General features: G+C 42.6%; 5 protein-coding genes and 1 pseudogene across 6 annotated transcripts in view; 2 read left to right on the forward strand and 4 right to left on the reverse strand.

The window, feature by feature from the left end:
• BRCC3 (BRCA1/BRCA2-containing complex subunit 3) overlaps positions 1–5249 on the forward strand; it is a 21087-nt gene extending 15838 nt beyond the window's left edge. The window contains exons 8-11 of the mRNA XM_004598885.4: positions 2788–2919; positions 3428–3471; positions 4271–4439; positions 5125–5249. Coding sequence (XP_004598942.1) covers positions 2788–2919; positions 3428–3471; positions 4271–4422 — 328 coding nt within the window. The 3' untranslated portion in view covers positions 4423–4439; positions 5125–5249. The remainder of the gene's footprint in view (positions 1–2787; positions 2920–3427; positions 3472–4270; positions 4440–5124) is intronic.
• Positions 5250–20246: 14997 nt separating this feature from the next.
• Positions 20247–40702, forward strand: VBP1 (VHL binding protein 1). The gene is made up of 6 exons (XM_058659026.1): positions 20247–20400; positions 24726–24850; positions 27426–27492; positions 29110–29208; positions 37105–37243; positions 40068–40702. Exons 1-6 carry the CDS (start codon positions 20311–20313, stop codon positions 40136–40138), a joined length of 591 nt encoding a protein of 196 aa, XP_058515009.1. The 5' UTR covers positions 20247–20310; the 3' UTR covers positions 40139–40702.
• Positions 40703–50449: 9747 nt separating this feature from the next.
• LOC101530004 (E3 ubiquitin-protein ligase makorin-1-like) lies at positions 50450–51901 on the reverse strand (annotated as a pseudogene).
• A 26862-nt stretch (positions 51902–78763) lies between these two features.
• RAB39B (RAB39B, member RAS oncogene family) lies at positions 78764–82246 on the reverse strand. Its single transcript, XM_004598886.2, has 2 exons — positions 81743–82246; positions 78764–79267 (listed from the first exon to the last, which is right to left on the reverse strand). The coding sequence occupies exons 1-2, from the start codon at positions 81955–81957 to the stop codon at positions 78841–78843; spliced, it is 642 nt and encodes a 213-aa protein (XP_004598943.1). The 5' UTR covers positions 81958–82246; the 3' UTR covers positions 78764–78840.
• A 7748-nt stretch (positions 82247–89994) lies between these two features.
• On the reverse strand, positions 89995–113857 carry CLIC2 (chloride intracellular channel 2). 2 transcript variants are annotated; one of them, XM_004598916.3, is made up of 6 exons: positions 113581–113835; positions 98235–98344; positions 97981–98106; positions 91538–91644; positions 90794–90975; positions 89995–90267 (listed from the first exon to the last, which is right to left on the reverse strand). In XM_004598916.3, exons 1-6 carry the CDS (start codon positions 113635–113637, stop codon positions 90106–90108), a joined length of 744 nt encoding a protein of 247 aa, XP_004598973.2. In that variant the 5' UTR covers positions 113638–113835; the 3' UTR covers positions 89995–90105. The 2 variants fall into 2 exon arrangements, with proteins under 2 accessions (XP_004598973.2, XP_058514522.1); XM_058658539.1 differs by lacking the exon at positions 97981–98106 and having other exon boundaries at positions 113581–113857.
• A 23347-nt stretch (positions 113858–137204) lies between these two features.
• LOC131478589 (40-kDa huntingtin-associated protein) lies at positions 137205–138492 on the reverse strand. The gene has a single exon (XM_058658945.1). It carries the CDS (start codon positions 138349–138351, stop codon positions 137242–137244), a length of 1110 nt encoding a protein of 369 aa, XP_058514928.1. The 5' UTR covers positions 138352–138492; the 3' UTR covers positions 137205–137241.
• Positions 138493–139029: the final 537 nt, after the last annotated feature.

Raw genomic sequence — 139029 nt, forward strand, 5'->3', positions numbered from 1 at the left:
CACTAATATTGCCTATTGGGTAAATCCTACACCTGTGGTGCCAGCACCCCATATATGTACAGATTCAAATCCTGGCTGCTCTACTGCTGTTCCAGCTACGTATGAATGTGCCTGGGAAAGCAATGGAAAGTGACCCAAGTCCTTGGGTCCCTGCACCCACATGGGAGACTCTAGAAAAGTTCCTGCCTCCTGGCTCCTAGCTCTAATCTGACCCAGCTCCAGCCACTGGGACCATTTGGGGAATGAGTCAGCGGATGGAAGATCTCTTTCTCTAATGTTTCCATCAAAATAAACAAAGTCTATTAAAAATATTTTTTTTATCTGAAAGGCAACTTTACAGAAATGAGAGACACGGATAGAAAGAGCGATCTTCCATCTGCTAGTGCACTTCCCAAATGGCTGAGATAGGCAGAGCTGAATTGATCCAAAGCCAGGAGCTTCTCCAAGGTCTCCCACATGGGTGCAGGGTCCCAAGGCTTTGGGCCGTCCTCGACTGCTTTCCCAGGCCACAAGCAGGGAGCTGGATGGGAAGTGGAGCAGCCGGGACATGAACTGGCACCCATATGAAATGCTGGTGCTCCAGGTAGAGGATTAGTCTACTATTATACTGTGCCAACCCCCAAAATAAAGAAATGTTTAAAAGAAAAAAAAGACACCTTTCCTAGTTCTTACAGGAGTGGATGCATGCCAGGAAAGACATTCACCATTCAGAGCAACCAGAGTTTTATATTCTGAGAATATTTCTTTTATAGAATTCTCAATGTTGTTTTAGTCATCTAAAAATTCCCTAAACAAGTTGCTGCTGCTTCTTTTCCTTGCATCTTTGCCCTCTTGTTCCCACTGCAGCCTGAAGCCACTTTACTGATGTCACTGTATTGGGTTCATTTTTAGAGCTTATATGACTATGTTCTACTTTTCTGGTTTTGTATTTGTTTTTGTTCAACTTCACCTTAAATTCCTTTAACATTTTTCGTAGTCATTGTAAACTTCTTTATCTACTGATTATATTATCTATGAATCTTCTATTGACTTTTTGTCATGGTCATTTATTATTTTCTTGGTTCTTCATGTCTTCCTCTTTTTTGTCTTATGTCAGATTTGTTAAAAGAACCATAGACATTAGACTAAATAATGCTAATCTCCAGAAACCACATGTCCCTTTCTGCGTCAGGCAGCTACCATGGAAGATTTATAACTTCAGTCTAATTGGGATGAATTCTTCAGTGACTTTCTGTTTTGATTTGTTGGGATTTCAGCTGCTGCACCTTGATACTGCAGTCTTATCAGTCAACACCCATAAACATTTTGAAAACTACTCAACCTGTTTTGAAAAAAGATAAAGAGAAAAATCATTATCTTCCATTCACTAATTCACTCCCCCAATGCTAACAATAGCCAACACTGGTCCAGGATAAAGCTGGGAGCCCAGAACTCAGTTAGGGTCTCCCCCATGAGCGGCAGGTACTCAGCCACTTGCGCTATCGGCTGTTGTTTCCCATGGCTTGCTTTAGCAAAGTAGAGCTCCGGACTCAAGCTCAGGGATTCTAGTGTGGGATGTGGGCATCGCAGGAAGCAATGTAACTACTGCTCCAAACACCTCCCTCTATCAACTTATTATAAATTTCTTCCTCTAGAATTACTAGCTACCTTTTCATGAAAACTGTCCCTAAATCTCAGTCTCTAGATTCTTCTATTTCCTTCAGTTACTCTTTGCCTTGGTAGCTCTCACAGTGACTTTGCTTAGAACCCATTTTACTTGGCCCAGATATTCTAGGTGTTTTCAACAGTAGGATTATTCTTATCAGAATCAGAGTCTGGCGTGTGCTTGGACTCTCACCTGTGCGGATTCTGGGGCTGTAATTTAAATTGTCAGAAGCTCTAGAGGTTTCCTCTGAGAACCATTTCTGCTCATGTTGCTGGAAAACTCAGCAACATTGTTAAGTAAACTAATGGCAGCTGCACATTGACTACTTCAACGTTTCTAGAATCATCAGTAATAGTGTTTATTCCAAGTGGCCTTTTGCAAACCACCTAGCCACCATGAAATTTTGTTTCATAAATTCTTCCCTAACTATTTGGGTGTGAAAAAAAAAAGGTCTCTTGGAATTTGTGTTCTATCTAGTTGTGTTAAAGGGCCCAGACACACTACTGGGTTGGAAAAAGAGTGAGAGGAGCTGGAGTTCATGTTGCTTTATCATCAAACCAATGAGGCCTCATAGTGCCATGGGATTGTTCAGTGATTAAGTTTTCGGTATGAGTACCTTCAGTGGAATGTAGATTGGTTGGCTTTGATAAAAAGCACATCTGTTTTTCCCGCTCTGGCATCTGTGAAATGTTTCCCCCAGGGGAGAAAACAGGAGATGAAGGCCACTGATGAACCCTAAGTTAGAACAAATGACCACAGATGTAAATGAGCTTATATAGAATCAATCTGATAAAGTCATTGAAGAATTTACAATTTCTCTTCCTCATGCACTGCGATCACTGGAAAATTCTTGCGAAAACATTATAAGAACTTTGAACTCCTAAGGCTTCCATAAATTTGGCAGAAGTAGTCTTGAATTATCTTTAGGAATAGAGAATATTGGCTCTGCAAGTGGGCTTCCACTTTGCTGTCAGATGAACACATTTTGAACTTTATATGCTCAGGAGTTGAATCACTTAACGAGTTAGAGCCATGTTTAATCTTTGAAGTAAGCTGTGTCACAAAGTCTCAATGAAAAGGACAAACAACTTTGAATTACAAAATTCAGTGTTAAAAAACAACCTGAACTGATCACCTTGCAGGTATGAAAGAATTGAAATACCCATCCATATTGTACCTCATGTCACCATTGGAAAAGTATGCCTTGAGTCAGCAGTAGAGTTGCCCAAAATCCTGTGTCAGGAGGAACAGGACGCATACCGGAGGATCCACAGGTACCCGCCTCACTCATCCCTGCTCCTATGCCGGGACTAGTCCATAGTTTCTTGTCTCCTTTGTCTTTAGCCCTCTTCCCTTTCACCTCTGTAAGAAAGCTTTAGAGCAGGCTTCTCACATTCCATGGTGACAATCTCTTTTTAACATCTGGTTCTCTCCTGCTATAGTTCTTTTTAAAATATGAAAATAAAGTAAACCACAACATCTTAACAGCTCTGTTTCCAAACACTGGGTCTTGCCCATTAAATGTGTACTGTGTTAAGGTTTTAGTGATATAATTATTTCAGAATTGTATCATTGTATCTTTGAATTGTCTCTTGAATCTTCAAATAAAATTATATCTCCCTCATAATTAAAACATAGCAATGGGAGCGTAAATAATTCATATTAATTTAATTTAGCTGGTAAAGCTCTCATGCAGTTCATCATTTTGTTATAGTGCATCACCATTTTGTTTTCCTTTCAGTGTTTCCTTTGCCACTAACCTAAACTATTTTATCCATTTAGCCTTACACATCTGGACTCAGTAACCAAGATCCATAATGGCTCAGGTAAAATGTTTTCCTTGAATATTGTTGCTGATTTCAGAAATATTACTGATGATTTTCTTTCCAATAAAATAAATAAATCTTTTAAAAAAAAAAGGCAAATTTACATAGAAGAGGAGAGACAGAAAGATCTTCCATCTGCTGGTTCACTCTCCAAGCGGCCACAATGGCCAGAGCTGAGCCAATGCGAAGCCAGGAGCCTCTTCCGGGTCTCCCACACGGGTACAGGGTCCCAAGGCTTTGGGCCGTCCTCGACCGCTTTCCCAGGCCACAGGCAGGAAAGTGGAGAAGTTGGGACACAAACTGGCATCCTTATGGGATCCAGGGCATGCAAGGCGAGCATTTCGCCGCTGAGCCATCAAGCCAGGCCCAGTAAGTAAATGTTGAAACAATAAAAATGAAAGGCTTTATTCAGACCCTTACAGAATATGTAGATGTTAATTCTAATCTTTAGAAGAAATATGGATTACTATAAGGCTGTAAGTTTTTCACTTTTTTTCTATGTCACTGAACCTTTTGCCCAAGGAGAAGGAAGAGCTGACTATCTTTGTGCTCTGCATTGCATGACTTCTCTCTGGCTTCTTAATCCAGGGATATTCTGATGGCCTCAAAACAAATAGCCTTGTTCAGCTTATCAGTCTTCCCCTGGCTGGCCATTGAAAATCATTTATGAGTCCTGCTCTCATTTTTTTCCTACTACCTCCTCCTCCCAACTTTTTTTCTGTGCTCATGATTGGAGTGCTGTTGTTGGGGATTAGGCTGTGGATAATGTTTCTCCTCATCTCTGTCTTTTCTGTTTAAGTGTTCACCAAGAATCTGTGCAGTCAGATGTCAGCAGTCAGTGGGCCTCTGCTACAGTGGCTGGAAGACAGACTGGAGCAAAACCAACAGCATTTGCAGGAGCTGCAGCAAGAAAAGGAGGAGCTTCTGCAGGAACTTTCTTCTCTAGAATGAAGAAGAGAAGAAACGAGGTAAAAGAGCCTTTTTCTTTTTCTTTTTTTTTTTTTTCATTTTGTGTGCTAAACATGGTCTGACACAACTGTACTCTTTGCCCTCACTGAGAGGCATACATCTTCTGTCTTCTTTCATTGCTACAATGTACCGAGGTGCCTCTCAGTGGTTCCATCTATGTAGGTGCCTTTCTGACCAAAGAATGAGTTCTAGCAAATTTGAAGCAAGTTCCAAAGTGTGGTTTTCCAGAAATAAAGGATTTAGGATATAGTAAAAATTATGTTGGAAAATTACGTTGTTTTTATTATATATAGCCACAAGCAATAAATATGTCTTCAGACAAGAGGCAGGTCTGTTACATATGTTAGAAATGAAAGTGAGAATTCAGGAGATGAAAGAAACCAAAGAGGACTCAGATTCCAGTAACAATGCTAAAGGTTGCTTGGGTTTTTTGTTCCTGTTTCACCCTATGCAATTGTTTTACAAATTTCAAGAGATAATTTGTAGTTGGCTACATCAGAATCAATTGCTGAGCAAGCTCTGTCTCTGCAGGTAGAAACTGGAAATTTGCATGAATGCCCAGATGTTTCCAAAGCATAGTAACATTTCAAAAATACTAATCTAGTATGGATGGACTATAAATACTGTATTTTCCCTGAATCTCCACATCCACAGTGCCTCTCTTTTCTTTTTTATTTGTTATAGGAACAATGAAGTTAGTGTAAAATGAATTCAACTAACTCTATTTTGAAGAACTAAAAGTTGGATGACTCACTTTGCCTGACTGCAAGACTTACTATAAAGCTACAAAAATCAAGATGGTATAGTATTGGCAGTATACTTTGCCCAACTGATGTTGATGAAGCACAAAAGCAAATCAATGGAGGAAGGATGGTGGAGAAATTATAAATCATAGGAAATAAAAGAATCTTGACCTAAACATCACACTTTTATAGTAGTTTTTGCTTAAAATTGACATGAACCTAAAATGTAAGATGTAAAGGATATAACATTTCAAAAAGAAATCATAGAAGAAGAAATTTCAGGACCTTGAACTAGCTGAAAAGTTCTTAGACACCTCGAAAGCACAGTCTGTAACACGAAGATGTTGTATTAGACTTCATCCAAGTTTCCCAGTTAAACACTTTTGTTCTGGGACCATCATTGTGACACGGTAGGTTAAACTGCTGCTTCCAATGTCAGTATCCCAAATCATTGTGCAGATTTGAGTCCCAGCTGCTGTACATCTGTTCCGTCTCCCTGCTAATGTGCCTGGAAGGCAGTGCTTGGGCCCCTGCTACCCATGTGGGAGACCTGGATGAAGTTTTTGGCTCCTGACTTCAGCCTGCCTCAGCCTTGTCTGTTGTGGCCATTTAAAGAGTGAGCCAGTAGACAAAAGATTCTGTCTCTGCCTTTCAAAGCAAGCAAAATAAATCGTTTAAAATTTTAAAAAGGCCCAGCACAGTAGTGGGTAAAGTCCTTGCCTTGCATGCACCAGGATCCCATGTGGGTACTGATTCGTATTGCAGCTTCTCCATTTCCGTCATTCAGCTCCCTGCCTGGGAAAGCAGTGGAGGACGGCCCAAAGCCTTGGGACCCTGCACCTGTGTAGGAGACCCAGAAGAAGCTCCTGGTTCCTGGTTTCGGATTGGCACAGCTCCAGCTATTGTGGCCACTTGGGGAGTGAACCAGCAGGTGCAAGATCTTTCTCTGTCTCTCCTTCTCTCTACAAATCTGACTTTCCAATAAAATAAGTAAAGATTTTTTAAACATATTAAAACTTTTGTTCTCTCAAAGGGTTAAGAGGAAAAGACTAGCTACAGATTGAGGGAAATTACTATTGGCAACCATGTATCAGTCTGGAATATAGGAAGCATACTTGAAAGTTCAGAAAATGACAAAAGGCAGGAATAGATGTTTCAGCAGAGGACATGCAAACAGCAAGTAAGCACATGAAAAGCTGTTGATCTTTGTTAGTAAAGTTAAACAAATATTTAACATATGACCCAGCAATTGTTCTCCTGGGCATTTATCCACAAAAAGCTATGTTGGCACAAAAACTTGTATGCAAAGATTAATGGTCAAAATTGGAAATACTCCAATGTTCTGCAAACAGGCGAAAGTATAGCGTGGAGCACTGTTCTGCAGTGAAAATTAGACTATTGATAAACAGAACAATTTGGATGGACCTCAGGAGGATTATCCAGCATTGTGATTGAAAGAAACGCCAATCTGAAAAGGCCTTACTGTATGGTTGCATTTCTACTCATATAACATTGTGGAAATGAAGAACAGCTGAAGGCTTGCCAGGCCGAGAGACTGGAGGGATTGTGACAAATTTATGACTGTATAAAGAGATGACACGAGGATTTCCTTTATCCTGATGCAACAGTTCTTTATCTTGGTTGTTGTTTTGAGTACATGAATGCATACCTGTGCTCAAATTGTATAGATCTGTACTCGAATGCATGTAAGATCTTGTGAAAATGAGTAAAATCTGTAGTCTGGTTAGTAATATTGCATAGACTGTCATCAGTGTCTTGATTTTTGAATTGTGAGACTACAGCATGGCGGGAACTGGGTAAAGGGTACATGGAACCCTGTACTGTTTTTCCAACTTCCTTTGTGTCTATAATTATTGCAAAATAAAGTTATAAGCTTCAAATAAGGAGCTAGGAAGTATGGTACCTGTTTGTGAAATAACCAAAAGGTGATAAAAATGAAGACTTGAGGGGAATCATAATTTGAATATTTTACAGCCTAACCTTAAGTATAATATGTTCCTTTCCTTTCGTGTTTCTCATTTTCTTTATATAGCATGAGGTAAGAATAGATAGCCAGCAAGGTTCCTGATAGCTCAGTGGTCATTCTCTGCAAGAAAGAGAGAATTGAACAAGACATATCATTACTTTTTCAGCAATATTAAAATAATGCATTCTAACACAATCCCACCTCCCCTTCTGGACACCATCTTCGTTTTGAATCATTCAGGACTCGGGTGGGAACAATATATACTCTCTCTGGTTCCACATCACTCTCCTGAAACTACTTCCACCCGAGTCATGGATTACCTTCAGTAGTAAATGCTTTTGCTGTCTTCAGAAAACTTATCAGTCTTAACATAGTTGATTGCTTTTCAAAACCGACCTCTCCTGGCTTCTGCTATTCTGTTTCTGATCTTCTCTGGCTCTTCTATCTCAAGTTCATTTATAGGCATCTTTACTTACTTATATGCAGTTGACAGAAATCCATTCAATCCTATATTTGAATTGCGGATCTGTATTTCTACCTTTCACCTGCTAAATATTACCGCTTGGCTGTCTTCATGGCACATGAAACTTAATTCATCTAAATCTGGGCTCGTGGTTTCCAATATACTCTTTCATTTCCTTTGCATATACTCCCAAAAGATGAGTTAAATAGGAATCTTCTATTTGCTGGTTCTCTCCTCAAATGTCCACAACAGCTAGAGCTGGCCAGACTGAAGCCAGGAACCTAGAACTCTATCTTCATGTTGTACTTGGGTGGCAGGAGCCCAAACACTTGAGCCATCTTCTTCCCAAGTTGGCCTTAGCAGAAATTTGGATTGCAAGTGGAAATGATGAGACTGTTATTGACACTTTAATATGGATGTGAATACAGCAAGTGGCAGCTTAACTCACTATACCACAAACTTACCCAGTAAACATATTTTGTAAGTAGTATAGTAATATAGTAGTATATATACTACTAATAAGTACTATAGTAAGTTAACAAACCAGTTATACAATGCTTAATTTCTATGATGAGCACTACCACAAGCATGAGTCACATTGTATGATGCCAGTACGAAGGCTACAATGTCACACTAAATGACGGGAATTTTTAGCTCTATTATAATCTTTGCTCCATCATTAACCAACTGTCACAAGGTGCATGACTTTATGTGTGTAAATATACACATACACATGGGAATTTAAAAGGTTTATGCAAAATGAAATTAAAAGATAATACAAGGGCCCAGCATGGTGGCCTAGTGACTAAAGTCCTCAGCTTGAACGTGCCGGGATCCCATATGGACGCCGGTTCTAATCCTGGCAGCTCCACTTCCCTTCCAGCTCCCTGCTTGTGGCCTGGGAAAGCAGTCGAGGATGACCAAAAGCCTTGGGACCCTGCATCCACATGGGAGACCTGGAAGAAGTTCCTGGCTCCTGACTTTGGATCGACGCAGCACCGGCCGTTGTGGCCACTTGGGCAGTGAATCATTGGAGGGAAGATCTTCCTCTCTGTCTCTCCTCCTCTCTGTATATCTGACTTTCCAGTAAAAATAAATGAATCTTTTTTAAAAAAGATAATACAAAAAAAAAAGATATTACAAAAATTGAAATTTAGAAACAGATGCATCCTAAAAGTTTATGCAGATGTGTTATTAAAAACTATGCATGAATTTCAAACACTTTTGTGCCAAAATAGAATTATCTTTTTTTCTAAAGATTAATTTATTTTTATTACAAAGTCAGATATATACAGAGAGGAGCAGAGACAGAGAGGAAGATCTGTCTGATGATTCACTCCCCAAATGACTGCAACGGCCGGTGCTGTTAGGGTTAGGGTTAGGATCGAAGCCAGGAGCCAGGAGCCTCTCCCGGGTCTCCCACACGGGTGCAGGGTCCCAAGGCTTTGGGCTGTCCTCGACTGCTTTCCCAGGCCACAAGCAGGGAGCTGGATGGGAAGTGGATCTGCCGGGACCAGAACCGGCGCCCGTATGGGATCCCGGGGCTTCCAAGGCGAGGAGGACTTAAGCCGCTAGGCCACGGCACCGGGCCCATGTCACATTGTTATTTAAAGAACCAAGTGTGTATTGTATGAAAACACTGTGATCTTTTTTCTCTTAGTTTAAATAAACTCCAAGGTAATTGGACTTCCAACACATCTTTCTGTTTGCCTGATACTTACACCTTAGCAGTAAGCTTTTATGACCCTCTAGCTTAACAAAGTAAATATGTATTTTATTGCCATTAAAAAGATAAGTTGAGGGCCCGGTGCCATGGCCTAGCGGCTAAAGTTCTCTGCTTGAAAGTGCCGGGATCCCATATGGGTGCCGGTTCTAATCCCGGCAGCTCCACTTCCCATCCAACTCCCTGCTTGTGGCCTGGGAAAGCAGTGGAGGACGGCCCAATGCTTTGGGACCCTGCACCTGTGTGGGAGACCTGGAGGAGGTTCCAGGTTCCTGGCTTCGGATCGGCGCAGCACCGGCCATTGCGGCTCACTTGGGGAGTGAATCATCAGATGGAAGATCTTCCTCTCTGTCTCTCCTCCTCTATATATATCCGCCTTTCCAATAAAAATAATAAAAAATCTAAAAAAAAATTAAAAAAAAAAATAACAATGTGACAAAGAGCAGCAAGAACTGAGTAATGCACACAGACCTTGCTGTCTGAGTGACACATCAAGGTAGCCAAGGCAGAGAGGCATGCCTTCTACAGGCAGAGGAATGCTGGTCAGAAAAAAAAAGTCACACAGGAACTACTCAATTTGTTTAAATTCACTGAGTAACATGAACTTCTAGACTGATTTTATATAACTTTCCACAGTATCTGAAATCCAAGAGCAAGACTTGAGACTCCTGTTTTTGGTAAACACCCGCATGGTAAACGTGGATGACTTAACCCCTGGATTCTTCTTCTTCTTCCCACATATAGCAGAGACGGGAATAAAAGAGAAACCACACCCAGCTTCCCAACCACATTACCCTGGCAATTGGGGAACTGCCAGTCAATCTCATCCCAAGTTCCCCACCGTGGAGCATTTTCTGACGGTTCTGCTCATGTGGTCTCGATAGTTCTGAGATGCTGGTGACATCACTGCTCCATGGATGAAGAAATCCTTCTGAGGTCGATTGGCTGTCATAGTCTGCACCCGAGTCTCCATTGGGTCAGAGATTTGCTGTCAAGTTTAACTGGAGTAGTTGATCAATTTGTTCTGCCCTCCATCCTCAGCAAAGCAATGGGTGTTGCAGCCCAGCCCAGCCCTGCCCTGCCCAACACACGCTCAGCCCTCATGTATCACAGAGGGAGCTGCAAACCAAGCAGAGCGACCTCCAACAATCCCCTCCAGACTGGAATCCCCTGCTTTGGTTCCTTTGCCTGCAGCATGTTCGGTCTGCCCCACATCCCATTGAGATCTCATACACATCACTGGGCAATGAAACCTAACTAAACCCAATCCAACCGACTCCGCCTTCCAGCCCACACTCATGCCAGCAGGTGCCACTACCTGTCTAGCCAAGCCCGCCCCCAGTCCTGTTCTCATGCTCACCAGTGGGAGTTGCAGCCCATAAGAGAGGAGCCCACAGCCTCCCCACTGGACCCACTCTCTGCCCCAGGTCTTGCACTCTCCAGATGGTTTTGCAGTCTAGCTTGACAGGACTTGCCCCAAGTCCTAGCACTTGCCAGCTGATGCTGCAGCAAAGTCCAACCCGCTTGCCCTTATTTTGGCTCATTCCTTACCAGCGGATATAATTGGCTACCCCAGCCTGGCTCTCTCCCAACCCAGTTTACATGTAGGCCAACAGGTGTTGTAGCCCTGCCCAGCCTGGTCTACCTCCAGTTCCAGCTCTCACACTTGCCAGCATGAATGGTGGCCCAGCATTGGAGTCCCCACTACTCCCCTACCAGGCTCAAACCCCATCCCTGTACCGTGTGTGCTGGTGGGTGCTGTGGCCCATTCTGGCATAGCCCGTCTTACCTCAACATTTGTCAGTGGGTACTACTACAGCCTGGCCTGATCTGCTCCCATTCCAGCTCACGCTGATTAGAGCTGCTGCCCAACCTAGTGCAATCAGCCCCCAGTCCCGGTCCTAATGTGAACTGGACAGTTAAACTGTGGCCAGCCCCAGCCTGTCCTGCACCCCATCCTGGTTCTCAGATCTGCCAGTGGATGTTATGAACTGCCCCAGCCTGGCCTGTTCCCATACCTGAGCCACACATATGCTGGCAGGTGCTGTAACCTGGTCTGTTCTGAGCTGCTCCTTGCCTTCATTTTTGTACTAACCTGCAGGAACTGCAAACTTCTCTATCAGATCTCTCAGTGGCAGATCCTGCGCACACTGGTGGGTCCTTAGCCCCGGGATGAATTAGTTCACCTCCTGCCCTGGCAGGAACAATGGCCTTGCCCAACTGGCCCATATCAAACCCAGTTCTTACTGTTGGGTGTTACAGCCCAGTCCATGCCCTGATGCAGCTCTCATGTGGCCCAGTGGGAGCAGAAACCTAGCCCAACCTGTCCTACACCCACTCTGGCTTTCACGAGTACCAGTGGGTGCCGGAGTATAGCCCAGTCTGGCACACCCCAGAGCCTGTCCATGTCCATGCTGAGGGACATTGCAGCCATATTCAGCCCAGACACCACCATTCTGGCTCTCATGCTCACCAGTGGGAACCACAACCAAGCTGGGGCATCGCCTTAGCTCTCTAACCAGGCCTGTTCCCAGCCCTAGCTCTTGCACGTGCCAGTGGTTGCTCTGATGCAGCTCTGCATAGCCCATCCCTGTCTTGACCTTTGCCATCAGATACTGCAGCCTGGTTTGTTCTAGCCCTTACCCAGTCCCAACTCTTGCTGCTGAGTGCTACAGCCTGGTCATGCTCAGTTTGTTTCCATCCATGACTCATGCAAACCAGCAGATGTGATAGCCCAGCCAGGTATGCCCCACTTACCAGCCTGGCTCCTGCACTTGCCAGTGAGCTAAGGTTGGCCTGGCTCTGCCCAGTCCACCCCCTTCCAAAACCACTCCACACGCATGTGGACACTTGGAGCTACCATACCCAGTCTGACTAAAACCAGGCCTGAGTCACATGCTCACAAGCAGGAGCAACCGCCTGTCAGGGGAGTTGCCCTAGTTCCCCCAACAGACCCACTCCCAGACCCATAGCTCACCCATATCAGTGGGTGCTAGGCCCTTACCGGTCATAGGCTAACACCTCTGTGTTGCACATGTATGAGTGGTGGATGTTGTGGCTCGGCCTGCCCCACACCATATTCTTGGGTGCGCCTGCAGGTGCTATAGCCTGCACCAACCCAGACTGTATCCAGCCCCAGCACCCATGAGTTTTGGTGGTTCCATGGTCATGCCTAGCTCAGCCTGTCACCACCCCTGGCTCCAAGTGAACCAGCTGAGATCGCAGATCAAAGGGGTGGGCTCATACATCCCCCACAGAACATGCCCCAAATCCAGTTCTTTTGCGTGCTGGTTAGTGCCATGGCCCAGCCTAGAATTACCCATCCCCCGTTTCGACCTTTATTGGTGATTACTGTAATCTAGCCCTGCTAGGTAGGCCCCAGCCCTAGCTTTAGTGTGCACCAGTGAGTGGTATTTGGCATTGGTCATTACTAACTACCCCAGCTCTGCCATCCCTCTAAAGGCTGCTGTGTTGGTCTGAGTCTTAAAGGTCCATGCATACCCCTGCAAGATCCCACTGCCAGGTGGCCCAGCTGCCAAAGGAGTCCAGTGAAGCCCAGGGGCCACCCAGCCTGAGCCCTGCTGCCTGGCAGCTCAGAGCCTGGGCTAGCCAGCCGCCTCTAGCTCCAAGCAGCTGGCAGGTTGATTGGCACAGGCCTCCCACCAGACCCAAGCCCCACCCCTGTGGTTCAGGCCCCAAACGCTTTCCATGATCTCTCTAGATTACCTTTGTATTAAATAAATTAATTAGGATTAATGTCAACAAAGCTGGATCTCAAGAAAACAATTTTAATAGAGGAAGCAAGCTGCAGAATAACATTTGGAATACAACACCATTTACGTAAATGTTTGAAATATACACGCTTTAACTATGTAACTATAAGGAAAACAGGCCATAACATTACCACATTGAAATTATGCCAGTTACTTCTTGGAATTACATGGAAGTATCAGAATTCTTTGTATTTTTCTGTGATTTGAAGTACTTCATAACCAAAAGGAGTGAATGCCTCAGTAGACCTTGCAAGGATGGTGCAGATATCGAGCACAGCGAGTAGTGTTTTGGTTGAGACACTCATGTCTCGTATCAGAGTGCCTGGGGTTGACCTAGCTCCAGCTCTTGCCAGTGTAAGGTTCTCGGAGGCACCAGGTGATGGCTGAAGTAGTTGGTTTTCCCCTCCTAGGTGGGAGACTTGATTGAGTTTCTAACTCCCAACTTTGGCCCCTGGGCTGTTGCAGGCAAGTGGGGAATGAACCAGTGGACAGGAGCTCTCGCTATCTCTACCTCTATCTCTCTTCCTCTGATTCCTTTTCTTCCTCTCAAATGAATTATTATTATTTTTTTAATTCCTTGGAGGAAAAGGTAAATACTTTCATTTAAATTTTGGCCCCTTGTTTATTTGGGCAATCATAAATGGAGGAGTGTTTTCTGTATTGAAAACCCTTGACCCATAGATTGGCTAGCTCATGATATGATGATGCTGAATTTGATTCAAAGCTCCTGAAAGAGCAGCTCTGTGATAGATACATTAGATATACATTCATAAAGATAAAATCATTAATGAAGTATTTGTGTATAGAAACTAATTTTAGAATTTGGCATATCTTCAACTAAGTAAGATTATTAAAAAATAATTAAGAAAAAAAAGAATTTGGCATATCTTTTAAGGTTTGTGTGTGTGTGTTTTGAAAGACAGATTTACAGAGAGAAGGAGAGCCAGAGAGATATCTTCTGTTCACTGGTTCATTCACCAAGCGGCCACAATAGCCGAAGCTGAGCCAATCCGATGCCAGGAGCCTGGAGTTTCTGAGTCTCCCACATGGGTGCAGGGTCCCAAGGCTTTGTGCCATCCTTTATTGCTCTCCCATACCACAAGCAGGGAGCTGGATGGGAAGTGGTGCACCCGGGACACAAAGCCGTATCCATATGGGATCCCTGTGGATACAAGGCAAGGATTTAGCCACTAAGCTACTACACCGGGCCCCCAGCATATTTCTTTTAACAGCGTTTTATCGAACACCTCACATCTCATAACTCTTTGTTCACTTTACAAAACTTCCTAGATAAAAGTTTTGTGGAAGGTAAGATGAGTATGGACAAGGAGGGGAAAAATACTAGGTAAGAAGATGGTTCTAGATTATGAAAGGACTGGTGTGTTACATATAATAATTCCAACATTGTTGATACAACATATGCCTTGAACACCCTACTAAAAATCACAACACACTCATATGCCACTTCTCTGAGTTTGACCTTTCCACTTCTCACCAACTGTCTGTGTTTTCCTTTTCCTTTTCCTTTGAGTAAATCCTCCTTGGAACAAATTTTTTGTGTTTTGTTCACTGCTGTTTTTCGAGCATGTACTGGAGTGTTTGGCTGAAAACACACATTTTAAAATTGCTAATGAATGAATAAATTGAATTAATGAATTAAGGTACATTTGGAAGTTGAATAGTGAGAAGAAAAGTTTCTACTATGGATTTTTCCATTTTCCTTATGAAGTAGGCTGAGTGAGGGAGGGTAGATGAGGCATAGTGGCAGTAGGATAAGGAAAATAATGAGAACTTACAGCAGTGTCTGCGAAAGAAGCCATAAAATATATTTACTTCCTTTGCTTAGGAATATCACCATCAACGTCACATTACATAAACCTCATTCTATTTTTTGATTCCCAATGTACTGTTGAGCTATTTGAGTGAATGTGCAACAATAAGTTGCATTTATCGATGTAGCATAAATGGTTACTATGAAGTTGGAAAAAATAAAAAATATAATGAACCCTCTCATTTGTAGGCTATTCTATGTCAACTTTCATCAGATGATATAGCATATACTTGATTGAAAGTCTTTTGCGGGCCCGGCAGCGTGGCCTAGCAGCTAAAGTCCTCACCCTGAATGTGCCAGGATCCCATATGGCTGCTGGTTCTAATCCCAGCAGCCCCACTTCCCATCCAGCTCCCTACCTGTGGCCTGGGAAAGCAGTTGAGGACGGCCCAAAGCCTTGGGCCCCTGCACCCACGTGGGAGACCTGGAGGAAGTTCCTGGCTCCTGGCTCCAGGTCGGCACAGCACCGGCTGTTGCGCTCTCTTGGGGAGTGAATCATCGGACGGAAGATCTTCCTCTCTGTCTCTCCTCCTCTCTGTATATCTGGCTGTAATAAAATGAATAAATCTTTAAAAAAAAAAAAGAAAGTCTTTTGCATATAGACTGATTACATTTGACATCACAAAAACCACGGCAGGGTCAGTAAACAGTATTAATTTGTAAACAACAAACACTGAGGGCCCGGCACCGTGGCCTAGCGGCTAAAGTCCTTGCCTTGAACGCGCCGGGATCCCATATGGGCGCCGGTTCTAATCCCGGTAGCCCCGCTTCCCATCCAGCTCCCTGCTTGTGATCTGGGAAAGCAGTCGAGGACTGCTTGGGACCCTGTACCTGCATGGGAGACCCGGAAGAGGCTCCTGGCTCCTGGCTACAGACTGGCTCAGTTCTAGCTGTTGCGGTCACTTGGGGAGTGAGTCATGGACGGAAGATCTTCCTCTCTTTCTCTCCTCCTCTCTGTATATCTCACTTTGCAAGAAAAATAAATAAATCTTTAAAAAAAAGAAAACACTGAAATTTATGTAATTTACTTTGTAGTTTGCCCAGAAATAGCTCCATTTCGAAAGAATTTCATGAACATTCATAAGAGTTTGAGACACACTATGTCATTAACATGTTACAGTCAAAAGAACTGAGATTTATAGTGTTACACACATCAATGTGTCATTGCAGTTGCTACTCACAGATGGAATTAAACTTACACAAATGTGACCCAGTGGTTCAGTGGAGCTGGCTTGTACCGGCTTGTGAGAACTAGTTACACTGTCATAAAGTTGGAATGATGATTGTTAAACATTCATCCTTTGAGATTAAATATTCATCAGTTTTTCTTTTAAGAAACATTTTAGTGTTATCCTGATGTCATATACATGCATTTTATCTCTACGTTCCAACTTCACATGACTTCAAATGGTACAAACTAGGGCTTGACTTCTGGTTTATGACTTAACTAGAGCTAAGAAGTGCTGAAGAAAATGTTACTAATTGGACCTGGCACAATAGCCTAGTGGCTAAAGCCCTCACCTTGTATGCACTGGGATCCTATACGGGTGACAGTTCATGTCCAAGCAGCTCCACTTCCACCCAGCTCCCTGCTTGTGGCCTGGGAGAGCAGTTGAGGACAGACCCTGCACCCACATGGGAGACCCTGAAGAAGCTCCTAGCTCCTGGCTTTGGATCAGTTCAGCTCTGGCTGTTGTGGCTACTTGGGGAGTGAACCAGTGGTTGGAAGATATTTCTTTCTGTAAATCCGACTTTCTAATAAAAATAAATTTAAAAAAGAAAATCTTACTAATTCATAGTGAGCTTAAAAGTGGGTTATGTGGGCCCGGCGGCGTGGCCTAGCGGCTAAGGTCCTCGCCTTGAATGCCCCGGGATCCCATATGGGCGCTGGTTCTAATCCCGGCAGCTCCACTTCCCATCCAGCTCCCTGCCTGTGGCCTGGGAAAGCAGTTGAGGACGGCCCAATGCCTTGGGCCCCTGCACCCGCGTGGGAGACCTGGAAGAGGTTCCTGGTTCCCGGCATCGGATTGGCGCGCATCGGCCCGTTGCGGCTCACTTGGGGAGTGAATCATCGGATGGAAGATCTTCCTCCCTGTCTGTTCTCTTCTCTGTATATCTGACTTTGTAATAAAATAAATAAATCTTAAAAAAAAAACATTTAAAAAAAGTGGGTTATGTGCCAGCCATCATATTGTGAATAGCACAAAAGTGAGGCCACATTTTTTTTCCCGATATTTGAAAACCATTATGTAGTTTGGCAAGAAGTCACTGAGGTCATTAATGAATGAGTAAAGGATCAAAATATAAGTAAATGTTAAAATATTTTTTCTTAGTTCTTTCAAAAAAATTCATTTGCTTTTATTAGAAAGCCAGGTATACAAAGAGAACAGATACAGAGAGGAAGCTCTTCTGTCCACTGGTTCACTCCCCAAGTGGCCACAACGGATGGAGCTGAGCCGATATGAAACCAGGAACCAGGAGCTTCTTCTGGGTCTCCCACGCGGGTGCAGGTACTCAAGGCTTTGGACCATCTCTACTGCTCTCTCAGGTCACAAGCAGGGAGCTGGATGGGAAGTGGAGCAGCTGGGACATGAACCACTGCCTACATGGGTTCTGGCACTTGCAGCGGGGAGAATCAGCGGGGAGGATTGAGCCATCACAGTAGAGCATGCTCCCACCCCTGCTGTTTCTTTTTTTAAATAATTAAAAAAATTTTTTTTACCTGAAAGGCAGAGTTACAGAGACAGGGACACAGACACACACAGAAGGAGAGAGAGAGGGGGGAGGTGAGGAGAGAGAGAGAGAGAGAGAGAGAGAGAGAGAGAGAGAATCTTCCATCCACTAATTCACTCCCCAAATGTTCACAATGGCCAGATGTAGTGGTCTGAAGCCAGCAGCTTCTTTTGGGTTTCCCACATGGCTGCAGTAGTCCAAGGACTTGGGGCATCTTCCATTGGTTTCCCAGGTGCATTAGCAGGGAGCTTGATTGGAAGTGGAACAGCTAGGACACAAACTGGTGCCAATATGGGTTGCTGGTGCCGCAGATGGAGGCCTCCTTGCTATGCTACAGTGCTGTCCCCAATGTTTATTTTTAAACACAATTTTATTGAGCAATAAATGGTAAAAGTTGGGGATTACTAAAGGTTTACTGAAGAATAATCATATTTACGTTCAGGTAACAGCTAGATCTGAAACTTACAGGGTGACAGTCTCTCTCTCTCTCTCTCTCTCTCTCTTGCCCTCTTTTTTTTTTCCATCCCCTAAGTTGGGAGATGAGAAAACGACCATATTTAGAATTAGTAAGGTTAATGCACTGTTGAAAAAGCTATTAACATGGGGCTTCTTCATTTTGCTGCAGCCACGTGAGGCAGGAAATTGAGGAGTAAGAAGAACTGATGTGTTATTTTTTAATTAAGAGGAACCTAGAAAGGAACATATTCAGTAGTGCAAATGTGGGAATTATTTGTTTTTATTTGTAAGGGAGTAAGGCCAAAAACTGATGAAGTTTTTTATTTTAAGTTATACAGAAAAAAACTGGTTCAAAAGTGAAATAATATATCTCTTACAGAAATTTATCCTAAGTTAGAACTAACGATGATTTGCAAATGACCCCCCAATGTTTGCAGACATTGATCAGGTAAAACAATGATTGCTGTGGATATACCAGTAAAATTGAACTGTTAGGTCCAAAAGATCCCCGAACCACGGACAGACAAGTTCCACATGCAACAATGCAAAAGCAAAGCAACTTTATTGCTAGCTCGAGCTGGGGTCCATGTCTCATCCATTGCAGTGGAGTCTTGACAAGGACCCCGTTTGTCTCTTGCAGACTGTTTTTATTCCCTCCTAGTCACGTACAAGCAGTCCTCATCTTGGTCACATTTAACTTGTACCAATGTAGGCCACACTCCCATGCAATCTGTACAAGTACAGACCACATTTCATTTGCAGACGTGTGGATGCCCATGATTGGCCCATCTCCAAGGTCGTTCCCCCTGCCCACTGCATCACTCTGAGGAAAATGGAACTTTGAAGTGAAGTGAGACTTGGGCCTACTTCACGACCTTAGGCCCGTCATGGTGTCGGTCCTGTTCTTTATGCAGCAAAGCCAGGCAATGATTACAGAAGCCAAATAGAGCGGTCATGGTAACAGCTAAGAAACTCACTTATCACTACTCAGCACTCTTGTATTCCTACTACTATTGTATGTTTACTAATTTACTATTTATCCCTAATAACCTTTCAACACTAGTGAAGAGTATTTCCCTACCACCTAGCCTTGCACCCCCAACTCCACAGAACCAGATATGTTTTTCTCTAGACATCTTACCTTTTTTTTTTTTTTTTCTGGAAAAAATCCTTTTGGAAGGCATTTGGGTTGGGGAAGAGCCGTGAAGAGTAATTTCCATCTATTTCTTTCTGGAGTAACAGAACTGTTGACCAAGTTCCTAAGCTGCTGGAGAGACAGTTTGGACTTAACATTAACTCTATTAATATATGGCTGTAAGACTCTGGAGAAGTGAGATTAATTCCCTCGTTTACAATATTGAGGCACCAATTTCCTCCTAATATCTACATAAACAGTTATCTATGTCTAAATGCTTGATTGTTCATTGCTTATCTATGGGGAAAAAGTGGTAACATGGTGGCCTTTGAGAAGGGAAACTGATTTCATACTCTATAACGAAGCAAAGGAAGGAGAAACACGGTGTTAGAAGTCAGAAAACAGAGCAAGGAGTAACTGCTGCAATGCGTCCGCGACACAAGGCAGTTCCCGTTCAAGAGACGCGGAGCTTCTTTGGGTGGTGGTACGAAGGAATAGAGACATAAGCTTTGTGGTCGCGTTCCGCACCCCCCTCCCCGTGTGCAAAGCAAGAGGGTGAAAGAGGGGTCTCCTGCCATAGTGACAGAAGAGTACTCCAAGGGAGGGAAGACGGAGGAAATTGGAGAGAGATCCTGCCACAGCGGTTGCCTTTAAGCCTTAATTTCGCTAGTGAACCAGTCATTCTGGAGACCAGCCTGAAGGGTGCGGGCTACTCTGGGGAAGAATCTGGCCTGGTCCTGATCCCAGGGGGTCAGCACCACCCACTCCCCAAATTCCCAAAAGTGCTTTTCCCAGGATTCAGCGAGTTCGTAGATCCTGCAGTTCCAGCGTCCCGTGCGCGGCTGCTTTTCGTCTGTCACTCACTTCCACGCAGCCTATCAGCACCGAGATACTCGACCGCGTCGTCAAAGCCAGTGAACGTGCAGAGTCACAGAAAGGGCGGGCCTGCAGCTGAGAACGAGCCAGTCACAGACCGCCGAGGCCAGGCGCTCGCTGAGCAGACGGTTCCGCGTTGTTTTCCGCAAGATGGCGGCTGCGAAGGACGGTTGTGGGATAGAATTGCCCGCGGGAAACGGACGGCGGCTTCACTTGGGAATTCCCGAGGCAGTATTTGTGGTAAGAAACACGCCGTTACTCAGTACTTTGGCGAAAGGCTGCTGTCTTCTCTCTAGTTTCCTGCAAGTATTTGCGTGTGGATGGTTGGGGGAAAGAACTGAGCTAAAAAGGCAGCAATGGAGCCCCTCAGCTCCCGGCTCCCTGTACTGGAAAAATGCCTGGGAGACAGCGGGACTTGGGAGGGTTGCGGAGGGGTAGCGGGAGCCTGGCGAGCAGAAGCCGGGTCGGTAGTTCAGAGCTTTGGTCCTCGGCTGCCCTGAAAAGTCCAAGAGGCGAGATGGCGTGGCGCTACTCTCTGCTTTGATGCTGGAGAGTCAGATAAATGGATACTGTCAGTTCGATCGAGTCCGCTGAAGGAATACAATCCCTGCTGCCTCAAAGAAATGGAGGAAGAGACCGATGAGAAACTACGAGGTTCTCACACTCAGTGTTAAGTGCTCGTGTGACTGCCTAAGGAATTGAAGCTTCATCTTATAGCTAGTTAGAGGATGTTTGATAAAAACCACGATCTAATCATATTTGCTAATTTTTAAGTGAACACTTTGTAAAAGGGAATGCAATTTGGAGCTTTTACACACCAGGAAGACCAAACCAAACCAAGCCTAAATAAATAAAAGCCATCAACAGGACCCTTCCAGGTATTTCTAGAATAGCTGTCTGGACAGTGACAGAACATCTCTAAGGGGTATTATCTCTCCGTATTTGGTTGTATTAATGGACTTTGGGACGTTTCTTGACCTTTTGGTCACTTTTATCGTGTATTTCCATTTGTTGATTAAATTTTGTTCTGTCTTCAGTTATTTTGGGGTTTCTCCCAGAGTGTACCATCAGTTTTGTGCCTGCCTCTAAACTAACTGTAACAAGAAATTAAGTTTGTTGCCCACCGCTTTCTCAATGAATGTAGAAGATTATATCTGATTATCATTCCCAGTTTCGGAGAGATAAGCTGAAGGCACAGCAGGATGTATGTGTGTGTGAAGTGTCTAGAATTTGACTCTGGATATTCTGGCATTAAAGAGCCTCAGCTTGCCCTCATTCTCCACCTCTGGGAGGAAAGCTGGCTGTTCCTCCAGCCTACTGCCGTTTCTCCTGCGCACGGCACATTGCCTGACACTAGTATAAGTTAATGTAATAGGGCTAACTGGATTTCTTTCTTGAGTGTGTGTATATATACATATATACACATATCACATATATTAAAGATTTTGTTTATTTTTCTATTGGAAAGGCAGATATGCAGAAAGAAGGAGAGACAGAGAAAGATCTTCCATCCACTGTGGTCACTCGCCAAGTGACTGCAGTGACCAAAGCTGTGCCAATCCGAAGCCAGGAGCCAGGGACTTCCTTCAGACATCCCACGTGGGTGCAGGGTTTCAAGGCTTTGGGCCGTCCTCCACTGTTTTCCCAGGCTACAAGCACGGAGCTGGGTGGGAAGTGGAGCAGCTGGGACCAGAATCGGCGCCCATGTGGGATCTGGGCGCATGCAAGGCGAGGACTTCAGCTGCTAGGCCACTGCACCAGGCCCCTGCCTTAAATCTTTGTTCATGACGGCTCGGCGAGTGATCCTTTCAGATATGTATGGGAAACAACTTTATCTGAGGGCTTTATAAAGTATTTTTTCCCCAAATTTTACTTTTTCCAGATCTTAAAATTTCCACCAATCTCTCTTAATAAACAATCCACATTTTACAAAGTTATTTTTAAGCTTTAAGATAATGAAACATGCATGCTATTGTGGGGGGAAAAATTGGATTCTATGCGGACCAAAGTTTAAATCTTGCTGCTTCCCAATTGCTGTTTAACCTTGAACAAATTATTGTACCACTTTGAGCTTCAGTTTGTTGAACTGGAGAAGGGATGCTGGTAATTACAGAAGTGCTATGAGAAACAGAATAGTTTCAGAATTGTAGTACATAATAGTTGTTTGTTAGTTCTCAAACCTTGGAGGTTAGAGGTCACATGACATTTGCCCCTTTGTGCTTCAGCTGTTCCTCTAACTCTTCTCTGTGTGATGATCTCTATCTTTGAACATGTAGTTCAGATCTAAGCTACCTAATTTTGCAATTAAAAGATGTCACGTACTTTATTTTTTTTAAAGATGTGTTTATTTTTATTGCAAAGTCAGATACATATACAGAGAGAAGGAGAGACAGAGAGGAAGATCTTCTGTCCGATGATTTACTCCCTAAACAGCTGCAACAGCTGGAGCTGACCCGATCCAAAGCTAGGAGCCAGGAACTTCCTCTGGGTCTCCCATGCAGGTGCAGGGTCCCACAGCTTTGAGCCATCCTGGATTGCTTTTCCAGACCACAGGCAGGGAGCTGTATGGGAATTGGGCCTGCCGGGACATGAGCTGTCACCCATATGGGATCCTGGCGTGTTCAAGGGAAGGACTTTAGCTGCTAGGCCACTGCGCCGGGCCCAATATCATGTACTTTATTTTATTTTTTTTTTTTAAGATTTATTTTATTTCCATTACAAAGTCAGATATACTGAGAAGGAGGAGAGAGAGAGAGGAAGTGGAGCTGCCGGGATTAGAACCAGCGGCCATATGGGATCAAGGCAAGGACCTTAGCCACTAGGCCACGCCGCCAAGCCCAATATCATGTACTTTAATAAGCATTCTGCAAACACTGTTAGAAAACCATACTTTTCATTTGACAGTTGAAGAAAACTTAGGCGGAGAGAGGTTGATTAACTGTCCTAACACTGATAAATCTAGTAAGTGGTGAAGCTAGGATTTGAATCAGGCAGTCCGTGTCTTTTAACCACATAGGATGATGCTGTAGTTAATTGTCTTGGTTAGACTCTAGTTTCTGATGTGTTAGAAGGCTTGATTTCTTCTCTTTTTTAAAGAGTTATTTATTTTTATTAGAAAAGCAGATTTACAGAGAGAAGGGCAGACAGAAATATCTTCCATCTGGTGACTCACTCCCTAGTGGCTGCCAGGGCTAGAGCTGAGCCAATCTGAAGCCTGGTGCCAGGAACTTCTTTCTGTTCTCCCACGTGGGTGCAGGGTCCCAAGGCTACTTTGGACTGTCCTCCACTGCTTTCCCAGGTTACAAACAGGGAGCTGAATGAGAAGTGGGGCATGAACAGGTGCCCATATGGGATCCCAGTGCGTGCAAGGCGAGGATTTAGCCACTGAGCCATTCTTTCTCTTCATTGCGGTGATGTCCGCAGGAAGGTGTATCTTTGCTTACCTTTTCAGCTTGTATCGTATTCCTAGTGTGATGACTTCATAGTTCATCCCTTTCCTGTTTCTGTTCATGTTTTTCCTGTCTTGTTTGAGCTAAACGTATTCTCTTAGATTTAATAAGTATGGAAAACATGAATGATGCCAGACATAGTTGAAGTAACTTAAATTAAACAAGTGTGCTTCTGAAAAGTACTGGAACACCCTTATAGAATTTCCTTCAAGTTTCCAAATATTTCCATCTAGTTTTTAATTCTTATATAATTCACTAGCTTTTTTTGAAGGACCAGCAGATGGTATACATCAAACAAGTGTTAACAGAAGTTTTAAGGCTTTTCTTTTGCTACATTATCAATTACAAAAAAATTGTTTTGTCTGCCTGTTTGGGTTACTGTATTTCAGCCACTTCCCAGTTAAAGAATTTCTTTCTTGCCCTGGAAGCCTAATGAGCGTATTTAGCATGATGTCTGGCAGAACCTGTTGAATTAAAAAACAGCGAGAAAATGAATAATTTTAGCATGTACCCTATTGACAAGGGGCTCATGCATGGGCAGTGTTTGTGACTTTTAAATTTACTACAGGGCTGCCTGGGAAATACATAGTGCAAACAAGCCTACCCATCTTTCCCTGTTTATAAATAAAAATTCCAAGAGCAAGGTAAAACAAGAATAAATTAGCTACAGAATGTACATATACTATCTGAAAGGGTCTCTAACTTTTTGTAACTAGTTTTTAGCTAAACACAAACCCTTGAATAAGAAGAAAAGCTTTAAAGCAAAGACGTCAGCTATAGTGCGTAAAGCTGCTGCTTGTGGTGTGCACTGGCGTCCTGGCTGCCCCGCTTCCCATCCAGCTCCCTGCTTGTGGCTTGGGAAAGCAGTCGAGGACTAAGCCTTGGGACCCTGCAACCTTGTGGGAGACCTGGAGGAGGCTGCTGGCTCCTGGCTTTGGATCGGCTGAGTTCCTGCTGTTGTGATCTGTCGACAAGTGAACCAGCACATGGAAGAGCTCTCACTGTCTCTCCTCTCTGTAACTGCCTTTCAAGTAAAGAAATAATGTTTGAAAAAAAAACTCACAAAGTCAGATTAGTAGAATGAATTCTGATTTGTAATCTGTTCTGATTGTAAAGGAAGATGTAGATTCTTTCATGAAGCAGCCTGGGAATGAGACTGCAGATACAGTGCTGAAGAAGCTGGACGAGCAATACCAGAAGTATAAGTTTATGGAGCTCAACCTTGCTCAGAAGAAAAGGAGGTAATGTGTAAAATTTCTTTAAATGTAAAAAGGTTTTTTTCAATTTAATTTTTATTAATACTAATTAAAAATATTAAATGGTTTAAACTTTTTAAAACTATATTTTGAAACATAATTTACATACAATAATATGTCTTGATGTCAAATGCTAAAATTGGATGAACTTTGAGATCTGTCCAGTTTTGGAAACATTGCCTGGATCAGTACAGAGAATGTTTCATCACTTCAGGAATTTCCCTCACGCCCCTTTCTGGTCACCACCTATCTGCTTCTTTTTAACTGTAAGTTTTGTCTCTTGACCTTCCTAAGTGGAAGCATGTATAAGCACTGTTATGTGTTGGGTTTGTTAGTGTAATTCGTTTAGAATCTTCTCCGGTGTTGCAGCAGGAGATGGAGTCCTATTCTGGTGCTGATACTTTCTGTTGTGTGTAGATGCGCCATAATTTTAATGTTTTTATTTGTTTGCCTATGGCTGGACTTTGCCTATTGGTGAGTTTATATGATAAATATATGTTCAGTTTTTATGAGAAACTGTTATGCTTTGAATAAGGTGTGGGTTGATTATGAAATGACTCCTCAACTCATGGAAACTTTGAATCCCTAGAGTTATGTTAATGGTGCAGAGTAGAGCCTCAGTCGAATTATGGTGTTCAGCAAATACTTCTTGTGAGAGGATTGCTGAGTTGGCCATTGCTATCCTCTGACTTCCTGAGATAGCTGAACCAATGAGGTCTGCTTTATTTTAAGTTTGCCTTGTACATGTGTGTTATGTCTTCTTTTATTGATACAGTAAGTCTGCTTTCATTATTATAATTGAATTTTGTTTACATACATTGGATGTTTACTTTAAAAGAAACAGTTTTGTTTTTAATACCCTTACATTGTAATTTAACAGAAATCCTAGAACTCTTTTTGCACATTCCTCCTTGCAAAGCACATTAAAGCCTTAGGCTTTTGAATAAAAAGAATTAGATCCCATTGGCCACAAAAGATTATCTGTGTTTCCTCTCATTAAGTGACTTGAGTGTTTTTGGCATATTTTCTTGTTATAGAGGTAATGTCATGTGGGAGTCTCTTGCTAGTCATTTGCTCATAAATATTATCTTCATTATCTATTGAATCTGATCAATCTCACCTGTTCATAATGGTTACTTAGCCTTGCCCTGAATGAGGGGGACACTTTGCTGGTTTCAAATTTATGATCTATTTGAAGGTTGCATTTAAAAAATTTTTTGATTAATATAAATGGAACAGATTTCGTGTATTTCTTAGATACCATTCTAACATAACCATATTTCCCTTCCTTAATCTGCCCTCCTTCCTTCCTTTTACAATTAGTTGTGAAATTCAGCTATTTAAATGTAATTCTAATGAGAGTTAAAACTTCTGAATCACCTACATGGAATATAGTCTGCTCTAAAATTGTCAAACTACAATGGGAGTATTTACTGTACACACAATAGGGATTCCATAAATACCCTCTATTACACTGTATTACAAATATTCACACCTAAAATACTTTATTAAATATATTTTATTTGTATAGTTTACCATACATGTATCTTCAACATTTTCTTATATAAATGATCTTAATCTTTTTTAAATTCTCAAGATACTTAAATTGTTAAGATTTATTTATTTATTTGAAAAGCAGAAAAAAGAGAGAGAGAGAGAGACAAAAAGTGTATCTTCTATCTACTAGCTCACTTTTCAAATGGCTACAATGGCCAAAGCTGGGCCGGGCTGAAGCCAGGAGCTGGGAGCTGCATCCAGGTCATCTGTGATATATCAGGGACCCAAGTATGTGTTGGCTTTCAGGATACATACTAGCAGAGAACTAGAATTTCTTGTGGAGCTAGAAGTCTCCCCTTAACTGTTTCATCATATGGAATTTGTCAAAGCTCTCCAGCGTAAGGGTATTCATTTGGTGTAGTAGTTAGGACAGCACTTGGGACACCTGCATTGCACATCAAAAGTGCCTGCATGGGCCCAGCACCGTGGCTTAGCGGCTAAAGTCCTCGCCTTGAACGTGCCCAGGGATCCCATATGGGCGCCAGTTCTAATCCCGGCAGCTCCACTTCCCATCCAGCTCCCTGCCTGTGGCCTGGGAAAGCAGTGGAGGACGGCCCAAAGCCTTGGGCCCCTGCACCTGTGTGGGAGACCCGGAAGAGGTTCCTGGTTCCTGGCAGCACCGGCCATTGCGGTCACTTGGGGAGTGAATCATTGGATGGAAGATCTTCCTCTCTGTCTCTCCTCCTCTCTGTATATCTGACTTTGTAATAAAAAATAAATGAATCTTTAAAAAAAAAGTGCAGGCATTTAATTGGAGAATGGAATTCTAAGATAAGTGTATTTCAGTACAAAAAATGAAATATTTGTATTTTTCATAGTATCCATGCATTTTTGAGAATCCCTTGCATATACATTTTCAAAATTGTCCCAAAATTTAATTTTGAATTGTATTTTCCCATATATTTTTGAAGTATTTTTATACTAGAATATATACAAATAATAAGACCATGTCCTGGTGATTATTCTTGCTTGGAGGATTCTATAACCTTTTGCTTGTTCACAGGCTAAAGGGTCAGATTCCTGAAATTAAACAGACTTTGGAAATTCTCAAATACATGCAAAAGAAAAAAGTAAGTGTCTTTTTGCTTGTAGATGTGTGTGAGCTAGGCTTCGTAGGTAGACTCATTTTTTTGTAACAAAATGTGGCCTACCCATAAAGGTCAGATTTACTTCTAGTACCTGTAGTTGAATTACTTTACTTCCATATATTTGCAAAACTTAATGCAGTCTGAAGTTATTTTAAACACAGAAATAGAATGCCTTATTTTGAAGTAGCAGTATCCAAAGTTTGTTGTTGTGCTCCCTTAGAATTAAATTGTGAGTCCAATATTTACAGAGCTCTGTATAATTTTAGAAGTGACGTATTTCAGGTTCTTGTTTTGTGGTTGAGGAAACAGAGAGTGCTGCACGTAACCAGTGTTACTTAGATAGTTACTAGCAGAATTTAGTTTTCTGAGTGTAACTAAATAAAAACAAATTATAAAGATTACATTTCATAAGCATATCAGAAAGATTGTAGTCATCTGTAGTATTTGTTACTTGTCTGCTAGAATAACTGCATTTATAGTATACTATTGTACTTGGTGAATTTTATAAGAGGGTGTAGAAGTTGATTAGACAGGAAGTACTGACAACAAAATAGCTAGTTTGTATAGAATACATAGTTTGTGTGCCAGGCACTGTGTGTGTGTGTGTGTACTTAATGCTGTTGGCTGTAGGGTAGGGCCCATTATTACCCTCATTTTCTACGTGAAGACCCTGGCACACAGGTAGGTGCTGCACAATGTTTTTTTTTTTTTAAAGATTTATTTATTTTTATTGCAAAGTCAGATATACAAAGAGGAGGAGAGACAGAGAGGAAGATCTTCCGTCCGATGATTCACTCCTCAAGTGAGCCGCAACGGCCGGTGCGCGCCGATCCAATGCCGGGAACCAGGAACCTCTTTCGGATCTCCCACGTGTTTGCAGGATCCCAATGCATTGGGCCGTCCTCAACTGCTTTCCCAGGCCACAGGGAGCTGGATGGGAAGTGGAGCTGCCGGGATTAGAACCGGCGCCCATATGGGATCCCGGGGCTTTCAAGGCGAGGGCTTTAGCCGCTAGGCCACGCTGCCGGGCCCTGCACAATGTTTTATACATGTAGTAAATAGGAGAATCTAAATCTAATGCCCAGCCATCTGATTCTACGTTCATTTTTTTTACCGCTCTACTTAGTCTGCATGATGTTTAGCTGTGAGATTTTTGTTGTTGTGACATCTTTCTTTTTTTTTTTTTTTTTTTTTTTTTTAAAGATTTTATTATTATTGGAAAGCCGGATATACAGAGAGGAGGAGAGACAGAGAGGAAGATCTTCCATCCGATGTTTCACTCCCCAAGTGAGCTGCAACGGGCTGGTGTGCGCCGATCCAGTGCCGGGAACCTGGAACCTCTTCCAGGTCTCCCACGAGGGTGCAGGGTCCCAAGGCTTTGGGCCGTCCTCGACTGCTTTCCCAGGCCACAAGCAGGGAGCTGGATGGGAAGTGGAGCTGCCGGGATTAGAACCGGCGCCCATATGGGATCCCGGGGCTTTCAAGGCGAGGACTTTAGCCGCTAGGCCACGCCGCCGGGCCCGTGACATCTTTCTTATATAACCTTTTTACAGAACTGACCTATTTATGATACTGTCTTTTTTTTTTTTTTTTTTTTAGGAGTCCACCAGTTCTTTGGAGACCAGATTCTTACTGGCAGATAATCTGTACTGCAAAGCTTCAGTTCCTCCTACTGATAAAGTGTGTCTGTGGTTAGGGGTAAGTAAATGTTATAGCTAGAGCTGACGTATTTGTGTGTTTTCTCCAGTGAAACAGTATTGCTTTAATTATAGAAGGTGCAAAATACAAGTAGTCCATATTAGAAACTGAATAGAATTAGGGGTGTGACAAAGCGCAGAGCAACAGTATATTGGAGTCTTTCTCAATGATCACAGAATTGACCAAATGCTACTTTTCCAGCTAATGTTTTATGTCTCAAAAATGTAACTGAAGAAGAAGCAACATGAGTAAAAGAGAAAGTACTGTTGAACTTTGAATCAATGTTTCTTCCCCAATAAGAATTTAAGGGAAAAAATTAAATCAAAATCTTTGATGTCAGAGTCTACTTTTAAAAGCAATACATTTCAATTTTTGATAGTTCTATGAACCTTGTCTGTAATTTCCTATCTTGCTGCTCTCGGTCAACCTAGATATCCATGGTTCTTGCTATCTTAGGCCAATTCCCGTAAAAGCAAGATAGGGTTATATGTGTTATACTCCCCTGAATTTCTGCTTAATGCCACTGATAATTTTCTTTAGTGAGTGGATATAGAGTGTAACTCCTTGGTTTTATTGACTTATTAATATCCTGTGGTAGGGTTCTGTTCAGATATCCATAAGGTAAGGAGTACTTAAGATTATTTTCCAGTTTCTTGTGAATAGTACTGTAATGAGTGTCTTTACGCATACAGACTTATACACAAAGGCATAGTGTTTGTTTATTTGGAGTAGAAATTGGGCCTAAGAGTATGCACCTACAACATTTTGATAAATGCTATCATAATGCTCTGCAGAAAACGATGCTAATTTGACATTTTCACCATAGTATAGGAACATCTGCTTGTTGATTGCCTCATGCATATTTTTGACTTTTGCTAGCTTTTTAAAAAATATTTGTTTCTTTTTATAGAGAGAGGAGGAGAGACAGAAAGACCTTCCATCCACTGGTTCACTCCCCAAGTGGCCGCAATGGCTGGAGCTGTGCCAATCCAAAGCAGGGAGCCAGGAACCTCTTCCCGGTCTCCCACATGGCTTTAGGCCGTCCTCGACTGCGTTCCCAGGCCACAGGCAGGGAGCTGGATGGGAAAAAAAGCAGTAGGATACAAATTGGCACCCATATAGAATGCTTGTCCTTGGAGACAGCGGATTAGCTAGTTGAGCTATCACATTGATTCCAGAGTTTTGCTAGTTGTATGTTTTTTTGTTTGTTTATTTGACAAGGTACTCATTTGTTTTTCCTCTTTTGTTTTCCTGCTTCCATGTGTCTTTGGCCCGTTTTTCTGTTGAATTCTTTGGTTTTTTTGGTAGATGTTTTCATCTTCTTTATTATGTATTCAGGATACAGAGTCTTCTGTTATATGTTGGAAATATTTTTTCTGATCTGTTACTTATCTTTTGTTTATGGTACATATCACAGTGAAGCTTTAAATGTTAATGTCATCAGCCTTATCTTTGTAATTTTATTTTATCTTAATGAACTCTTTTATGAAATATGTAAATTTTTTTCCTTAAAGATTTATTTATTTTTAATTGGAATGGCAGATTTAGAGAGAGAAGAAGGTACAGAGAGAAAGATCTTCCATCTGCTGGTTCACTCTGCAAGTGGCCATAATGGCCAGAGCTGCTCTGAAGTCAAGGCACGAGCCAGGAGCTTCTTCTGGGTATCCCACACGGGTACCGGGTCCCAAGGCTTTGGGCCGTCCCCGACTGCTTTCCCAGGCCACAAGCAGGGAGCTGGATGGGAAATGGGGCTGCTGTGACATGAACTGTCACCCATATGGGATCCTGGCACATACAAGGCAGGGATTCAGCCACTGAGTTACTGTGTCGGGCCCATAAATGTTTTCTTTTTCTCAAATATTTACAATGGAGAAATTTTTCTTAACTTATTTATTAAGGATAATATGGAAAGGCGAATAGCTAAAATGAAAATTGGGTCAATGACTACCAAGAAGAATATATTTTAGTGGTCAGTGAGTATATGGAAATTATTCAGTTTCAGTTGTAAACGGGGAAATAGATTGAAAGCATCCCTAGTCTGAAAATACTTCAAAATGCAAGACTGTGAATATCATGTTAGCTCTTGTGTACAGATGCACATTGATATTTGTACATCAGTGTGTAATATTTCATAACTCCTACTGATACTTCCAATTCAACCAGGTTTTTACTTATTCTTCTGTTCTGCTTTATCAAAATGCTTGACTTACAAACATGCAAAGTGATGGAGTTAGGTTAGAAAGCATTACTCATTCGTTTGCCCTATTCTTTGTCACACTCCAAGCATTTTATAATACTGCCAGTACCGTTACTGCTCTTTTCCCGTTGATTGACTTGTGCCCATATTGTTGGAGCACAAAGCCATTTTTCATTCTGCTTGCTAGCATTGTTTTATGTCCTTTATTTTATCCTTGTTTTCTATAAATATGTACGAAATGCACATTGTCATCATGTTGATTCTGTCCTGTTCATGTCATACTTAGTCTGTATCCCTGCCACCCACATGTGAGACCCAGAGGGAGCTCCTGGCTCCTGGTTCCTGACTTCGGAGTGCCCAGCACTGGCTAGCCATTGCAAAACAGCCGTTTGAAGAGTGAACCAGTCTATGGAAGAGTCACACACTGTCTTTTCCTCTCTCTGTAATTATGCTTTTCGAATAAATAAAAGATAAATCATAAATAAACATTCACTAGATATGAACTTAGTACCTGAAAATAAAAACCACTGCAATGAAACAGGTGGTAAGTTCCATGACACTGATCAATATTAAAAAAAACAACAACAGGGCCCAGTGTGGTGGCCTCGTGGCTAAAGTCCTTGCCTTGAAAGCACCAGGATCCCGTATGGGCGCTGATTCTAATCCCGGTAGCCCCACATCCCATCCAGCACCCTGCTTGTGGCCTGGGAAAGCAGTTGAGGACGGCCCAAAGCTTTGGGACCCTGCACCCTCATGGGAGACCTAGAGGAAGTTCCTGGCTCCTGGCTTCGAATTGGCACTAACTGGCTGTTGTGGTCACTTGGGGAGTGAAGCATTGGACGGAAGATCTTCCTCTTTGTCTCCTCTCTGTATATCTGACTTTGCGATTAAAAATAAAATAAATCTTAAAAGAACAAAACAAAACAAAACAACAACCACCACCACAAAACAAACCCTGAGAAGGGCTTGTAGGGTTCCAGACTTCTGCTTTGGGAGAAATGCTTTTTTTTTTTTTTTTTTTTTTTAATTTTCTCTGATTTTTCTTTATTTATATGAGTCAGGATTACAACAAGACACAGGAAGACACAGAGATCTTCTATGTGTTCTATGTGCTGACTCACGTCTCAGAATATCACCATGGCCAATGCTGGGCCAGGCTGAAGAGGAGCCTGAAGCTTCAGCCAGGTCTCCCACTGGTGCGGCAGAACCCAAGAACTTGGGCCTACTCCTGTTGTGTATTTTTTTTAAGGGAGCACATGATTTTTTTATTATTATCATTTTATGATATAGTTACATAGATCCTGGGATTTCCCTTATCCTCTCCTCAGCTCCCTCCCTATCACTGAGTTCTCCTATATAATTAACTATAGCATAGTTCTTCATACACAGTCATATGTCCATCATTGCGGGCATGGACAATGGCAGAGAGTCCAGCATCCTATTGTCAAGATATAGTAAACAGTTTCATTGTAAGTCCATCTTTGTCTGGAAGTAGAGATGCATACCACACTACATCCTCACATCTGGATGTGATAGTCTCCATTTCACAGCTACTGTACATCCCCTTAAATGAAAAGCCACAATACAAAATCAACAACAGTAAGAAAAATAGAAATTTACAATGCCATAAAGTTAAATAACATGCTGCTACACATGACAGTCTCCATTACACTGTTACTATACATCCCTTAAATGAAAAGCCACAAAACAAAATCAACAACAGGAAGGAAAAACAAAAAAAGAAATTAACAACACCATAAGGTTAAAAAAACATGCTACTGAATGACTAATGTATTGCTGAAGAAATGAAAATCAACCTTCTTGAAAAAAATGATGCTAATGTATGATCTATGGGTCATTGAAGAACTTAGTCAGAAGAAAGTGTTTTGAAGAAATGCAACTAACAAAAAAAAAAAATCCATGAGATATAGTTTCTGCTGATCTTTGTTGGTGAGATATGTCTCCTGTAGGCAACAAATAGATGGGTTTTGCTTTTTAATCCAGTCTACTAATCTATGACGTTTGATTGAGCTTAAGCCATTTACATTCAGCGTTAATACAAATAGGTGGTAATTTGGTCCTGTCATTTTAGCAAAGGGTTGTTCATTGATTTAGTCTTCTGTTGTCATTTTACTGGGATGTTCTTCACATTTGCCTTTGGTTTTGTTAGTTGCTATTCCCCTTGTCTGTCAAGAGAACATCTTGAAGTATCATTTATAGGGCAGGTTTGGAAGAGGCATATTGTGTTGTTGTTTTTTTTAAGATTTATTTTTATTACAAAGTCAGATATACAGAGAGGAGGAGAGACAGAGAGGAAGATCTTCCGTCCAATGATTCACTCCCCAAGTGAGCTGCAACGGGCCGGTGCGCGCCGATCCGAAGCCGGGAACCTGGAACCTCTTCCAGGTCTCCCACACGGGTGCAGGGTCCCAAAGCTTTGGGCCGTCCTAGACTGCTTTCCCAGGCCACAAGCAGGGAGCTGGATGGGAAGTGGATCTGCCGGGACCAGAACCGGCGCCCATATGGGATCCCGGGGCTTCCAAGGCGAGGACTTAAGCCGCTAGGCCATGCCACCGGGCCCAAGGCATATTGTTTTAACTTTTCTTTACTATGGAAGAATTTTATTTCATTTTCAAAGACGAAGGAAAGCCTTGCTGGATATGTTATCCTGGGCCAAAAACAATTTTTTTTCTTTTAGAATCTGGAATATGTCACTCCATTCTCTTCTTGCCTGTAGAGTTTCCTGTGAGAGATCTCCTGTGAGTTTAATTGGCATTCCTTTCTATGTCAATTGATTTTTTTCACGTGCACGTTTAAGGATCTTTTCCTTCTGTTCAATTGAAGAGAGCTTGATGATCATGTGTGGTGGTGAAGATCACTTTTGATCAAGCCTGTTGGGAGTTCTGTGCCGCTGCTGGATCTTGTTTCCCAATTCTTTCTCTAGATGAGAGAAATTATTCTTTATTATTTCATTAAATACATTTGCAAACTCAGCTTCTCTTTCTGCACCTTCTGGGACTCCCATAAGTCTTACATTTGGCCTCTTAATAGTGTCTTTCAATCCTTGAATACTTTTTTTGGCCTGATCCAACTCTGCTTCCAGATTTTTGTTTGTTTCCCCCTGGTGACGGGAAACATCTTCCAATTCTGAGATTCTTTCTTCTGCCTCCTTCATTCTATTTTGGAGACTCACCACTGTATTTTTAGTTTGCTCCACTGTGTTCTTCATTTCTGATATATCAGCTTTCATTTGATTCACTTCCAGTGTGACATATTCCTTAAATTCCTTAAACTCCTGTAGTACGTGCTTCTCATTGTTGATCAGAAGCTTTATAACAACTGTTTTGAAATCTGTATTCCCCGTTTTATCTGTGTCTTCCTGAGTTAACTCTGAAGTTGGCATAGAGTTTTGGTCCTTTGCAGGGTAGTTTTCAGTAGTATTCATTGTGCCTCTGTATCTTCGTTTGCTCTTGGTCATTGTACTTCTGGTTAGCAGAGTCTTTTTCTTGGGGCAGGTTTCAAATTTTTTTTTAAAGATTTATTTATTTTCATTGCAAAATCAGATATACAGAGAGGAGGAGAGACAGAGGAAGATCTTCCATCCAATGATTCACTGCCCAAGTGGCCACAACGGCTGGTGCTACGCCGATCTGAAGCCAGGAGCCTCTTCTGGGTCTCCCACACGGGTGCAGGGTCCCAATGCATTGGGCCGTCCTCCACTGCTTTCCCAGGCCACAAGCAGGGAGCTGGATGGGAAGTGGAGCTGCCGGGATTAGAACCAGCGCCCATATGGGATCCCTGGGCATGCAAGATGAGGACTTCAGCCGCTAAGCCACGGTCCTGGGCCTGGGGCAGGTTTCCAAGCTCTATCACCTACAGGTCTCCAGTTCAGTTTTACTTATTGCAGTTGGTACAGGGGTCTTTGTTTGCAGTCAGTTGTGCCACTCTGTCTAGTAAGTTCCAGGTCTGAGTTATTATGTTAGATTTCTACCACTTCCATAGCCCCAGCTTCTGGCTCGCCACTCTCCACCTCCTGTGATACCGTGCTGAGGCTGCACCTTTATCTGTACAACCTTTCTCCCACTTCTGCTTTGAGCAGGTCCCAGGATTAGGGAGACACCAGGTGTCCTATATAGCTAGGTTGTTGGTGTTGCTGATCTTGTCAGAACCTGTTGGCTGTTAGGTCTGAGGGCCTCATGGACCTATTTTGACCGGTACAATGTCCTTGTTGGTATTATGTTCATGTTCGACCAGTACAGTGAACTGAGCTCAGTGAGTTCTTGCCGATGTCAGTGCATGTGCAGCTCACTGTTGTCCCTTGCAGTCTTAAATTCTTTGCCACACTGTAAGAAATGGCACCTGATGTGCCACTAGTAAAGTTCTTGATCTGCTGGCTGTCAGGTCTGAGGGCTACCCGGACCTGTCTTGGGTGGAACCTGTAGGATGCCACGTTGTTGCACTTCACTGAGCCAGAAGTGAGTTCACTCCCAGCTTAGTACATGTGCAGTCCTGCCCCATAGGCCTTGCCTTCTTGAATCAAATGGTGCCCGATATGGCTCTAGGAGGCTGACTGGGCTGTGAAATCCACCCTGTTCCCGCACTGCGCGTCTGGGATCTGTCGCTCTGTCTCTGCTCCTGGTCAATCAAACAGACCAGCAGGATGGACAGTTCTTTGTCTGGGTTCACCTCCTGAGCTCCCGTGGTGAAAGTCCCTTCCCACCTGGTTGCTGGTGGAGTTCTGGCTGCAGGTGCCGTTCAGATCGCCACTGAATGCTGCTGGGATAGCAGTCACTGTAACACCACACTGTAGTGTCCATTGCTTTCCTGCTCTGTCAGTCTCCAGGTACCCCTCTGCTGTTGTTCTGTCCTTTCCTATTTCCTGGAATGTGCCCTCTCTGCTTCATCCTGATTAAATGTTTCTCTGTCTGTTTAAACGTATCCTTACCCTATTCTTTTATCTTGATTCTCCGGGACATGCTTTCTGTTTAGATTCTATTGTATATAAAATGATATTCTATACTGTATTTTCTGTATGTTTTTATCTCTTTACATAAACAGTCAAAGAGGAGCTGTAGGATTGTTGCTATATTCTGCAAGTTCAACGAAATTAGTTTTACAAAAGGAATTAGTCCATTTTCTGTTGCTTTTGCTTACTACTTGAATCTGGGTGATATGTAAAGAAGAAGGATTTGTTTGACTTACAAGTCTAAGAGCATGGTGCCATCCTCTTGGGAGGGCCTTCCTGCTGTATCGTAACACAGCAGCTATTTTTCTTCCTTGGTCAAAAGTTTAAATTAACATTGTATTTCAAGCTTAGAATTGTTTAGATGGATTCTTATATAATATTACGCAGAGTCATGATGTAAGTGTAAGCAACTTTACCTCTCTGAGTCTGGGTTACCAGGTTCATTGTGAGGATTAATGTAGGCAGATATCTTCTGTAACCTAGGAGTTGGCTGTAAAAGTCCAAACAGTCAGTATCTTGGTTTTGCAGAGCACATAATCTTCTGTCCCTACTACTTACCTTTTCCAGTGTGGTAGGAAAGCCTAAGCGAATGGAAAGTAACAAGATTCAAATCAAACTTGGCTTGTAACAAAGGGCAGCAGGCTGATTTTAGCCTCATGCTGTCATGCACAATCCTGCTCTCTCCAATCAGCCACTCTAAGTGTTGAGTAATATCATGACTTTTTTTCTTTAGGCTAATGTAATGCTTGAGTACGATATTGATGAAGCTCAGGCATTGTTGGAAAAAAATTTATCAACAGCCACAAAGAATCTTGATTCTCTTGAGGAAGACCTTGACTTTCTTCGAGATCAATTTACTACTACTGAAGTCAGTATCCTTTCTTAAATGACGGAAGAAGGAAGAAAAAAATTTTTTAAAAATATTCTTATTTACATTGCCTTAATGGTAAGAATGTCGTTATTCTTAAGCCAGTTTGAGGTTGTGGTTTTTAAAGATAGCAAATGTTATATTTGGAGTTAAAAGTTAAAATTTAGATTAATGAATTTGAAATAGCAAAATCATATTGATGGGATTTTCCTTTAGATATTTCCCAACATAGCTTTATAGGTGCTTTAATATTTTAACTATACAGGCACTTTATTAATACGCTTTTATAGTCTTACATATGGACCAGAGAAATCAGTGGGCAAAGACAAGCAAGGTATGCTCCTGTACATGTCAAACCTGTGCAGCGCCAGGGAAATATGAGCTAGAATTAGTTCAAGGGAGGCTCTAACTTTTTTTTACATTTTCTTGCTAATATTGCTTACATAGTTGCGAGGGATGCATGCCAATGTGGGCATCTGACTAGAGTGGGGAGGGTTGAGGTATGGAGCAAATTGGGTGGGACAAATGTTTCAATTTCTCTTCTCCTGGGTTGGCAGGAGGAGGTGGAGGTGGCTGCTCCTTGCTGTCAAACTATATCAGCACATGGGGATGGGAGATGGTCATTTGGTGATGTCTTAGAGACCCTGATGTGGGAAAGAGTATTCCCAGGGCGTTGAGTGGTTTTGATAGTTCTGAAAAGTTGTTGGTTTCATTGCTCCAGGGTTGAGAGAATCTTCCCAAGCTCTATTGGCTGACCATATCCACCTCAGTGCATCCACCGACACTTGCTGCAAAGCTTGGCCAGAAGAGTTGTCCAACCTGTTTTGCTTCCCATTGTCTAAGGAGGAACTAGATGAGCTGGTCATGACCCCTATGTGCATCCAGGCATTCTGTCCACTGCACAGGCATCAACAACTGAGAAGGCCCAATCCCAACACATGCATTGCAGAGTCAGACAACATATTTTGTGTTTTTCCCTGCTGCTGGAGTTGGAGTCTAGTCATCTAGTTTGGGAGTCCCCCAGAAACCTCACCTGGGGGACCTCACACTTGGCTCTTGTGTACACCAGCCAGTGCAGGGTCAGGTTCAGTCTGTCACCTATAGCAAGCAGCCAGTGCACATACCAATGGATGCAGTTGTCTGGTCAGTTCTGCTCCCATCTCAGTCTTTCACACAAGCTGATGGGTGCTGCAGCTTAGTCCAGCCAGCATTGCTGCAGCCTTGTGAGGACAACCCCTAATAACTGCACCAGGCCTGCCCCCAGCCCTGTTTTTTTCATGTATTGGTGTGTGCTGTGGCCTAGCCTGATCCATTCCTTACCCCATCTGGCTCTCACACATATCCATGGGCACTGCAGCTTAGCTCAGTTCGACCTGATGCTAGACCCAGCTCACATATATGCCAACAGGTGCTGCTGCCTTGACTAGCCCTCAGCCCTGGCTGTCATGCTCACCATTGAGAGCAGCGGCCCAGCAAGGGCATGCCCACAATTCACCTCAGAGGCCCTCTTCCAGCCACATATTTTGTTCCTGCCAGGGGTACTGCAGTTTGCAGCATGCACCCAGTACCAGTATATGGCCAGCAGGTTCAGCAGCCTAGCCTACCTGGCCCACACCCGTTCTGGCTCTGTCTTGTGCCCGTGGGTGCTGGAGCCTAGTCCACTCTGGCCTGCCATCAGATGCAGCACATAGGCATGCCAATAGATACTGTAGCTTTGCCCAGTCTGGTCACTCCACAGCCCTGGCTCACACTCACCAGTGGGAGCTGCAGCCTAGGAGTGGAGTCCCTACAGTTCCCCTACCAGGCCCATTTCCAGCCCCAGATCTTGTGTGTGCTGTTGGGCATTTCAGCCCAGCCTGGACTGGCCTGCCTGCATTCTCAGCTTTCGGCGCTAGGTGGTATAACCTAACCCAGCCAGACATGGCTTACATCCTGTCCTGGCTTTCGTCGTGCCAGTCAGTGCTTTGGCATGGTGAGTGCTGCAGCCTTGCCTTGCTTGGCCCACCCCAGCTCTGGCTCCTAAGCTCCCCAGCATGAGTTACATCCCAGCAAGGGAGTTCCCAAAGTTCTTCTACCAGGCCCGCTGCAGCACTAGATAACATGCATGCTGCTGGGTGTTGTGGCCCTGCTTGGCAAGGTCTGCCCTCAGTGCTGGGAGTGCTTCAGCTGGCCCAGCCCAGTCTTAAGGAAGGCTTCATTTATATGGTAAAACTTAGGCTGGCTGTAAAGCAATGTAGGATTTAGATCAGCAGAGAGAAAGGCAGTGGGGTGGGATGGTGGAGGGTGGACGTGTTGAAAGCAAGCTCTTGCATTTCCTCTATGATATGTCCTCCTGGTTCCTGTCACAGGCATCCAGAGACCTGGGGATCATCCTTCACACTTTTCCCTCTCTCTGGCTCTGGCATGAATTTACGAAGTCAGCCGTCTTATTTGATTTCTCTGGTCATGCTGTTTCCGTGACTCCTTGGTTGTACGCAAGATATGCACACTGACAGTATGGGAAGTGTCCCTTACCAGCCTCACCTCATGCCCCTGGCTACTGGTAGCCTTAGTTCTTCTGCTGGTGTACCCCTGATTGCATGGATTCTTTCACCCCCTAAATGGGCCACACAGTGGAAACTAACAAGAAACTGGGAGAGTTGGTGCTTGTGTAACGCAAAAGATACTAAATGTGACAGAAAACCAGGATCCAGTGTCATAGTTATTATAGAAATCAAAAGAAAGGATATCATTGGAGTCTTAAAAGCTTAGAGAAATGCTAAGGCTTAAATTATTTCATGTTTCCCGTAGATATGTTTCATTTGCATTTTCTTTGACAATTCTTGCAGATATGGCCAGGGTTTATAATTGGGATGTAAAAAGAAGAAACAAAGATGATTCTACCAAGAACAAAGTGTAATGCTGACAAAAATTTGATTTGTTTTCCAAATATGTTGTTTTAACTGTGTCAACATTTACCCCTAAAGATTGATATAACTGATTGATTTTGAAAAGCTAAATACCATTTTATTTATAGAAACAAAATTGATTTCAAATATTGTATGAAATCAGCATTTTTTTCATATTTCCCAAAAATTTTAGCAGCGCTTTCATCCTTTTAGCTGAAATGGCCGCAAACTGAGGTGTGGTGGAAGCGGGCACAGTGGAGTGTTTCTGTTGTTGCTGATGTTACTTTCACTGTGCTTAATCCGTGTAGGAAGTAGGAGAGGCCATTTGAGCAACCAAACTTGGTTTTTCTTTAGTACTTGGTGCTGAAAAGATCTTCTGTTGCAGATGTCTTCTATAAGCAGGGTTTGATTGCTTAACCACTTTGTAACATGGGAATTCTGAAATTTTCAAGAAACTGTTATTTGCCTTCCTGTACACTCAGAAAGCTATTGAGACAACACTGTTTATAACTTCAGAAAGTATACAGTGTCTTTGTAATACCAACACGGAAGATGTTGCTAATATGAGACAGTACTACACAATCAAAATGCTTGGTTAAAGTGATTTTGTGTTTCTTGCCAGTTCTAACAGGAATGTTATGGAAGCTTTTTTATTCATGATTTAACAACACCCCTAATAATGTAAAAAAAAAAAATTCTTTGGAAAGACATGGGCACTAGAGCAAGTACTGGGTAATACAGAAGATTCTGATGAAAACACAAATGTACCATTTCCATGTAAGAACTACTTGTGCAGTGTTTCATACGTGTATTTCATGATATTAAAGTCCGGATGTTAAAACTGTAGCACAATACTTTTTTTTTTAATCTGTTTTATTGTATTGCTGTTGACAATCTTTACATAGTTAATTGCGGTTAAAAAAAAAAAGGTTCGGGGGGTATAGGGAAGTGGGTAATACTATTATGTCCATATTGTTTCCATCATGTATCTGAGGTAAAGGGGGATATTGAGGGAGAAGCCCCACCCGGTTTCCCACCCACCCCGAGTCCCGGATGTGGGGCATGCTCTGAGGTATTTGCTCACGTGGTTTTACTAGTTCTCCAGTTATGAATCGCTGCCAGTTTCGCTCAGTGAGGTCGTCCACTGATTGATATGGTCCATCATAAAGTCTCCGTTTGCCCCATATTTCGCTGCCAACATATAGCTGAGATGAATGATTGACCTGTTCTGTCTTCTGTCTTTTCTTGGTTAGAGTTCTGAGTCCAGCAGTTCGATTGGGGAGATCTCCAAAGATACTTTGAGGTATTCCCAGATTAGTTTCTTGTATGTTTAGCAAGCACAGGGCCTGGCACAGTCCATCACCCCGATCAGCTGGTGGTTTCAATTGCTGGGTTGGTTCTGTTTTCGGTCCCGAGTTGCACTGGAACCAATGGGTGTTGCAGTCCAGTCTGGTTCGGCCCTCACATCAACCAGTGGGAGCTGCAGCCTAGTTGGAGAGACCCACAATAAGCCCCACCAGGCCCACCCCCTACCCTGGTTTGCCAGTATGTGTAGCAGACCAGTCTGTCCCCCATCCCATTTGGCTTTTGTACTTGTCAATGGGTATTAAAGCTTAGTTCTATCTAACCAACTCAACCATCCAGCCCTCACAGATGTTGTTGAGTGCCTCTCTATCTAGCCATCCCAGCCCCTGTCCTAGTTTTCATGCCCTCCCACGGGAATAGTGACCCAGGAAGGGGGAGCCCACTTTTTCCCTCCCAGGTCTCTCTCTGTCCCGGTTTATGCACTCTTTAGGTGGTTCTGTGATTTGACTTGACAGAATTAGTCCCCAGTGCCAGCTTCTGCCAGCTGATGCTGCGGCCAAGCCCAAACATCCATCACCCGCTCTAACTTATGCTTGCACCCACAGGAATAATCAGCCCAGCCTGGCTTTTCCCTGATCTAGTCTACATGCAGCGCACAGGTGTTGTGGCCCTATTTAGTCTGGTCTGTCCCCATCCCAGCCCACGCTCTCCAGTGGGAGTAGCTGTCCGGCGAGGGGACCAGCCCCTTAATCCCCCTGCCAGTTCTGCCCCTCCCTTCCTGGATCTCACGTGTGCTGGTTAGGTGCTGCAGTCAAATCCAGTACAGGCAACCACGCCCTGGCATTCCATAATGTGTACTTGTTTGCACAATATTTTTTTATACTACTCTTCTCGATCTGTCTGGGCTGCTGTAACATAGACTGGGCGACTTATGAATGATGACTTTTCACGTGGCGGGTGGGGAGCTGAGACATTTTGTAATCCTCTTCTAAGGGTAATGATCCCATGCATAGGGTTCCAGTCGCTACCTCAAGTCATCACATGGAGGGTTAGGATTCACGTACATGATTTTTGGGGGTCCTTGTAAAGTTTGCATGAATCTTTACATTGTGTAATCATACAGATAACTAGCATGCTCCAGGAATGTACAAACAACATAAAATTTCTTTCAAAAGAATACTGAGAAGCAAATAATAGAGAAATTAATCTGAAGAATATCAAAGACCCCTTTGTTCAATTTTTCTTTTAAAGTTGAGGTTTGTAAAATAGCTTGACATATTGCAAAAATTGTCTTCCTCCAAACTTTATGGTGCTAATATATTAGTACAAAATACCACTGATGGGCACTGGTGTTCTGGTATGGTAGATTAAGCCACAGCCTGCGATGCTGACATTGCATATGGGAGTGCAATTTCAACTCCTGGCTGCTTTACTTCTGGTCCATCTCCTTGCTAATGTACCTGGGAAATCAGCAAAGATGGCTCGAATCCTTGGGCCACTGCCACCCACATGGGTGACCAGTTGGAATTCTGAGCTCCTGTCTTCTTCAGCCTGGACCATCTCCAGCTGCTGTAGCCATTTGGGGAATGGACCAGTGGATGGAAGATCTTTTCTCTGTTTCTGTGAGTATATGTATGTATGTATGTCTATAACCTTGCCTTTCAAATAAATCTTAAAGAATGTAGAATACAGAGCCCAGGGCAATGGCTCAGTGGCTAAATCCTTGCCTTGCAACCACCGGGATCCCATATGAGCTTCAGTTTGTGTCTTGGGTGCTCCACTTCCCTTCCTGCTCCCTGCTTGTGATTTGGGAAAACAACCGAGGACAGCCCAAGTCCTTGGAACTCTGCACCTGCGTAGGAGACCCAAAAGATACTTCTGACGCCTGGCTTCGGATTTTCTCAGTTCCAGCCATTATGGCCATTTGGGGAGTGAACCAGCAGATGAAAGATCTTTCTCTGTATGTCTTCTCTGTAGAGCTATCTTTCCGATAAAAATAAATAAATCTTTAAAAAAATTTTAAATAGAAATGGTTTGTTTTAAAGATCTTTATCTTACCTAAGTCCATAGATTTAAAGTATAGATTTTTGATAATGGAAGGCATACAAAGAAACAAAGCTTTTTAGACATGTATTACATGGCTAAAGTGAGCTTATTTGCTAATTAACAAATAAAATACTCAGTGTATGTCAAGTGTGTATTAGGTCCTATTACTTAACTGTGAAAAAAAGATTTTTAAATATTATCTTTGTCAGGTACTTTTTGTTATAGTACTTTCCTTTAAGATAGAGCCGTTCTGGGCTAAAGTCCTTGCCTTGAATGCGTCAGGATCCCATATGGATGCCGGTTCTAATTCCGGCAGCTCCACTTCCCATCCAGCTCCCTGCTTGTGGCCTGGGAAAGCAGTGGAGGACGGCCCAAAGCTTTGGGACCCTGCACCCGTGTGGGAGACCTGGAAGAGGCTCCTGGCTCCTGAGTTTGGATCCACTCAGCTTCAGCCGTTGCAGACGCTCTGGGAAGTGAATCATCAGATGGAAGATCTTCCTTTCTGTCTCCTCCTCTCTGTATATCTGACTTCCCAATATAAATAAATTAAATAAATAAATAAATAGATAAATAAAAAGACAGCCCTCCTGATGTGACCATGGTATTTTCTCCCATGTTATTAGCATAGTTTACTGAGGTAGGCAAAGACTGATTGAAAGACTTGATACTGAGTGAAACATGTTTTGGAAATATGATTTACATTTAACTGGTTTCCATTATAAAATAGATATTATTTTGAAAGTATTTTTAAAGTAGGAAAAAAAGACATTTAAGTTCCACTTCGAGTCCTTAACGTTTCTTCCATTTCTTTTTCTATGCATGTGCTTTTAAAATGTGCTTGAATTGGGTTTTGTTTTTGTAATTTTACTTCAGATGAAATCTCACTATATAATGCTGCTTAGTTTCATGGTACTACAGTACTTGAAAATTTCATGGAAAATGTTATGAAAAATATATTTATTTTTGCAAGTCAATGCACAGTTTTAATATAGTATGCATTTTCATGAGCTTTTAAAAATGCTTCAAAATCAACACTTGTAATTTAACTTTCTGTAAACTTAAGTATCTTATTCTAATGAGTAGACCATAATAAATAATGATAAATAAGCTCTCACATATAATTAAATATCTGAGTTGTATTTAAAATTTTCTTCTCTGTTATAAGTGAGTAATTGCAGTGGTTTATGTGTATTTTTTCAAGCTTTATTTCTTTTTACTTGAAAGGCAGGTTTTACAGAGAAAAGCAGATTCAGAGAAAGAACTGTCCACTGATTCACTCTCCGTGTGGCTGCAGTGGCCAGAGCTGAGCCATTCCAAAGCCAGGAGCCAGGTACTTCTTCCAGGTCTTTCACGCAGGTGCAGGGTCCCAAGGCTTTGGGCCGTCCTTGATTGCTTTCCCAGGCCACAAGCAGGGAGCTGGATGGGAAGCGGGGTTGCCAGGATTAGAACCAGTGCCCATATGGGATCCCAGAGCGTACAAGACAAGCACTAGCCACTAGGCTACTGTGCTGGGCCCAACTTTTTTCTTATGTTTAAGATTTTTCAAAAAGGGAACCCTACTCCACTGCTGGTGGGACTGCAGACTTGTACAGCCTATATGGAAATCAGTATGGAGAGCTCTCAACTGAAAATCTGCATACCATATGATCCAGCAATAGCACTCCTAGGAATACACCCAAAACACCTGTTTCACGAGAAACCAACATGCACCCCTATGTTCATAGCAGCACAATCAGTAATTGAAAAAACTTGGAAGCAACCGAAATGCCCATCAACAGAAGACTGGATAAGAAAGCTATGGTTCATTTACTCCATGGAATACTACTCAGCTATTTAAAAAAACAAAATGCAGTTTTTTTGTGGCCAAATGGGCCCAACTGGAAACCATTATGCTTAAAGGAAATGAGTCAATCCCCAAAGGTTAGATACCACATGTTTGCCTTAATTTAAGATGAAAGGATGTCAATCCAGAAACTAGTACCTGTGAACTGTAATATTATTCCAACACCAAACAGCCTGTATCTCATGCAATAAGATATTGTGATGTAACCAATGAACGTACAATCAATGTGAGTCAGACTACTTATGATCTACATCAAAGATTTGTAAAACCTAATATACTCTTTTTTTTTTTAAAGATTTATTTTTATTACAGTCAGATATGCAGAGAGGAGGTGAGACAGAGAGGAAGATCTTCCGTCCGATGATTCACTCCCCAAGTGAGCTGCAATGGCCGGTGCGCGCCCATCCGATGCCGGGAACCAGGAACCTCTTCCGGGTCTCCCACGCGGGTGCAGGGTCCCAATGCATTGGGCCGTCCTCAGCTGCTTTCCCAGGCCACAAGCAGGGAGCTGGATGGGAAGTGGAGCAGCCAGGATTAGAACCGGCGCCCATATGGGATCCCGGGGTGTTCAAGGCGAGGACTTTAGCTCCTAGGCCACGCTGCCGGGCCCAAACCTAATATACTCTTAAGACACTAAGCAACTCGGAAAGGGGGTGGGAGGGCAGAGAAATCTTCCACCCCCTTAGAAGGAGTGAGGAACACGTGAAGTATAACCTATCAGGAATATAACAGGTAACTCATAGAAAACAGACTCGAATCAGTATTAGACAATAGTAAAACTACAAAGACATAGGGGGAATCAGGAGCGATCCTGACAACCTCTTAACAGGAGGTCATATGCACAGAGAAGGGGGAGACCCCAGAGTGGAGCAGGGGAACAGGAGGAGACTTGTATCCAAACCCTGAAGACTCTGATCCTCACCAAGGACCATCAGTATGAGCACCAAGGACAACATCCCAACTGCCAAGGAGACCACAGGGATTTGGAGTGCCTTCGGAGACCAAGAACTGAGGTCATCCACCCCCATTTGGATCTCCCACAGGGGATGGAAGAAGCCCAAATCCTTCCTCGCAAGATCCAGTGTCATCAGAACAGCAGCCAGGAGCCCTAAGCCGTCCGCAGAAACAGAACATTAAGTGTCCTTCGGGACTAGGGAGAGGAGCTTTCTCTGGTCCTTACTTGGTTCCAACTTTGGATCCCCACCCTCTCATGCAATGACCATCAGAGTAGCTCCAGAGCCCCCCACCCCTAAACACACACACATAAATTAGGATAGAGAACAACAAGGAAAGCTTAGAACCAGACAGGAAACAGCGTGGACTCACACATACCTTACTAGGTAGGACACAAAGATTAGTTACTCCTCACTAGGGTACTGAAGATTTCTCTGCACACCCCTCCTAAAACTGTTCTGCACCTCAACTGTTGACATATGCCTTGTTAGAGTTATAAGCCAGTTTTGACTATCCTAAAATCTGTCAAGTTCAGCAATATTACGTTTCAACACTATAAACTGCTAAATACTAAAATGAAAATAGACACGAGACAGCTGAATAGTACCTTATAGCCATTTTAAGGTGTATAAAATTGAAATGGCAATGAAGTAGTCACAGGATGTGGTTAAGAACTTGCATTTTTTAACATATTGGTTATTCAATACCATGTCAAATAATTCCATAATGTTGTAAATTGTTTTTGATGTTATGTTATGGCTTTTAATTGATTGGGATGATATTCTGCCAGCTCTGCCTTCAGACCAGAGATGGTCTCCCCAAGAAACCGTTGAATGTATCTGGACAATAAGATGCTGGACTCTTTGCTTGGTATATGCTTCCAATGAAAGAATCTTGACTTAATTTGAACTGTAATACAGCAACAAGGTAGAGGAATCCACCATGACGGGAGGGTATGGGGCGGGGCTGGGGGAATCCCAGAGCCAATGAAACAGTGTCACATAATGCAATGTAATTAAAATAAAAAAATAAATAAATCTTAAAAAAAGATTTTTCCTGAAACTGTATTAACAAAAGTGGAATTTAAATTCAAAGATTATAGCATATTTGGGGTTTACTGAGTAGTTTTGCTAAGTGAACTTATTTGACACAGAGGATGATGAGTATTCAGATACTGGAAAAATGATTGGACCATTAACTAAGAAACCCGATAGGCTAAAAGCTTAAGTTGTTTTTAATTCTCAGTCTAAAAGTTTATATATAAAGTTTTTTTTTTTCCTGTTTGAGGATTTAAATGTCACGAGGATTTAAATGTCAGCCAAGCTGAAGTTTGCTTTTGTCTAGCTATTAGCATGTGTTTTGCATCATTCCCTGTTCTCCCTGTCCCTTATCTTCATTTAAAGACACTAAGGTCCATAAGAGAAGCACCAAGACAAGATTCACATTTGGGGGCCTGGCGCTGTGGTCCAGTGGCCACAGTGAGTCATCGGATGGAAGATCTTCCTCTCTGTCACTCCTCTCTCTATATCTGACTTTGCAATAAAAATAAATAAATCTTTAAATACAAAAAAGATTCACATTTGGCTTCCTGGGTAAAATTTTCTCCTTCTGTACCATGGCACCTTGCATTGTTTAGGAGCAGCTAACTGTTAAGTATGGATATGATTTGTCTTCCTGGGTTCTGATGTCATGTTCATTTGATATTACCCATGCCAGTGACTACTGGTTGTCATTATGGGATGGGGTTGCTTCTGAAGATGCTACTTCGTGCGTGTACAGTACCCAGCACAGCTGCTGTTGTGTTCAGCCACACAAAGTCAAGACCTGGAGTGGCCGTGTCTAAAATCAGTTAACTTGAAAGAATGTGGGGCAGGCCAGGGCTGCTTCATCACAGTTCTCAGGGAATTTTATTGCAGCAGTCCCCACAGGCTGCACAGAAGGGTGAAGGAATTACCTAGCTGTAGAAGTTGTTAGAGATCATTCCAGTATTCCCCTGTGCATATAGTATTCTTGGTTCCTGATCAGGTACATGGTTCAGGAACAAGTATTCCACTGCACTCAGGCTGCCTGTGTCCACTTAGAGCCCTTTTAGCCTGACAGCCAGGTTGCAAGCAGGGCACTTCACTGGCAGCAGCCTTGCCTAGTCAAGTTTCTAGGGGAACTGAGTGAACAAGTTAATCCCATGTCAACTCCTCAGCTGAAGCAGAAGGGAGTTCAGGACACCCACTTAATGTAGCCCAAGTTTTTGCCACTGACTTTATTCCTTTTCAGTTGCTTTAGATAAGGTCCCTTAGCTAAGAAGTTGCTTCTGGCAGAAAAGGCAGGAATAGTTTAAGTGTTTCAAAGAGCCACATGGAAGTATTGCTTCTGGATTGAGTAAAACATTAGCTGGGAGGTCCAAGTAGTCTGCAAAGTGTCTGTATAACCATGCAAAACCAACTAATGCTCTAAATTTAGTGAAACCAGAGAGTCATTACAGAATGTACAATTTTTTAACCTTGTAACCCAAATTAGTAATAACACTTTTGTTTTTTCTGTTTTTTATTTTGAAATTGTGTATGACTACAAACAGTTTAATGGACAAACCTACTAATTAACCCCATTTTCTTTTTTTGTTAATGTTTTATTTTGATAATTTTTTTGATAGCCAACTTACTGTTTTATTGTTTTATTTTGGAAAAGTGCTTCTTACAAAATGACAGCTGCAAATACAGAGACCTCTGCAACAATTATTTGGGCTTTTTTTCCCCCTTAAAGTGAAAGAACGGGTGGATTTCAGGAATCTAAGCAGTAGAGGGGCATGTCAGGAGCACCTCCCATGAACTTTCAGGAAACAGCAACAAAATGTAAAGGTCAAATGTCCCACGGGGAATTACTCCTAACAACTGAATTTGAGCTCATCTTGTGGATGGCTAACGCACCTCCCTCCGGTGGAAAAGCAGGCCTTGTGACTGCAGATCAGTTACTCCACTACAAGACACACTTCGGGACATAGTTTTGAATTACATATGTCTACCTGCAAAAAAGGCTCAGAGGTGGACTGAGGCAAATGTCCACAAAAAAAACAACACAGAAACTAAACAACAGAACTCCTCAAATGAGGACAAAGGTTTTTCAAAGAGTGCCTAGACTGGAGAGGCCGAATCCTAAGACATTAAATACAACTGTGCATCCAAGACCCGATTTGTGTTCATATATATAGGATCACCAGATAGTTTTAACCTCTGTGGCTAATTCCATTTCTCTATATAGCCAGACAGCGCTAGCACTGCTAGGATTAACCACTACCAATAGAGCTGCCTTGTCCTTCAAGATCTACCTACCCCACAAAGCTGAAGCAACTACACCAGGTTTGTCCACTAAGGCTAAGAAAACTGCATCTGTGCAGGCATGGGAAGCTTATTCTCTCTCTTTCTCTCTCTCTCTCCCCCCCCCCCCACACACACACCGAATCTATCAGCCGTTGGAGTCAACCTCCTCCAACTCTTACAAGTGATTGTTTCACAGCCTTTCTACCATGCTTAAACACAGTGGAAATCTTTACACATCTGCACTTAGTTCCAGTTACTCAATAGTATTACTTGCATGCAATTAAATGCGACACCAAAACCACAGACCAAGTGCACATGGTGGAGAACACAGGGTTAGGAACATAGAACACACAGATGTGTAGACTCACCAGCACCTCAAGGGCCCACTTTCTGCGCCTGTGGCAGAAGGCGACTTGCCAGCTTAGGTCCCTTCATCCATCACACCTGTTCTGGAACCCCCCGCCCCCCCAAAAAGGACTAGCACTCTTTTTCTTAGGAACCTGGGGAGTCCTCCAAGGAGTGTGGAAGTCATAAACACAATCTGGTTGAAAACAAATGACGCAGTAAACCTATGCTAGCTAGCTGATGTTAAATTCATGTTACCAAAAAAAAAAAAAAAAAGCAGTTAACTTTAAGACTTATTTTTGTAACTTTTTTTTTTTTTTTGGAACAGAAACCAACACATTCCTCAGGATGGGGTTGGGGGACAGAAAGGTAAGGGGCTAGAGAAGACAGGCTCTGGGTAAGAAGTGTGATGACAGCACCTGGAGCTGAGAGGCTTGCCTAGAATAGCAACACGCACGCCACACCAGCACAGGGCACAGCTGCTGGCAGGGGTGGGACGGGGCTCGGCAGACCAGTTCACACATCACAGCAAGCTGCTATAGATCCAAGTCATAAACATCTTCCAGCTCATCGTGGAACAAGTGCCACTCGTCTTCAGAGTCTGTCAGCTCATCGTCCCCACCTACAGCCAAAAGCATGAGCAACATCTCACCCAGCTCAAAGGTGACCACCTCTTCGTCGTCGTTGTCAAAGGGGTTGCTGGTCTCCCTTTCCTCAATGAGCTCCCCGAAGTGGTTCCTTCGTTGGGCCTGTATCTACTTGATATTCCCACTTTCTGTCTCTGTGGCTCCTCTCTACGGCCATCAGGGTACGCATGCTTGTAAAAACAATTCCCTCCAAATGGGCAGCTTCCCATGGCCTTCATCAAAATACCTGCATGCCTTGTTGCTCACTGCCTCCTTGCATTTCTGAATGAGTTTCTGCTTATCTTTTTCCTCCATCCAGTATTCACTTGGAATGACAAAGTTAGATGTGATCCGGCATTCTGGGCAGGACTTTATGATCTTGCTCTCAAACTGCTTAGCACTCCTCCATTTGCGGATGCACTTGAGACAGTAGGTATGGCTGCAGTTGGAGAGGATGCTGGAGCGCCGCTCGTTGGGGTTGGCTTTCTCATAGACCACCTCCATGCAGATGCCACACACTGTGTCCCTGCTGCGCTGCACAGCAAATGAGAGTGCAGGATTTGATGTGCTGAGATCGCTGGGCAGCATCCATTGGTGCAGCCCCTGCAGCCCACACACGTCACAGGAGTCTCCATGGAGATACATACAGTTCTCCCCATAGCGGCACTCTCCCACTGCCGCATAGGGGCAAGGCTGCTTTCTAGGTTTCTGCAGCAGTTTGCTTTCTTGGATTCTTCCTTGGTCACTGAGCCCTGCGGGGGTGCTTCAGTGCAGGAAGAGGCAGTACGGCCATAGTAGGGTTGCCCAGGAACAAACTCAGTGGCATTGACCCAGTCCTCTGAACCTGCTTCTACAGTTGCAAAGTTTGAATTTCATGACTCAGTTTCGCCTGTATTTATTTCCGTGACCGGTCCAACTACTGAAGAGAGACTTGAGGAGGTGGTAAGGGAAGGTTTTGCAGTTAGGTCAGTAGCAGCAGTGTCCTCTTGCTTCAATGGTTTGCTATGTTCATACCTGCAGCGGTCTCCATAAATACAGCACCCTTGCTGGAAATACTTGCACACTATGCCGTATGGACTGTCCGAGAGGTCGTGCGAGTAGCGACAGTTATCGCCTTCCTTACAAACCCCATGCATAAAATACCTACAGGTGACCCGTTTGGTCCAGCTCTGCTCCTTCCTCCCGCCCCCGGGGACGGGTCAGTGACTCTGAGGATAGGGGTGGGGGAGGCCGCTGCCACCAACGCAGCTGCCGCTCCTGCTCCTGATGTTGTGCCTGTTGTTCTGGGAGCTGCAGCCCCCGCCATCACTGTTTATCCCACACAGAAATGGCCCTGGAACTTCCAGGATCTATTTTGATAATCTTTACATAGTTGATTAGGGCACTAAGGGTCAACGGCTACAGGAAAGTGGGTATGAACATTGTTTCCACATTCTTTCTCTCGCCTCCCCCCCCCGCCTCTCTTTTCTGTATTGTGAGTAAGGCAGGAGATAAAGGAAGATGCCCCAACCAGACTCCTACCCATCCCAGGTCCCCGATGTGGGGCTGGTCCAAGGGCACTGCTCAAGTGGTTTTGAGGGTTCAACAGTTCTGAATTGCTGCCAATCTCGCCATTCCAAGCACGATGAAATCTCTCAGAATCCACTGGCTGACATAGTTCACTTTAGAGTCTGTTTGCCCAGATTTTCACTGCCAACACATAGCTGGGGTAGTTGATTGATTTGTTCTGTCCTCCGTCCTCTGTTATGGTGCTAGGTGTCCTCCGCAAGCACCAGTGTACTGCCATATCCTCCATGTGCACCTGGGTATGCTGTCCACTGCTCTGTCTGAGCCACTGAGGAAGCTCAGCTTTGATACTTGCATTCCATGGTCAGACCATAGAATCTACACTTCTCTTCATGGTTGGGGTCCTGAGTCCAGCAGTTCGATTGGGGAGATCCCCAAAGAAACTTCCTCTGAAGTGATCCCAGACCAGATTCTTGCATGTGCTTGCCAGTACAGGGTCTGGCACAGACCGTTGCCCCAATCAGCCTATGCACATGCTGGTGGTTGCAATTGCCGGGTCAGTTTTGTCTCCAGGCTTGTGTTTTACGTAGACTAGTGGATGTTTCAGTCCAGCCTGATCCTGCCCAGCACACACTCGGCCCTCACACAAACCAGTGGGAGCTACAGACTAGTCGGAGTGACCCACAATAACCCCCACCCCTTACCCTGGTTTCCGTGCTTTCTCATATGTACAACAGACTGGTCCAGTCTGTCCCACATCGCATTCAGCTCTCATACATGTCATTGGGCATTGAAGCCTAGTTCAACCCAACCAGCCCCACTATCCAGTTCACACACATGCTGGTGAGTGTCGTTCTGTCCAGAGTCACGCCTGCCTCAGTCCTGGTTTTCATGCTGTCCAGCGGGAGTGGCAACCCAAGAGGGAGGAGCCCACTATTTCCCTCCCAGGCCACTCCCACTCCCAGATTATGCTCTCTCCAGGTGGTTCTGGGATTTGACAGAATTAGCCCTCAGTGCCAGCATTTGTCAGCTGATGCTGCGGCAAAGACCAACCAACACTTCCCACTCTGATTTATGCTTTCACCAGTAGGAACAGCCAGCCCAGCCCGACTCTTCTCTGATCTAGCTCACGTGAGGCCCACAGGTGTTGTAGCTCTGCCTGGTCTGGTCTGCCCCCATCCCAACTCACACTCTCCAGTGGGAGTGGCTGTCCAGCAGGGGATCCCTCCATATTCCCCCTACCCGCTTTGCCTCCTCCCCACCTGGGTCTCACCTGTGCTGGTTGGGTGCTGTGGCTCAGTCTGGTATGGCCCACCTTGCCTTAGCATTTGCCAGTGGGTGCTGTAGCCTGGCCCAACCCGGCCTGGCCCACCCCCATTTTCAGCTCACGCCGGTGGGGGTTATAGCTTAGCCCAACCCAGCCGGCACCCAGTCCCAGCTGTAATGTGTACTGATATGTGTTGCAACTGAGCCTGGCCCAATGCACACTCTATTCTGGTGCTCGGATTTGCCAGCGGGTGATGTGATCTGGCTTAGCCTGGTCTGCCCCCGACCTGTGCCAAATGTATGCCAGTGGGTACCGTTCCCTGGCCTGATCTGGACTGCTCCCTATCATGTTAACCCTATTTTCAACTTATCAGTGCCCTTTTCTAAACACAGGAAGAACTGCTTATATGACCAAAGTTTCATTGAGTTCTTTATATACTAATATTTTGGGTATTAACCCATGATCAAATATATGACTTGCAAATGTATTCTCCCAGTTTGTAATTTATTTCTTCATTCTGTTTATTATTTCCTTCACCCTACAGAAGCTCTTTAGTTTCAAATAGTCACATTATTTTCTTTGTGTGGTTTTTCCCTCTGTTTTTTGGGTCTTATCAAAAATCATTGCCCGGATTGTCGTTTGTCTTTTTGTCAAAGATTATTTGGCTGTACCTGTGTGGGTTCCCTTCTGGTGTTTCTATTCTTTTCCATTGATCTTCCTCTCTATCTTTGTGCCAGTACCAGGCTGTTTTGATAACCACTGCCCTATAGTATGTCCAGAGGTCCGGAACTGTGATTCCCCCTGCTAACTTCCTATTCTTCAGGATGGTTCTAGCTATCCGTGTTTTTTTGTGTTTCCAGATGAACCTTTGGATCATTGTTTCCCCTTCATGAAGAATGTTTTGGGCAATTTGATTGGGATTGCGTTCAATGTATATATTGCTTTTGGCAGTATAGACATTTTAATGATATTGATTTTACCTATCCAGGAGCATGGGATGTTACTCCATCTTTTGAGGTCTTGTTCAATTTCTTTTTTAAGTAGTTTGTAGTTTTCTTCAAATAAGTCTCCTACATTTTTGGTTCGATTTATTCCCAGATATTTCATACTTTTCTCTGTTATTTTGAATGGTATCTTGCTGGTTAAATCTTTTTCCATCTTGGGGCTGTTCGCATACACTATGACTGTTGATTTTTGTTCATTAATTTTGTACCCTGCCACTCTACCAAACTCTCGTACAAGTTCTAGCAGTCTCTGTATTGAGTCTCTTGGCTCTTCTACATAAAGAATCATATCATCTGCATATAGTGAGAGTTTGACTTCTTCGTTTCCCATTTGGATTCCTCTGATTTCTTTTTCTTGTCTTATGGCCTCAGCGAGTACCTCTAGGACTATGTTGAATAGTAGTGGAGAAAGTGGACATCCCTGTCTTGTTCCAGATCTCAATGGGAAGGGTTCCAGTTTTTCTCCATTCAGTATGATGCTGGCGTTGGGTTTTTCATATATGGCTTTAATTATGTTGTGGATTTTTCCATCTATGCCTACCTTGGTTAGGGTTTTTAGTAGGAAGTGGTGTTGGATTTTGTCAAAAGCAGAAACAAAAAGATAGATCCACATCTCTCACCATACACTAAGATCAGATCTAAATGGATAACAGAACTAAGCCTACATCCAGAAACCTTCAAACTTTTGGAAGAAAATGTTGGAAACACACTGCAACACTTAGGGGTAGGCCCTCACTTCCTAAAAAAGACTCCAAAAGCAGTAGAAATCGAGACCAAAATAAACAATTGGGACCTCATCAAACTAAGAAGCTTCTGTACAGCTAGAGAAACAATCAACAAAGTAAAAAAGCAACCCACAGAATGGGAGAAGATCTTCGCACACGACATAGGTGATAGAGGGCTGATCTCCAGAATACACAAAGAGCTACAAAACACCAAAATGTCAAAACAAACAAGCCACTCAAGAAATGGGCACGGGAAATGGGCAAACACTTCACAAAGGAACAAACCCAAATGGCAAATAAACATATGGAAAAATGCTCAAGTTCCCTGGCAATAAGGGAAATCCAAATTAAAACATCAATGAGGTACCACCTAACGCCAGTAAGACTGACCCACATGAATAAAAGCACCAAGGACACTTGTTGGCGAGGTTGCGGGGAAAAGGGATCCCTACTCCACTGCTGGTGGGGCTGCAGGCTGGTACAGCCTCTATGGAAATCAGTATGGAGAATATTCAAACAACTCAAAATCAACATACCATATGATCCAGCAATAGCACTCCTAGGAATATATCCAGAACACTTGTTTTATGAGAAACCAACATGCACCCCTATGTTCATAGCAGCACAATCAGTAATCGCAAAAACATGGAAGCAACCAAAATGCCCATCAACAGAGGATTGGATAAGAAAGCTATGGTTCAGGAAGGGGTTGGATGGAGGAATCTGAACAGTTCCTCTGACAGGACACTGACCCTACAAATAACCGAAGGAAGCATGGAGGTAAACAACCCAGAAGAGGCTTTGGAAAGTGACCCACTGGCATGCACTTGGCTCAGGTTGGGGCAGACCAGGCTGAGTCAGTTCATGTCATCCACTGGCAAGCCCGAGCGCTGGAACTGTGTGGGGGCCTGGCCAAGCTTGGTTGCGATAAAAAAAAAAAAAAAAAAAAAAAAAAAACGGTACAAAACACCAAGGCAAACTGGCCTGTGCCAGTAGGGAATGCAGCACCCGACCAGCACTCCTCCCACTGGTTTAGGTGAGGGACGAGGGTGTGATGGGCAGAGCTGGGGAGAGCTGCAATACTTATTGGTTCCAATGGAGGTCGGGGCTCAGAATAGATCCAACCCAGGGGTTACAACCACCAGCTGATCGGAGTGAACCAAGAAAAGATGGAAGATGGAGTAGATCAATCAACCACCTCAGCTATATGTTTGCAGCGAAAAACCTGGACAAGGGGAAACTCTAAGATAGACTGTCAATCAGTGGACTCTGCACCAGCCTCATCGTACCTGGACTGTTGCTGATGATATGTTGGAGCTTCTAATTGATCGAGGTGACACTCTGCTGGCTCTGCCTTCAAACCTGAGAGGGCCTCCCTAAGAGGCCATTGATCTTGACTGGACAGTGGGATGCTGGACTCTGTATGGTGTGAGCCTGTAATTAGGGAATCCCAACGGAACCTGAGCTGTGGTTATGCATCATGGTGAAGGAATTCACCATGGGGGAAGGGTTTGGGGTGAAGGTGGGGGGGAAATCCCAGTACGTATGAAATTGTGTCATGTAATACAATGTAATTAATGAATAAAAAATAATAATTAAAAAAAAAAGAAAGCTATGGTTCATCTACTCCATGGGATACTACTCAGCTATTAAAAAAAACAAAATGCAGTTCTTTGTGGCCAAATGGGCCAAACTGGAAACCATAATGCTAAGGGAAATGAGCCAATCCCAAAAGGTTAAATACCACATGTTTGCCTTAATTTAAGATGATATGATGTTATGTATAACATGTTATGTTATGAATGTTATATGTTGTGTATAAACTAAAATTGAAATGTAAGTGAGGTGGTCACAGAAGGTGGCTAGGAACTCGCATTTACTTTTAACATATTGGTTACTCATTACTATGTCAATTAATTCCATAATGATGTAAATTTTTGCTGATGGTATGTTGGAGCCTTCAATTGACTGGGATGATACTCTGCAGGCTCTGTCTTCAGACCAGAGAGGGTATACCTAAGAAGCCGTTGAACTTGACTGGACAATAAGATGCTGGACTCTATGTTTGGTAGATGCTTGCAATGGGGGAATCTCAACTGAACTTGAGCTGTGGTTATGCAACAAGGTGGAGGAATCCACCATGGTGGGAGGGTTTGGGGAGGGGTGGGGAGAACCCAAGTACCTATGAAACTGTGTCACATAATACAATGTAATTAATGAATTAAAAAAAAAAAGAAATACTGCCTTTGGTAGTCTCTATCACACAGTTCCTCTAGATGACTATACATGCACGTACGTTTACCTGTGTATCACTTGACCTTGTATTTTGCATGACGGTTATGTACACCTCTGCTCTTGAATCAAAGATGGACTCCCAACGAAACTGTTAAATATATCTTGACAATAAGATGCTGGACTCTGCCATTGTCCATGCCTAGAATGGCAGACTACACTTAAATATCAGAATGATAGAATAAGGAGTCTTTTTGAAGGACTATTCTGTTAAATTAATATAGGGGAATTAGGAGGGAGGAGGAGTAATCCCTGAGCCTGTAGATCTATATTATAAAACAAACAAATTTAAAAAATATTGGTGTTGGACTACACACTCTTTTTTTTAAAAAAAAACACCTTTATTTGCTTTAAAAACATAAGACTTCTTGTACAATAAAGCATAAGCATAATTTTTCTGGCCCAAAGTCTTAATTATTTTAGAGGTAATCTGTGACTACTTTGCCATGTGTGTGTTTTTCCTTTCTTCCTGTGTGTTCCATGAGGAAGATATTCTGACTTTGTAGATGAAACATGCTTATGCTTTATTGGACTACACACTCTTTAAAGGTACGTTTGGCTCTGCAATTACACCTGGGTAAAGTAATGTCAGTACTAGAAAGCTGACTTTACAAGGAAAGGTATTTTGGGCCAGCAGTCATCAGTGGATAGTTTACATTTGAATCAGAACATACTTAATATAATCAATGAGTCTGAATGCTAGCAAATTCAACAGAACTCAAGTTCATTAAATAGCTTCAGTTGTACTCTGTGCAGAAAAAAAAAACTGAATTAGTTTTTCCTGGCCTATAAAGATAAGATCAAGTGAAAATATTCTAGTGTCTACAATATCATGAAAAAGTAGCGGAGTTTGCAATGCCACCATCTTGAGAACCAAGGCAGATAATTATATGATATTTGTAACAACTGTTTCACTCCTCACATATAACATCTTTTGCAAGTTCTAAGTTACAAGTGGGCTAGAATTAGGGAAAGGAATATTCAGCATTTGGGGCTTGTTATACTAGGATGATTTACATTGCGCTGCAGACTGCTCTACCTGGTTCTGGAACATGGATTTGGGAGGCAAATGGCTTAGAGTTCAAATCTTAGATTGAGCATTTCTAGCTACTACTCTTGTTTTGTTCCTTTTTAAAACATATTTATTTATTTTTGTTGCAAATTCAGATATACAGAGAGGAGAAGAGACAGAGAGGAAGATCTTCCATCGATGATTTACTCCCAAAATGACCACAGTGGTTGGAGGTTAGTTGATCTGAAGCCAGGAGCCAGGAGCTTCTTCCAGGTCTCCCACGTGGGTGCAGGGTCCCAATGCATTGGGCCGTCCTCAACTGCTTTCCCAGGCCACAAGCAGGGAGCTGGATGGGAAGTGGAGCTGCCGGGATTAGAACCGGTGCCCATATGGGATTCCGGGGCTCTCAAGGCGAGGACTTTAGCCTCTAGGCTACCGTGCTGGGCGTTAGCTACTGCTTTTGACAAGCTACCTCTCTGTAGCTCAGTTTTCTCAATGGAATAGTATCTACATCATGGAGTTGTCATGAAGGTTGAATGAGTTAATTCAGGCAATATGCTAAATCTAGTGCTTAGCACATAGTAAGCACTAGGTAAGTGTTCACTATATGTATTATTGTCGTTGTGATGAGGGAAGATGGGTAGAACCAAAGGGAAACTCTTAGATATTGCCATATGAACTGTGTCAAGGGACCAATATGTGGAAAACAGTGGAGTTATGGGTAGCATATCAGTTTACTGCCAAAAACAAAAATTGAGAAAACACCCTCGAAATACAATGTAATTAATGAATTAAAAATAATAAATAATAAAAAAAAATCATTGCCCAAATGGATGTCATGAACTGTTGCCAAGTTTTCTTCTATTAGTTTTCCATACTGTTTAGAGTTATTTCTTGTAGATGGTGAGAAATGAAAGTGTATCTCATTCTTCTGCATACAGATGCCCCATTTTCCCAACACCTTCTTTTGAAGAGAATTTAACTTCCCCACTAACAATTGTACCTGTTCATTGGAGAGGCAGAGCAAGAGACAGAAGCTCCCTTCTGCCAGTTCACTCCCCAAATGACCAAAAGGTGTGAATTGAAACTGGCTCTCCCATGCAGGTGACTGGAACTAACTACTACTTGAGCTGTCAGTGGCTGGAGTCAGGTGTTACAATAAGGTATGTGGGTGTCTTCTTAACCATGAAGAAATGTTAAATTTTGCCACATGACTTTTCTATGTCTCTTGACTTGATCATACAGTTTTTGTCTTCATTTTGTTAATAGGATACTAATATTTTTGTTAGTATTATATTGAGGATTTTAACATAAATGTTCATTACGGATACTCTGGCCTGTACTTTTCTTGTAATGTCCTTGTCTGCCTTTGCTATCATGGTAATTCTGACCTCATGAAGAGTTTGGAGGTGTTGCTTCCTTTTCAGTTTTTTGGAAAAGGTTGAGAAATGATGCACTAAACATTTAGTACAACTGCAACAGTAAAACTATGAGATGCTAGGTTCTCCTTTGACAGGAGAATTCGTATTCAGTTTTTACTTGTTATTGATCTATTCAGGTTGTCTATATGTGATTTATTCTGGGTATGCTTCTAGGAATTTCTTCTAGATTGTCCATTTTTATGTTTAATTATCTAGTCAGTTGTTATCCTTTACATTTCCGATTATAGCTAGGTGAGTGTTTTTTTCCCTTAGTCTAGCCAAAGACTTGTTGATTTTGTTGATATTTTCAAAACATTAACTTAGTTTGGGCCCGGCGGCGTGGCCTAGCAGCTAAAGTCCTCACCTTGAAAGCCCCAGGATCCCATATGGGCGCCGGTTCTAATCCCGGCAGCTCCACTTCCCATCCAGCTCCCTGCTTGTGGCCTGGGAAAGCAGTTGAGGACGGCCCAATGCATTGGGACCCTGCACCCGCGTGGGAGACCCGGAAGAGGTTCCTGGTTCCCGGCATCGGATGGGCGCGCACCGGCCCGTTGCGGCTCACTTGGGGAGTGAATCATTGGACGGAAGATCTTCCTCTCTGTCTCTCCTCCTCTCTCTATATCTGGCTGTAATAAAATGAATAAATCTTTAAAAAAAAATTAACTTAGTTTTAATCATTTGTTTCCTCACCTCAAATTTCTTATGGTCTGATCTTTGTTACTTTCTTGCTTGTAATGTTGGGATAGTTTGCTTTTGATACCCTAGGTCCCAGAGATGTCATGTGAAGTTATTTATTTGGAATCTTTTTTCATGTAGATATTTGTAGGTGCAAACTTCCTTCTTGGTTCTGTTTGCTATATCCCATAAATTTTGAATGTGTGCGTGCCCATTTTTAAAGTTTGGATCGGAATGTTTTTAAAATTTTCTTTTAATTTCCATGACTCATTGCTTGTTTAGGAGCATGTTGTTTAATTTGTACATAATTGTGAATTTTTAAGTTTCCTCTTATTAACTTATAGTTTCATTTAGCTGTGGTCAGGTTGTGTGGTTTCTGTGTGTTTAAATTTGTTACAACTTATTTTGTGGCCTAACAGATGATTTATCCTTTAAAATGTTACATGAGCTGTTTCGAAGAACCTGTACCTATTGGTATTGAGTGGGATATTCTGTATATGTCTGGAGTGTAGTTCAAGTACAGTGTTTTCTTACTGATTTTCTGTCTGGATGATATGTCCATTGTTGAAAGTGGAGTATTGAAGTCTTCTACTATTATTGTATTGTAGTCTTTCTCTTCATCGATATTAATACGTGGTTTATAATTTTATGTGCTCCAGTGTTGATCATGTGTATGTATTTATTTATAACTGTTTTATCTTAATGAGTTATCTATCACTGTATAAGCAGCATTTTGTCTTTGTAGTTTTTAGTTAAAGCCTATTTGTTACAACTATCATTGTCTTGTTTTGGTTTTCATTTACATGTGATAGCCTTTTACATCATTTCGCTTTGAATCTTTGAATGTCCCTAAATGCCAGTGGAGCTTTTTGTAGTTGGTATATAATTGGATCATGTATTCTTTTTTTGAAAATGTCCATTAGCCCCTATATATCTACTTGTTGGATGATGTGATCAATCTACATGCAAAGTAATTATTGATAGGTGAGGAATTAATGCCATTACCACGTGAGGTGGTTGTCTGTTCTATTTTCTTATATTGTTTCTTTCTGTTGTCTTTTGTGATTGTATGATTTTCTATAGTGATGCACTTTGATTCCTTTTAATCTTTTGTATATACCATATAAATTTATGCCTTGTGCTTACTATGAGGCTTTTATAAGACATAGTTACAACTGGTGATGTCAAGCTGGTAACAACTTAACTTTGATCACATAAAAAATATACTTTTATTTTACGCCAAACTTATATTTTATGTCTGTTTAAATCTAACCACTTGGGCCCGGCGGCGTGGCCTAGTGGCTGAAGTCCTCGCCTTGAAAGCCCTGGTATCCCATATGGGCGCCGGTTCTAATCCTGGCAGCTCCACTTCCCATCCAGCTCCCTGCTTGTGGCCTGGGGAAGCAGTCAAGGACGGCCCAATGCTTTGGGACCCTGCACCCGCGTGGGACCCGGAAGAGGTTCCTGGTTCCTGGCTTTGGATCAGCGCGCATCGGCCGTTGCGGCTCACTTGGGGAGTGAATCATCAGATGGAAGATCTTCCTCTCTGTCTCTCCTCCTCTCTGTATATCCTGCTTTCCAATAATAATAATAAATCTAACCACTTAACAAATTATTGTAGCTAGTATTTTCTTAATTTCAACTTTCAGTCTTTTTAATAAAGTGATTTACATGCCACCATTAGTCAACATTCTGAATTTTACTGTATACTTGAGTTTCACATATTATTTATTTACTTATTTTTGAAAGAATTATAGGGGTGGGGAGTGATAAAGGGGTCTTCTGTCCACTGGGTTCATTTCGACTGGGGTTGAGCCAGGTCACAACCAGGAGCCAGGAGCTTTATCTTGATCTCAATATTGAAGCCATCCTCCATTGTTATCCTCGATGCATTAGCAGGGAGCTGAATTGGAAGTGGAATATCTGGGACTCAAAACCGCACCCATATGGGATGCTGGCATCTCGGGCAGCAACTTTATTTGCTCGGGCTAAATGCTTGCTCCTCTTTCCACGTTTTTGTGCTTTTAATTGAACATCCTTTGCCTTCTTCTTCAAGAACTCCTTTTAGCGTTTCCTATAGCCAGAAGTATGGGAATGGTGAGGTCCTTCTCCTCCTTCTCCTCCTCCTTCTTCTTCTTCTTTAATTTTCTTCATCTTTTTCATTACAGAAGAACACTTTTACCAGATGATTTTTGGTTTACAATTTTTCCATCAGCATGTTTTCTTGCTGTTGTCAGTATTGTTCTTTTTTTTTTTTTGTTTTTCTTCATAGTTTGAGTCTAGTATGTGTTGGTGTCATCTGTTTAAATCTGAGTGAGGACTTTGACCTTTGTATGCCGATTTTGGAAATCCTCAGATTTGGCAAGTTTCTATTGTTTCTCTAAATAGACTTTTTTTGGGGGGTTGGTATGATGGCTCAACTGCCTAATCCTCCACCTCCAACTGCTGGCACCCGACAGAGGCACCAGTTCATGTCCTGGCTGTCCCACTTCCCATCCAGCTCCCTGCCAGTGGCCTGAAAAAGCTGTGGAGGATGGCCCAAAGCCTTGGGACCCTGCACCTGCATGGACACCTGAAAGAAACTTCTGGCTCCTAGCTTTGGATCGGCTCAGCTCTGGCGATTGTGGCCATGTGGGTGTGAATCAGTAGATGGAAGATCTTTCTGTGTCTGCTTCTCTTTGTAAATCTGCCTTCCCAATAAATAAATAAATTAAAAAAAATAGTAATAAACTTTTCCTTTGTGTCTATCTTCTCTTACAATTCAGAATTGTTTCCCCACAGAAATAGCTTAGGTAACTCCCTTTTTGTTTAAAGATTTACTGGAGCGCATGTGCAGGTAGGCGCCAGTGGGGCTCCGGCAGGGCAGGACCAGCGGAAGGCTCTGGAGGTTTCAAGTTGGAGTCCCGCCTCTTTGGTGATGTCACCAGGGTGGAGCCGCAAAGAGGCATTTCAGGGTCCTGGCTGGGCGAGTGAACGCTGTTGGACTTCGGGATGGATTAGGCCTGGCGTGCAGCCTTGAGAAGTGTGGTCTGTGGCGGGTGTTGGGTTGGGGAGGGGATCACCTCTCTTAGGGGAGGGCCCTGCAAGCGGACACGTGCTGTAGGCTTTAGGCTTGGAGCCGTTCTAATTATCTTCAGGCCCCCCGCGGGGAAGAGGTCCGGTTAAGGGTCAAAAACCCGTGCACCAGAGGAACTTGCGTGGGGTCGCAGGACTTCCTATTGGTTCGTTTCCCAAATGGCCGCAGCGGCAAGAGCTAAGCCGATCTAAAGCCAGGAGCGTCTCCCACGCGGGTGCAGGGTCCCAAGGCTTTGGGCCGTCCTCCACTGCTTTCCCAGGCCACAAGCAGGGAGCTGGATGGGAAGTGGAGCTGCCGGGATTAGAACCGGTGCCCATATGGGATCTAGTGCTGCGAGGCGGAGGATTAGCCAGTTGAGCCATCATACTGGGACCTTAAGTGTTCTTTAAAAAGTTGTGTTTCAACAGGTAATGTGTATGTGTTGGCAAAATTCAGGCGGCCAGGCCCTGCGCGGTTACCTAGTAGCTAAAGCCCTCGCCTTACACATGCTGAAATCCCATATGTGCGCCAGTTCATGTCCCAGCTGTTCCACTGACCATCCAGCCTGTGGCCTGGGAAGGCGGTCGAGGACAGCCCAAAGCCTTGGGACCCTGCGCCCATGTGGGAGATTGAAAGAAGCTCCTGGCCCCTGGCTTTGGATCGGCTCAGCTCTGGCCGTTGCAGCCATTTGGAGAGTGAACCAGCAGACAGAAGATCTTTCTCTCTGTCTTTCTTCCTCTCTGTATATCTGCCTTTCCAATTAAAAAAAAATTCAGCCAGCCAAAGGGGCACACAGGAGTGGGACTCTGCATGTGAGAGAACTCTTTCTCCAGGCCGTTGTCCCAGACCGGGGGAAACATACCAGTTGCACAAACAGATGGGCACGAGTGCCGTCTGGTCCGTGGGGTCTAAAGTCAGCTTGTGGGTGATTAACCCAGTCACGTGAGCATTAGTCTGTCAGTGTCACTTGTCTGCTTCTGTCACCCGAATTTCACAATTGCCCACCACTCTCAGGTGTCAGTTTCACATCCGGGCAATGTTGGCAAGTCCCTGGGGCAGAATGGGCAGAGGAGGGGTGGGGATGAGGTCTGTGGGCCCAACCCTGACCTTGGGCCCAGTGTGCAGCAGGCTTTGCATTCACGGCAGCCACCACTACCCCTGTGTAACAGAAGCAGCGAATTGAATCATAGAAAGAGTAGGGCCTCAGCCAAGACCCTGTGGCCCAGAGGCCGCAGGGCCTGGATTCAAACCCAAGCCCATCTGGCCCCTGGACAAGCCCACATTTCCCAGCCAGTCAGCCTGGGTAGCAGTGAGTCAGTGGCTAGGCCCAGGGCGCCGCCTCTGCTGTGAGTTGCATGGTCAACTCTTGTGCCAAATCTGTATGGTGTGTGTACATCAGTTTCCCTGTGAACAGGCTGCTCATGGAGGCGTGGGTGGTGGTTAACATCCTGGAGTAGCTGGTGCAGGTGTGTGGCGATGCCAGAAGACCAGCCAGTGCTACGGGAGCAGCCTTGCTGAGTCATAGCAGGTGCGCTGTGCATCAACAACGTGAGGAGCCACGGCCCCGCATGGTGCGTTCCTCTCCTTCCCGGATTCTCTGCTAATCCCGTTCTGTCATCCAAGAGGAGGGGCTGTGGGCTGGGGAGCTGCAGTGAGCCGGACAAAGCACTTGCAGTAATATGTCCTCGTGGGGTAGCTCAAGACTTATAAGGAAAGGAAGATGGGGGAGGGGCGGGACTAGGAAGATGTGCCTGAAATGATGGAACATGGGAATTCCAGAAAATAACTTAGGAGGGAGCCATCCATAGCAGTCACTTGGAAATTGCTAAGCATGGATTTGAAGTGTGCCTATCACATGCACGCATAAGTATGTGATTCAGTGCTGGTCCAAGGACCTCAGTTGAGCCACTTCGATCATGTTTTTTATCTGAACATTCCGTTGCGGGGCAGGTGTGGTTAAGTAGCAGCCTCTGATACTGGCATTCCATGTTGGAGTGCTGGCTGCTCAGTCTTGGCTACTCTGTTGCAGATACAGCTCCCTGCTAAAGCATCTGGAAAACCAGCGGAAGATGTTTCAAGTGTTTGGGTCTCTGCTTCTGTGTGGAAGTCCTGGATAGAACTCCTGGCTCCTAGCTTTGGCCTGGCTTGGCCCAGACCTGGCTGTTGGAGCTATTTTCACGGGTGAGGAGGGTGTGGACCGATAAATAGAGGATAGCTCCCCCACCATCCTGGCATGAGGGCCAGGTCTGTGGCTTGTTGGGTTGGGCCAGGCCACAGCACGCACGTTGGTTTACTGGGACGTGGGGCTGAGGATGGAACTGACCAGGCAACTATAATCACCAGTGTGTGTGTGCAGGCTGGTACAGATGGTGGAGTGACTAAACCGGGCCCTGTACTGGCTGGCATGTGCAAGAGTCAGGTTTGGGGACACCCCAGGCGAGGTTTCTTGGGGGACTCCCCAATTGGATGGACTACTGGACTCAAAACTCCAGGCACAATGAGAATCATAGGATTTGTGGTCCAACCTTGGAATGCATGTGTCAGGATTGGGCTGCCTCGATTGCTGATGCCTGTGCAGTGAACAGCATGCCCAGCTGCATGAGTGGGGCATGACAACCAGCTCACTTGGGCCTGCAGAGGACATCACATGCCATGTTAGAAGGAGAGCAGAACGGGTTGGACAGCTCTCTTGGCCAAGCTTTGGCAGCAAGTGTCTGGGTGAGTGGACGCATTGGGGTGGACTCTGTCAGCCAGTGGGTCTTGGGAGGATTTTCTCAACCTTGGAGCAGTGAAACTTTCTCAGAACTATCAAGATCACTCAAGCGATACCCTCAGAACATTCTTCTCCACATTGGGGTTTCTAAGATGACATTAAATGGACATTCCCATCCCCAAGTACTGATGTAGTTTGGCAGCTGTGAGCAACCCCCTTTTGCTCCCCATCCCCCCTCCATAGAGGAGAAAGGGGAAGAAAAGGAAAATTGGAAGCATTTGTACCCTCCACCTTCCCCCATACCTTGACCCTCCCTACCCTGAGCATTGGTCTTCATGAGCATGCATCCTGGTCAACTATGTAAACAGCATCAAAAATAAAATAGAATTAAATTTTTAAAAAAGATTTATTTATTTTGAAAGTCAGTGTTAGAGAGAGAGAGACAGATCTTCTGTCCACTGGTTCAGTCTCCAGATGGCCATGATGGCAGGACTGTGCCTGGCTACAGCCAGGAGCTTCTTCCTGGCCTCCCACATGGACACAGGGGCTCAGACACTTGGGGAACCTTATACTGCTTTCCCCAGACACATTAGCTCTGGTCGGTGCACATGTGGTGTGCTGGCATTGCAGGACATATGGGCACTGGTTTGTGTGTCCCAGCTGCTTCATTTCCCATCCAGCTCCCTGTTCGTGGCCTGGGAAAGCAGCAGAGGATGGCCCAAAGCCTTGGGACCCTGCACCTGTGTGGGAGACTCCTCCTGGCATTGGATCAGCTCAGCTCTGGCCGTTGCAGTCATTTGGAGAGTGAACCAGTGGATGGAACATTTTTCTCTCTGTCTCTCCCTCTCTATGTAAATCTGACTTTTCAATAAAAATGAATCTTAAAACAATTAAATCATGCTATGTGCAAGTACAGTTTCTAAAGTGATAAATAAATGTGGTTAAATATAAACAGATTTGCTAATATAAAGGGAAGAAAACCATTTGATGGGTACCAGAAAGACATTTGAAAACACTGATGCTAAAAAAATAAGAAAACATTAATCTATATTTTTCCTAAATCCACTTAGTGAAAAATCGTAGCCTAATCATGATAATTTATGGTTGAAACAATAGAACCAGATAACAGCAGGAAAAATACAAAAGTGCCCACCATCAGTGTTGTTAATTCACCATTTTACTCCAAGTTCTAGCCTGTATGACAATAAAAAGAAATAAAGTATAAATATATAGCAAGATGATATCAATACCATTATTTGTAGATTATAATGTCTACCTGGAAAGTAAAAAAGGTAAATTGAAAACCTATTTGAAGTGAAATAAAAGAGTAAAGTGTCTGGATATAAAATACAAAAATGAACATTCACAGATTTCCTATATTCTAGCATATAATGAGAGCAAGCATTGTGGCACTGCGGGTTAAGCTACCATCCCATATTGGTGTGCCTGAGTCAACTCCTGGCTACTCCAGGTGATATCTCTGGCACCTGGCTTGACTGTTGCAGGCAGTTGGATTAATGAAACCAGCAGTTGGAAGAGAGCTCTGTCATTCTGCCTTTCCAATAAATAACTAAAACAAAAAGTATACTGACAGGGCTGGCGCTGGGGCCTAGTATGTTAACCCTCCACCTACGACACAGGCATATGGATGCTGGTTCAGGTCTTAGCTGCTCCACTTCCCATCCAGCTCCCTGCTTGTGGCCTGAGAAAGGAGTGGAGGACGGCCCAAAGCCTTGGGACCTTGTACCCGTGTGGGAGACATGAAGAAGTGCCTCACTCCTGGCTTCAGATCGGCTCAACTCCAGCAATATACAACCATTTGGGAGTGAACTAGTGAATGACTGATCCTCCCTCTCTCTTTTTTTCTGTCTCTCTCTCTCCCTCCCTCCTTCCCTTCTACATCTGTAAGTTTGTCTTTCAAATAAAAACATAAAATAAATCTTTAAAAAAGTACACTGAAAAGAATTTACATAGTAACAAGCTATAAAACAGGAATAAATATAGAATTACTAAACATATAAAATAACCATAAAAGTTTCCTGAAAGGACTCAAATAATGGAATAAAATTCCTGGGTAGATATTGTAAAGATGCTTGTTTGGTGCCACATATCAGCAGGTCAATGCAATTTTAACCAAAACCCCAATCCTATGTATAAGGGGAAACCTGAAACATTTATTCTCAAGTTCTAATATTCTGCATAAGATTTTAAAGATGTTTTTGAAACACCAAAGGTAATAAAATCATACTGCAGAGTTACGATAACTTAGAACTGCAACCCAGAAACAGATTTTGTTTATATAAAAGCATTTGGAACAGAATTTCAAATCATCGAGAATCAAGATGGTGGAATAGGGTAAGGACACGTTTAAACGGATGGAGAAACATTTAATCAGGATGAAGCAGAGAGGGCATATTTCAGGAAATAGGAGAGGACAGAACAACAGCAGAGGGGTACCTGGAGACTGACAGACACAGGAAAGCAGCGGGCACAATGGTGTGGTGTTGCAGTGACTGATACTCCAGCAGCATTGAGCTAATGGTAATCTGAACTCCACCAGCAGCCAGAACTCCACCAGCAACCAGGTGGGAAGGGACTTTCACTGGGAGCTTGGGAGGTGAACCCAGACAAAGAACTGTCCATTCTGCTGGTCCGTTTGATTTGACCAGGAGCAGAGACAGAGCAGCAGATCCCAGACGGGCAGTGCGAGAACAGAGTGGATTTCACACCCCAGTCAGCCCCCTAGAGCCAAATTGAATCCCATTTTGCCTAAGGAGGCAAAGGCAAGCGAAAGGACTGAGCATGAACTGAGCTGGGAGTGAACTCACTTCTGACTCAGTGAACTGCAACAACATGGCATTCTACAAGTTCCACCCAAGACAGGTCTAGGTAGCCCTCAGATCTGACTGCCAGCAGATTAAGAACTCTAGTAGCAGTACGTCAGGCACCATTTTGGGCACTGTGCCAATAGCTTTAGGACTGCAGGGGACAACAGTGAACTGCGCATGTGCTGATCTCGCGAGAACTCACTGAGTTTGATGGATTGCACTGGACCTGTAGGAAAAATAATACCGACTGTGGCATGGTATGGATCAAAATAGGTCCGTGTGGCACCCAGACCTAACGTCCAACAGGTTCTGGCAAGATAAGCACCACCAACAACCTAGCTATATAGGACACCTGGTGTCTCCCTAATCCTGGGACCTGCTCCAACCGGAAGTGGGAGAAAGGTTGTATAGGCAATGGTGCAGCCTCAGCACGGTATCACAGGAGGTGGAGAGTGGTGAGCCAAGAGCTGGGGCTACGGTGTTCTTTGTGGAAGTCTAACATAAGAACCCAGACCTGGAACTGCTGGAGGTTGTGGCACGAGTGGCTGCAAGCAAAGAGTTGTGTACCAACGGCAATAAGTAAGATCGAACTATAGACCTATGGGTGACACAGCTTAGAAACCTGCTCCAAGGAGAAGACTCTGCTAACCAGAAGTACAATGACCAAGAGCAAAAGAAGAGACAAAGGCACAATAAATATTACTGAAGACTCCCCTGCAAAGGAGCAAAACCCTATTCCAACCTCAGAGTTCACTGAGGAAGACATCAAGAAAATGAAGGACACAGAATTCAGAAAACTCATTATAAAGCTTCTGATCAACAATGAGAAGCACATACAAGAGTTCAAAGAATTTAAGGACATTGTTATACAAGAAGTAGCAGCCATAAAGCAAATCAAGGCTGATATTTCAGAAATGAAGAACACAGTAGAGCAAATTAAAAGTACAGTGGAGAGTCTCCAAAATAGAATGAAGCAAGCAGGAGAAAGAATCTCAGAATTGAAAGATATTTCTTGTTATCAGGGGGAAGCAAACAAAAGCTGGAAGCAGAGTTGGATCAGGCCAAAAAAAGTATTCAAGAATTGAAAGACATTAAGAGGCCAAATGTAAGACTTATGGGACTCCCAGAAGGTGCAGAAAGAGAAACTGATTTTACAGATATATATAATGAAATAATACAGGAAAATTTCCCTAATCTGGAGAAAGAAATGGGAAACAAGATCCAGGAGGGTCACAGAACTCCCAACAGGCTTGATCAAAAGTGATCTTCACCACCACACTTGATCATCAAGCTCTCTTCAATTGAACATAAGGAAAGATCCTTAAATGTGCAGGAGATCTCTCACAGGAAACTACAGGCAAGAAGAGAATGGAGTGACATAGTCCAGATTCTAAAAGAAAAAAATTGTCAGCCCATGATAACGTATCCAGCAAAGCTTTCCTTTGTCTTTGAAAATGAAATAAAATTCTTCCACAGTAAAGAAAAGTCAAAAGAAAATGCCTCTTTCAAACCTGCCCTACAAAGGATACTTCAAGATGTTCTCTTGACAGACAAGAGGACTAGCGCCAAACAAAACCAAAGGCAAATGTGAAGAACATCCCAGTAAAATAACAACAGAAAACTAAACCAATGAACAACCCATTCCTAAAATGACAGGATCAAAGTACCATCCATACATATTAAACTCTGAACGTCAGTGGCTTAAGCTCAATCAAACGTCACAGATTAGTAGACTGGATTAAAAAACAAAACCCATCTGTTTATTGTCTAGAAGAGACACATTTCACCAACAAAAATCAGCGGAAGCTATATCCCATGGATTTCGATGTTTTTGTCTTTGCTAGTTTCATCTCTTCAAAACAGCTTCTTGTGATTAAATTATTCAATGGCTCATAGATGATACAGTAGCATCATTTTCTTCAAGAAGGTTCTTGGTTTTCTTTTTCATTTCTTCAGCGACACATTAATCTTTCACTAGCATGTTATTTAACTTCAGGTGTTGTTAATTTCTTTTTTCTTCCTGATATTGATTTTGTTTTGTGGCTTTTCATTTAAGGGGATATATAGTAGCTGTGTAATGGAGACTGTCATATCTAGTAACATGTGATTCAACTTCATGGCATTGCAAATTTTTATTTTTCTTCCTATTGTTGATTTTATATTGTGACTTTTCATTTAAGGGGATGTACAGTAACTGTGATATGGAGACTAACATCCAGATGTGAGGATACAATATAGTATGCATCTCTACTTCCAAACAAAGATGGACTTAATAGTGAAATTGTTTACTATATCTTGAAATCAGGATGCTGGACTCTCTGCCATTGTCCATGCCCGCAATGATGGACATATGACTGTGTATGAAGAACTATACTTTAGTAATGATATAGAGGAACTAGGTGGGTGGGGGAATTGGGTAGGGTATAAGTGAGATCCCAGGACCCTATGGAACTGTATCATAAAATGATAATTATAATAATCATAAAATAAGCACTAATAAAAATAAAGAAATGAGAAAAAAGAATTTCCAATTATTAAACAAATAATGGATTATCTACAGAGCATGCATGGTCAAATAGCTAGCTGCTGGGGACAGTAGTAAAAGATTCCCAATCAAATTATCATTTTCCGTTGCCAAAATCTGACAGACAATACAGAAAATCAGCAGTCTCCAATGTTTTTCACACTGAAAATGCTCCAGAAAGTGAGGTTTATTTTGTCATGTAAGCTGAGGGAATGAGCATCTAAGCCAAACACATTTGCTGCAAAATATTAAAACAGAGTTTACAAGAAAGGTCACATAATGATTCTGCTAGAAAAATCAAAACGTTATCCAGTGGACCAAGATTATATCCAGTTGCTTGTTGACAATTTATTTGATCACTTAAATATTAGTGACTTCTGTTAAAAATAGCGAGAAGCCCTGGAATTATGTTTGAACATGATTTGGATTCTAGGAACATGATTAGGATAAAAAAAATTAGGATAAATACCTAATTTTCAAATATAAAGGGGTTTTGCTAATAATTAAGAAGCCACATTAACATGAGACTTGTGTTCTAGTAATTATCATGCATTTTCTGCCTGTGACCCTGAGAATCTAATGTTAATAAATTCTATTAAAAGATTAAAAAAATGGCCACCATCTTTTATTAGTGAGGACTACTTGCACCTGCACTGAACAGAACATCAATAACCAAAGATACACACATTTTAAATTGTTAATTGGGGCAGGTATTTGGCATAGTATCAAGACCACAGCTAAGGCTATCACAGCCCGTATCACAGTATCTGAATTCAACACCTGGTTCTGGCTCCTGACTCAGCTTTCTGCCAATGCAGACCTTAGGAGGCAGTGCTGATGGCTCAAGCATTGTGTTCTTGTCACCTAGGTTGTGTTCCTGGCTCCCAGCTTTGGCCCAGACCCATTTGAGGAGTGAATCAGCATATAGAAATTCTCAGGTAAGAAATAATGAACTATTTTGTAAAATAAATAAAAAAGCATGATGGCACAGTGGCTAAACCCTCATCTTGCCTTGAACGTGCCAGGATCTCATATGAGTGCTGATTCTACTCCCAGCAGCTCCGCTTCCCATCCAGCTCCCTGCTTGTGGCCTGGGAGGGCAGTCGAGGACTGTCCAAAGCCTTGGGACCCTGCACCCATGTGGGAGACCCGGAAGAGGCTTCTGGCTGCTGGTTTTGGCTGTTACGGCCACTTAGGGGAGTGAATCAGTGGGCAGAAGATCTTTTCTAGATCTGCCTTTCCAATAAAACTACACAAATATTTTTTTTAAAAAGCCAAACCCACAATCTCTTAAAAACGAAAAAAAGTTGACATATATACTCAGTGTAGATATTCTCATATACTGTTCGTGACAATTTAGTGAAATGTCCTGAAGAACAAGCTGATCACTCACTGAGATTTAAATGTACTTATATTCTTTGATTCATAAGTTATTCTTCTAGAATTTTGACTTGATATAATTGGCCAACACGCACAAAGATATTAAGTATACATACTGAAATTGTTTTGTGAACAAACCAAAAAAGTTATATAACCTAATGAAAACTGATGAAATAGGACATTATGTGCCAATGCAGGGAAGTGCTATTCTATCAGTTGGGCCATTCTCTGTTATAAGTAGGGGAAATTAACACAATTAAAAGGGGACTTATTACCTCATGTATAATGGCTCAATACAGAGTAGTTCAGGCTAGTTTAACCATAGCTCAATGATGTCATCATGGAACCTGGTTTTTTCTGTCTCTGCTCTGCCATGTTCAGTATGTTCACTGGTTCCGCTCCTAGTCATGTTTACCACCTCTGTAAAGGTGCTGATTGACTGCTGAAATATGCTGATACCAAACATGTAGAACCTGTCCTCAGACATTTATACAAAGTATGTTGAAAAGGTTAACAGCAGAATATGTGCGGGGTCTTCAAGAATTTCATGCAAAACAAACTTTATGAAAAAAAATTCATGGTTTTAAAAAATAAACTTTTTTTAATTCAATTTTCCACAAAGTTTATGAAGTATCATTATATTCCATGATGTTATTTATGAGATACTCATTTAGGTACAAACATAATGCCTATCATTTTGTATATGGTTATTATGTTTACCAAATACCAAGCCTATGCAAAGTACTTTATGTGGATTATCTCATTTAATCATCACAATACCACCATGAGTTGAAAAAATATTGTTATCCAATTTTTATATACATGTAAATTGAGACTCAGATTGAATCACACATATGTTAGCTGATAGAGTTAATAATAATTCAGCATTTGAATCCATGTCTGGCTTACTCTAAAACTCATATCTTAACCATCATGTTAATCTTCTGAAAAAAACTAATAAAAAAACTCAAGGGAAATAAATAGACCAAATTTTCAGTTATCTTCTTTAGGAACTGACAGGTGAATGAAGTTGGCTCTAAGAACCAGAAGAAGAAGAAACAGAGTCAGGGTACAATGGGCACTGGCTAACTGCCTAAAGGTCCCAGAGAAAATTTTTAAGGGGCTCATAAGAAATCGTGGACAACCAGAGTTTTTGATCAGAGAATTCCAGAGGATGCACAAAATTTGGCAATGCTTCAGGACAGGGCCATGCCTGTAACTTCACTAAAGTGAAGTGAGAGTCAAGACCATTGGATTAAGGTAGGATGAGAAAATAAGCATTCATAGAAGTATTTATTGATTATACAAGTACATATCTCTGCTACAGATTGACAAAATACTAGTGAATAATATGTGTAAGATTCCTTTTTTTAAGGATCTATTTGAATGATTTTTAAGATTCATTTTTAGAACTCAGAATTGAAAAATCCAGATTATGCTAAGAAATATATGGTTTATTTGGGCTTTGTTCTAAGTGTGATGAGAAACCATCAGTAGGTCTTGAGCAGAATGATTTGATCAGATTTATACTGTGAAAGATTGTTCTGGCTAGTATGTGGAGAATAACTCATAAATGTGAGAACAAAGGCAAAAGTAGGGAGACAGGTTGGAAAGGTATCAAAGTAATTCAGTAAGAGTTGATAATGGTATGGAAAAATGTGATAGAAGGAAATGGAGAAAACTGAAAGGTATATTTTTAAGATAAGATTGATGGTATTTGATGATGGATTTGATATGAGTGGTAAGGACCATGAGTGGCATGGCCTTACAGAATGCCTAAATTTCTGTGTTGAGAAAGGCAGTGAATTATGGTGCCATTTATGGAAATGAGGAAGAGTAGGATACACAGAGCATATTTTGATGGATGCTGATTTTACTATTGGATGTGTTGAATTTAAGGAATTTGTAATGTGTTTAGTTGTTAAATCAACTACATTGGTATCGTGCTCAGAAAATGGGCTGGAAACCTTCATTTGCAATTCAGCAATTCAGTAAAAGCAGTTATGGAAGTAGTTAAGATGGTATAGGGAGAGGAGAGAAGATAGAGTGAGAAGTGAATTGGACCTCTGGAAGAAGTAAGAACACCAGCTTCCTAAGGGGCTTGGGGCAAGCAGAAATTGTTCCTCTGACACTAGGGTCACTCATGACTCTCCTCTGAACTCATCACTGCACCGTGATACTGTTGTCCATTCCTCCTTGTGAGACCGTACTCTGCAAGATTTGCATGATCTGCTTCTGAGTTTCCTTTCCTTTTTTTGTATGCTGTAAACTTTGTTGTTCCTTAGGGAAAACTGAAGAGTAAGAATCTATGTTTAACTGTCAGCAATGACTTCTGGAACTATGTCTTACTCCAGAAGTCATTGCTGACAGTTAGCCTGGGGTAAGAAATTGATGGAGGCAAAGTACCAATCCGTGCACACATCTTGGGAAAGAGAATTCCAGACAGACGGAGGAATAAGTACAAAAGAATGAAAATGAACCCCTGTAACTGCAGTGAAATGAACCAGGGGCAGCTGTAAGAAACAAGTTTGTAAAGAGAATTCTTTTGAAGAATTCTTCTGCAGGCCACTGATTAATAAAATGAATAATCACTGGGGAATGATGAGATGATTGCTTATGGCTTTTGTGGAGAATAAGCTGCAGGGGGTCTATCACAATAGCTTAGGCAACAGGTGTTTTTTAGTGAAATGACGAAAAGCTGTTGTACAATGGTTACACTTTTTTGGATAGAACTAGAGTAATTCCCAGATAGATCAAATGAGCATTATGAAACCTGAGTCAAAGGATGATTCCAAGATTTTGGCTGACATACATGGAAGAACAAATTGTCATTTACTGAAGATAGAAAGGCTGTAGAAGGAATAGATTTGGGGACAACGACTGTGAGAGTGGGATTCTGTTTGGGAGTAACAGACACTGAAATAGAGATGTCAGGTAGGCAGTTGCTTACAAGAATCTGGAGTTGAGGGCAAAGAGAAAAGCTGGAGGGAGTGTTTTAAGGACATTCCCTCCTCCCTTCCTTTTATTCACAGCAATCCAGAACAGACTGAGAGTCAACCATCTTTCTTTGTTTCTACTACCCACCCCAGGAAACTTGCTGAACTACTGTGTGCCATCTGGGTCCCATACTTCAAAGAGACCCTGAGGTGCAAAGTGTATTGTGGTAGGAACTGAAAGGTCTGGAGAAAAGAAGAGTTTCCAAGGTTTACAATAGTAATCAATTACCTGGTAATGGAATTAAGATCCTTGATTAAAGATTGCAATTATGATGGTTTAGGTTTCACAAAACTAACTTCTCCCAAATTGGCATGGACTAACCTAACCAGGAAGTAGTGAAGTTTCTGTGACTTTTGGTATAATGGTCATTTAAATTTCAAAAATCCATTCTCTTTCTGTCTTTAAGAATCTGGTGAATATTATGCATAGTAGTTAATGTATCTTATTGATACCCTTGGTATTGGTTGCTACAATAAAGTGACATTCTGGAAATAGCTACAACACACACTTTGAATTTTTCAGTCACATAATCAACCATTTTACTAAATACAGGCATATTTTCATTCACATACAGCTAAATAAAGCATTTTCACATTTCATTACAGTGCACAACAAAGTAAGGAAAAGTATACAGTATATTTTATTCTGAAATATGTGACAATCTAATCCAACATGCAGTTGTAGTCTGTTACAAGTTAATCTTTTCTTTATCTATGTAGTAAAATAGCTTCTAAAGCCTTATCCTTAGTATTATATTAACACCTGATTTTTTCACATGTGTTTTCTAAAACCCACTTATTGCAGTGACAATAGCACTGAATTCTACTAAAATGACTTTAAAATTTCTAGAACTGGTTTAAACAATTATGCTCAGCCACCTCCTCTTAATTTATGCCAAGTATTTTTAAAACTGCCACCAAAAATGTCAGAAACTGAAAAAGTATACATCTAACGTATTTTACTCAAGAAAACTGTAAACAAGTTTAGTTTCTATGCCACTATAAACAGATAAGAATGCAGTCCTTTAAAAAAAAAAGTCTTCAGCCAATTAAACATCTTTTATTTGCCTTCTGCAACTATGAATCTGGCAATTCAATTTTACCACCCAAGCCATGTCATGTAAAACAAATATAGAGAAGACGATTGGTTCGCTTGTGGTTGATGCTGCAAATTGATCCAAAGTGGTCTGCTCATCCAACTTGGGACATAGGTAGCAGAATGATCTTCCATAGTTTTCATTATTTGGCTTCTTTATTCTGGCTGAAGCCAATGCCCAAACTTTCAGATTCAGTCACATCCATGCAGAAGTTCAATAATATATCTCAAAGCAATTTACCATTCTTATGCTTTCTATCGCAATGGATATGAGAAATTTGACTAATCAGAATAGTTTTCTTACTGTGAAAAGTATATGGCTTTTGCCTAACTTGGCTGGCTACAATCCAAAAACTAAAGCATCACCTTTCTTCAACAAGATAATGGAAACTTCAAGCCAGTCATTCCAATTTGCTGATGTGTTTAGCTATCTGTTTGCCTGAGAATTGAAGAGCTGACTCTCAAGGGTAGACAGATACATGGCAGATAGGTGGCCCAGGTCATTGTGGGATGAGCATTTTATTTCTGTCCCACTCCCAATTGCTGTGTGTGGTTATTTTCAATAAAATGTTCATTGTGTTCCAGTGATAAGAACACTTACAAGCCAACAGTTCCAATGTGTTTTTAGTTGTGCAGTTAGTCACTTGTTTAAAGCCCTCTTATCAATAATACCTGAATAGGCTTCACCTTTGACTAATTTCCAGGTTCCATCAGGAATATAGCTGAGTTCCAATTATAAGAAAAACATACCCTAACATGTGGAGGATGTTTATTTACAGTCATATCTCTTCCAAAGTAAACACATTAATAGTTGTTTATTCAACTGACTAAAGATGATGTGATGAAAAGAACTATGAACCAGAAGTCATTGACCTTAGTTGACTGCTCTGTGAAATAGGGACAGAAAGTTCTCAACCTTGTTATGGTGATGAAATAATTACCACAAGTAACAGCAGTGTGTTTCCAAAGGTGAGAGTGCTCACTCTGGAGTAGACACTCAATACTTGGTTGTTGAGCAAGGGTTTACTTTGGGGCTATTATCCCCATGTTGTCCCTGCCAAGTGTTTAAAGAAGCAGCAGACTGTTTACTTCAATATTGCAGTTGCCAATATAATGAAATCGCAGACAGGCATGGTCAAAGGGGGAAAGAATATGGCTACCCATGTGATAATTTGCATGCGGCAACTTCTTTCGCACAGCTGGGAATTATACCATAAGGGTATATATTTTCTCAAAAAGCCTGCTTTCTGTATATACATGAAAATATCTTAGCAAATGGCTGGTCCATGTCCCTCATTTTACAGAAGTCAACCGGTACTTTTCAACCAAACCCTACATACACAGTTGGTGTCAAATATTCTCACTGAATAAACTGATCTCATAATCTTTTCTAGTTATGTTAATTATTCTCCATGTGTTATTTTTTTCCCTGTACATATTTCTTTATGTTCATGCCATATGAATTAGTGGAAATACCAAGGAATAGTTGTCTTGTGTGTAGGTTTGTTTTCCTGGGATCTAGCTTTCTAAATCCTCCGGGGCCTTCAAGGGCACACAGAGCAGTCATTTCTCAGCCTGGGCACAAAACTGCCTGGCTCCGTCCAGCACATGAGCAGAAATCCACTCCCTCTGTTATAGCACCCAGGCTGGCCCATCCACCCCGGGAAGGAGGCTTACTTGGTATCCAAATGGAGGTTCAGTTCTCTTCAGTCACAGAAAGGTTCTGTTTATTTTGATTGCTTTTATAAGTTCAGCTGGGAGAGTGTGTTTGGGAAATAAAATAGGCTGACTAGCACAAACATCTCCTCTCTGATTTAACAACCTCTTCTGAAGAGTGAACCACGTTTGGCACAAATCCACTCTTCACCCCTTCCCAGCCCTCTTGGATTGTAATCTCCCCCCTTTTAACCAGCTCATATATGTCTCTTGTCAGGTCTGTGAAGGCTTTCTCCACATTAATGGCATCTCGTGCTGACGTTTCAATGTACTTCATGCCGTATGCAGCAGCCAGTTTCTCGGCCTCGTGGCGAGTCACTTGCCTCTGAGTATCCAGGTCACACTTGTGACCCACCAGAACAAATACAATTTGGTAGGGCTGAACGTGTACTTTAGTCTCTTCTAACCACTCATGGACATTCTGGAAGGACCTGCGGTTGGTAATGTCAAATAAGAGAAGACCACCTACTGAGTTCCTGTAGTAGGCGCGGGTGATGGATCTAAAACACACAAGAAAGAAGTAAAGAATGAGGGCCATGCCCAAAGTCCTATACTTCAATGAACTAAGTATATTTTAGGGTTCCTGATTATTACTGACACAGCCTATTAATAAAAGTGATGCTCTTAAAAAAAAACCAAGCAAATACAAATGCCATTCTATAGTAATTATGATATGTAACTTTTCCATGGGAAAGCATTTGCTACATCATCTTGTAGAAATGAATACTTATGGAGTTTCAGGCCTTTTCCCTCAATGAAGCACTGGAAAAAGACCCTGGGAAATGATTCACTTTAATTTCTTACCTACAGACACAACCACAACTAACTCTCCACCTCTAAGTGTGAGAAACTGACAGACTTCCTCGTCTACAAAATAAGCCACAGGCTTACCATGAGGCAAAATGAAATTTTCCTGTGATCTAAAGGGTTAGACCATTATTCATGCTAGTAAGTGAAACAGGAATTGTCAAAAATAAAAGTGGACTTACGATACTAAATGAAAAGTATAAATATCTTTTTCCATTGATCATTAGTATGTTTTACTCTTGCCATTATAACCAAACAGGTGTCCTTAGTACGTTCTGTAAGGAGAAAGGCAATCTTGTTTTCTTTTCCAGGCCATGTAGAAACGGGGGAAAACAAGAGGTGGTAAAAGGTTTCGGGAATGTATTTCTGAGAGGCAGACTCAGGATCCACCATCTGGGAAAACCTGCCTGAGTAGTCAAACTCTAACCCTAACCCCCAAAATGATATGGTTGATTTGAATCATGGGAGTTAGAATATTTCTACAATTTCTTATATATTTGCTATACATCTTAAACAGGTGTCTCACTGATTCTAACTTCTTGATTTGAGGAGCTTCATTTCCAATATACATCATGCTACTTTGCTTGGAGGAAGTAGAATTTGCTTTAGACTACTGTGATTTTTATGTATGTCTATTTTTGGATTTTCTTTCTCCTTGAAGAAGAGAAATAGTTAAGGACTCAATACCTTTACGCTTAGGGAAATGGTCCAGTGTTAATAGAACAAACATTGTATAGTCCTTACCAGACGAGTGTAAGACCAAAGAAATTAATCTGCAGAACCAAGTCTATCAGCTTCAGGGAGTGAAAACATTTCAAATGGCCTTGAATTCTGAGGATACATGGTTAAGGATAGGTGAACCAGAAAATTAGATATAGATGAAGGCTTTGATTTGTAAAAAGCTTGATTCAAAAAGTCAATAAGCTGTAGGTTCCTGTTGAAAGTGTAAGAATGTATTATTACATTAATGGCATGTGAATATCTAGCAAAGAAAGTGACAAAATCCTTTTGAAGGTTAACATAAGGCTAGATAAAACTTAGAATCTTCCCCACATAAAAATAAGTCCTAGTGAAAACACAAAGGGCAAAATGAGAAATATCTTATATGACAGGAAATGGTTAATATTCTTAATCTGTAAATAACTTGCAAATCGATGTTGTGTGATAAATAGTAAACATTGACTGAATAGGCTGTGAATACAGAAATTCCAATAAACATGCCTTCATGGATGAGGAATGCAATTGCAAGCTCAGAGTGAGCCTATACAAGAATATTTGCCACAGTATGGTCTGTACAAGCTGGGAGTTGGAGACAACTTGAATTATCTGTTTTCCCCACCCTTCTTCAATTACCTAGCCAGTATATTCTATGTTCAATTAGTGGTCAATGGATAAATTAATAAATGAATAAATGATCGTAAACATGGACTATTCAATTCTCAATCTGGTTCCTCCTGGAGGTGTTTTCTGTTTCCTTGGTTAGTCACACTGATCTTCAGTTAACTTTTCCCTGTTTGTACATGTGTAATTACAAATAACAAATGCTACAAAGGACTGTAAGAGAAACATAGTCACTGCTCATCATGTGGCAGGTGTTACAGTAGTGAGAGGAGCCACAAACACCAACAAGACTTGTGTAATTTGTGACTGTGAATCCCCCCACCCCAAACACACAAAGAGGATCTGGAGTGAAGGGGCTGTGCGCATTTGAAAAATTTGCTGTGTGAGTTGCCTCACGTGGCTTCCCCAGAAGCAGCTGCAGCATCTGGCACTTAGTAGATGACCACTGAAGATCTGCTGGTTGTAAGCAGGAATCAATTTATTAGTCTCCATTTGCTTTGTATTACCTGGCTAGGTATGTGTATAACATATATACCTCTGTATCCACCTGCCAGCTAGCTTAGGAGTGCCTCTGGGAACGTTTTTGGAAGTGTCTAACATAGGGACATAGGTGTGGAGCACGGGGCTCAGTTCCAGCTAGGGGCAGGTTACTGCCTGGCCTTGTGTTGCACAGCATTTCTTTTCTCACACTGAACTCACAGCAGACGTCCCCCATCCCCGGATCCCCAGTTTTGGATAGCAACTAGGACCTGGAAGTCCTCACTCCCCGGCTCTGTGCAAGCCCTGAAGACCCTCCCAATTGTCATGGGCCCGGTCTGCGCTCCCACCTGAACCTCTCTTGACCCGCAGTATCCCAGATCTGGAGCTTGATGCGTTTTCCTGGCTCAATCTCCACCAAACGGGAGAAAAAATCCACCCCCACGGTGGGGTCCGAAACCTGGGCAAAGCGACCCTCGGTGAAGCGGCGAATCAAGCAGGACTTGCCCACCGTGGAATCCCCGATGACAATGAGCCGGAACTGGTACAGCCAGATGGCCTCCATGGCCGCGGCTTGGCCCAGGTCGGGGGCGGCAGGAGAAGGGACCCCGCCTAAGCCTCGGAGAGCGCGGCTTGGCCCCGTTCTAGCTGAACTGTGAGTTCATCGCTGGCCTGCTAGTCCGAGGCAAGGTAGGCCCAGGCGCCGGGAGAGCAAAGGGATAGATGCTGCGCTTGCAAAGGTGATGAAATGGCAGCAGCATCAGCACCACGCACTCTGACTCATCACTGACAACCGGGTTACTGTAATCCCCCTTATAGATGCGACACCCCGTGCTGCCGCAGTGTCTCTAAGAAGAGCGCACTCACAAACGACCTTGAGAACAGCTCATTTTTCCCATTCCTTTCCCTTTCTTTTCCTTCTTTCTCTTCCTTTCCTTTCCTTAATTTCCTTTTTCCTTTTTCATTTGCTTTTCTTTCATTCTTTTCCTTTTTTATTTTCTTGCGTTCCTTTCCCTCTGCCCCTCCTCTCCTCACATCTGTCCTATTCTCTTTTCTCCTCTTCCCTCTTCCCTTTTCTCTGTTTTCTCTTCTCTTTTTCTTTTTTAAAAACCTCTTCCCTTATTTTTAGTATTTTTTAAACAAATTATTTGAGGTCTCAGTGCAATGGATCAGCAGCTAAATCTTTGCCTTGCATGCTCCACGATCCCATATTGACCCTGGTTTGTGTCCCAGTTTCTTCACTTCCCATCCAGCTCCCTGCCTGTGGCCTGGGAAAGAGTGGAGGACGGCCCAAAGCCTTGGGACCCTGCACCCTCTTGGGATACCCAGAACAAGCTCCTGGCTCCTGACTTAGGATCTGCTCAGCTGTGCCTGTTGTGGCCACTTGGGGAGTGGATAAAAAACTTTTCTTTCGGGGGTTTTTTTGCTTTTCCTCCTGCCACTATGGCAGGGGTAAGGGTCCTTTCCATCTCAAAGCCCCCTCCCATCACTAGGATGGGTGTCTCCTTTCTCAACTCGTTCTAATAAATCTTGCTTTAAAACTAAAAAACAAACAAATAAACAAACAAAAAACACTTTTCTTTCTCCATCTCTCCTTCTCTCTGTAAATCTGGTTTCCCAATAAAAAATAAAGAAGTTTAAAAGAAAATTTCTCTTTGAATTTTGACATATTTTCCATGATATGTCTGTGGATCTCTATATTTTTCTTACATGGAGTTCACTGAATTTCCTGAATGTGTAGGCTGTTGTTTTTTTAAAATAAATTTAAGAAGTTTTCTGGGGCTGGTTCAATGGCTCAATAGGCTAATCCTCTGTCTGCAAGCACCAGTATCCCATATAGGCACTGGTTTGAATTGCGACTACTCCACTTCCCATCCAGCTCCCTGATTATAATTTAGGAAAGCAACTGAGCGTGGTTTGGATCCCTGGGCCCCCACACCTACATGGGTGACCCAGAGGAGGCTTCAGGCTCCTGGTTTCAGATTGCCTCGGCTCCGGCCATTGTGGCCATTTGGGGAGGGGGTCAATGGATGGAAGATCTCTGTCTCTGCTTTTCTCTGTGAATCTGCCTTTCAAATAATTAAAAAAAACTCACATAAATAAATATTTAAAAAGTTTTCTGCCATTATCTCTCGCTTTTTAAAAGATTCACTTATTTTTATTGGAAAGGCGGATATACAGAGAGAAGGAGAGACCTCTGTCCTCTTCTGTCCACTGGTTCACTCCCCAAGTGACCGCAATGGCCTGTGCTGAGCCAATCTGAAGCTGGGAGCCAGGAGCTTCCTTCGGGTCTCCCACACAGGTGCAGGGTCCCAAAGCTTTTGGGCTGCTCTCAACTGCATTCCTAGGCCACAAGCAGGGACCTGGATGGGAAGTGGAGCCACTGGGATTAGAACCGACACCCACATGGGATCGTGGCATGTTCAAGGCGAGGACTTTAATGCTACGCTATCGCACTGGGCCCCATCATCTCTTTAAAAAAATTTTTTTTGTTTGTTTCTTTTGGTCACTCCCATTTTACAAATGTTGGTGCACTTGGTACTGTCCCACATTTTTTTTTAAGGTTCCGCTTACTTTTCATCCTTCTTTTTATTTTTTTCCTGTTTTTCAGCTTTCCTGTAGTTATATGAAGACATTGACGATGTTTATTTTGGAGCTTGTTAAGTTGCTGATGTTGTTCATTAATGTGAAATGACAATGGTATTGGTAGAACTCTTCCTTTTTTCTGATTACAACTTTCTGTTAAGTTTTGCTGGTTACTGTTTTGTTTTTGTTTTTAATAAATCACTGGTGGTGCAACTTATAAAATTCAATGCAATCAAGAAATCAAATTGAAGTTCCTTTGAAAAATAGTTCTTGAGCTTCATTCTTGTTGTTCTGACCCTAAGAGGTCTCCACTCAGTTGTCTTATTTCTGATTCTGTTCTACCAAGTACCTAGTCTGGACTGCAATGTCATTAAATCCATGATTATCTTCTGTAGTGCATTTTACTACAATCCCCACTGTTCTTGTGTGTGTCCTTTGATTTTGGTTTCTCCATTTTGTTGTGAATGAGATCAAGGTCACTTGGAAAAGGTTAGGAGGTATTTTCTCTGTGGCTATGTTCTCTCTCTAGGTAAAGATCTGAGCCAGGTTCTGGAGCTTGGGTTGAAGATAATGGCAAGCATCTCTCTCTCTGAGTGAAGTCCCTGTACCAGGGCTGAATAATCAGAGTAGGGCATGAGAGGGAGGTGAAACTACAATCTCATGAGCAAGGGAAAGATTTATTAGGGTCCCCCATCAGAATGCTATGCCTAAGGTAGAGCCTTCGTCCCATGAGTGAGGGTTGAATAGAAGGAGGAAACGCCCCTTGCTCAACCATCTGGGATTCAGCCTCAGTAACATGCAGTTAGGTTGAGAAAAGTTGACAGTGAAGAGCAAAATGAGGGCAGAATTAGGGTTGGGGTGACGGCAGTCTTATTTCAAACATCACACTTTCCCACCTTTGTAAAAATCAAATCTTAATGATTTTATTTGTTTATCATTAGGACCATTTTCAGAGTGTTTAAATGATTATTTAAAAAAATAATTTTCATGAGTTTCAGTGGGCAAATGTGTTCTGCATTTCTCATTTGTAGCACTTCTTTTAAAAATTTAAATGTGCTTGTTTTTAGTTGTTTGTTACATGGGTGAGGAGGTTACAGGGTCATGCAGGTCTCTGGGAGGGCTGGGAAGGGATGAGCAGTGGGGGACGAAGGGTGAATGAAAAGACCCCATCCTCCCTGCTGTGACTGACAGTCAGGGATCCGTGTCAGCACTGGGGGACAGAGATGGTCCCCTGGTTTCATCCAAGGGGCCCTGATGGGGGAAGAATGTCCTGAGGCTGTTACTTGAGTCGTCTCCAACTGTTCTGACATAGTATGGGCTTCTTTGTGACAGGTGTGAGTTGCCACTTCCCAGACTTGCCAGCTGCCTATGACTGTTTCAGTACGTCCATAGCCTCAGATGCTTGGCAGAGAATTTGGCCTGTAGCGTTGCTCAGCCTGCTCTGCCTTCCACCTTCCCGAGAGGCACTCAAGGTCCTCTGTTGAAACAGAGAGGCTGGCTGACCCGTCTTCATGAGCATCCCAGTATGTTGTTAGTTTATCCAAGTCAGCAACAGGGGCACCCCTGCCCCCACAACATGTGCTCCAAGGTGTTCCCTAAAGTTGAGAGTTGATGGAGTAGACCCATTAGGCTGACACCTAGGAGCCCCTACTGAGTTGGTCCCCAGATTTGTCTCTGGTTGCAGCCCAGCCCAAGCTGGCCAACATCTAGACCCAGCCTTCCAGGTAGCACTTATTTGTATAGAAGGATTGTTAGCCACTTGTCTTTCATATGGGCTTTAAATATTTTCTCCAAGTCAATAATTTATCTTGATTTTCAAATTATGATTTTTGCTTAAATATAAAATACCTTAAAATTTTGCTAAGTATGAAAATCCTTTATGTTACTGGTTTTTAGTTTTTTTCACTTATGTTTTGAAAAAGTTATTTTTCAAAATTAAAATAGCTATTTTTAACTGACATGCAAAATTTGTGTATATTTTGGTGGCTCCATTTATTGGTTCCATACATGCAAACATTGTGTAGTGTTCAATACATTTATTTCCTCAAACATTTAACTTTTTTTTTAATGGTAAAAACATTCGTAACCCATTTTTTTAGTTTTAAGAGAAATATACATCACATTATAATTATGTGTAAGCATTTCTTATTCCTATCTATTGCTGAGTATCCACTAATGATCTCTTTGCAGTGCTCTCTTGCACCTGCCCTTGCTACCCTCTCACAGTCACGAATGTACTTTTTTTTTAAGAATTTTTTTTTTTAAAGATTTATTTTATTTTTATTACAAAGTCAGATATACTGAGAGGAGGAGAGACAGAGAGGAAGTGGAGCTGCCGGGATTAGAACCAGCGGCCACACAAATGTACTTTTAACTTCTATGAGATCACTTTCTTTTCTAGTTCAAATGTGAGATTACACAGTACTTGTCTTTCAATACTTGGCTTATTTCATGCATTTAATTTAATATGATGACTTCCAGTGCCATCTGTGTTGTTGCAAATTGCAAGGTATTATCACTTTAAAAGGCTAAATAATATACCATTGTGTATATATCGCAGATTTTCTTTATGAATCAGCTAATGGACACTTAGCTTTTCCTTTTATTGTTTATTATCAGTAGTGCTGTAATACATATGGGAATGTAGATGTATGTTTGACAGAAAAACTCTTATTTCTTGAATGTAGATCCAGCAGGGAGACTACTGGATTATATGGTAGCTTTAGTGTTAATTTTGTGAAGAAAATCTTTTCCATAGTAGTTGCACTAATTTACATCCAGTTCACAGTGTACAAAAGATCTCTGTTCTACTGCCATCTGTTCTTTGCGCCAACACGTAACACTTTCATAATAGGAAAAAGCCTCCTATTAATTTTTAAAGAATTGCCTCCCTAATGAATAAGATTTCCTTCCCCGTAATGGGTAATTCACATCAGTAAGGGAAGAAATTTCTAGTGCCAGGAGCCCACCATGAAGTCATGTGTCTGGCTAGTTCGAATAAAATGTGTCTCAGAATTTTCAATGACATTGTTATATGCAAAGGTCATATGACCAAGGGGGGATTTATTTCAGATCAAGCTGAGCAACAACATAAGGATATAATTTTGTAATATAACCTTCTGTTTAGCCTTTCCATATATGTCTGTTTGTATTCAAATCACAACTGTCCCACTAACTACATTAGTGAGATCGGGCTGAAGATATGACCTATTTGAGCTTTAGTTTTCCTTGCTAGTAAATATAAAATAATAGTAACTAAAACATTCTGGATGTATATTTTCCTATTTTAGAACTAGGGCTAATTATAACAATCATTTTTAAAATAAAAACAATTATCCCAAACCTAGAAAAATGTAAGTACTTGCTTGATATATTGATATTACACTGGGTCACTTTTTAATAGCCATTTAAAGAATATAAAAGATTTTACATAATGTCAAAATGGAATAGTGACAAATGAATATTAAGTTACTTGACAAAAATATAAAACTGATAAAGGTACATAGTATTTAGAGCACTACACAGTTAGAATTATAAATGTGAATAAACTGATTTTATGGCATCACAGAAAACACAGTCCCAAAGGTAAAATGTCTTATCATCAGTATTCAAATCAGTTAACTTATCATTTGTCACTATTCCTTTCCTGATTGTATAAATCACTAGTCTTTAAATACTCTTTAAAAGGATATTTTCTCCTTATTGATTCTTTTATGAATTACTTCTATATACCTTACAGAGTTTTTGTGAGAATTAAATAGCTAACTAATAATTACAATGCATTTTCAATGAGCAGTTACTGAATTGAAGTATATGGATGTCATCTTGAGGATAATGAGAAATGAAGCTGGTCTGGGGTGTATTTTTTTGGGTCTTGGAGCCTTTGAAAAAAGATAAAGATTTTTTTGTTCAAGAAAGTAATTCTGAACTTCATTAATACCTATAAAATTGCATAACTATTTACTGGTCACAAATGCTTATCTTGGTATATGTCTGAGCTTACCGGTGACATACTTTATTTTTTTTTTTTTTAAAGTTTAATTAGGTCATAGCAGTGGGCGTTTCTCGCCGCTCAGGCACATGCGCGTGTCTGCTGAGAACGTTCTTAAGGGCTGCAGGTTCTGCGGCGGGTGCCTGGGAAGCAGCGATTCGGATCTACAGGTTCCTGCGCTTCGTTTTTGTCCTGGGAGGAACGATGGCGTGGATCATGATTAAAGTGCGCGTGTACCAGGAGACCTTCTATGATGGCTACTGCAGGAAAGCTTCAGAAAGAGAGTATCAGAGAAGGCTGGAAGGCACGTCTGAGCTTGGACTTCAGAAGCTGATAAAGTGACTATGAAGCTAGTCAGTACTGGCTCAGCTCCTTGAGCAATGTACTACTGTTCAGCGTTCTGGTTCTTCCACAACTGGGCTCTTAGTAGATACACGCTAATCCCAGGAGCACCTTGCAGGGACTCCATAGTGTTGGCGTCTCTGTTCAGATACTTCCCAACTCCCTGTAGGAAAACACTGCCTCCTATAACACTGGCTGGTCAAGTACTTCTTAAGCATATCAAGGGATTAGCATGCTTCTTAGCGCTTTGCTTTTTAAAATAAAAGAAAATCCTAAAAAAGCCCCTGTGCTTCCAGAAATCACTTTAGTGAAGATGAAAGAATCTGAGCTGTTCACAGAAGTCACATCCCACCATCAGCTACAGGTGCAGATTCTCAGATCAACAAAGAGGTGACACTACACTACACATTTATTTTGGTTTTATGGTTTTCAAGGACAGTACTTGGGGACATTTCTATGTCTATGGCTTTAATCAGTGCCTTACTTTTCTTTGAACCTGTTTAAATTTGATCAAACTCCATTCTTTGTCCCAAGACTGTAATAATCTAATATTTCAGGTTTTTTTTTTTTTTTGAGTATACATTTCTGCTTGGTTCATCTTTGAACATATATAGTAATGTAACATTTTAAATTCCATAGAACACATTGTGATTATTTTCTAAGGACCATGTACCTTATCATTTTATGTACAGCAATGACTTTCAGTCAGGCAAATTTCTCTCTTTTCAGGTTTTGTAATTTTTTTTATTTTGATAATGTTTACATAGTTGATTAGGACACAAATGGTCAAGGGCTATAGGAAAGTGGATAAGACCATTGTTTCCATATTATTATTTTTTTCTGTATCTGGGGTAAGGGGGGGGAGGTAAAGGGAGAAGCCCCACCCAGCCATCCCAGCCATCCCAGGTCCCTGATGTGGGGCATGCTCCGAGGGTCCTGCTCAAGTGGTTTTGATAGTTCAACAGTTCTGAGTTGCTGCCATTCTCGGCATTGCAAGCACAATGAAATCTCTCCAGAATCCACTGGCTAGTCAGCCAAATTTCTAAATTTCCTTTTTATTTGTATGAATGAAGACTTTAACTAACTTTGTAACCTTGTCATATATTTTCTTCTGATACTGTTTTTTCTATTTTTCACATTTATCTATTTCCACTTGAAAGACAATAGATTTTCCATCTGCTGGTTTACATCTCAAATGCCTACAAGAGCTGGGACTGGGTCTGGACCAGGATGAAGCTAGAAGCTGGGTATTCAATCCATGTCTGCCATGTGAGTACTGGGAAAATAAGAATCAGCTGATTTTGAAAATCACTATTCTTAAAATCTCCCTCTCTTATATGCTAATTTTATTTTTCATATCAGACATACACATATATATTTAAATAATAACAATAAAAGGTAAAATTGTTTTAAAGTTTTAGATTGAAATATTTCTAAGGAATAATTAGACACTGTGGCTTTACTTACATTGTCTATAACATCACACATGTATTTAATTTGTACATTATGCCTTCTAAGAATTCAAGGAAAGAGCGAGGAATTTGATGCTTTCTATGTCTCTCAATACTGCAATAGTTAACTATCAAAAAAGAAAGAAAATGAGGCAAAAATATAAAGATCTCTAAAGTGCACACCAGACATATTGCTATGACTAACTAGACACAGGAAACACATTTTTCTTCCCATTAGAGTTGGAGAAAGGAAACTATTTCCCACATTATTAAATCCACAAACCTTTCTAATATGATGAAGATCTAAAAATAAAGAAAGATTATTTTTCATTTTTGAGCTGTCCTAACTGTTTTGTTTAGCTACACCTGCATAGGTATTTTCAATTTCTTTGTCTTCAGGACATGTGTGGGTAAATTCTTCACGGGCATATGCATTGTGGAGATAGCGCCAGACTCCTGAGAATTCTGTTGGAATGTCAAAGTCACGGTATTTCTTGGCAGCAACCTAGGATTTTAGGGGAAGAAGAGGAAAAAGACATTGGGGATAAAAGACATCAGTAACATACATGCTTACTCTAAAGCCAAGGTCATTGAAGAGATTTCACACAATAATATAGTACACACAATAAATTTGATGATTCTTGGATTTACCATTTTAATGCATTTCCCTATAAATGCAAGCAAACCTATATACTTGCCATCATGTTCATATTGATATCTTTTAGAGGAACACACAGAAAGAGCACATATTCTTTTCCCCACTAAGAGTATATTTCTTTATGTCTAGCAAAGAACACAGAGAGCAAGTTCTGTGTTTGCTTTATTTAATAAGATTTATCACTTACTATGATGGAAGGTTTTGTTCTAATTGTATTGTATTTTGATTTATTAAATTGTCTCAATAATTCTGTGAAATACATAAAATTGTTATCCTTATTTTGTACACAAAACAGTAGAAAACTACGAGACTCAGGAAAGAGACAACGTATTCAAAATGCATTAGGCTGTTGACTCCTGTAACCTATACTTACTTTAATAATGTTCAATTTGGGTAACAAGCTGCAGTCAGCCAGAGTCATCTGATCCCCATCCAGGAATAATCTTCTGGAAACTGTGAATTCCTCATCACTGTCTGGATCAATTTCATCCAAGAGTGGTGTGTTTAAGTAGTCATCAAGGCGCTTAAATTCTCTGAGCAGAGATTTTTCAAAATCTGAGGCAATTGAAGTCACAGGTTTACTTTTAAATGTTGTTTTCTCAATATGCTTTTTATACTTTTAGACCTTGTATGCACATTACTTAATTAGCTCTTCAACTATCCACTGATGAAACAGAATCAGACGAAATCGGGAGTAAAAACATTGTGAATTCTTTCTTGGGGTGTGCCTTGGTAGTAAAGTCAAAGAAAGATACAAAATATGTATGTGATCCAATACTGAAAGTGGAATAGGAAATAAAGTTCTCATGACTTGGAGGATTCTACATCTGTACAATACTATTTATCAGACACAGGAGGTACTATGTTTTAAGAACCCTTAAAGATACATAGTTCCCCAGTTAGTTAGCACCAGTTAGTTAGCATGTCAATGTATTAATTGAGCTAAATTGGTAAATTATTGCATTGATTCTTGAGTTCTGAATCTTATAAACTTTAATGGAAGGGAATTTCAAAGTAGAGAACAAAGAATTAGTAATATGTTCTATATCAGAAAAAAAAATCCTGCTGTAGCTGAATGAGAGTGAGCAAGTGACAAAAAGATTTAAGGATATCTTACTTTTATTTGCCTCCTTCTGAGTATTCTTAATGTACGCAGAAAACTTGGCAAAGAGATTACAGCCCACATCAAAGGACTCCTTATACTTGGGACTCAGGTGAGGATACCTTAAAAAGAAACACAGGTGGACTATCATTTATGCAAAACACGACGGAGTCTAGATTTTTTTGAAGATTTATTGTCTATTTTGCTTGGAAGAGTTACAAGAGGGAAAGATCTTTGATCTGTGGATTCACTCCACAAATAGCCGCAACATTAAAGTGGGCAGATCCAAAGCCAGGAGTTTATTCCAGGTCTCTAACATGTGTGCAGGATCCCAAGGCTTTGGGCCATCCTCTACCGATTTTTCAGGACACAAGCAGGCAGCTGGGAAATGAACACGCACTCGTATGGGATTGTGGTGCTTGAAGCTGGAGGATTAGCCTATTATACCACCACATCAGTCCCAGAGACCAGGTGCTTTAAGTTTACTATACTGAGAATGGAAATCTAAGAGAAATATGCTGGAAATTGAAGTTTCTCAGAAGTCGGCTAGCAGAAATACTTAATCATTTTCTGAATTTCATAATACTTAAATTTCTCAAGTTCAGTAGATAATCAGTTGTCTAGAATTCAAAGACCATTTGCCTATAGACATGTTGTTTCATATGGTATTTAAGCTCCCTTAAAAGCCTATTTGGAAAAACATGTTTTAGTAATGTAATGCATGTTCAGAGAAAAATATGAAAAACATGACTTCAAATATTGTAACTTAAAAAATAAATGGAAGAGTAAAGATTAGGACAGAAATGATGGGAAAATATAACCAAGTTATCACTCACTTAGTAATACAAACTCATTTATCATAACTTAGAAATAATGTGATAATACAATTCACTACAGTAATTAAGAAAATGCACATGATTACATATACAAAAAGTTGTGTTAGCAAAAACCCAGTACCTCACAGAAACATCTGCACTTCCATGCTTGCTGCAGCATTATTGACGAAGGCTGTGCTATGGAATCACCCTAACTGTCCATTGACATATGAATGGATAAAGAATTTATATATATGCCATATGGTGTTAAAACTTTAAATAGACAGATATCCTGCCATTTGCAACAACACAGACAAGCCTTCCAAAGGACAGTATGGTAAATGAAACAAGCTAGACACAGAAGTAAAGACGCTGCACAGTCTCATTGCATGTGGAATCTATAAGACTCAACCACATAGAAACAGAGACTAGAACAGTGATTATCAGGGGTGGTGATGCAGACAAAGGCGCACTAACTTACAGTTATGTGGGATGAATAAATCTAGAGCTATGTAAGCAATTTATATTGTGAGGACTACGGGTAATAATAGTATCATACATTGAGAATTTGCTGAGAGTAGATTTTTAGATGTTCTTACCACATACAAAAAAGGCAGCTGTGTGACCTGATGAATAATGTCAACTTGATTGACTGTAGCAACTAGCTCACTATGTATATGTACAAAAGTCAGCATTTTTCTTGCTATAATGCCTGAGCCCAAACACCTTATAAGGAAAAGATTTATTTTAGCAGACACTTTTGCATATGAAAGCTCTTTGACCTAGTTGATCACCACATTTGTTAAATATTTCATTATCACTTGCAAATGAAGTTTTCCAATCATTCTATTCAATACTTTATGAAAACCAATTAAACCCAGCTAAGATCTGCATTGTTACCATTTTTTTGCATTTTCTATCAGAAATATATATTAAAATCTCTTGATGTTATCATGGATCTTTTTGTCCTTTTAGTGACTACAGATATTTACATTTTAATGGTGATCGGATTTAAGATTATGATTCTTTTCTACTGCCTAGGCTTCCTTGTATCTAGGCCAGTGTTACACTACTGGGAGAAAAGCAGCCACTATCTGGAGGCATTCTGCACCTAGTTAATGCCAAACTTGTGTTAACTGTATCAGTGTGAGGCATAGATTCCACCACCCACTGGTGCTTGTGAGAACCAGCATAGGTGTAGGATGGGCTAGGCTAGGTTTCTGCCCCAGCTGAGCCACACGTGAGCTGTGTCTGGGTGTGGACCAGCCTTGGCTGGGTTGTAATACCCAACAGTAAGAACTGGAATGGGTGTGGGCCAGTCAGGAAAGGCTACTGTTCCTGCTAGGACAGGAGGTGGACTAAGTAGGGCTGGCCATGGACCCACCAGTGTGCACAAGATCCCATGGATTGGGAGAGGTTCTGATGGAGAAACTTGGGGAACTCCTCTGTTGGGACACAGCCCTGCAGGTTACCATGAGAACCAACAAAGGGAACAGCCCAGAACAGGCCAGGTTATAGTACGCATTGGCTTACCTTCGACTCAGGTCTGGGGTGAGCCAGGCTGGGCTAATTCATATCACCTTGTGGCAGAGCCAAGGACCAGAATGAGGTGTGGTCAAGCTGGATCAGGCCGCAATAGCAACCATTTCACATTAGGGCTGGAACTGGAGGCTGGCTGGGCTGGACTAAACTGTAGCCTTCACCAGTGTGAGCTGGAACAGGGAGGGCCAGGCCAGGCTTCAGCACCCACTGGCAAATGCCAACCTGGGGCGGGCCATGCCAGACTGGGCCTCAGAGCAAACCAGCACATGTGAAACCTGGGGAGGGGTGAGAACCCAGTAGGGGGGCTGCGAGGGGCTCCCCTGCTGAGCCACTACTCCTACTGGGGAGTGTGAGAGCTGGGCTCGGGGGCAGACCGGGCTGACAGCACCTGTTGGCCTGCATGTAAGCTGTATGGGGGACAACCAGGTTGGGCTGACTGTTTGCAATGGTGCATGCATAAGCCAGAGTGGGTGGGGGTTGGTGTGTCTTTGCTGCAGCATCAGCTGGCAGGTGCTGGCACTGGGGCACAAATTCTGTCAAGCTAAACTGTAGAACCACCTGGAGAGTGCAAGATCCAGAAGTGAGAGTGGGGCCAGTAGGGAAACTGGGCACCTCTCCCTTGGATTGCCACTCTGACTGGTGAGCAAGATAACCAGGGCTAGGGGCGGGCATGGCTAGACAGAGTGGCAGCCACTGACATGAGTGTGGGCTGGATAGAGGGGCTGTTAGGGCTGAACTAGGCTTCAATGCCCAATGACATGTATGAGCACTGAATGGATTCTGGGACAGACTGAACCAGTCTGGCGTATATACTGGCAAGCATGGGAACGAGGGCAGGGAGTGGGCTTGGTGGGTGGTGGAATCTATGCCTCATACTGTAGCTCCCGCTGGTTTATGTGAATGCTGAGTGTGTGGTGGGCAGGATTGGGCTGAGTTCCAACACCCATTGGTTTGTGTAGGAGATGGGGCTGGAGGCAGAACTGATTGAGCAATTGCAACCACCAGTGTGTGATAGGCTGATGTGGGCAACAGTCTGAGTCAGACCTTGGCTCAAGTACACACAAGAATCAGGTTTGGGATCATCTCAAATGAGGTTTCTTTGGGGATCCCCCCCCCCCAACTGAACCACTGGACTTAGAGCTCCAACCATGTAGTAAATTGCAGGTTCCATGGTCTGACCATGGAATGCATGTGTCAGAGCTGGGCCTCCCCAGAGCTTAGACGGAACAGTGGGCAGCATATTCAGGGGCACATGGAGGATATGGCAGCACATTGGAGCCTGCAGAGGACACCTGGTACCATAACAAATGACAGAGGACAGAACAAATGGATCAACTACCTCAGCCAAGAGTTGACAGTGAATATTTGGGCAAATGGAGACTCTAGGATGGACTCTGTTAGCCAGTGGATCATGGAGGGATTTCATCATGCTTGGAGGGGCAAGATTGGCAGCATTTCAGAACTATTGAACTATCAAAACCTCTTGAGCAGGTCCCTCAGAGCTTGCCCCACATTGGGGACCCGGGGATGGCATCGGGTGGCTGTCCACCATCCCCGGGTACTGAAGCAGTTGTGAGACTGGGTGTTGCATCTCCCCTTATTTCCCCCTTCCCCTAGATATAGGAAGACAAAAAAAGAATGTGGAAACAATGGTCTCACCCACTTTTTTCTAACCCTTGACCCTTCCCACCCTAATCAACTATGTAAGCATCATCAAAGATAAAATTAAAAAAAAAATTGAAGTTTAAAAACAGTCAGATATACAGAGAGAAGGAGATAAAGAGAATAAGATCTTCATCCACTGGTTCACTTCCTAAGCGGCTGCAAAGGCAGGAGATGAGTCGATCTGCAGCCAGGAGCCAGGAGCTTCTTCTGGGTCTCCCATGTGGATGCAGGCTCTCAATGATTTGGGCCGTCCTTCCCTGCTTTCCCAGGCCATAAGCAGGGAGCTGGATGGGAAGTGGAGCTGCTAGGACATGAACCAGCACACATATGGGATCCCAGTGTGTGCAAGGTGAGGATTTAGCTATTGAGTTATTGCATTGGGCCCAGCCAGATTTTTTTAAGCTAATGTTTTCATTGTATATCTTTTTCCATTTAATTTTTTTTTACCTTTTCTGTATTTTTAAGGCAATTCACTTATAAACAGCATATATTTGGTTTTTGGGTTTTGTATCCACTTCAATTATTTTAATCTTTTAACAGTTAATATTTAATCCATTATATCTACATTTGATGCGGTAACTTCACTTTTTCAGGTTTGATCTGCTATCTTATTCTATATTTTTCTGTTTGGGCAGCTTTTTTACATTGGTCTTTTGGGAATAATTTTTAAAAATTTTATTTTTGACGATGCTTACGTAGTCTATCAGGGTTGGAAGGGTTAAGAGTCAGGGGATAGTGGTTGAGACCATTGTTTGCACATATTTTTCTTGTTCCTGTACCAGGGGGCGGGAGTAGGATACAAGGGAGAAGCTACACCCAACCTCCCCAACTGCCTCAGTCACCCGATATCATCCCAGGGTCCCTGTTGAGGAGCATGTTCTGAAGGTTCTGCTCAAGTGGTTTTTATAGTTCTGAGATACTGTTAATATCACCATGGGATAATTTTTAAAAACATTTATTTATTTGGAGGCCCAGCATGATGGCTCTGTGGCTAAATTCTCATCTTGCAAGTGCTGGGATCCGATATGGGTGCTGGTTCATGTTCTACCTGCTCCACTTCCCATCCAGCTCCCTGCTTGTGGCCTGGGAAAGCAGTGGAGGACGGCCCAAAGCCTTGGGACCCTGCACCCGCATGAGAGACCTGGAAGAAGCTCCTGGCTTCTGGCTTTGGATCAGCTCAGCTCCGGCCATTGCAACCACTTGGAGAGTGAACCAGCAGATGAAAAATCTTTCTGTCTTCCATTTTTTTTCTGAAAATATGCCTTTCCAATAAAAATAAATAAATCTTTTAAAAAATAAAATTTATTTGATTTATTTGAAAGGATGAATAAGCACAGACATCAGAGAGAGAGAGAGACTCTATCTATGGGTTCACTCCCCAAATGTCTGCAACCTCCAGGGCTGGAATAGGCAGAAGCCAGGAGCCAAGAAATTTGTCCAGATTGCTCATGTGGGTGTCAGGGACTCAAGGACTTGGGCCATCTTTTATTGCCTTCCCAGGGGCATCACTGGAGAACTGAAATGTAAGCCCAGCCATGAACCAGTGCCCATATGGGATGGTAGCATTGCTGGTGATGGTTTTATCTGGCCCCCAAAGTTTCTATCTTTACTTCTGGGTTGTTTTTTTTTTTTTTTTTTTTTTTTTTGTCTCCATCCTTTTACTGAATATATCAACTATAGTTACAGTTATATAAACATTCCTTTTAGCCAACTCCAATATCTGGATCACTTGCTAGTTTATTTTATTATTTTTTTTTTGGATTTTTTTCACTTTTATTTTTTCATCATACAGCCTTGAGGAGGATCTTGAACTCCAGATGAGAAATGCATCCTTAACTGACCTTCCATTGCAGTTTTGTGAGATTTTGAACAGAGGACTCCATTAAGGCCTTGAAGTTGTCAGATAATGCATGAATATTGCTTTTAAGGCAAAGAGGTTGTGATAATTTATTAAACAGCAGAAAATGCCTCTTTTATGCCTGGTTTTAAAGTTGTTTTTGCTCCAAAATAACTTGTATTTTAATTTGATTTTCCATGAACTTTGTAATTCCTGGCCTCTAGCCCTGTGCTGAGTATGTTCTGCTCTCATTCCATCAGTGGTGTTAAGGCCCAGTTGTGACCAGTTAGCACATGTTATACAGTGTTAGTGCCCAATCCCCTCACTCTTATCTCACTGCAGGATCCTTCTCCACTTACAGAACACAGAAAAATTTCTTTCTAGTTTAAAAATATGCTGTGTATCAAAAACTAATGTGAAACACATATATCAATTTCATGTATTTGAAGTTGTAGTTGGGAGTTTATGCATGTGCATTGCGTGATATGTAGATCCAGAAATCCTTGCACTTTTTAATTAATAAGAATCCTGAAAATGCAATAAATAGGTCAATGTACCAGAATATCTTAAGTAAAACAATATCCTGTAAAATGCTGTACCTTGGAGGGATCAGCGTCTGTTCTAAAAACTCTTCAATTTTAATGAAGTCTGTTTTCAATTCCTTGTTATACACCAGAAATGGAGGATTGGTACCTGGTGCTAAATCCTTAAGTTCTTCAGGTTTTCTGTAATTATTAGAAAATAAGGAAAGTTAATCCTCTAGATAAAGCACACATTATACAAACACTGACACTGTATTGCTGTTTGATGATATCTCAATCCCCGGTGTTTTACAAGTAATGATTTTTCTTACCTGGTCATGTCAACAGTAGTCACATTGAATTTAACTCCTTTAAGCCAGAGGATCATGAAAAGTCGTTGGCAAAAAGGACAGTTTCCAATACTTTCCCCATCACTACCAGCCTGTTAAGAAAAAGACAGGCCTCAGCTTATTCATTTATTCAACAAATATGTACTGAGTGCCTACTTGAAAATGAGCTAACTGCTGGAGACGAAATTAGAAGTCTCAACATCATCATAGACATAGAGATCATCATCATGGCCATAGAGATCTAATGAATTAATAACACAAAACTACAAGTGTCCTGAGCACAATAATATTTTAAATTTTGCATTATTAGAATTTATATAATCATCTCCCTATTGGTGGGTATTTAGAGTATCCCAAAACTTCTCACTCTAAATACTTTAACAACAAAGTTTTATGGGAAATATAGCTTGTTCTACCTCTGAAATTGTATCTTTAGCATCAAAAATTAAAATAAAAATGCAAAGGAAAATAAAATAAAAATGCAAAGGAACCATTATATTGTGATGTAATAGGTTAAGCTTCTTCCTGCTACATTGGGATCCCATATGGACTTAATTTGAGTCTTAACTGCTGCACTTCTAATCCAGATCTCTGCTAATGGCCTGGAAAAGCACAACATTCTTGAGTCTCTGCACCTACATGAGAAAGCCTGATGAAGTTCTTGACTCCAGGCTTTGGGAGTTGTACTTATTTGGGGAGTAAACCAGCAGATGAAAAATCTGTGTTTCCCTCCCTTCCTCCCTTCAACTCCTCTCTCTCTCTCTGTGCCTCTGTCTTTCAAATAAATACAAACAAGTATTAAAATTGAGAGAATATTGTGTAAAAAGTACACACATTTTTTTTCAATAGATCCTGTATAATTGTCTTTCTGGAAAGTGTCTTTCCATATTCCATTGATTACCTTCTTTCTTTCTTTTGTGAATTATTTGTTCTTGCCTTTTTTCCTTATTAATTAAAAAAATATTCTTTTAAAAGGATTTGTTTATTTTTATTGGAAAGGCAAATTTACAGAGAGAAGAGACAGACCTTCTACCAACTGGCTCACTCCACAACTGGATGCAAGAGCCAGACTTGAGCTGATCCAAAGGCAGGATCCAGGAGCTTTTACTGGGTCTCCAATGCAGGTGCAAGGTCCCAAGGCCTTAGGAGGTCCTCTACTGCTTTCCCAGGCCAGAGCTGGATTTGAAGTGGAGCAGCTGGGATAGGAACTGATGCTCATATGGAATCCCGGTACTTGCAAGGTAAAGACTTTAGCCATTGAGCCATCATAATAGGTGCAGAAAAATTATTATTATACTAACAGTAATAGTTTATGATGATATGTGTAATTTAAATGTATGTCTTATGAAAATTTAAACTTGCATAAAATCATCTTCTTTCCTTTGCAGTATGATTTTTCTGATATGGTTAAATACATCATGATAAAAATTCTTATTTTCTTATGTTGTTTTACTAAGAAAGTGTTCTGTTGTGTTTTTTAAAGATTTATTTTATTTATTTGCCAGGCACAGTGTGACAGGGAGCTATGAAAGAGAGACAGAGAGAGAAATGTTTTTCATACACTGGTTCATTCTGCAAATGGACTCAATGGCCAAGTCAAAGCCAGAAGCCTGGTAACACTTATGTGTTGTCCACATGATTTCAATGTGACCACATGCTTGGCCCATCTTCTGCTGCATTCTTGGGTGCATTTGCAGAGACATGAATCAGAATAAGAGCAGCTAGGACTTGAACTGGCATTCTGGCAGGGCAAGTTGGACCTGCAAGGCTATGGGACAGGCCCACTCATGCGCTAAGCTAGGAGCAAACTCATTCAGACTCAGTGAATTGCAACAATGTGGCATCCTATAGGTTCCTCCAAAAATAGGTCTAAGTAGCCCTGAGACTTCATAGCCAGCAGATCCAGAACTCTAGTAGTAGCACATCAAGCACCACTTTGTACAGTGTGGCAAAGGCTTTGAGACTGCAGGGACAGCAGTGTGCTGTGCATGAGCTGAGCTGGGAGTGAACTCACTGAGCTCAGTGCATAGCACTGGTCCCACATCAAAAATAATACTGACTTTGCCACCTTACAACTCAAAATAGAGGTCTGAGTGGCTCTCAGACTTAATGGCCAGCAGGTTTTGGCAAGATCAGCACCAACAACAACCTAGCTATTTAGGACTCCTGGATGTCTCTCTAATCCTGACAACTGCATGGACTGGAAGTGGGAGAAAGGTTATACAAACAGTGCAACCCCAAGCACAGGATCCCAGGAGGTGAAGAGTGGTGAGCCAGGAGTTGGGTTCATGCTGGAAGACTAACGTAAGAGCCCACACCTGAAACTCTCTGGAGGGAGTGGCACAAAAGACTGCAAACAAACGCCATGTACCAACCACAATAAGTAAAGTCAAATTGCAGACTTGTAGGTGACACAGCTTAGAAACCTGCGCCAAGGAGAAGACTCTGCTAACCAGAAGTGCAATGACCAAGAGCAAACGAAGAGACAAAGGCACCATGGATATTACTGAAGACTCCTGCAAAGGAGCAAAAGCCTTTGCCAACCTCGGAGTTCGTTGAGGAAGACATCGAGAAAATGGGGGATACAGAATTCAAAACACTTGTTATAAAGCTTCTTATCAACAACGAGAAGCACATACAGGAGTGCAAGGAATTTAAGGAGTATGTCACACAGGAAACAGCAACACTGAAACAAAATCAAGCTGAATTATTATTGGAAGTGAAGGATGCAATAGAACAAATTAAAGATTCAGTGGAAAGTCTCAATAATAGAATGAAAGAGGCAGAAGAAAGAATCTCAAAATTAGAAGATATTTCTTGTCACCATGGGGAAACAATCAAAAAGCTAGAAGCAGAACTGGATCAAGCTAAAAAATAATATTCTAGAATTAAGAGACACTATTAAAATGCCAAATGTAAGGGTTGCAGAAGTTCCAGAAGACACAAAAAGAGAAGCTAGGTTTAAAAATATATTTAATGAAATAATAAAAGAAAAGTTCCCTAATCTGGAGAAAGAATTGGGAAACAGAATACAGGAGGGGCACAGAACTCCCTACAGGATTGACTAAAAGTGATCTTTACCACGACACGTGATAATCAAGCTCTCTTCTATCAAACATGAAAAAAATATATATGATCCTTTAATGTGCTTTGAAAAAAATCGATTGACATATAGAGGAATGACAGTTAAATTCACAGCTGACCTCTCACAGGAAACTCTAACGGCCAGAAGAGAATGGAATGACATATCCCAGATTCTAAAATTAAAAAAAGGTCGGCCCACAATAATGTACCCAGCAAACCTTTCCTTTGTCTTTGAAGATGAAATAAAATTCCTCCACACTAAAATTAAAACAATATGCCTCTTTCCAAGCTGCATTACAAATGATACTTAAAGATGTTCTCTTGATTGAAAAAAGGAATAGTATCCACTAAATCCAAACGCAAATGTGAAGAACATGCCAGTAAAATAATAAAAGAACAATAAATCAAAGAGCAATCCATTGCTAAATGACAGGACCAAATTATTACCTACTCATATTAATCCTGATTGTAAAAGGCTTTAAACCCTCAATAACCCGTGTATCTATTGCCTGCAGGAGCGACATCATACCAACAAAGATCAGTGGAAAGTATATTTCATGCATTTTGATGTTTTGCTTTGAGTTTCATTTCTTCAAAACTGTTTTTTTCTCATATTAAATTCTTTACTGAGTCATGGGTCATATTGTAGCATCATTTTCTCCAAGAGCATTTTTTACTTCCTTTTACATTTCTTCAGCGACACATTAGTCATTCAATAGCATGTTATTTAACTTCATGGTGTTTTTAATTTCTTTTTTTCTTCCTGTTGTTGGATTTTGTGTTGTGACTTTTCATTTGAGGGGATGTACAGTAGCTGTGTAATGGAGACTAACATATCCAGATGTGAGGATACAATGCAGTATGCATCTCTACTTCCAGATCAAAGATGGAATCCCAATGAAACTGTTTACTATATCTTGACAAAAGGATTCTGGACTCTCTGCCATTGTCCATGCCCGCAATGATGGACATATGACTGAGTATGAAGAACTATATGTTAGTAATGATATAGGAGAAATCAGTAGGGGGCAGGGAATTAAGGGAGGGAGGTTAGGGAAATCCCAGGATCTATGGAACTGTATCATAAAATTATAATAATAATAAGCAGGAAAAGAAGTTCAGAGGTTCTATTGCATATTATATAAATACGATCATATCTCTAGTAGATATTATAGATATTATAGATAACATACACTTGCCTTTAAGGAAAAATAGAAGAAAGGGTTTTGCCCATTTTCACTATAAATATTAAATGCTTCAGATACTTACCCTGATTTTACATTACACATGAATCAAAACATCACATTGTACCCTGAAAATATGTATCATGTTTATGTTTTGAATATTTTGGAAAATAAAAAAATCTTTTTCCTATATTTTGAATACAGCACACTTTTCTGCTTTAAAATTTTACATGCGTTGAATTTATTTTTTCACCTCTATTCTTTTTGATATACATTTTATTATTATAGTTATTATTTTATAATACAGTTTCATATTCCCTTATCCCCTCCCCAGTTCCCTCTCCCCATCTAGTTCCTCTATATCATTACTAACATATAGTTCTTCATACTCAGTCATATGTCCATCATTGTGGGCATGGACGATGGCAGAGAGTCCAGCATCCTATTGTCAAGATACAGTGAACAGTTTCATTGTAAGTCCATCTTTGTCTGGAAGCAGAAATGCATACCACACTATATCCTCACATCTGGATGTTAGTCTCCATTTCACAGCTACTGTACATCCCCTCAAATGAAAAGTCATAATACAAAATCAACAATAGAAAGAAAAATAGAAATTTACAATGCCTGAAGTTAAAGGACATGTTACTAGATATGACAGTCTTCATTACACAACTACTGTACATTCCCTTAAGTGAAAAGTTGTGATACAAAATCAACAATGAAAAGAAAAATAGAAATTTACAATGCCTGAAGTTAAAGGACATGTTACCAGATATGACAGTCTCCATTACACAGCTACTATATGTCCCCTTAATGAAGAGCTACAAAACAAAATCAACATCCAGGAGAAAAAAGAAATTAACAACACCATGAAGTTAAATAACATGCTATTAAGTGACTAATGTGTAGCTGAAGAAATGAAAAATCAAGAACCTTCTTGAAGAAAATGTTGCCACTGCATGATCTATGAGTCACCGAATGATTTAATCAGAAGGAAGTGTTTTGAAGAGATGAAACTAACAGAAAACAACAAAACCCATGTGATATAGTTTCTGCTGATCTTTGTTGAAGTGTCTCCTCCAGACAATAAACAGATGGGTTTTGTTTTTTAATCCAGTCTACTTATCTATGACATTTGATTGAGCTTAAGTCATTGACATTCAGAGTTTAATATGTATGGGTGGTACTTTGGTCCTGTCCTTTTAGGAATGGGTTGTTCATTGGTTTAGTCTTCTGTTGTCATTTTACTGGGATGTTCTTGCTGTTTGCCTTTGGTTTTGGTGGGTGCTATTCCTCTTCTCTGTCAAGAGAACATCTTGAAGTATCCCTTGTAGGGCAGATTTGAAGGAGGCATTTTCTTTTGACTTTTCTTTACTGTGGAAGAATTTTATTTCATTTCCAAAGATGAAAGAAAACTTTGCTGGATATGTTATCGTGGGCCGACAATTTTTTTCTTTTAGAATCTGGACTATGTCACTCCATTCTCTTCTTGCCTGTAGAGTTTCCTGTGAGAGATCTCCTGTGAGCTTAATTGGCATTCCTTTATATGTCAACTGACTTTTTTCACATGCACATTTCAGGATCTTTTCCTCCTGTTCAATTGAAGAGAGCTTGATGATCATGTGTGGTGGTCAAGATCACTTTTGATCAAGCCTGTTGGGAGTTCTGTGCCCCTCCTGGATCTTGTTTCCCAATTCTTTCTCCAGATTAGGGAAATTTTCCTGTATTATTTCATTAAATACATTTGCAAACTCAGCTTCTCTTTCTGCACCTTCTGGGACTCCCATAACTCTTACATTTGGCCTCTTAATAGTGTTTTTCAATTCTTGAATACTTTTTTTGGCCTGATCCAGCTCTGCTTCCAGCTTTTTGTTTGCTTCCCCCTGATGACAAGAAATATCTTCTAATTTTGAGATTCTTTCTTCTGCTTGCTTCATTCTACTTTGGAGACTCTCCATTGTACTTATAATTTGCTCTACTGTGTTCTTCATTTCTGATCTATCAGCCTTGATTTGCTTTGTTGCTTCCTTAAATTCCTTGAACTCTTGCATGAGCTTCTCATTGTTGATCAGAATCTTTAAAATGAGTCTTATGGATTCTGTATGCCCCATTTTCTCGATGTCTTCCTCAGTGAACTCTGAGGTTGGCATTGGGTTTTTCTCCTTTGCAGGGGAGTTTTCAGTAATATTCATTGTGCCTTTGTCTCTTCTTTTGCTCTTGTTCATTGTGCTTCTGGTTAGCAGAGTCTTCTCCTTGGGGCAGATTTCTAAGTTGTGTCACCCACAGGTCTACAATGCGATTTTACTTATTGCGGTTGGTACACAACTTTTAGCTTGCAGCCACTTGTGCCACAACCTCCAGCGAGTTCCAGGTCTGGGTTCTTATGTCAGACTTCCACCGTGGTCTCCACAGCCCCAGCTCTTGGGTCACCACTCTCCACCTCCTGTGATACCCTGCTGAGGCTACACTGTTGTCTCTGCAACCTTTCTCCCACTTCTGGTTGGAGCAGGTCCCAGGATTAGGGAAACACCAGGTGTCCTATATAATTAGGTTGTTGGGGGCACTGATCTTGTCAGAACCTGTTGGACGTTAGGTGTGGGTGCCACACGGACCTATTTTGCTGGTGGAGTTCCGGCTACTGTGGAGTTCAGATTGCCGTTGTGTCCACTGATTTCCTGTGTCGGTCAGTCTCCAGATACCCCTCTGCAGTTGTCCTGTGTTTCCTATTTCCTGAAATATGTCCTCTCTGCTTCATCCTGATTAAATGTTTTTCTGTCTGTATCCACCTCTATTCTTTATTCATGCACCAAATTGATAGAAATTCACTTACCAAATACTTACTTTCAAGCATATTCCAGGCATTATTATAAGATCAGATATTGTGATAAAAATATTCTCCCTAATTATGTTTAAGACATTTAAAAATTATTCATTTTTCAAGAATATAGTTCCTTAGACTCAGGGATTTCCCTTTCCACGCTCCATCAACCCCTCCCCATTCCTGTTTTCCCCTGTGTTGTAACAATAGTTTAGTCCCTCAACAACAGTCACAAGTCCATCATTCTGCTATTTAACTGTTTTGTGACATTTTAGATATAGATAGACAATGATATAAAGTCCAGCATTCTAGTGTCAAAATATATTAACCTTTACATTGGGAGTCCATCCTTTTTAAAAGATTTTTAAAATTTTTATTGGAAAGTCAGATATACAGAGAGGAGGACAGACAGAGAGGAAGATCTTCTATCTGCTGATTCACTCCCCAGGTTCCTGCAGTGGCTGTAGCTGCGCTGATCTGAAGCCAGGAGCCAGGAACTTCTTCCGGATCTCCCACGTGGCTGCAGGGTCCCAAGGCTTTGGGCCGTCCTTGTCTGCTTTCCCAGGCCACAAGCAAGGAACTGGATTGGAAGCAGGGCAGTTTGTACAGGAACTGGCACCTATATAATAGGATCCCGGCGCGTGCAAGGCGAGCACTTTAGCCACTAGGCTACGGCGCCAGGCCTGGGAGGCCATCTTTTATTCAGAACTAGAGATTCATACTGCAATGTATCTCCACTTCATGGCATACTTGTCTCATTATATAGATCCTGTACACACACACACACACACACACACACACACACACACACACACACATGCTTAGAAACGTATCTATTGATCTTGTATATCACAGAGAACATGTAAGAGACCGTATGGTGATTGAAATAGCTTTGTTTTAAATAGAGATAGTTTTTAAAGAATGAAGCATACTTTATCAGTGTGCCACAGGAGAACCCAGAAAATTCTCTGTGAAGTCTTTCAGGGAAGGCCTGTCCTGATGACATGACATTCAAACTGAGTTCAAAGGCAAGTGAAGCTACATTGCCATCTGCATCTCTACTCCCAAATGAAAGAAGAATCCCCAATGAAATAATTAAATATACGTTGACAATATAATACTAGATTTGTTATTTTTAGCTATACATAAAATTCTACTATGCACTTAAACTTGTAATTGTTACTAAAGAAGTATACTAGTATAACAATATGAGGGGAAATAAAGGGAGAGTGGGTAGGGAGGAAAGGGACAGCAAAGGGGAATCCCTACACATAGAGGTTGATCTTCTGCCCTCTGGTTCACTCCCTAAATGGCCACATGTCTGAAGCCAGGAGCCAGGAGCTTCTTCAGGGTATCCCATGTAGGTGCAGAGGCTCAAGCACTTGGACTATCCTCTACTGCTTTCTCAAGTGCATTGACAGGCAGCTGGATCCGAAGTAGAGCAGGCGGGACTTGAATTGGTGGCCATGTGGGTGTTAGCAGTGACTTTACCCATTATGCTTCAGTTTCATCCCAGTAAGTGACTCAAAAAAATTACTCTTTAAAAAATCCTAGATAGCTTTCTTTTTAACTCAAGTTTCTTTTCATTTACTTAAAATTCTTGTTTAAAAGGCTAAAAACTATTATATATCCATATGATGGAATAATTCAGCAACATAAAGAATAAGCTACTTATACACACAACATAGGTGATTTTCAACATAATTATGATGAGTTAAGACAGAAGCAAGGCCTGGCGGCGTGGCCTAGCGGCTAAAGTCCTCACCTTGAAAGCCCCGGGATCCCATATGGGCGCCGGTTCTAATCCCAGCAGCTCCACTTCCCATCCAGCTCCCTGCTTGTGGCCTGGGAAAGCAGTCGAGGACGGCCCAATGCATTGGGACACTGCACCTGTGTGGGAGACCTGGAAGAGGTTCCTGGTTCCCGGCATCAGATCGGTGCGCACCGGCCCGTTGCGGCTCACTTGGGGAGTGGATCATCGGACGGAAGATCTTCCTCTCTGTCTCTCCTCCTCTCTGCATATCCGGCTTTCCAAAAAAAAAAAAAAAAAAAAAAAAAGACAGAAGCAAAGAGTACATATTGTATGATTCCATCTACAGAGCATGCAAATTAATTTATCCTGGTGGAAAGCAGACCAATTGTTGCCTGTCGATAGGGAGTAGGGTGTTGGCTGGGAAGATTGACTGCAAAGACACAAACTTTTTTTTTAAAGATTTATTTATTTTTATTGGAAAGGCAGATATCCAGAGAGGAGGGGAGACAGAGAGGAAGATCTTCATTCTGTCGATTCACTCCCCAAGCAGCTGCAACAGCCAGAGCTGAGCCAATCCAAAGCCCAGAGCTTCTTCCAGGTCTCCCATGTGGGTGCAGGGTCCCAAGGCTTTGGGCCGTCCTCAACTGCTTTCACAGACCACAGGCACGAAGCTGGATGGGAAGTGGAGCTGCCGGGACACATGCCAGCACACAGATGGAATCCAGATGCATGCAAGGTGAGGTCTTCAGCCACTAGGCTACCATGCCGGGCCCATAGACATCCCTTTTAACACTGCATTTGGTGTGCCCTCTAAGTTTATGATATGTAATATTGCCCTCTTCATTCATTTGTAGAAGTTTTTTTTTTACTTCTCCTTTCACTTTTCCTATGACCTAGTGTTCATCAGGAGCATGTATTCAGTCTCCATGTAAAGACAAACTTTTAGGAGCAATACAAATATATATTTTGATCAAGAACGATGGTTACATGTGTATTACATTCATTGGAAGTCATTGAACTGCATACATAGTATAGATATATTTTCTTTTATATAAACTATACATTTATAAAGTGTGCCAAGATACAAAATGCAAAAAGCAGAACGTAAAACCATAAGGAAATAGTATTATACAGATATTACAGACATTGAAATGATGAAGTTGAGGGTATGATCATGCAAGGGGTGTACTTAAGAGATGATGGAGAGCAATATCCCCGGAGGAGAGAAAATCAAGGATCTCAGATGTCAGAGGATTGAAAAATGATCATTGTAGATATGAAAACGATAAAGAATTATTATAGAAGTACTGAAGAAGATAAAAATAATCCTCAAAAGATAAAGGAGGTGACTCAGGGGTTTGAAAGATAACCATAATAAGGGTGAGTGGGTAGTCAGTTTGATGTTATGAAACACACTCTAATACTCTTCTGGGAGTGGAAGGTAAAATAATTTGGAAACAGCAGTGCTGGGCAAGGCTACTTAAAGGACACCTACCTCAACTTCAGGCTTAACAAGAGGAATGTGAAAGGAAAGGTAGCTACTTCTTGAGAGGATTACAGTTGACGTAGTGCTCACATGAAAGATATAGGCTTTTAAACATTGTTTTCAAGTTTCTTTTCATCTACAAGAAAAACAGGAGAGGGAGAAAGCAAGAGAGAAATAGAGACTGATTCCCATTTAGTGGCTTACTCATTAAATGGCATCAACAGCCAAAAGTGCAGTGGCCTGAGCACTTAAGCTATCATCTGCTGCTTCCCAGGATGCATTAACAGGAAGCTGGATCAGAAGCAGAGGTGCTAGGGGTTTAACCAGGTGCTGCAGTATGGGATAGGCGACTGCCAGGCAGCATTTCGACTCACTGTGCCACAAGATCCAAACTAGATCTAGGTTTTTAGATGCTTCAGTCTTGATATATATTACACTGAATTTCAATCCCTTGTCTTTACTTCATGAACCAATCAACTTTTTCTTTGGGTATCCCAGTCTTGTGAATGGCACTGCCTTCTTCATGGAATTGTTAAAGCTAACTCCCTTTGGGGTGATACCTGCAGTTCACTCCTTTCGGTGATAATTAGTCCATGTTCTCATTATGATGTTAGTGCCTTTCTTTTTCTTTCTTTTTTTTTTTAAAGATTTATTCATTTTATTACAGCCAGATATACACAGAGGAGGAGAGACAGAGAGGAAGATCTTCCGTCCGATGATCCACTCCCCAAGTGAGCCGCAACGGGCCGGTGTGCACCGATCCGATGCCGGGAACCTGGAACCTCTTCCGGGTCTCCCATGCGGGTGCAGGGTCCCAATGCATTGGGCCGTCCTCAACTGCTTTCCCAGGCCACAGGCAGGGAGCTGGATGGGAAGTGGAGCTGCTGGGATTAGAACCGGCGCCCATATGGGATCCCGGGGCTTTCAAGGTGAGGACTTTAGCCGCTAGGCCACGCCGCCGGGGTGCCTTTCTAAGAGGGTGTAAGAGAGCTCTCTTTTGTCACAATATGAATCTACAAGAAAGCAGTCATAGGCAAATCAAGAACTCCATCATGTTGACATCTTGCTCTTGGACTTCTAACTCCAAGAATTGTTTTTAAATGTATTTCAATCATCCAAACTATTCCATCTGTAATATTTCATAGTGGCAGCCCAATTTTCAGCTAGCCACTTAATTGCCCAAGCCAGAAAATTGGAAATTATCCTTCTGCTTTACTCTCAACATCAACACTAACACGAATTCTTGTCAATTTTCCCAAGTAAGTTCATTTATCTTCTTTGAAGCAGTAGTTATTTTCCTCATTCCTGGATTTAACATTTATTTGGTGCTTAGCATCTGTCGGACACTACCCAGCTTCTGAAGTCCAAGTTGTCGGCATGTCTCATGTCTTGAACGAAGTTTGTCCTCTTTGCCTCAGTCACTTAGTTACTAATCATTAATCTGTTGCCTGTTAAGCATAGTTCCGCTTACAAGAACTCTCTTGTACTGTTTGTAGCAACATTAAGGTTCCAGAAACGCTGGCAATAGTTTCAGTTTTTTGACAAATTTTCCTGTCTCTCATAGTGAGTGTGACAGAGGAAATGATTTTTATTGTTCCTCTTTCATGATGTCAGAGAATGAACAGAGATGAGAGGAGCCAACCAACCTTGGCAGCTGCATTTCCTTTGTAACAGAATTCAGACTGAGGATCCAGTCAGAACTGGGTTTTAAGTGGAAACATGATTAGAGTGGGAGGCAGGAAGAAGAATAAATCTGGTAACAGATATAACAGGAAGGGTGGACTCACTTGGCAAAAGGAGAGTCCAAACAATGAGGTTTGGGGAAATGCAATAGTTTTACAGGAAAGCGGAAAGGGGTGTGTGTGTGTGTGTGTGTGTGTGTGTGTGTGTGTGTGTGTGTTTGCTGTTGTTGTTTATGTTGCTGATTTAAAGTATTAACACAACATTTCCTACTCTGATTGACAATTTTACTTAGCTTTTAAGTATATTTGGCTGGCAAAGAGAGCATGTGGTAACTCACCAAAGCAACCTTTTCTCTTTGCATTTTTGATAACATAAAGAAAGCAACAGTAGTTAACACTTGACATTTATTATGTTACCAGCCACTGTCCTTTACAAATTTATTTCACTTAATCCTCCCAATGAGGATTGGGCTATTATCCTTGTTTACTGTTGAGGAAATTGAGGCTCAACTAGTCAGGAGTTAATGAAATACATACTCTTCACACTTAGAAAATCTGAGACTATATACAGCTTTCTTCCATGCAATAATTGTGCTGGATTTTAGAAATCAGTCTTTATGACAGTATTCATGATAGTCCTGGCACAGTTTGAAAATGGTCTGAACATTCAGAGATTATCAACTCTTCCCCTTTCTATCACATTAAAAAAATCACTGTCTCCTTGAATGTCAGAGTTATAGAGAGAGATCAGCTCTTCAGATGGCCACAGCCACCAGGGCAGGGCCAGGCTAAAGCCAGGACACAGGAAGTGAGAGCTTCATCCATGTAGGTGTCAGTGACCCAAACATTTGGGCCATCTTCTGCTACTTTTTCCAAGCCTTTAGCAGTGAGTTGGATCAGAAATGGAAAAGCCTGAACACCAATCGGCAAATCTCACTCAGATGGGATACTGGAACTGTATGGAACAGCTTTACCTGCTATGCCGTAATGCGGGCCTGTCCCCACACATTTTAGAAAGCTTTGGTACAAATGCTATATTCTGTAATTTTATGAGTGAAAACATTCCACTTAAAAATGAAAATAATCCACCAAGATGAGTCTGAATTCAGATAAAATAAATTTATTTATAAAATTCTTTGTTCTTAATTCCTATATATAAATCTTATTCAGATAATTCAAAGCCTAAAGGTAACGTTCTCACTGACTGTAAGGAACACATAGCTACTGTGTTATAGATTCTAATTGTGACAAGAAAATGATTGATTAATGTCTTGTAAGGACCTGATCGGCACTTCGGAGAAGTTGTGACAGAGTTTTAAAATTGTACTCACAGAGAGTCGGTGAAAAAAGACTTATTTAGTCTTAATAAAGATATCATATTGTCTATAGTGTATAAATGTGGTATCACTGGTAAAGAACAATTCTCCAAAAAACTTAGTCATTAGCATTTTTCAAACTTCTTAACCTCTATGTTCCTTCCCAAATATTCCATGAAACTTCTAGAAATCTGTGAAACGCACATGAAAGCAAAGCAAAATAGATGATACTCATTGTTGTTCTAGAAAATTTGTAATTTTTGTCAATGTGATTAGATAAGCTTTCATTTAAAGCATTTCACCTGATAAAATTCTGGAAAATTCTGTCCAAAACTTTTCCCAACAGAAAAGAATTGTGTAAGATTAGACATGGCTATTTTAAAGAATTGAAATTATAACTTTGCCATTCAATAGCTATATATATTTAGATAATGCTATTCAATGACTCTTTGCTTTGCTTCTTGTATCCACAAAAATCAGTAGTAAATCACTTAGCATAGTGCCTACCTAGATTAATTAATAAATGATTAGTTACATTCAGCTGAAAATTACTATTTACTTCAGCATTTGCTCATCTAATGTGTGTTTTGTTAACTTCTTCTGCTGAGATTCCCACAAAAAATGTGAAATCTATGATGATCAATGCCCACAAATAATTTTAGATGTCTGATTTAATTTAATGAGCTATCTAGATGAAAGTGATACGCTAGTTATTCTATGAAGAAATGTTACCTCTGGAATAGGTTGGTGCAAAAGACTAGTTAGGAAAATAAGGTTCATTTATGTCCTAATATGTGAACAGTCATATACTTTCTATAATCCAGACCCATGATCCAGCAAACACTTATTTGGATTACATTGTGATGCAAAAATGCGGTGATTTCTTTCTTATAATTTTGAAAACACAGGTTGTTGTCCTCATAAAAATATTACATTGACCAAGAAGTAGTTAATAATGTAGGAATTTCCTTATTTTATGTTTTTGTAAGCCATTAAAAAGTTATATATTTGAGAGGCAAGTTACTTAAACTTTACTATTTTGTTAACTTATCTAGGAATGATGAAGAAAATATTCTAATATTGTAATAACAAAAATTGCAACAAAATAGTAATAGCTACTACCATCTCCACTACTGATTATGATATTGCTATTATGAAGCTGATGTTAGGGTAGATGAGGTAATATATTTTAAATGTTTAGGAAAGAACAAGGCAGTAGGAGAAAAGCTTTAATGTAAGCAGGGAGTTAGGAAAATATTTCATTTCTAATTGTAATAATAATACATAAAAATTGTTTTTTGATTGATCAGCCAATATGGAAACACATGTTTCTTATTCCTGTTTTAGGGACTTTCCAAAGTGCTTTTCTGAAAATTTGAGACATGTTAAAAAAAACTATAAAATTGACCAAAAAGAGGAAGCACAGCATTCTAAAATGCCTCCTCACATAATAGGCATATAGATTCTTGGATTTTTTTTTTGTGTGCCCAGTGTCTATGTTACCCTGCTGTGAGGTTTTCCCTTTGTGGGAGAATTTTAGAAAATTCTGTGTGGCCTGTGTGGGAGTAGGTTTGCTCGCCATTCTTTGGCCCTCTCCTCCATCTTCAATTCTTCCACACTTTGTCTCATACAAGTTCTGAGAACTGGAATCCCATAATGATCATTTTGTCAGGCTACTTCATTGTATAGCTGGACAAAGGAATGGAGGGCTGGAGGGAAGGAGCAATTTTTCTAAGCTCATACAGCAATCCAATAAAATTACAGTTTAGTCATATTTCCACAATATCGCCTTGATTTTTGAAGCTGAAACATGCTTTTCTATTGTCATCTGACAGTGTCAAACACCAAAGCATTCTTCTAGGATGCTTGTTAGGAAAATAATTACAAAGTTCTGTCCTACCTCGAGCACAAATGTTGAGATTTTTTTTTTGAGGATCTGAGGGCCAATGCCAAGAAATAATATACTCTACATAGTATTATTATTGATAGATGAAAAACTTACCTTTACAAAAAGCTCAATTTCAGGGTCTTCATGAAGGTTGGGACTCAAGCCTGCCATCTTTCTCTTTATTGTCAGTTTTCAACTGCCTGCTTCCTGCAGAGGCCACTTTAATTGTGAACTCTTCTTCCAATGTTATCCAAAGTTTCAAGTAATGTTGATGCTTTAAGAAGAGAACCAAATTTGATGTGGGCTGCTTCAGACCACAGATCAATCTCTCCTTGCAATAGGTGTGACAAGAAAATTCTAAATGCTTAAGAGCAGCTCTTGAATTTGTTTTCCTTCTTCCTCTTAACATAACATTTGAAACAAGGAGGAGCTAAAGGGGTGTGTGTAAACTGGTTGGCTAAAAGGATGGGACTATTTCCAGATAGGTTTTAATGCCATGACTCAGCAGAGGAGAAACACACACACACACACACACACACACACACACGCGCGCAGTATTGGTGTCTATATATCAGGCACACCAGATGTTTTCTGGTGCCTGTGTTTGAGTCCTGGGCTCCATGCCCAGAAAACTGCCTCTTTACCGTTATTCCTGTATCTGACAATTCTTCCAGGAATGGAGTTAAAAATGATTTGGATTTTTATTCTCGAAAAGGATGTTTATCAATTATTCTATCAAAAAGACAATTAAAAATTACGTTTCATGAAATGCTTCCTGCTCCAGTTCTGCTGTTGACACAACCAGAATTCTGTTCTGGGTTGCAAATTTCACTTCTCTTCTTAGCCAGAGTACATTTGCTGGAGTACATTTGCTGGGGTTTCTTTAATGCGTTCCACCCAGCTCTTAATTTCTTGGGAGTGGAGACTGTGATGGATCACTTCCTTGTTTTGGTGTCTGTGCTAGGAACCACAAGTAGTTCCATGTGCCTGCTTGTCAACTCCAAGTCCAGAAGAAATAAAGTAGCCCAAATAATGACTCGGTACCCACAGCTGTTTCTAGCAGCCGTGTTTTCTGTTTACCAGGGAAGTAGGGAGGGAACCCCTGGATTAACAATCATCTTTGGTGAGAAGATCCTCTTCTAACTTGCAGCCAAACTGAACACAGACCCATATTGGGCACTGCCATGACCCTCTTTGTACAATTCCTAAGGCCCTCCACCTGGATCCTCATATGGGCCACATACCACCTGCCTGCCATTCATTGCCTGGTGTAAAGTTTTACAGGATAAATGGCCCTTGGAGAAACCTAACCGGTGCCATATCTGTAGATATTAGGCAAGGAGTAGCTGAAGGTGGATGTTGTTGTGGGAACCTACTGGTTCCCCCAAGAATTTGGAAAAGTGAGAGAATTTATGTCTGGGCATCTGCTGCACTGACCTTGGGGTGACTTTAGCACTGGCTGTTTGGCAGGATCCAGTGTGATTCCTCATTGAACCGTATTTTGACTCTACTCATCCTTTTTGTTCTCTATTCATCATACTTATTCATTCAACCCAAAGACAATGGATGTCTGCTCTGTGCCAGGATGTTGATCCACTCACTGTGATTCGCAGCATATGATTACAGTAAGTCTGGAAGGACAGAACAAATCCAACTTTAAGCATGTTCAATATGAGGCATGCTCACTCTTCTCCACCTGGTCTCTTTTTGATTTTTATTAATATAAAGAAAACAGGTTTCATGCATTTCATAGACAACAGTTCTAAGATGATTATCATTGTTCTTTTTCCCTCCCTTCTCTCTTCCCTCTGTCTTTTCCTTTTTTCCTTTAAGTTTTGCAGAAACATAATTTTGCCTTATTTTATAATCACAGGTTTAATGCACCATTAACCATAATATTCAGTGAGTAAAAAGTAGAAAATCATTGTTCCACAGTATAGGCATGAGCTAAAAACAGTCATCAAATCATGAGCTTTTTGCTTGGTGATTATGGCCTGGGTAGATCAGTACATTTTTTTTTTCATTTTTAAACTACTATTATCATTTTATGATACAGTTTCATAGGCCCTGGAATTTCCCCTACTCTCTCCCTAAATCAATCCCCCCCCCAACACACACGCACTGACCTCTCCCATATCATTACAACAGCATAGTTTCTCATAAGCAATCATAAGTTTATCATCAAGGGCATGGACAATGGCAGAGTCCAGCATCCCAGTGTCAAGACAATAATATCCAACAGTTTCACTGGGAGTCCATCCTTGATCCAGAAATAGAGATGCACACTGCACCATATGCTCACATCTGAACATGTCAGTCTCCACTACACAGTCACTATAAATCCCCCCTAGTAAAAAGCCACAACAAAATCAATATCAGGGAGAAAAACAGAATTTTATAATGCCATGAAGTAACATGCCACTGGATATGATAGTCTCTATTACACAGTTACTATACATCCCCTTAAATGAAAAGCCACAAAACAAAATCAACAACAGCAAGAAAAAAACATAAATTTACAACTCAATGAAGTTAAATAACATGCTACTGAATGACTAATGCGTCATTGAAGAAATGAAAAAGAAAACCATGTTACTGTATGATATATCAGTCAGTGAAGAATTTGATGAGAAAAAGGTGTTTTGAAGAAATGAAACTAAAAACAAAATCATTAAAATGTGTGAGACCATGGGGGGAGGGTGGGGGGGGGAGAATCCCAGATTCTATGTAATTACAACACAATGTAATTAATGAATACATTTAATAATAATAAAAAAGAAATCCCACAAAAAATGTGTGAGACATAGTTTTCACGTATCTTTGTTGGTGAGATGTATCTCCTATGGGCAACAAATAGATGGGTTTTGTGTTTTTAATCCAGTACACTAATCTGTGATGTTTGATCGATGAGTTTAAGCCTTTTACAATCAGAGTTCATATGAATAGGTGGTGATTTGGTCCTGTCATTTAGCAATGGATTGCTCTTTGATTTATTGTTCTTTTATTATTTTACTGGCATGTTCTTCACATTTGCGTTTGGATTTAGTGGATACTATTCCTTTTTTCAATCAAGAGAACATCTTTAAGTATCATTTGTAATGCAGCTTGGAAAGAGGCATATTGTTTTAATTTTAGTGTGGAGGAATTTTATTTCATCTTCAAAGACAAAGGAAAGGTTTGCTGGGTACATTATTGTGGGCCGACTTTTTTTTAATTTTAGAATCTGGGATATGTCATTCCATTCTCTTCTGGCCGTTAGAGTTTCCTGTGAGAGGTCAGCTGTGAATTTAACTGTCATTCCTCTATATGTCAATCGATTTTTTTCAAAGCACATTAAAGGATCATATATATTTTTTTCATGTTTGATAGAAGAGAGCTTGATTATCACGTGTCGTGGTAAAGATCACTTTTAGTCAATCCTGTAGGGAGTTCTGTGCCCCTCCTGTATTCTGTTTCCCAATTCTTTCTCCAGATTAGGGAACTTTTCTTTTATTATTTCATTAAATATATTTTTAAACCTAGCTTCTCTTTTTGTGTCTTCTGGAACTTCTGCAACCCTTACATTTGGCATTTTAATAGTGTCTCTTAATTCTAGAATATTATTTTTTAGCTTGATCCAGTTCTGCTTCTAGCTTTTTGATTGTTTCCCCATGGTGACAAGAAATATCTTCTAATTTTGAGATTCTTTCTTCTGCCTCTTTCATTCTATTATTGAGACTTTCCACTGAATCTTTAATTTGTTCTATTGCATCCTTCATTTCCAATAATAATTCAGCTTGATTTTGTTTCAGTGTTGCTGTTTCCTGTGTGACATACTCCTTAAATTCCTTGCACTCCTGTATGTGCTTCTCGTTGTTGATAAGAAGCTTTATAACAAGTGTTTTGAATTCTGTATCCCCCATTTTCTCGATGTCTTCCTCAACGAACTCCGAGGTTGGCAAAGGCTTTTGCTCCTTTGCAGGAGTCTTCAGTAATATCCATTGTGCCTTTGTCTCTTCGTTTGCTCTTGGTCATTGCACTTCTGGTTAGCAGAGTCTTCTCCTTGGCGCAGGTTTCTAAGCTGTGTCACCTACAAGTCTGCAATTTGATTTTACTTATTGTGGTTGGTACATAGCATTTGTTTGCAGTCTTTTGTGCCACTCCCTCCAGAGAGTTTCAGGTGTGGGCTCTTATGTTAGTCTTCCAGCATGAACCCAACTCCTGGCTCACCACTCTTCACCTCCTGGGATCCTGTGCTTGGGGTTGCACTGTTTGTATAACCTTTCTCCCACTTCCAGTCCATGCAGTTGTCAGGATTAGAGAGACATCCAGGAGTCCTAAATAGCTAGGTTGTTGTTGGTGCTGATCTTGCCAAAACCTGCTGGCCATTAAGTCTGAGAGCCACTCAGACCTCTATTTTGAGTTGTAAGGTGGCAAAGTCAGTATTATTTTTGATGTGGGACCAGTGCTATGCACTGAGCTCAGTGAGTTCACTCCCAGCTCAGCTCATGCACAGCACACTGCTTTCCCTGCAGTCTCAAAGCCTTTGCCACACTGTACAAAGTGGTGCTTGATGTGCTACTACTAGAGTTCTGGATCTGCTGGCTATGAAGTCTCAGGGCTACTTAGACCTATTTTTGGAGGAACCTATAGGATGCCACATTGTTGCAATTCACTGAGTCTGAATGAGTTTGCTCCTAGCTTAGCGCATGAGTGGGCCTGTCCCATAGCCTTTGCCCTCCTACACAAAATGGTGCCCGATGCAGCTCTGGTGGAGGTCTGGGCTGTGAAATCCACCCTGTTCCCACACTGTGTGTTTGGGATCTTCTGCTCTGTCTCTGCTCCTGGTCGAATCAATCAAACTAGCAGGATGGGCAGTTCTTTGCCTGGATTCACCTCTGGAGCTGCTGGTGAACTCCCCTTCCCACCTGGTTGCTGGTGGAGCTCCAGCCACTGGTGGATCTCAGATCGCTACTCACTGATTGCCACTTGGATAGCTGTTTACTGCAGCATCACACCGTTGTCTCTGCTGCTCTCCTGTGTCCGTCAGTCTCCAGGTACGCTTCTGCCATCAGTCTGTCCTCTTCTATATTATGGAATGTGTTCTCTCTGCTTCACTCTGGCTATGGATCTTCATCTGCCTAAACATATCTTCACCCTACTCTGCCATCTTGATTCTCTGAGTCATTGATCAATGCATATTGAAAGAAACCTCTGAAGAGTCTGCCTCAGCCCATGCATTGCCTCCCTCGTCCTCCATCAATTGGACCCTGTTTTCTCATCTGCTCTGAAACAGGGAGTCTGTTCTTTTCTGGAGTCAAATGAATGGAATGCGTGAGGGGAGGCAGGAAGAAGGCAGGCCAGGGAAACTTGCCTCTTCTCCTTTTTTAGTGTCTTACATTCACTTGTTTTTATTGGAAAGTCAGATATACCGAAAGGAGGAGAGGCAGAGCTGACTTACTCCCCTAGTGGATGAACAGCCGGTTCTGAGCTGATCCAAAACCAGGAGCCAGAAACTTCTTTTGAGTCTCTCATGTGGGTGCAGGGTCCCAAGGCTTTGGGCCATCATTAACTGCTTTCCCAGGTAACAAGCAAGGAATTGGATGAGAAATGGGGCCTCTGGGATACAAATTGGTGCCCATATGGGATCCTGGCAGGTGCAAGACTGGTAAGCTGGGGTGGCAACATGGCCTTTTGTGTTTAGGTTCTTACACTTATTGTAGCATTCCCAGGATTACCCTTATTGTGGCATTAATCAGCATTCCCTTCATTTTTGTGGTTGGATAATATTCTACTCTATCACTAACCTATGTTTTCTTTATGGAATCATCAGTGGATAGATTTAGATTCTTGTTACCTCTTGCCTCTTGCCAATAGTAATGCTCAGCACATTTGTGTACACGTTTTTGTTTAAATATCTGTTTTTAGTTTTTCAGAAAAATGCACCTCGGAGGGAAATACCACGTCATATGGTTATTCTGTGTTTAACTTACAGAGGAGCTACAAGTGATTTCCTCAGAAGTTTTGACTTTTCATATTCTGAAGAACCATGTGTGAAGATCTCCCTGCTTCCCACATCCTCACCAAAACTTTCTGCTTTCTTTGTTTTGTTTGCCTCATGATATTCTCCCTTTTGGCCTTGAATTGTAATCTCAGTATAATTTTGCTTTACATATGACTAAATGGTACTTATATTGAATGCCTTTATGTGTGCTTGCTGGCCATTTATATATGTAGCAATAGCTAGGTACTTACCCATTTTAATTGCACTTTTCTTTTCATTATTCATCTTTAAGAGTACTTCTGGGGGGGGATCAAGATGGCAGGAAGGGTAAGCATGCATTTAAATGGATGGAGAAACAGTTAATCAGGATGAAGCAGAGAGGACACATTCAAGGAAATAGGAGAGGACAGAACAACAGCAGAGGGGTACCTGGAGACTGACAGACACAGGAAAGCACCGAAAACAATCGTGTGGTGTTGCAGTGATTGATACTCCAGCGGCATTGAGCTAATGGCGATCTGAACTCCACCAGCAGCCAGAACTCCACCAGCAACCAGGTGGGATGGGACTTTCACTGGGAGCTTGGGAGGTGAACCCAGTCAAAGAACTGTCCATCCTGCTGGTCCGTTTGATTTGACCAGGAGCAGAGACAGAGCAGCAGATCCCAGACGGGCAGTGTGAGAACAGGGTGGATTTCACACCCCAGTCAGCCCCCTAGAGCCAAATTGAATCCCATTTTGCCTAAGGAGGCAAAGGCAAGCGAAAGGACTGAGCATGAACTGAGCTGGGAGTGAACTCACTTCTGACTCAGTGAACTGCAACAACATGGCATTCTACAAGTTCCACCCAAGACAGGTCTAGGTAGCCCTCAGATCTGACTGCCAGCAGGTTAAGAACTCTAGTAGCAGTACATCAGGCACCATTTTGGGCACTGTGGCAATAGCTTTAGGACTGCAGGGGACAACAGTGAACTGCGCATGTGCTGATCTCGCGAGAACTCACTGAGTTTGATGGATTGCACTGGACCTGTAGGAAAAATAATACCGACTGTGGCATGGTATGGATCAAAATAGGTCCGTGTGGCACCCAGACCTAACGTCCAACAGGTTCTGGCAAGATAAGCACCACCAACAACCTAGCTATATAGGACACCTGGTGTCTCCCTAATCCTGGGACCTGCTCCAACCGGAAGTGGGAGAAAGGTTGTATAGGCAATGGTGCAGCCTCAGCACGGTATCACAGGAGGTGGAGAGTGGTGAGCCAAGAGCTGGGGCTACGGTGTTCTTTGTGGAAGTCTAACATAAGAACCCAGACCTGGAACTGCTGGAGGTTGTGGCACGAGTGGCTGCAAGCAAAGAGTTGCGTACCAACGGCAATAAGTAAGATCGAACTATAGACCTGTGGGTGACACAGCTTGGAAACCTGCCCCAAGGAGAAGACTCTGCTAACCAGAAGTACAATGACCAAGAGCAAAAGAAGAGACAAAGGCACAATAAATATTACTGAAGACTCCCCTGCAAAGGAGCAAAACCCTATTCCAACCTCAGAGTTAACTGAGGAAGACATCAAGAAAATGAAGGACACAGAATTCAGAAAACTCATTATAAAGCTTCTGATCAACAATGAGAAGCACATACAAGAGTTCAAAGAATTTAAGGACATTGTTATACAAGAAGTAGCAGCCATAAAGCAAATCAAGGCTGATATTTCAGAAATGAAGAACACAGTAGAGCAAATTAAAAGTACAGTGGAGAGTCTCCAAAATAGAATGAAGCAAGCAGGAGAAAGAATCTCAGAATTGAAAGATATTTCTTGTTATCAGGGGGAAACAAACAAAAAGCTGGAAGCAGAGCTGGATCAGGCCAAAAAAAGTATTCAAGAATTGAAAGGCACTATTAAGAGGCCAAATGTAAGAGTTATGGGAGTCCCAGAAGGTGCAGAAAGAAAAGCTGAGTTTGCAAATGTATTTAATGAAATAATACAGGAAAATTTCCCTAATCTGGAGAAAGAATTGGGAAACAAGATCCAGGAGGGGCACAGAACTCCCAACAGGCTTGATCAAAAGTGATCTTCACCACCACACATGATCATCAAGCTCTCTTCAATTGAACAGGAGGAAAAGATCCTGAAATGTGCATGTGAAAAAAGTCAGTTGACATATAAAGGAATGCCAGTTAAGCTCACAGGAGATCTCTCACAGGAAACTCTACAGGCAAGAAGAGAATGGAGTGACATAGTCCAGATTCTAAAAGAAAAAATTGTCAGCCCATGGTAACGTATCCAGCAAAGCTTTCCTTTGTCTTTGAAAATGAAATAAAATTCTTCCACAGTAGAGAAAAGTCAAAAGAAAATGCCTGTTTCAAACCTGCCCTACAAAGGATACTTCAAGATGTTCTCTTGACAGAGAAGAGGAATAGCACCTACCAAAACCAAAGGCAAATGTGAAGAACATCCCAGTAAAATGACAACAGAAAACTAAACCAATGAACAACCCATTCCTAAAATGACAGGACCAAAGTACCATCCATACATATTAAACTCTGAATGTCAATGACTTAAGCTCAATCAAACGTCATAGTAGTACACTGGATTAAAAAACAAAATCCATCTATTTGTTGTCTAGGAGAGACACATTTCACCAACAAAAATCAGCGGAAGCTATATCCCATGGATTTTGATATTTTTGTTTTTTGTTAGTTTCATCTCTTCAAAACAGCTTTTTGTGACTATTCAATGACTCATAGATCATACAGCAGCATCATTTTCTGCAAGAAGGTTCTTGATTTTCATTTCTTCAGCTACATGCTAGTCATTTAATAGCATGTTATTTAACTTCATGGTGTTGTTAATTCCTTTTCTCCCAGATTTTGTGGCTTTTCATTTAAGGGGATGTATAGTAGCTGTGTAATGGAGACTGTCATATCTAGTAACATGTCCTTTAACTTCAGGCATTGTAAATTTCTATTTTTCTTTCTATTGTTGATTTTGTATCATGACTTTTCATTTGAGGGGATGTACAGTAGCTGTGAAATGGAGACTAACATCCAGATGTGAGGATACAATGCAGTATGCATCTCTATTTCCAAACAAAGATGGACTTACCAGTGAAACTGTTTACTATATCTTGAAATCAGGATGCTGGACTCTCTGCTATTGTCCATGCCCACAATGATGGACATATGACTGTGTATGAAGAACTATACTTTAATAATGATATAGAGGAACTAGGTGGGTGGGGGAATTGGGGTTGGGAGCCTATGGAACTGTATCATAAAACGATACTACTACTACTACTACTACTACTAATAATAATAAAACGTAAAAAAAAAAGAGTTCTTCTGGAAGCTGTATGCTTATCAGATACATGATTTGCAAATGTATTTTTTCAGTTTGTAGGTTACACTTTAATTTTATTTTGGGCATCTTTTGAAGGGCAAGAATTTCGAATTCTGATATAGTCTAATGTATTTTTCCTTTATGTATCATGGGTTTTGGTGGTGTTTTTAAAAAGTTATTTTTGGTGTTGTTTAAAAAGGAGAGAGAGGGCCCGGCACAATAGCATAATGGTTAAGGTCCTTGCCTTGAACGTGTCGGGATCCCATATGGGTGCCAGTTCTAATCCCAGCAGCTCCACTTCCCATCCAGCTCCCTGCTTGTGGCCTGGGAAAGCAGTTAAGGATGGCCCAAAGCCTTAGGACTCTGCACCCTCGTGGGAGACCTGGAAAGAAGTTCCTGGATCCTGGCTTCAGATCAGCTCAGCACCGGCCATTGTGATCACTTGGGCAGTGAATCATCGGATGGATGATCTTCCTCTCTGTCTCTCCTCCTCTCTGTACATCTGCCTTTCCAAAAAAGTAAATAAATCTTAAAAAAAAGAATCTGTTAAAAACAAAACACAAAAAAGTGGAGAGTGAGAGAGAGAGAGAGAGAGCAAGAGAGTGCTCTTTTGTCTGTTCATTCATTTCCCAAATGACTCCAATGGCGGGTATTAGGCCAGATCAAAACCAGGAGCCTAGAACTCCTTCCTGTGTGGGTGCTCAAACCTAAGTACTTGAGCCATCTTTTGTTTCTCCAGCTGCATTAATAGGAAGCTGGGTCAGAAGTGGAGTGGCCAGGACTCAAACTGGTGTTCATATGGGCTGCCAGCACCACATAATCCCTTGTGCCACAATGCTGGCACGATATAAGAACTCTTTCTACCTGACGCAGAAATATGAACAATAGCTTCTGTTTTCTTCCAAAATTTTAAATAAATATCTTTCTTGTTTTTAGACAAATAATCCTTCCTAATTTTTATTTATAAGACAAAGATTTAAATGGATCTTTTTATGTGGATATCTAAATCACACACCATTATCATAGCACCACTAGCTGAAAAGATTAACCTTTTCTCCACTGAATTTCTTTGGCATTTTGGTAAAGGCAAATATTGTTCATAAGTGTAATAGTTAATTTCTAATAAAACAGAACTTGGAATCCAGCAATTAGCTTACATTTATGTATAAGTATGTATGATACATAAATATATATGTGTACATATTGAAATCTATATGTCATTTTATACATATATAAGCATGTACACATACATTTATATAAAATTCTTATGCTACTATAAGATTTTATTACGGCATTGTGACAAATTTTATTTTTAAAATGTTTCAAAAACATTTATTTATTTATTTGAAAGGCAGAGTGACAGAGAGGCAGAGAGATCTATAGACTGGTTCACTCCTCCAAACGGCTGCAAAGGCTGAGGTTGGATCAGGCTGAAACCAGTTGCAAGTTTACCTTGCAGATTCCTGGGGAGGAGATGCAACCAAAAAGAAATGGGGGGACGGTACTCTCTTAGGCAACTGACAAAATTTATTTCCAGGGTTCCAGTTCTTATATACTTAGTACAACTAATTCAGACACAACTCAGAATCAGATCATGTCTGGGAGCAGAGAGTTCAAGGAGGTTAACAAGATGGCTTTGTTACAACATTATTGAAATAGGGAATAAATAAGGAATATTGTCTGTCCTTGGTTAGACAGAGCACAGATGTTCGCCTAATATCAAGAAGAGCACAAAAGCACATCCAAGGACTCACTGGGGGCAAGAACACACTCTGGGTGAGAGGCCCTCCACCTCCTCTTTCCTGGAGCCTCTTCTCAACAGGATCCCACAGCCCTCTGCTGTCCCAGCTATCCTGCTGGATGTATTCCAACACCAGGAACCTGGAACTCCATGCAGGTCTCTTACATGAGTGGCAGGGGCCTAACTACTTGGACTGTCTTCTGTTGTTTTCCAGGCATATTAGAATGTAGATGGACTTTAAATTTAGCAACCTGGGCTTGAATTGGTGCTAATACAGGTTGCTGGCATTTCAGCTAACCTGGCATATCACAACAGCGGCCCTATAGTGCATTTTAAAATAATGGAAGTAAAAGTCCTTCCCTGTTTTTTGTACATTTGAAATCATTTTAACTATTTTGAATCACTTTTGTATCCAGATAAACTTAAGGGTCAACTTGTAAATTCCTGCACCCATTGGAATGTATACAGGCTGGGCCTGGGGCTGTGCCAGACTGGGCTAGCCTCCAGCACCCATTTGTGTGAGAGAAAGCAAAAATGTGTGCAGGCTTCCTGAGCTAGGCTACAGTACCAGCTGAAAAGTACTGGGACTGGGTGCAAGTCTTGTCAGGCTGGACTGCAGCACTCCTAGGCAGGCGCTATATTTGGGGCTGGGAGCATGCCTGGCAGGGGAACTGTGGGCCCTCTGCTAAGCTGTACTTATTACTGGTGAGTAAGAACCAAGGCTGGGAATGGGCTAGGTTGGACAAGGTGGCAGTGCTTCTTAGCATACAGTAGGACCAGGTCTGGGGGCAGGGAGGGTTGACCTGAACCACAGCACCCACAGATGTGCACAAGAGCTAGATGGATTATAGGCTGAGCTAGGCTAGGCCACAGCAGAGGCTGATACATGCAAAAACTGGGGTTGGAGGTGGGCCTGGTGGGGAGTTATTGGGGGTCACATCAACTAGGCCACAACACCCATTGGTGTGTGTGAGGATCTGGTCTGTGGCCAACTGGTTGGGTTAAGCCACAGCATCTGTCAGTTGGTGTGAGATATGGGGCTAGGACAGAACTGACTAGGTAGGGGCATCCATAGGTATGTGTGCAGGAGACAGACTGAACATGACCCTACACTGAAGGGCACACACATGAGTTAAGTCTGAGGTGACTCCAGTTGAGGTCTCTTGGGAACTCCCTGACTAGATCACTGAACTCGGACCATGACCAAATGGAAAAATCATAGAATGTGTAGTCCAACCTTGGAGTGCATGTATCAGGACAGGGCCTCCTTAGTTGCTGATGCCTGTGCAGTGAATATTGTGTCCAGTTGCACACAAGAGACATGATGGCCAGCCCATCTAGGCCAGCAGGGGACTGCCTCGTCAGATGATGGAAAGCAGAGCAGGTTGGACCACTCTCCTGGCCAAGTTTTGCAGCATATTTCTGGGTCTGTGGATGAAGTAAGGTGGACTTGATCAGCCAACAGACCTTGGAGAGATTTTCTCAACCTTGCAACAATGAAACCAACAACTTCTCAGAACTATCAAAACCACTCTAATAACACACTCAGAACACTCTCACATCAGGGTCTCTAAGGTGTCATCGAATGACCATCCTCCATCCCCAGTGCTAATGTATGCTGACATCCCTTGCCCCCTCCTCCCCTTCTCAGGAGAAAAAAAACCTGAATCATTTTCCCCACCCACCTTCCTCCATACCTAACCCTCCCCACTCTAATCAGAGGCCCACATGGACATGTTCCCTCTCAAATTATATAAATAATAATAAAAATAAAATAAAATAAAACACATCTGAAAAAAGGAATATGACAATCTATAAATCATATCTATCACCTAAAATATCTATCATGTATTTGTGTTGGCAGCACCTAATATCATTTCAATTAGCTGTTTTGTTATGACCAATTGCCCTATTTATATTATTTATAAAAATGTAAATACTTAGGAATAAGTTTTTAAAGTTTTATTTTAGAAAATGTTTACATAGCTGAGAAAGACTCATGTGGGCTGCTGATTAAGGTGGGAAGGGTCAAGGATTATGGGAAAATGCATGAGACCATTGTTTTCAAGTTTCTATTTCTTCTTCCTGTATCTGGGGGGGAGTAGGGAGAGAAGGAGAGAGGGTCGCATCCAGCATTCCAACTGCATCAGTACCTGGGGATGAGGAATGACTGTCATCCGATGTCATCCCAGGAGTCCCAATGTGGAGCATGCTCTGAGCATTCTGCTAAAGTGGTTTCAATAGTTCTGAAATGGGTGGCAGCTGCGGGGAGGCATCTCTGCTAAACGGAATCCGGCTAAGGGTTCAAGCCAAAACCACCCCGCAAGGAGGTGGATGAGCCCTTGGTTTCGGGCAGCCAGTGCACCAATTGGTGCCAGGCTCTGCCTGCTGGCCGCCCAGCGGCGAGCTCTGGGATTTTTATGAATTGTAATAGCTGCTCAGGGACGCTCATGAATTAGACCAACTTTAGTATAGGTGAAGCATGAATTCCTGGCGATTGCCAGTGATAGGGACATGCCACTTTGTGCTTGCACCTGCTGGTCTACTTTAGTCAGGGATGCTGGGCCATGGTGTCTGGGGCAGAGGCCAGGACAGGAGAGGTCCTGAGACAAGCTGAGTCAGAATAGCCACTGTCGGGTGCGTGATCTGCAGCTAGGAGCAGACCAAGTTGGAGAGCTGGGGGGACACCCTAACTGGGTTGAGGTTCCCACCAAGAGGTGCGTGTGCTGGATGGGGGCTGCGTTCTAACTAGGAAACAGTTGTAGTCTCCCATGGCTGGGATTGGATGCACCAGGCCGGGCCGGACCCCAGCACCATCTGGTGTCCTGGGGAACCAGGGTGGATGTGGGAGTGGCTAGGCTAGGTCTCAATCCCCTACTGAGCCATGTGTGAGCTGTACATGGGTATGGACAAGCCATGGCTGGGCTGAAACATCCAACAACAAGAACCAGAATGGGGTAAAAGCCAGCCATGAAAAGCCACTGTTCCTGCTAGGACAGAAGGTGAACTGAGTAGGGCTGGCTCATGGACCCCCTGGTACGCACAAAATAAGCGCAAGAAGTATGATAGGAAACAGCCCAGAATAGGCCATGGAAAGTTTCCCACTGGCATACATTTGGCATGGGTCAGGGGCAGACCAGGCTGAATCAGTTCATGTCATCCACTGGCAAACTCGAACACCAGAGGAGAGTGTGGGTCGGGCCAGGTTTGGTCACGACAAAAACCAGTGCACAATATGGAATGCCAGGGTGAGATTACCTGTACTGGATTTGAATGCAGCACCCAACCAGCACGCGTGAGAACCAGGAGGGGAGAGGGCAGAGCCAGCGGGGGGATTGAGGGGCTGGTCCCCTCGCCGGACAGCTACTCTCACTGCATAGCGTGGGCTGGGATGGGGACAGAGGGAACCAAGCTTCAATGCCCATTGACAGGTACGGGAGCCAAGTGGGAAGCAGGACAGACTGGACTAGTCTGCTATGCATACTGGCAGGCCAGGGTAGGGGGCAGGCCTGGTGGGGGTTATTGTGGGTCGCCCTGACTGGGCTGCAGCCCCCACTGGTTGATGAAAGGGTTGAGTACGTGCTGGGCAGAACCAGGCTGGACTGCAATACCCACTGGTTCCAGTGGAAGTCGGGACTGAGAGCAGAACCAACCCAGCAATTGCAACCACCAGCTGATCGTGGTGATGGACTGTGCCGGGCCCAGTGCTTGCTGGAACATGTGGGAATCTGATCTGGGAATACCTCAAAGTTTCTTTGGTGATCTCCCCAATTGGACTGCTGGACTCAGAACCCTAGCCAGGAGAGGACAGAGGACAGAACAAATCAATCAACCACCTCAGCTAAATGTTGGGCAGTGAAATACTGGGCAAATGAAGACTCTATGATGGACTGTGACAATCAGTGGATTCTTCAATGACCTCATCGAGCTGGGAGTGGTGAGACTGGCAGCAATCCATAACTAGAGAACTATTAAAACCACTTGAGCAAGTATCTCAGAGCATGCCCCACATCCGGGACGTTGGGCGGGCGGGAAACTGGGTGGCTAGACAGATACCCAACAGCATCTGTGTGGGCTGCATAGTGGAGCTGGTTAGATGGAACAAATCTTTAATACCCATTGACATGTACGAGAGCTGAATGGGGTGTGGGACAGACTGGACTACTGCTACACATACTGGCAAACCAGGGTAGGGGACGGGCCTGGTGGGGGTTATTGTGGGTCACTCCAACTAGGCTGCAGCTCCCACTGGTTTATGCGAGGGCCAAGTACGTACTGGGCAGAATCAGGCTGGACTGCAACACCCACTGGTTCCAGTGGAAGTCGGGGCTGAAAACAGAACCAACCCAGCAATTGCAACCACCAGCTGATTGGGGTGATGGACTGTGCTGGGCCCTGTACTTGTAGTACATACAAGAATCTGGTCTGGGAACACCTCAAAGTTTCTTTGGAGATCTCCCCAATCGAAATGCTGAACTCAGAACCCTAACCAAGAAAAGACAGAAGACAGAACAGGTCAATCAACCATCTCAGCTATATGCTGGCAGTGAAATACGGGATAAACGGAGACTCTATGATGGACTATGTCAATCAGTGGATTCTGCAGCCACCTCATCATGCTTGGAGTGGCAAGATTGGCAGCGATTCATAACTAGAGAACTATCAAAACCACTTGAGAAAGAACCTCGGAGCATGCCCCACATCCGGGACCTGGGATGGGTGGAAAATTGGGTGGGCCTTCTCCCTTAATATTCCCCTTTAAACAGGAAGGAAACAATATGGGAATAATAGTCTTACCCACTTTCCTATAGCCCTTGAACCTTTTTACCCTAATTAACTATGTAAAGATTGTCAAAAAATAATAAAAAATAAATAAATTTTAAAAATGCAAGGTTTATTTTCCTTGAGCTATGCAACTTAATGTATTTTCCTTTAAAGTTTTATTTTAATTGTCATAATGATTAAAGGAATAACTAAGTATTTTAATATGCAAGATTTGTGATCTTATTTCATTTTAATTTTTTAAAATGTTTCAAGAATTTTTGACTGATTTGTTCATATCAGATTTTAATTATTTTTTAAGTTTCATTTTGTGACACAGTTTCATAGGCTCTGGGATTCCCCCAACCCTTCCCCATGCCTTCTCCCCATGTTGGATTCTTCCACATTGTTGCAATAGTACACTTCATGTCCAGTCATGATTCCTTCATTGCGAGCATGTACCATTTATAGAGTCCAGCCTTTATTGTCCAGATAAGCTCAACAGTTTCCTTGGAAGACCATCCCTGGTCTGAAAGTAGAGCCAGCAGAGTATCATCCCAATCAATTAAAAGCCCCAAGATAATATTTACAACCACTTACAACATTATGGCATTAATTGACATGGTATTGATTAACCAATATGTTAATAGGAAAATGCAGGTTCTCAACCACAACCTGTGACTTCTTCATAGACATTTTCATTTTGGTTTATATTCAACCATGTTCTATACACCTTAAAATGACTATAGATTACCATTCAGCTGTCTCATGTCTATTTTAGTTTTAGTATTTAGCAGTTTATAGCATTGAAGCATGGTTTCTCTGAACCTGGCTGTTTTTTGGGTAGTCTAACTCTATAACAAGACATATGTCAACAGTTTAGGTGAACAGTTATAGGAGGGGTGTGCAGAGAAATCTTCAATATCCCAGTGAGGAGTAACTAATCTTTGTGTCCCACCCAGGGAATTTTAAGGGCTGCACCCTTTCTTGATGATCTTGATGTCTGCTTTTGCGCCCGGCCATAAAGGAATATAGAAGTGTTAGCGTGATTAATGAAATACCAGCTCTGAAAAGAAAGAAATCAGCCATCTCTTGCAGTTGTGTCAGATTGTCCTAAGCCAAATTGCTGGTGTTGAGGATTTTCCTGCACACACCCCCCCCCCAAAAAAAAACATTTAGATTAAGGCGAACATGTGGTATTAATCTAAATGATTTTTAAAGTCTTATTATTTTGGTGGCCACACCCACCCCCTTTATCTCCACTTCCCAAGTTACTTTTTGAACGTTTTGCTGGGTGGGGTAGAATCAGGTTGTTTTGTCTTTCCCATGAAGGACTCATGATTCCTTCCTAGTTTGTGGCCTCTTGTTAACTGGCATAGTACTAACCCCTGTGATCTTCAGTTGTATGTGGGACAAATTACAATGCTTGTCTACCCACAAAGATAGTTACAACAGGGGGGCACTCCAGAGTGGAGCAGGTGGTAAGGAGGAAGCTTGGATCCCAACCAGGAAGACTCCCAGACCTTCACCACAAACTACTAATACGAGCAACAAGGACTATACCCCAACTGCCAAGGAGGCCACAGGGAATTGGATGCCCTCGGAGGCTGAGTACTCTGAGGTCACCCACCCCCAACCGGAGCTTCCGCAGGGGATGGAACAAGTCCAAACACTACCGTGCAGAAACCAACGTCATCGGAAAGACAACCAGAAGCCCTGAGCGGTGCAGAAACAGAAGAACAATAAATGTCCTTCGGGACCAGGGAGGAGAGCTTTCTCTGGTCCGAGCCTGGCTCCACCTCTGGACCCCCGCCCTCCCTCGCAGTGACCATCGGGATCGCTTCGAAAACCCCTCACAGCAAACAATCATACAAACTAAAAAAAAAAAAAAAAACCCTAAAATAAATAGACAAACAACAGAAAGTAGAGCTTGAAATCTGACAGGAAAGAGCTGGCGTGGATTGGCTCATGCCTTGCTGGGTGGGACACAAAGATTAGTCACTCCTCACCATGGTGTTGAGGATTTTCCTGCACACCCCCCCCCAAAAAAATGTTCTGCACCTTAAATATTGACAAATATCTTGTTAGAGTTACAAGCCAGTCTAGATTATCCCAAAATCTGCCAAGATCAACAAAATTATACTTCAACACAACAAATGGCTAAATGCTAAAATGAAATAGACACGAGACAGCTGAATGGTACCCTATAGCCTTTTCAAGGTATATAGCAGCCGGTCCGGTCCTGTATATAAACTAAAATTGAGATGTCAATGAGCTAATCATAGGTTGTGGTTGGGACTTTTTTTTGTTTTTTAACATACTGGTTACTCAAAACCATGTGAATTCCATAATATTGCAAATTGCTGTTGATGTTATATTGGGACTCTTAATTGACAGTGAGGATATTCTACCAGCTCTGACTTCGGACCAGAAATGGTCTCCCCAAGAAACTGTTCAACCCATCTGGACAATAAGTAGCTGGACTCCATGCTTAGTATATGTTTGCAAGGAAAGAATCTTGATTGAATTTGAACTGTAATGCTGCATCAAGGTGGAGGAATCCACCAGGGGGGAGGGGAGAGGGAGGGGTAGGGGGACTCCCAGAGCCTATGAAACTGTCACATAATGCAAAATATTAATAAAAATTAAAAAAAACCATTTAGAAGATACATTATTTTCCAAATTGCCTTTTGCAGTCAATACCAGGGGCAGGCCGAGGGAAGGCAGGGCAGCTGCATCTTCTCTGCCCTGACACAAGCCTGTTGTGCTTTTCCTTGCAGAGAGTAAAGCAGAGGACCTTCGCACGGGAAGTTCCCAAACCCAGTTGAGACCGGAGTCCTGTACAGGTAACAGTACAGTGGAGGTTATGTGGAGGTATGTATATGTCATGAAAGCTGTGAATCCCTAGCCTTGTTCCTTGGCTCTGCGCCTAGTAATTCTAGCAGCTAGCACAGTTTTTTGTGCACCATCTGACCAACCCAAGAGAAACAGACACAAGGGTACCAACACTGATGTTTCCCCAATAAAGGGCCTAGCCATATTACTCTCATTACAGTGAGGTGCATGGTTTGAAACTGTGAGGGAGGGGGCTGGCGCAATGGCTCAACTGGCTAATGCTCCACCTCCAAGCGCAGCATCCCATATGGGCACTGGCTTCGGTTGTGGTGGTCATTTGGGAAGTGAAGCAGTTGATGGCTGATCTTTCTGTCTTTCCTCCTCTCTGAACATCTACCTTTCCAATAAAAATAAATCTTAAAAAAAAATAAAAATAAATTGTCAAGGAAGAGGAGAAGAAAGACACCCACCTGGTTGAGAGTATTTATTTTTATGCACGGGGAGACCTGAATTGTTAGTTACTAAAAGGAACAAATCCAGACACAGTAGAGGGAAGAGTTGAATGGTCTTGGAGAGAAAAGGCAATTGCTGGAGTGAGGCACCTAGCGAGCCAGGATAGGGTGAAATCCACAGCACAACCACAGCCCCATTCAACAATGGAATGAATAGAAATGGGATTTGATTGAAGACCCAATTCAATCCACTCTTAGTTTTGCAGCAATCATAACCGGTGCATGGTGCTGTTTCTTGTCCATGCATCCATACACTCATACACTCAACATTTGGAGGACCAGTTATGGTGTTCCAGATCCCATGCTGGGTGCCAGAAATACTGAGACAAATCACTCACAGTTTAAGTCCTCAAGGAGCTCACAGTCATGGGGCAAAGGCAGGCCTATAACACAGGGTGATAAGTGCTGTGTGAAAACTGACCACTGGGTCTGTTGGAACAAAGAGGAATCATATACATGGGACTACAGGGAATTAGGTAGGTATGGGAAAGGCCACAGAACAGGACATAGCCTGCTTTGTGGGTTCATGGGCACAGATATCTCATTCATTCAACAGATATGATGTACAAATGTTTCATGAACTTAGGCGATCTTTGAGTTAAAACTAAGAAGATGCCTAAGGTTTATTTCGACTTTGAGTGATGCCAGGGTTGGAGGGTGCCCACCCAAAGGTAGAAATCAGTGCAAAGACACAAAGGCAGAAATTTACCAGAGAACATGTTCATGGGGGAAGAAGAGGTCCCAGTTGAGAAGAGCATGCAGGACAAGCCATGGGAGGTGTAATTGGGATGCAGAAATAGGATGCAATGTAAAAATGTTACTGAAGCAACTTTTTTGTTTGTTTTGTTTTTGTTTTTGTTTTGAATGCAGCTAGGTTGAACAGACCATGTAAAGAATAGCAGATAGTGGAAAGAGAAACTTGGTTCCATTCCAGGCCCACCTCTGCCACAAACTCGCCCTTGGTATGATGTGTGGCAATGCAATTAATGTCTCTGGACACTGGTTTCTTCATCTGCCAACCAGTAGCAACAATCCCTTCCCTACCTATCTCCCAGGGCCATTGCGAGCAGCACAAGATTCAGTGCACACGATAATGCCTTGTAACAAATTTTTAAAGTGAAAGTGCACAAGTTAAGGCTGAGGAAACACAAATGCTAGGAACATATCAACAGGACATCCAAGGGAACAAATTTAAGGCAATAGTCTCCTATGAGAATCTAACAAGTATCCCAAATTCATTGTTACATAACTAGTTTAGGACCAACTTCTATCAATTTGGAATGTCTACATATATAATGTATATATAATAAAATAGATTGGTACTATTCTTGGAGCCTACTAGTGTTGATTGTAAAATAGCACTGTTCTTTTCTAAATTAACAGTTTAAAAAAGTTGACAAAAATAAAAGCATTCCAGTTTCCGGTAGTTCTTCATTAACCCACAGACATCATCTGACCACTCTGCTCTACACCGAGGCAGACACGGTGGGAGTCAGATGAGCAAAATTTCTGTCCTCAAGATCTTCCCCTGCTGTGGGAGACAGATACATTAGGTGCTCAGGATAAAGGTACCTAAACCAGTTTTGCAGCTGAGATTATACAACGGTACTTCCAAAACCTTGTGAAAAAATGCAGCAGTAAGCTTATTGTGCTACCAAGGAGAGAGAGAAATCCATGCATAGATTTTCATGACATGCACTCTCCATAAACATTTGAAGACTTCCACGCTTCCCTGCACTAGTATCAGGTAGCACCATTGCTCGGATTTTACAAATCAGGGAACTTAGACTTAGAAAGCCAGTGACAGAGCTGGGACTCAAACCTAGGCCTTTTAAGTCTGGATCCAAGGCTTTTTCTATCTTACCGGAGCTACCTCTTTGCTTTATAAATGCATTAGGCCTAATGGACATGACAGAAGATAAATAAGTAGCATCGTGTGCCTCTGTCTGTCCTAGACAGCCTGTTCCTTTTTAGGGATTCATAGGATTGAGGGTTAAAGTACCTCTACATATCCAAAGCACAGTATTTCAGATGAAAAAAAAAATTAAAATGTTCCCCTTTTGGCAGTTCTTTGGGGTTCCAGAAGTTTATATCTCCATGCACACGTTTGTGTGTCTGTACAGGACTTGGAGTAGGATGTGTTGGAAAATGTTGGTTCCTGCATTTTTCAAAAAGATTTATTTTTATTGCAAAGTCAGATATACAAAGAGGAGGAGACAGAGAGGAAGATTTTCCATTCGCTGGTTCACTCCCCAAGTGGACAAAATGGCCAGAGCTGAGCCGATCCAAAGCCAGAGCTTCTTCCAGGTCTCCTACATGGTGCTGGGTTCCAAGACTTTGGGCCGTGCTTGACTGCTTTCCCAAACCGCAACCAGGGAGCTAGATGGGAAGTGGAGCAGCTAGGATACATACCAACGCCCATATGGGATCCTGGTGTATGTAAGGCAAGGGCTTCAGTCACTAGGCTACTGCGCCAGGCCCTCTTCTCTCCTTCTAAAGATTATTTATATTAAAGGTGAAGGGACAGGGAGACAGAGAGGGAGAGCCAGAGCCAGAACCAGAGCCAGAAAGAGATCTCAACTCTGTAGTTCACTTCCCAAAGGGCCACAATGGCAAGGGCTAGGCCAGGCCTAAACTAGAAGCCTGGGACTCCACCTAGGTCTCCCACATGGGTGACAGTGATTCAAGCACTTGGGTCATCTAACACTGCTTTCCCAGGAGCATTAGTAGGGAGCTGGATCAGAGGTGGATCAGGCACCCCAATATGGGATCCCTGAGTCCCAAGTGGCAGCTTAACCCTCTTTGACACAATGCCAGCCTCTTTTTCTCACTTCTTGTATCCTGTTATTTGCTTAAGCATTTTCTGAGTGTGGACTGTGTGTTAGGTATTTCCTGTGTCGTATTTTGATAGATACAAAGTTGAAAGGCACAGACCCTCCACTCATATGGCTCATCATATTTTGCAATGGCTTTTAATGGAGTTGCACATATAATCACTTGGGACTGTAAGCATGCACACATGCATGCACACACAAATGCACACACACGTAACCCCAATACCACCAAGATTCTAAATTTACTGGGAAGGGAAACGAAGAATCTGAAAATCTTTCTGTATTTTATTCTAAAACCTGGAGACTGAAAGGAATCCAAAGCATTGGGCAGTGCTCCATAGATGTATCAAGAGGAAAGGATTTCTCCTAGACAGGTTAGTTCCTCACGCTCCAAGTTGAGGGTGGGGGTGACGAGAAGAGGTGAGATCTCTATCATTGCCAAGAGGGGTGGGGAACCTTAGCGCTGTTGCCCAGCAACAATGTCAAGGGCAGAAGTAGACAGATTCCAGAGGCATGTTGGGACTAACTTCACTGGCCTCAGTGTTTAATTACATGTGAGAGAGAGGCTGAGGGAGAGACAGGTGCCAAGAGACACCCAGGTACTGACTTGGTCAACTGGCCACACGAGGAACATTAGGAGAGAGCTTGGAGAGAAGACGCTGTTCTTAGCCTTGGATCTATCTCTGTGTCAACCTTCAGCCTAGAGGATGCATTTTGCCAGAGTCCCACGTTGGAGAGCAGGGTTCTGTTCTGCAGAGTACCGATGCTCATTCTCAAAATGAGACAAGAACCAAGCTGACGTAACAAGTGGACCTACAAGCCCTGGGGATGTGGGCCACCACCAAGTTCCTGGGGAACAGGGACGCCTGCCTTGCCTATCCTCACGGGAGCTCACTGCATCAGAGAGGCCACGCCACGATTCTGCACAGTTGGGCAAATCGCAAGCTCTAGGGCAGATTGCCTATGCCCCGCTGTGGAGAGATCCGCAACTGTGAGGAAGTGTGAAACCGGACCAGACCAGCAGTGTCACTGGAACTTTTGCCATGGACGCGCCTGCCTTGTAAAAGATCACCCCAGACTCGTGGCCCACGTGCCCCACACTGCCACACCGCACGTTTCCAAAGAAGGCCCGCATCCCCGAGCTAACAGACAGCTAACTACCTAGCTGTGCCTCTGGACAAATAGGCAAGGAAGGTAGGCACGTCTTCTGCGGGAGGCAAGTCTGCACCGTGAGGTGGGCGTCCCCGACGAACAGCTTGGGCGCGCAACAGCTGGGCGGCAAGGGACAAGCAGGCCTCCGGGGCCACAGCTCCGAAGCAGCCGGAACGAAGGCCATCTGGCGGTCTGAGACCTCGAAGGGCGCTAAGAAATGAAGGGCCACGACGACACTATGGAGCTTCAGGCTTACACATTCGGGCAGAGCTATGCAGAACGGGATCCTGCTTATGAAATGAAGACAGGAGCACGAGTCTGCGTGCGGCCGGAGGCAGCGAGGGGAGGTGGTAAAAGGGGCAGTCCGCTCGGAGAAGGGAGAAGGCAGCCACGTGGGATTCTGTCAGATGCCTTCCTTTGCCCCTCGTGCTGCCTGCGGAAACAGTCTTCGGGGATGCGGCCGAGCGGATTCTGCCAGCGGCAGAAGAGGCCACGCAGGGTGTCTTCACGCCCCCTCCCCGCCCCCAGCCCCGCGCCAGAGAGGATGGCTGCGGATGGATGCGTGGGGCTGGCCCGAGTCGCCTGAAGTCACTCGGTGTGGGGGGGTGAGGGCGGGGAGCATCAGATGCCCTGTCCAGAGGGGGAGATGGTCTCTTGCAGAAGCAGGTGAAGGAGGTGGTTCTGCTCGGCGGTCAGCAGCGGCCACATCTCCACCTGCAGCGACTTGACGGCCTCCGTGTCCTTTTCGTGGGTGGCCATGACCAGGGACTGGAGCAGCAGGAACAGCTCCTCGGGAAGCGGCCCGCAGCTCTCCTGCCCGTGGCTGTCAAAGGCCTCCCAGCAGTACTTCTCCAGGGTCTGAGCGTGCTCAGGCAGCAGCTTGGCGGGTGGTGGCTGTAGGAGCAGCAGCAGCAGCACGCGAGACACCTCACAGCGGACCAGCACGTCGGAGAAGGCGCCCAGTGCGGCGGGAGGGGGCACCGTGGGGCCCGCGTTGGAGGCGAGCAGCGCGGCGGGCAGGGCGGGCTGCTGGAGCCCCGGGGGAGGCGGCGGCGGCGGCTGCGGCGGCGGCGGCTGCGCCGGGTGGGTGCCATGCTCCCGCGCCAGGCACTGCATGCGCGTGAAGACCGCTAGGGCGCCGTTGTAGTCCCGCGCCAGCAGCTGGCAGGAGGCGGCATCGCCGAGCGCCTGCAGCGCGGCCAGGGGCAGCTGGGGCAGCTGGAGCTGGGCGGCGCGCTGGAAGTGTCCGGCGGCGGCGGCCGGCTGGCCCAGGTCGCGCAGGGCGGCCGCCAGCTCGAGGCAAAGGGCGGCGGCGGCGGTCGGCTGGCCCAGCTCCAGGTGCAGGCGCACGGCGGCGCCGAGGGCGCTGGCGGCGGCCTGCAGCGGCTCCCCGTAGGCGGCGGGGCAGCCGAGGCGCTGGCGCGCGTCGCACTCCTGTCGCAGGAAGAGGCGGGCGGCCTCGGTGAGGGCCAGCGCCTCCCCGGGCCCGTGGAACAGCGCCTGCTGGCAGCGCGCCACCGCCAGCTGGCACCAGGCCGCGTACGGCAGGCACTCCTGGGCGCGCAGCTCGCGGCCCAGCTGCCCGAACTGCTCGCCCGCTTCCGCCACGTTGGGCTTGCGCAGGAACCGCTTCTTCAGCTTGTTGGACACCAGCCGGTAGCGGGCCAGGAAGTCCGAGGCCTCGGGCCCCGCGCCCGCACCACCGCCCAGGCCCGCCGCGGCCGCCGCCATCTTGGCCGCCCTTGGCCCTTCCCAGCGTGCTGACGCAGCGGCCCGATTCGCCGGCGCCGGCGCCGCGCCTCTGCGACGCCCCGGGGCCCGGCCTCCTCGGCCCACGGCCCGCGCCGGCCTGCCCTGGCGGTGGACAAGCCGAGGGCGGAGCGGAGGCCGGGCCTGGCGAGGGCGGGCCTACCGGCCCCACCGCACCCAGCGATGGGGCGGAACCTAGCCGAGAGCCCGAGTGCCCGCGCCAACCCGGGGCGCCCGGCCGGCCGGCTCACCCGGTGCCCTCACGGCGCCCCCGCGCGTGCGCCCCTGAACGCCATCCGGACCGGACTGCTGTCCGTTCCGCGAGGGCGCGGGGGTGGCCTGTCCCTCCCCCCACCCAAAATGCGCTCACTGGTTACCTCTCGGCTTGGAACCCGGGCCCACCGTCGGCCGCCCACGCGGTCGGCCCACCTCTGCCCGCCCACGCAGTCCTTCGTCGCCTCCCGCTGCCTCCGGCCAGCATCTCGGTCCAGGTCCTGAGCTGCATGCCCGTGCAGGCCACTGCCTGGGCACTACCCCGAGCAGGCTGTGCCTTGCTCCGGGCAGACGTCTTCTGTACCTGGACCCTGTGCACAGCACCTCCCACCCTGATGCGCCGCCTGCTACCCAGCACTCCAGGCTGGCCACACACTCGCTCAGACC

The sequence above is a fragment of the Ochotona princeps genome, chromosome X (assembly GCF_030435755.1).
Source record: "Ochotona princeps isolate mOchPri1 chromosome X, mOchPri1.hap1, whole genome shotgun sequence".
NCBI lineage: Eukaryota > Metazoa > Chordata > Mammalia > Lagomorpha > Ochotonidae > Ochotona > Ochotona princeps.

Excerpts from the sequence above, each read along its gene's own strand:
- VBP1 (XM_058659026.1), top strand. The coding sequence starts at position 20,311 with ATGGCGGCTGCGAAGGACGGTTGTGGGATAGAATTGCCCGCGGGAAAC. Across the intron at positions 27,493-29,109 it reads AATACATGCAAAAGAAAAAA|GAGTCCACCAGTTCTTTGGA; the intron begins GTAAGTGTCTTT and ends TTTTTTTTTTAG. Across the intron at positions 29,209-37,104 it reads AAGTGTGTCTGTGGTTAGGG|GCTAATGTAATGCTTGAGTA; the intron begins GTAAGTAAATGT and ends TTTTTTCTTTAG.
- RAB39B (XM_004598886.2), bottom strand. The coding sequence starts at position 81,957 with ATGGAGGCCATCTGGCTGTACCAGTTCCGGCTCATTGTCATCGGGGAT. Across the intron at positions 79,268-81,742 it reads GCGGGTCAAGAGAGGTTCAG|ATCCATCACCCGCGCCTACT; the intron begins GTGGGAGCGCAG and ends TGTGTGTTTTAG.
- CLIC2 (XM_004598916.3), bottom strand. The coding sequence starts at position 113,637 with ATGGCAGGCTTGAGTCCCAACCTTCATGAAGACCCTGAAATTGAGCTT. Across the intron at positions 98,345-113,580 it reads AAATTGAGCTTTTTGTAAAG|GCTGGTAGTGATGGGGAAAG; the intron begins GTAAGTTTTTCA and ends TTTTCTTAACAG. Across the intron at positions 90,976-91,537 it reads TCAGAAGGAGGCAAATAAAA|ATTTTGAAAAATCTCTGCTC; the intron begins GTAAGATATCCT and ends CAATTGCCTCAG.
- LOC131478589 (XM_058658945.1), bottom strand. The coding sequence starts at position 138,351 with ATGGCGGCGGCCGCGGCGGGCCTGGGCGGTGGTGCGGGCGCGGGGCCC.